We start from the raw sequence: 142336 nt of genomic DNA, 5'->3' as shown, positions 1-142336 counted from the left end.
ACCCCGCCCCGGCTGCAGAGCCACCTGAAGTGATTCATGTGTGTGGGACTGTCCACCCCCTGCACACCATCTAGGGTATCTGTGTTGTCAAGGTCCCATGGGCCTTAATGTCCTCTCCTCTCGGTGTGTTCTTTCCTTGGTAGAAGACTCGGCCAGAGAGGCCAGGAGAAAGAGGACAGTCATCTCTCCTTCTCAAACAAGGATCCTTGTGCAAGCCTTCACGAGGGATCGCTTTCCGGGGATTGCCGCCAGGGAAGAACTGGCTCGTCAGACGGGAATCCCAGAAGCTCGAATCCAGGTACGTTCTCCACCCAGCGCATGGGCCCAGGCCGTGGCCCAGGAGACGGGCGCGTTCAGCCCTGCCAAGCCTTTGGAGCTGGATACACGTCGGCTTGGGCCGGGGCTTGGGCTGGGGGGGAGGGAGCCAAAAGTTGGTGGGCTGAGTGGTGGGTTATGTGGCGCTTTGGGCCCTGCAGGCGCCCCTCATTTCCCAGGGCCCAGGGATTCGTTTGCAGAAAATGGCCCTGCAGAACTCACCCTGGGCCTGCCAGATCAGAGGACGGGTGGCCAGGCGGGGTGTCGAATGGGTGCCACAGAGGCGCCAGCACGTTGATCTGGACGGTCACGACTTCTGATGTGCCTGTCTGCCTTTTGCTCCCCTAGATATGGTTTCAAAACCGAAGAGCTCGGCACCCCCAGCAGAGCGTAAGGGGGCCTGGCAATGGCCAGGCCCGAGGACCAGGCGGCGCATCGGCCACGACCGCTCCTGCTCCAGAGGACCGAAGGGCCCCACCCGCTGTCCACAGCACCTCTCCTCCCCTTGGCCCCTCGCAGACACAGGAGAGCATGCCACCCTTGGCTGTAGCCGCTCCTTTGGGCGTCCCCACCTTCTGGGTGCCCGCGACTGCCTCTGGGGTCTGTGTGGGCCAGCCGTTGATGTTCTTCGTGATCCAGCCCAGCCCGGTGGCTCTCCAGCCAAGTGAGAAGCCACCACCTCCTCCCCAGGTTGCAGTGCCCTGGGCCGCGTGCTCCCCTGCTGACACGGCCCCTTGGCAGCCTGGGCCAGGGGCCATCCTGCCGCCTCTACAGCCTGAGACACACATCAGGCGGGAGCCGGAGTCACCCGTTGGTGAAGGCACGGCCCCACCGCTAGAGCCACAGCCCCATCCGCCCAGCCTTGCAAGCTCAACAAACCTCCTAGATGAGGTCTTGGCGGCCACCGGCATCCTGGAAATGCAGGCGCCTTCCGCGGGGGCCGCTGCAGATGCAGGAGTGCACCCTGCCCTGCCAGACGCACCCAGCTTCCTAGACGAGCTCATGGAGGCCACAGGCATCACGGAATGGCAGGCGCCTTCCCCGGGGGCTGCTGCACATGCAGGAGTGCACCCTGCCCTCCCAGGTGCACCCAGCTTCCTAGACGAGCTCTTGGAGGCCACGGCAATTGTGGACTCGCAGGCGCCTTCCCCGGGGGCCGCTGCAGATGCAGGAGAGCACCTTGCCCTCCCAGGCGCACCCATCTTTCTAGACGAGCTCTTGGAGGCCACGGGCATTGTGGACTCGCACGTGCCTTCCCCGGTAGCTTCTGCAGATGCAGGAGTGCACCCTGCCCTCCCAGGCGCACCCAGCTTTCTAGACGAGCTCTTGGAGGCCATGGGCATTGCGGACTCGCAGGCGCCTTCCCCGGGGACCGCTGCAGATGCAGGAGTGCACCCTGCCCTCCCAGGCGCACCCAGCTTCCTAGATGAGCTCTTGTAGGCCACGGGCGTCCTGGACACGATGGGGCCTTCCCTGGGGCCCTCTGCAGATGCAGGAGCACACCTCGCCCTCCCAGGCTCACCCAGCCTCCAAGATGAGCTCCTGGCCGTCACATGCATCCCGGGCTCGCTGGGTCCTTCCCTGGGGTCCTCTCCTGTCATCCCAGGGTACCATCCAGCCCTCCCCGAGTCACCCAGCCTCCTAGAGGAAATCATGGCTGCCACGTTCATCCAGGACACGCCCTGGTCTTCACCAGGGGCCGCTGCAGGGGAAGAAGGAGTTGAGGCAATCCTGGAAGCACCCCTCAGTGAGGAGGATTACCAGGCCCTCCTGGACATGCTGCCAGGCTCCCCAGGCCCTCGGGCTTAGAGGGAGAAGAAGGAAAGGGGCACCTTCTTCCCTGAGCCCCTTTCAGGTCTCCTTGCCTCGGATGCCGAGCCACGGAGGTCTCGGAGTAGGGAAGATTTAGGTTGGGGGGGGTGGCGGGTGGAGAGCATAGTAACGGGATGACTACCAGCAACTTTGGGGACAAACACTAGAGCTGGACCTGTGGGAAGTATGGGCCCCTCCAAGAGGCACAGCCCACCTGAAGCCTCAAGGAATCCCAGTATTCCAGTGACCAAGAGGGTGGCTAAGAGCAGACATTCCGTGGAGCCAATAAAGAAACCCTGTGCTCTGCACAAGTCCTTTTGGTCTGACTCTTCTGTGTTCTGGTTGCGTCTTTCCAGCAGTCCACACAGTCCACACAGTCCACACTCCTTCCCTAGGCCAGGGCGAGCCGAGGGAGTGGGAGTGGGAGATAGGGCAGTGGGAAGGTGGAAGGCTGGGAAATGCAAGGTAGGAGGGGGCGAGTGGATGGAGGGAGAGGGTGGGGGTGAAGGGAGAGGGTGGGGGTGAAGGGAGAGGCTTGGGGAAGGCTGAGTGGGAGAGGGAGGGAGGGAGAGAAGGGAGGGAGACAGAGAGAGTTGGGGACGGAGAGAGGGAGAGGGCGTTTGGGGGAGGGGGGCGGAGCCCCCGTCTGGGACTCAGCGTCTAGCCACCGGCCATCCCTGCAGCTCTCCCTAAAATAGTCCGTCAGGGACATGCTTCCCTCGGTTTCGGGGTGCCTGCTCTGGGCGGTGTTCCCGAGGTCAGATCCTCTGAGCCAGCAGTAGGGACCTACCCACACAACCGCTTTCACGACCAGACTCCATGTCAACACACATGCCCGGTAGAGCTGCAAAGGCCAATCATCTCCGTGTGTCTCTCTGACCCTCAGGGTGTCGTGACTCAGCTCACCCTGCCACCAGAATCCCCCCGTCACCCGCAGACAAACAGGCATGATTTCCTTGCAAACCCATTCCTGAATTCCTAGACACAGTGGTTTTGAAGTACATACAAGCCCCTGACTGTTCTCATGTGAAGCCCCCGTGGTTGGCTTTAGAGACCTGGGTGGCCAAAGAATCCATTGGGAAAGATGGCTGTGGCTGTGGTGTTGTGGTTCGTTCGTTTCTTTTCAACTCATTGGGACCTGTTCAGAGCCATCCCCCGTGTTGCCTCACGCAGCCTCGTCCCTTCTTTGTCTGCTCCTGCCTCCTGATTGCCTCCTCCTTCTCCTCTCTGCCCTCCGTTTCTTTAAGAAAGCACACACTATTTCCACGTCCAGTTGTTGGCACAGGTCAGGGCGTGCCTCGGTCCAGAACGTGCATGCTTCCTTCCTTGGCTTAGTGGAACCACCTTCCAGTAAGTAGTAGACCCACTAAGTAGTACAACCACCTTCCCCTGAGGAGTAGGAATTACAGTGTCCCGTTTCCCAGGTCTCCCCAGGGCACTTTGGGTAGGGGGTGGACTGGGGAAGTGCGAGCATCAGGGTGCACCTGCAAAAGCCCCAAACGGTGTGAGTTGCCATTCGAGACGCTGGCCCATCACGTCTCTGGCAGTCGACATGGGATTCTGGCAAGTCAAAGACTTGGGGGTATTTGGTGGGGGTGGGGGTAGGGTGGGTGTGGGCAGGGTGGTGGACTGGGACTGCTGTCGGGAAAGGACGCCAGGGGGGCACGGAGGAGGTGGGGAGGAATGTGGGAAAGGGAGGCAAGGATTTAAAGGATCTAGGAGGAGGCACCGGAGAGAGCGTCCAGTGTGCGGGAATGCCTCGGAGGAGCCGGCGGAGGCCATTGCGGCCAACGTATGTGTGCAATGTGAAAAGGCGGGGAAAGCCAGGGCGTTTCGGAAGGCAAGGCAGGCTGGGAAAGGGGGCGTGGGCGGCAACTTCAAAGGGACCTAGGGGAATACCAGGCAGTTAGGACTCTGTGCACTGCCGAGGGCCCCCAAGCCTGGGGTTGATTCCAGATGCTGCGTGGCAGGGCCACACACCAAAAGCCCCAACGGCCCCCCCAGCCCAACCTGGACCTTGGGGGTCTGGGGCACGGGCCATGCCCATGAAAGCCCACTGGCTCCACGGGATTCTTTCCAGGGTCTCTGCTTGGCGGCCAGGGGCGTCCCCTCTGACTAAGCACCCACCACCATTGACGTCAATAGGGGCGGAGCTGCCTCACCCTATCCAAAGTCCCGAGCTGCTGGGTCCTGGCCCACTGAGAAGGCAGTCTGCAGCGTCCTTGTGGCTCTCCCACCATGGCTTCGTCCAGCTCCTCCAGCACCTCAGGCGGTACGTTTGCCCTCGCTCCCTGGGGTCGGATCACGTCTCGGGGGGTGGTGGGGGGGGGTCTGTGGATAGCCCGGCCAAGGGCCCACGGCAACCGTGTCGACTGACCGCCAAGAAAGCCAGGCACCAGTCAGCTGGGTCCCTGGTTTCCAGGCGTCAGGTGTGCCCAGAGAGGCACCGTTTGGTCGTTTGGCTTCTTTGGCACACACATGGCTTCTCCTTTCTCTTTTCTGTGATGATGGTGTTGGTTGTGTGGTCGGGGGGCCGGTAGGGGAACTGGCATGGGGCCCTATTTCCTCATCTTGCCATGGAAATGGACGTCGGGGAGCTCTGTGGCTTTGCCACCTCAGTGGCTTGCTCTCCACAATGGCCTAGGGCCTTCTGTCTTCCGGCAGGCGTTGCGTGTTGGGCTTCGCTTCGGCTTCCTTCCCTTTCATTTCCTGTTCCCCTAGTGATGGCAAATATGGCCCTGGCTCCTGTTAGCCCCGAGAAGCCAGGTTCCCTCCCCCCCGCTGGCATCGTGATGGAGGGAATTGTGGGAGAGGTCCCATCGAGACGTTTTCCAGGCATCTGCTCAGGCAGGTGGAAAAATGTCTCCGCACACAGGCGGGATGGTGTGCTGGTCTTTGGTGGGTGGGATTTCTTGCCAGCTTTGTTTCAGGGGCGGGTTTGTCTTCCTTTCTGCTTGCTGGTGTTCCTTGGATTCCGGCGTGGGTGGGGCGTGGGGGATTTCCACACTGCCCTTGACTCTCAGCCTGGCTCTCGGGGTGTAGCCAAGTGACCTCCAAATGCAGAGGCGTCCCCGGGCTCCCGGCTTTGCTGAGGCACAGGGGCAACGGCCCTGGGCGGGGAGCATGCTTGGGCACTTCCGTCGAGTCCTCTCCCACCCCCGCGTCCTCTGAGACTTTTCCCTTTCGTCTCTTCCACAGGCCCCATCGCCAGAGGATCTCGAAGGAGGAGGCTTGTTCTGAAGCTGAGCCAGAAGGACACCCTGCAAGCGCTCTTTCAACAGAACCCCTACCCTGGGATAGCGACCAGGGAACGACTGGCCCGAGAGCTTGGCATTGCCGAAAGCAGAGTTCAGGTAGGGCCCTCTCTCTCCACCCGTTCTCCCTCTCAGGCTCCCCGTGCCGATCCGCGTCAGCAGAAAGCATCCGGAGGCCTTTCTCTTGAGGACGAATTCTCTCTGTTTGCCCCTAGGTCTGGTTTCAGAACCAACGAAGACGATGGTTAAAGCAGAGCCGATCGCCGTCTGCAAATATGCACCAAGACGGGGAAGGGGCGCCACGGTCCACGGCCAGGCCACCGTCGACACCTCCTCGACCTCAGTCTTCCACTCAAGGTAAGTTACCCAGCGTTCTGCAAAGGCAAGCCCCCCAGAGAGGGTCCCGAAACCTCCCCCTCTTGACAGAGAATTCTCTCTGCTGGTGGATGACCACCAGAGGCTCAGAAACACCAAGGAGGGAGGAAACAGGGCCATCTGGTTGCGTCCCCCATCAGTGACCCAGATAGGGCCACCATGTCCCCAGGCGGCGTGGACGGGCAGCACTGTTCCCCCTTTGCACCCCCTCCCCTGTCCCCGTCGGGAACTTTAGCCTCCGGCCGCCCAGGCAACCTTGGCCGAGGAGCATGCTTCAGGGCACTCTGCGGCAAGACCGGAGGAACAAGGAGACACACAGGGGCATGCATGTGTGCCGAGTGTGCGTGTGTGCGTGTGTGCATGCACACCTCCACCATGGATCCAGGCACGCGATCCATCTGTGGGTGTATTCCCTAGAACCCCGCCCCGGCTGCAGAGCCACCTGAAGTGATTCATGTGTGTGGGACTGTCCACCCCCTGCACACCATCTAGGGTATCTGTGTTGTCAAGGTCCCATGGGCCTTAAAGTCCTCTCTTCTCGGTGTGTTCTTTCCTTGGTAGAAGACTCGGCCAGAGAGGCCAGGAGAAAGAGGACAGTCATCTCTCCTTCTCAAACAAGGATCCTTGTGCAAGCCTTCACGAGGGATCGCTTTCCGGGGATTGCCGCCAGGGAAGAACTGGCTCGTCAGACGGGAATCCCAGAAGCTCGAATCCAGGTACGTTCTCCACCCAGCGCATGGGCCCAGGCCGTGGCCCAGGAGACGGGCGCGTTCAGCCCTGCCAAGCCTTTGGAGCTGGATACACGTCGGCTTGGGCCGGGGCTTGGGCTGGGGGGAGGGGGCCGAAAGTTGGTGGGCTGAGTGGTGGGTTATGTGGCGCTTTGGGCCCTGCAGGCGCCCCTCATTTCCCAGGGCCCAGGGATTCGTTTGCAGAAAATGGCCCTGCAGAACTCACCCTGGGCCTGCCAGATCAGAGGACGGGTGGCCAGGCGGGGTGTCGAATGGGTGCCACAGAGGCGCCAGCACGTTGATCTGGACGGTCACGACTTCTGATGTGCCTGTCTGCCTTTTGCTCCCCTAGATATGGTTTCAAAACCGAAGAGCTCGGCACCCCCAGCAGAGCGCAAGGGGGCCTGGCAATGGCCAGGCCCGAGGACCAGGCGGCGCATCGGCCACGACCGCTCCTGCTCCAGAGGACCGAAGGGCCCCACCCGCTGTCCACAGCACCTCTCCTCCCCTTGGCCCCTCGCAGACACAGGAGAGCATGCCACCCTTGGCTGCAGCCGCTCCTTTGGGCGCCCCAACCTTCTGGGTGCCCGCGACTGCCTCTGGGGTCTGTGTGGGCCAGCTGTTGATGTTCTTCGTGATCCAGCCCAGCCCGGTGGCTCTCCAGCCAAGTGAGAAGCCACCAGCTCCTCCCCAGGTTGCAGTGCCCTGGGCCACGTGCTCCCCTGCTGACACGGCCCCTTGGCAGCCTGGGCCAGGGGCCATCCTGCCGCCTCTACAGCCTGAGACACACATCAGGCGGGAGCCGGAGTCACCCGTTGGTGAAGGCACGGCCCCACTGCTAGAGCCACAGCCCCATCCGCTCAGCCTTCCAAGCTCAACAAACCTCCTAGATGAGGTCTTGGCGGCCACCGGCATCCTGGAAATGCAGGCGCCTTCCGCGGGGGCCGCTGCAGATGCAGGAGCGCACCCTGCCCTCCCAGGCACACCCAGCTTCCTAGAAGAGTTCGTGGAGGCCACGGGCATCCCGGACACGCAGGCCCCTTCCCTGGGGGCCGCTGCAGATGCAGGAGTGCACCCTGCCCTGCCAGACGCACCCAGCTTTCTAGATGAGCTCATGGAGGCCCAGGGCATCACGGAATGGCAGGCGCCTTCCCCGGGGGCTTCTGCAGATGCAGGAGAGCACCCTGCCCTCCCAGGTGCACCCAGCTTCCTAGAAGAGTTCGTGGAGGCCACGGGCATCCGGGACACGCAGGCCCCTTCCCTGGGGGCCGCTGCAGATGCAGGAGAGCACCCTGCCCTCCCAGGTGCACCCAGCTTCCTAGAAGAGTTCGTGGAGGCCACGGGCATCCCGGACACGCAGGCCCCTTCCCTGGGGGCCGCTGCAGATGCAGGAGTGCACCCTGCCCTGCCAGACGCACCCAGCTTCCTAGACGAGCTCATGGAGGCCACAGGCATCACGGAATGGCAGGCGCCTTCCCCGGGGGCTGCTGCACATGCAGGAGAGCACCCTGCCCTCCCAGGTGCACCCAGCTTCCTAGACGAGCTCTTGGAGGCCACGGCAATTGTGGACTCGCAGGCGCCTTCCCCGGGGGCCGCTGCAGATGCAGGAGAGCACCTTGCCCTCCCAGGCGCACCCATCTTTCTAGACGAGCTCTTAGAGGCCACGGGCATTGTGGACTCGCACGTGCCTTCCCCGGGCACTTCTGCAGATGCAGGAGTGCACCCTGCCCTCCCAGGCGCACCCAGCTTTCTAGACGAGCTCTTGGAGGCCATGGGCATTGCGGACTCGCAGGCGCCTTCCCCGGGGACCGCTGCAGATGCAGGAGTGCACCCTGCCCTCCCAGGCGCACCCAGCTTCCTAGATGAGCTCTTGGAGGCCACCGGCGTCCTGGACACGATGGGGCCTTCCCTGGGGCCCTCTGCAGATGCAGGAGCACACCTCGCCCTCCCAGGCTCACCCAGCCTCCAAGATGAGCTCCTGGCCGTCACATGCATCCCGGGCTCGCTGGGTCCTTCCCTGGGGTCCTCTCCTGTCATCCCAGTGTACCATCCAGCCCTCCCCGAGTCACCCAGCATCCTAGATGAAATCATGGCTGCCACGTTCATCCAGGACACGCCCTGGTCTTCACCAGGGGCCGCTGCAGGGGAAGAAGGAGTTGAGGCAATCCTGGAAGCACCCCTCAGTGAGGAGGATTACCAGGCCCTCCTGGACATGCTGCCAGGCTCCCCAAGCCCTCGGGCTTAGAGGGAAAAGAAGGAAAGGGGCACCTTCTTCCCTGAGCCCCTTTCAGGTCTCCTTGCCTCGGATGCCGAGCCACGGAGGTCTCGGAGTAGGGAAGATTTAGGTTGGGGGGGGTGGCGGGTGGAGAGCATAGTAACGGGATGACTACCAGCAACTTTGGGGACAAACACTAGAGCTGGACCTGTGGGAAGTATGGGCCCCTCCAAGAGGCACAGCCCACCTGAAGCCTCAAGGAATCCCAGTATTCCAGTGACCAAGAGGGTGGCTAAGAGCAGACATTCCGTGAAGCCAATAAAGAAACCCTGTGCTCTGCACAAGTCCTTTTGGTCTGACTCTTCTGTGTTCTGGTTGCGTCTTTCCAGCAGTCCACACAGTCCACACAGTCCACACTCCTTCCCTAGGCCAGGGCGAGCCGAGGGAGTGGGAGTGGGAGATAGGGCAGTGGGAAGGTGGAAGGCTGGGAAACGCAAGGTAGGAGGGGGCGAGTGGATGGAGGGAGAGGGTGGGGGTGAAGGGAGAGGGTGTGGGTGAAGGGAGAGGCTTGGGGAAGGCTGAGTGGGAGAGGGAGGGAGGGAGAGAAGGGAGGGAGACAGAGAGAGTTGGGGACGGAGAGAGGGAGAGGGCGTTTGGGGGAGGGGGGCGGAGCCCCCGTCTGGGACTCAGCGTCTAGCCACCGGCCATCCCTGCAGCTCTCCCTAAAATAGTCCGTCAGGGACATGCTTCCCTCGGTTTCGGGGTGCCTGCTCTGGGCGGTGTTCCCGAGGTCAGATCCTCTGAGCCAGCAACAGGGACCTACCCACACAACCGCTTTCACGACCAGACTCCATGTCAACACACATGCCCGGTAGAGCTGCAAAGGCCAATCATCTCTGTGTGTCTCTCTGACCCTCAGGGTGTCGTGACTCAGCTCGCCCTGCCACCAGAATCCCCCCGTCACCCGCAGACAAACAGGCATGATTTCCTTGCAAACCCATTCCTGAATTCCTAGACACAGTGGTTTTGAAGTACATACAAGCCCCTGACTGTTCTCATGTGAAGCCCCCGTGGTTGGCTTTAGAGACCTGGGTGGCCAAAGAATCCATTGGGAAAGATGGCTGTGGCTGTGGTGTTATGGTTCGTTCGTTTCCTTTCAACTCATTGGGACCTGTTCAGAGCCATCCCCCGTGTTGCCTCACGCAGCCTCGTCCCTTCTTTGTCTGCTCCTGCCTCCTGATTGCCTCCTCCTTCTCCTCTCTGCCCTCCGTTTCTTTAAGAAAGCACACACTATTTCCACGTCCAGTTGTTGGCACAGGTCAGGGCGTGCCTCGGTCCAGAACGTGCATGCTTCCTTCCTTGGCTTAGTGGAGCCACCTTCGACTAAGTAGTAGACCCACTAAGTAGTACAACCACCTTCCCCTGAGGAGTAGGAATTACACTGTCCCATTTCCCAGGTCTCCCCAGGGCACTTTGGGTAGGGGGTGGACTGGGGAAGTGCGAGCATCAGGGTGCACCTGCAAAAGCCCCAAACGGTGTGAGTTGCCATTCGAGACGCTGGCCCATCACGTCTCTGGCAGTCGACATGGGATTCTGGCAAGTCAAAGACTTGGGGGTATTTGGTGGGGGTGGGGGTAGGGTGGGTGTGGGCAGGGTGGTGGACTGGGACTGCTGTCGGGAAAGGACGCCAGGGGGGCACGGAGGAGGTGGGGAGGAATGTGGGAAAGGGAGGCAAGGATTTAAAGGATCTAGGAGGAGGCACCGGAGAGAGCGTCCAGTGTGCGGGAATGCCTCGGAGGAGCCGGCGGAGGCCATTGCGGCCAACGTATGTGTGCAATGTGAAAAGGCGGGGAAAGCCAGGGCGTTTCGGAAGGCAAGGCAGGCTGGGAAAGGGGGCGTGGGCGGCAACTTCAAAGGGACCTAGGGGAATACCAGGCAGTTAGGACTCTGTGCACTGCCGAGGGCCCCGAAGCCGGGGGTTGATTCCAGATGCTGCGTGGCAGGGCCACACACCAAAAGCCCCAACGGCCCCCCCAGCCCAACCTGGACCTTGGGGGTCTGGGGCACGGGCCATGCCCATGAAAGCCCACTGGCTCCACGGGATTCTTTCCAGGGTCTCTGCTTGGCGGCCAGGGGCGTCCCCTCTGACTAAGCACCCACCACCATTGACGTCAATAGGGGCGGAGCTGCCTCACCCTATCCAAAGTCCCGAGCTGCTGGGTCCTGGCCCACTGAGAAGGCAGTCTGCAGCGTCCTTGTGGCTCTCCCACCATGGCTTCGTCCAGCTCCTCCAGCACCTCAGGCGGTACGTTTGCCCTCGCTCCCTGGGGTCGGATCACGTCTCGGGGGGTGGTGGGGGGGGGTCTGTGGATAGCCCGGCCAAGGGCCCACGGCAACCGTGTCGACTGACCGCCAAGAAAGCCAGGCACCGGTCAGCTGGGTCCCTGGTTTCCAGGCGTCAGGTGTGCCCAGAGAGGCACCGTTTGGTCGTTTGGCTCCTTTGGCACACACATGGCTTCTCCTTTCTCTTTTCTGTGATGATGGTGTTGGTTGTGTGGTCGGGGGGCCGGTAGGGGAACTGGCATGGGGCCCTATTTCCTCATCTTGCCATGGAAATGGAAGTCGGGGAGCTCTGTGGCTTTGCCACCTTCAGTGGCTTGCTCTCCACAATGGCCTAGGGCCTTCTGTCTTCCGGCAGGCGTTGCGTGTTGGGCTTCGCTTCGGCTTCCTTCCCTTTCATTTCCTGTTCCCCTAGTGATGGCAAATATGGCCCTGGCTCCTGTTAGCCCCGAGAAGCCAGGTTCCCTCCCCCACGCTGGCATCGTGATGGAGGGAATTGTGGGAGAGGTCCCATCGAGACGTTTTCCAGGCATCTGCTCAGGCAGGTGGAAAAATGTCTCCGCACACAGGCGGGATGGTGTGCTGGTCTTTGGTGGGTGGGATTTCTTGCCAGCTTTGTTTCAGGGGCGGGTTTGTCTTCCTTTCTGCTTGCTGGTGTTCCTTGGATTCCGGCGTGGGTGGGGCGTGGGGGATTTCCACACTGCCCTTGACTCTCAGCCTGGCTCTCGGGGTGTAGCCAAGTGACCTCCAAATGCAGAGGCGTCCCCGGGCTCCCGGCTTTGCTGAGGCACAGGGGCAACGGCCCTGGGCGTGGAGCATGCTTGGGCACTTCCGTCGAGTCCTCTCCCACCCCCGCGTCCTCTGAGACTTTTCCCTTTCGTCTCTTCCACAGGCCCCATCGCCAGAGGATCTCGAAGGAGGAGGCTTGTTCTGAAGCTGAGCCAGAAGGACACCCTGCAAGCGCTCTTTCAACAGAACCCCTACCCTGGGATAGCGACCAGGGAACGACTGGCCCGAGAGCTTGGCATTGCCGAAAGCAGAGTTCAGGTAGGGCCCTCTCTCTCCACCCGTTCTCCCTCTCAGGCTCCCCGTGCCGATCCGCGTCAGCAGAAAGCATCCGGAGGCCTTTCTCTTGAGGACGAATTCTCTCTGTTTGCCCCTAGGTCTGGTTTCAGAACCAACGAAGACGATGGTTAAAGCAGAGCCGATCGCCGTCTGCAAATATGCACCAAGACGGGGAAGGGGCACCACGGTCCACGGCCAGGCCACCGTCGACACCTCCTCGACCTCAGTCTTCTACTCAAGGTAAGTTACCCAGCGTTCTGCAAAGGCAAGCCCCCCAGAGAGGGTCCCGAAACCTCCCCCTCTTGACAGAGAATTCTCTCTGCTGGTGGATGACCACCAGAGGCTCAGAAACACCAAGGAGGGAGGAAACAGGGCCATCTGGTTGCGTCCCCCATCAGTGACCCAGATAGGGCCACCATGTCCCCAGGCGGCGTGGACGGGCAGCACTGTTCCCCCTTTGCACCCCCTCCCCAGTCCCCGTCGGGAACTTTAGCCTCCGGCCGCCCAGGCAACCTTGGCCGAGGAGCATGCTTCAGGGCACTCTGCGGCAAGACCGGAGGAACAAGGAGACACACAGGGGCATGCATGTGTGCCGAGTGTGCGTGTGTGCGTGTGTGCATGCACACCTCCACCATGGATCCAGGCACGCGATCCATCTGTGGGTGTATTCCCTAGAACCCCGCCCCGGCTGCAGAGCCACCTGAAGTGATTCATGTGTGTGGGACTGTCCACCCCCTGCACACCATCTAGGGTATCTGTGTTGTCAAGGTCCCATGGGCCTTAAAGTCCTCTCTTCTCGGTGTGTTCTTTCCTTGGTAGAAGACTCGGCCAGAGAGGCCAGGAGAAAGAGGACAGTCATCTCTCCTTCTCAAACAAGGATCCTTGTGCAAGCCTTCACGAGGGATCGCTTTCCGGGGATTGCCGCCAGGGAAGAACTGGCTCGTCAGACGGGAATCCCAGAAGCTCGAATCCAGGTACGTTCTCCACCCAGCGCATGGGCCCAGGCCGTGGCCCAGGAGACGGGCGCGTTCAGCCCTGCCAAGCCTTTGGAGCTGGATACACGTCGGCTTGGGCCGGGGCTTGGGCTAGGGGGGAGGGGGCCGAAAGTTGGTGGGCTGAGTGGTGGGTTATGTGGCGCTTTGGGCCCTGCAGGCGCCCCTCATTTCCCAGGGCCCAGGGATTCGTTCGCAGAAAATGGCCCTGCAGAACTCACCCTGGGCCTGCCAGATCAGAGGACGGGCGGCCAGGCGGGGTGTCGAATGGGTGCCACAGAGGCGCCAGCACGTTGATCTGGACGGTCACGACTTCTGATGTGCCTGTCTGCCTTTTGCTCCCCTAGATATGGTTTCAAAACCGAAGAGCTCGGCACCCCCAGCAGAGCGCAAGGGGGCCTGGCAATGGCCAGGCCCGAGGACCAGGCGGCGCATCGGCCACGACCGCTCCTGCTCCAGAGGACCGAAGGGCCCCACCCGCTGTCCACAGCACCTCTCCTCCCCTTGGCCCCTCGCAGACACAGGAGAGCATGCCACCCTTGGCTGCAGCCGCTCCTTTGGGCGCCCCCACCTTCTGGGTGCCCGCGACTGCCTCTGGGGTCTGTGTGGGCCAGCTGTTGATGTTCTTCGTGATCCAGCCCAGCCCGGTGGCTCTCCAGCCAAGTGAGAAGCCACCAGCTCCTCCCCAGGTTGCAGTGCCCTGGGCCGCGTGCTCCCCTGCTGACACGGCCCCTTGGCAGCCTGGGCCAGGGGCCATCCTGCCGCCTCTACAGCCTGAGACACACATCAGGCGGGAGCCGGAGTCACCCGTTGGTGAAGGCACGGCCCCACCGCTAGAGCCACAGCCCCATCCGCCCAGCCTTCCAAGCTCAACAAACCTCCTAGATGAGGTCTTGGCGGCCACCGGCATCCTGGAAATGCAGGCGCCTTCCGCGGGGGCCGCTGCAGATGCAGGAGCACACCCTGCCCTCCCAGGCACACCCAGCTTCCTAGAAGAGTTCGTGGAGGCCACGGGCATCCCGGACACGCAGGCCCCTTCCCTGGGGGCCGCTGCAGATGCAGGAGTGCACCCTGCCCTGCCAGACGCACCCAGCTTTCTAGATGAGCTCATGGAGGCCCAGGGCATCACGGAATGGCAGGCGCCTTCCCCGGGGGCTTCTGCAGATGCAGGAGAGCACCCTGCCCTCCCAGGTGCACCCAGCTTCCTAGAAGAGTTCGTGGAGGCCACGGGCATCCGGGACACGCAGGCCCCTTCCCTGGGGGCCGCTGCAGATGCAGGAGAGCACCCTGCCCTCCCAGGTGCACCCAGCTTCCTAGAAGAGCTCGTGGAGGCCACGGGCATCCCGGACACGCAGGCCCCTTCCCTGGGGGCCGCTGCAGATGCAGGAGTGCACCCTGCCCTGCCAGACGCACCCAGCTTCCTAGACGAGCTCATGGAGGCCACAGGCATCACGGAATGGCAGGCGCCTTCCCCGGGGGCTGCTGCACATGCAGGAGTGCACCCTGCCCTCCCAGGTGCACCCAGCTTCCTAGACGAGCTCTTGGAGGCCACGGCAATTGTGGACTCGCAGGCGCCTTCCCCGGGGGCCGCTGCAGATGCAGGAGAGCACCTTGCCCTCCCAGGCGCACCCATCTTTCTAGACGAGCTCTTGGAGGCCACGGGCATTGTGGACTCGCACGTGCCTTCCCCGGGCGCTTCTGCAGATGCAGGAGTGCACCCTGCCCTCCCAGGCGCACCCAGCTTTCTAGACGAGCTCTTGGAGGCCATGGGCATTGCGGACTCGCAGGCGCCTTCCCCGGGGACCGCTGCAGATGCAGGAGTGCACCCTGCCCTCCCAGGCGCACCCAGCTTCCTAGATGAGCTCTTGGAGGCCACGGGCGTCCTGGACACGATGGGGCCTTCCCTGGGGCCCTCTGCAGATGCAGGAGCACAACTCGCCCTCCCAGGCTCACCCAGCCTCCAAGATGAGCTCCTGGCCGTCACATGCATCCCGGGCTCGCTGGGTCCTTCCCTGGGGTCCTCTCCTGTCATCCCAGTGTACCATCCAGCCCTCCCCGAGTCACCCAGCCTCCTAGAGGAAATCATGGCTGCCACGTTCATCCAGGACACGCCCTGGTCTTCACCAGGGGCCGCTGCAGGGGAAGAAGGAGTTGAGGCAATCCTGGAAGCACCCCTCAGTGAGGAGGATTACCAGGCCCTCCTGGACATGCTGCCAGGCTCCCCAGGCCCTCGGGCTTAGAGGGAGAAGAAGGAAAGGGGCACCTTCTTCCCTGAGCCCCTTTCAGGTCTCCTTGCCTCGGATGCCGAGCCACGGAGGTCTCGGAGTAGGGAAGATTTAGGTTGGGGGGGGGTGGCGGGTGGAGAGCATAGTAACGGGATGACTACCAGCAACTTTGGGGACAAACACTAGAGCTGGACCTGTGGGAAGTATGGGCCCCTCCAAGAGGCACAGCCCACCTGAAGCCTCAAGGAATCCCAGTATTCCAGTGACCAAGAGGGTGGCTAAGAGAGGACATTCCGTGGAGCCAATAAAGAAACCCTGTGCTCTGCACAAGTCCTTTTGGTCTGACTCTTCTGTGTTCTGGTTGCGTCTTTCCAGCAGTCCACACAGTCCACACAGTCCACACTCCTTCCCTAGGCCAGGGCGAGCCGAGGGAGTGGGAGTGGGAGATAGGGCAGTGGGAAGGTGGAAGGCTGGGAAACGCAAGGTAGGAGGGGGCGAGTGGATGGATGGAGAGGGTGGGGGTGAAGGGAGAGGGTGGGGGTGAAGGGAGAGGCTTGGGGAAGGCTGAGTGGGAGAGGGAGGGAGGGAGAGAAGGGAGGGAGACAGAGAGAGTTGGGGACGGAGAGAGGGAGAGGGCGTTTGGGGGAGGGGGGCGGAGCCCCCGTCTGGGACTCAGCGTCTAGCCACCGGCCATCCCTGCAGCTCTCCCTAAAATAGTCCGTCAGGGACATGCTTCCCTCGGTTTCGGGGTGCCTGCTCTGGGCGGTGTTCCCGAGGTCAGATCCTCTGAGCCAGCAACAGGGACCTACCCACACAACCGCTTTCACGACCAGACTCCATGTCAACACACATGCCCGGTAGAGCTGCAAAGGCCAATCATCTCTGTGTGTCTCTCTGACCCTCAGGGTGTCGTGACTCAGCTCGCCCTGCCACCAGAATCCCCCCGTCACCCGCAGACAAACAGGCATGATTTCCTTGCAAACCCATTCCTGAATTCCTAGACACAGTGGTTTTGAAGTACATACAAGCCCCTGACTGTTCTCATGTGAAGCCCCCGTGGTTGGCTTTAGAGACCTGGGTGGCCAAAGAATCCATTGGGAAAGATGGCTGTGGCTGTGGTGTTGTGGTTCGTTCGTTTCTTTTCAACTCATTGGGACCTGTTCAGAGCCATCCCCCGTGTTGCCTCATGCAGCCTCGTCCCTTCTTTGTCTGCTCCTGCCTCCTGATTGCCTCCTCCTTCTCCTCTCTGCCCTCCGTTTCTTTAAGAAAGCACACACTATTTCCACGTCCAGTTGTTGGCACAGGTCAGGGCGTGCCTCGGTCCAGAACGTGCATGCTTCCTTCCTTGGCTTAGTGGAACCACCTTCGACTAAGTAGTAGACCCACTAAGTAGTACAACCACCTTCCCCTGAGGAGTAGGAATTACAGTGTCCCGTTTCCCAGGTCTCCCCAGGGCACTTTGGGTAGGGGGTGGACTGGGGAAGTGCGAGCATCAGGGTGCACCTGCAAAAGCCCCAAACGGTGTGAGTTGCCATTCGAGACGCTGGCCCATCACGTCTCTGGCAGTCGACATGGGATTCTGGCAAGTCAAAGACTTGGGGGTATTTGGTGGGGGTGGGGGTAGGGTGGGTGTGGGCAGGGTGGTGGACTGGGACTGCTGTCGGGAAAGGACGCCAGGGGGGCACGGAGGAGGTGGGGAGGAATGTGGGAAAGGGAGGCAAGGATTTAAAGGATCTAGGAGGAGGCACCGGAGAGAGCGTCCAGTGTGCGGGAATGCCTCGGAGGAGCCGGCGGAGGCCATTGCGGCCAACGTATGTGTGCAATGTGAAAAGGCGGGAAAAGCCAGGGCGTTTCGGAAGGCAAGGCAGGCTGGGAAAGGGGGCGTGGGCGGCAACTTCAAAGGGACCTAGGGGAATACCAGGCAGTTAGGACTCTGTGCACTGCCGAGGGCCCCGAAGCCTGGGGTTGATTCCAGATGCTGCGTGGCAGGGCCACACACCAAAAGCCCCAACGGCCCCCCCAGCCCAACCTGGACCTTGGGGGTCTGGGGCACGGGCCATGCCCATGAAAGCCCACTGGCTCCACGGGATTCTTTCCAGGGTCTCTGCTTGGCGGCCAGGGGCTTCCCCTCTGACTAAGCACCCACCACCATTGACGTCAATAGGGGCGGAGCTGCCTCACCCTATCCAAAGTCCCGAGCTGCTGGGTCCTGGCCCACTGAGAAGGCAGTCTGCAGCGTCCTTGTGGCTCTCCCACCATGGCTTCGTCCAGCTCCTCCAGCACCTCAGGCGGTACGTTTGCCCTCGCTCCCTGGGGTCGGATCACGTCTCGGGGGGTGGTGGGGGGGGTCTGTGGATAGCCCGGCCAAGGGCCCACGGCAACCGTGTCGACTGACCGCCAAGAAAACCAGGCACCAGTCAGCTGGGTCCCTGGTTTCCAGGCGTCAGGTGTGCCCAGAGAGGCACCGTTTGGTCGTTTGGCTCCTTTGGCACACACATGGCTTCTCCTTTCTCTTTTCTGTGATGATGGTGTTGGTTGTGTTGTCGGGGGGCTGGTAGGGGAACTGGCATGGGGCCCTATTTCCTCATCTTGCCATGGAAATGGAAGTCGGGGAGCTCTGTGGCTTTGCCACCTTCAGTGGCTTGCTCTCCACAATGGCCTAGGGCCTTCTGTCTTCCGCAGGCGTTGCGTGTTGGGCTTCGCTTTGGCTTCCTTCCCTTTCATTTCCTGTTCCCCTAGTGATGGCAAATATGGCCCTGGCTCCTGTTAGCCCCGAGAAGCCAGGTTCCCTCCCCCCACGCTGGCATCGTGATGGAGGGAATTGTGGGAGAGGTCCCATCGAGACGTTTTCCAGGCATCTGCTCAGGCAGGTGGAAAAATGTCTCCGCACACAGGCGGGATGGTGTGCTGGTCTTTGGTGGGTGGGATTTCTTGCCAGCTTTGTTTCAGGGGCGGGTTTGGCTTCCTTTCTGCTTGCTGGTGTTCCTTGGATTCCGGCGTGGGTGGGGCGTGGGGGATTTCCCCACTGCCCTTGACTCTCAGCCTGGCTCTCGGGGTGTAGCCAAGTGACCTCCAAATGCAGAGGCGTCCCCGGGCTCCCGGCTTTGCTGAGGCACAGGGGCAACGGCCCTGGGCGGGGAGCATGCTTGGGCACTTCCGTCGAGTCCTCTCCCACCCCCGCGTCCTCTGAGACTTTTCCCTTTCGTCTCTTCCACAGGCCCCATCGCCAGAGGATCTCGAAGGAGGAGGCTTGTTCTGAAGCTGAGCCAGAAGGACACCCTGCAAGCGCTCTTTCAACAGAACCCCTACCCTGGGATAGCGACCAGGGAACGACTGGCCCGAGAGCTTGGCATTGCCGAAAGCAGAGTTCAGGTAGGGCCCTCTCTCTCCACCCGTTCTCCCTCTCAGGCTCCCCGTGTCGATCCGCGTCATCAGAAAGCATCCGGAGGCCTTTCTCTTGAGGACGAATTCTCTCTGTTTGCCCCTAGGTCTGGTTTCAGAACCAACGAAGACGATGGTTAAAGCAGAGCCGATCGCCGTCTGCAAATATGCACCAAGACGGGGAAGGGGCGCCACGGTCCACGGCCAGGCCACCGTCGACACCTCCTCGACCTCAGTCTTCCACTCAACGTAAGTTACCCAGCGTTCTGCAAAGGCAAGCCCCCCAGAGAGGGTCCCGAAACCTCCCCCTCTTGACAGAGAATTCTCTCTGCTGGTGGATGACCACCAGAGGCTCAGAAACACCAAGGAGGGAGGAAACAGGGCCATCTGGTTGCGTCCCCCATCAGTGACCCAGATAGGGCCACCATGTCCCCAGGCGGCGTGGACGGGCAGCACTGTTCCCCCTTTGCACCCCCTCCCCAGTCCCCGTCGGGAACTTTAGCCTCCGGCCGCCCAGGCAACCTTGGCCGAGGAGCATGCTTCAGGGCACTCTGCGGCAAGACCGGAGGAACAAGGAGACACACAGGGGCATGCATGTGTGCCGAGTGTGCGTGTGTGCGTGTGTGCATGCACACCTCCACCATGGATCCAGGCACGCGATCCATCTGTGGGTGTATTCCCTAGAACCCCGCCCCGGCTGCAGAGCCACCTGAAGTGATTCATGTGTGTGGGACTGTCCACCCCCTGCACACCATCTAGGGTATCTGTGTTGTCAAGGTCCCATGGGCCTTAAAGTCCTCTCTTCTCGGTGTGTTCTTTCCTTGGTAGAAGACTCGGCCAGAGAGGCCAGGAGAAAGAGGACAGTCATCTCTCCTTCTCAAACAAGGATCCTTGTGCAAGCCTTCACGAGGGATCGCTTTCCGGGGATTGCCGCCAGGGAAGAACTGGCTCGTCAGACGGGAATCCCAGAAGCTCGAATCCAGGTACGTTCTCCACCCAGCGCATGGGCCCAGGCCGTGGCCCAGGAGACGGGCGCGTTCAGCCCTGCCAAGCCTTTGGAGCTGGATACACGTCGGCTTGGGCCGGGGCTTGGGCTAGGGGGGAGGGGGCCGAAAGTTGGTGGGCTGAGTGGTGGGTTATGTGGCGCTTTGGGCCCTGCAGGCGCCCCTCATTTCCCAGGGCCCAGGGATTCGTTCGCAGAAAATGGCCCTGCAGAACTCACCCTGGGCCTGCCAGATCAGAGGACGGGCGGCCAGGCGGGGTGTCGAATGGGTGCCACAGAGGCGCCAGCACGTTGATCTGGACGGTCACGACTTCTGATGTGCCTGTCTGCCTTTTGCTCCCCTAGATATGGTTTCAAAACCGAAGAGCTCGGCACCCCCAGCAGAGCGCAAGGGGGCCTGGCAATGGCCAGGCCCGAGGACCAGGCGGCGCATCGGCCACGACCGCTCCTGCTCCAGAGGACCGAAGGGCCCCACCCGCTGTCCACAGCACCTCTCCTCCCCTTGGCCCCTCGCAGACACAGGAGAGCATGCCACCCTTGGCTGCAGCCGCTCCTTTGGGCGCCCCCACCTTCTGGGTGCCCGCGACTGCCTCTGGGGTCTGTGTGGGCCAGCTGTTGATGTTCTTCGTGATCCAGCCCAGCCCGGTGGCTCTCCAGCCAAGTGAGAAGCCACCAGCTCCTCCCCAGGTTGCAGTGCCCTGGGCCGCGTGCTCCCCTGCTGACACGGCCCCTTGGCAGCCTGGGCCAGGGGCCATCCTGCCGCCTCTACAGCCTGAGACACACATCAGGCGGGAGCCGGAGTCACCCGTTGGTGAAGGCACGGCCCCACCGCTAGAGCCACAGCCCCATCCGCCCAGCCTTCCACGCTCAACAAACCTCCTAGATGAGGTCTTGGCGGCCACCGGCATCCTGGAAATGCAGGCGTCTTCCGCGGGGGCCGCTGCAGATGCAGGAGCGCACCCTGCCCTCCCAGGCACACCCAGCTTCCTAGAAGAGTTCGTGGAGGCCACGGGCATCCCGTACACGCAGGCCCCTTCCCTGGGGGCCGCTGCAGATGCAGGAGCGCACCCTGCCCTCCCAGGCACACCCAGCTTCCTAGAAGAGTTCGTGGAGGCCACGGGCATCCCGGACACGCAGGCCCCTTCCCTGGGGGCGCTGCAGATGCAGGAGTGCACCCTGCCCTGCCAGACGCACCCAGCTTTCTAGATGAGCTCATGGAGGCCCAGGGCATCATGGAATGGCAGGCGCCTTCCCCGGGGGCTTCTGCAGATGCAGGAGAGCACCCTGCCCTCCCAGGTGCACCCAGCTTCCTAGAAGAGTTCGTGGAGGCCACGGGCATCCGGGACACGCAGGCCCCTTCCCTGGGGGCCGCTGCAGGTGCAGGAGAGCACCCTGCCCTCCCAGGTGCACCCAGCTTCCTAGAAGAGTTCGTGGAGGCCACGGGCATCCCGGACACGCAGGCCCCTTCCCTGGGGGCCGCTGCAGATGCAGGAGAGCACCCTGCCCTCCCAGGTGCACCCAGCTTCCTAGAAGAGTTCGTGGAGGCCACGGGCATCCCGGACACGCAGGCCCCTTCCCTGGGGGCCGCTGCAGATGCAGGAGTGCACCCTGCCCTCCCAGACGCACCCAGCTTCCTAGACGAGCTCATGGAGGCCACAGGCATCACGGAATGGCAGGCGCCTTCCCCGGGGGCTGCTGCACATGCAGGAGTGCACCCTGCACTCCCAGGTGCACCCAGCTTCCTAGACGAGCTCTTGGAGGCCACGGCAATTGTGGACTCGCACGTGCCTTCCCCGGGCGCTTCTGCAGATGCAGGAGTGCACCCTGCCCTCCCAGGCGCACCCAGCTTTCTAGACGAGCTCTTGGAGGCCATGGGCATTGTGGACTCGCAGGCGCCTTCCCCGGGGACCGCTGCAGATGCAGGAGTGCACCCTGCCCTCCCAGGCGCACCCAGCTTCCTAGATGAGCTCTTGGAGGCCACGGGCGTCCTGGACACGATGGGGCCTTCCCTGGGGCCCTCTGCAGATGCAGGAGCACAACTCGCCCTCCCACGCTCACCCAGCCTCCAAGATGAGCTCCTGGCCGTCACATGCATCCCGGGCTCGCTGGGTCCTTCCCTGGGGTCCTCTCCTGTCATCCCAGTGTACCATCCAGCCCTCCCCGAGTCACCCAGCCTCCTAGAGGAAATCATGGCTGCCACGTTCATCCAGGACACGCCCTGGTCTTCACCAGGGGCCGCTGCAGGGGAAGAAGGAGTTGAGGCAATCCTGGAAGCACCCCTCAGTGAGGAGGATTACCAGGCCCTCCTGGACATGCTGCCAGGCTCCCCAGGCCCTCGGGCTTAGAGGGAGAAGAAGGAAAGGGGCACCTTCTTCCCTGAGCCCCTTTCAGGTCTCCTTGCCTCGGATGCCGAGCCACGGAGGTCTCGGAGTAGGGAAGATTTAGGTTGGGGGGGGTGGCGGGTGGAGAGCATAGTAACGGGATGACTACCAGCAACTTTGGGGACAAACACTAGAGCTGGACCTGTGGGAAGTATGGGCCCCTCCAAGAGGCACAGCCCACCTGAAGCCTCAAGGAATCCCAGTATTCCAGTGACCAAGAGGGTGGCTAAGAGCAGACATTCCGTGGAGCCAATAAAGAAACCCTGTGCTCTGCACAAGTCCTTTTGGTCTGACTCTTCTGTGTTCTGGTTGCGTCTTTCCAGCAGTCCACACAGTCCACACTCCTTCCCTAGGCCAGGGCGAGCCGAGGGAGTGGGAGTGGGAGATAGGGCAGTGGGAAGGTGGAAGGCTGGGAAACGCAAGGTAGGAGGGGGCGAGTGGATGGAGGGAGAGGGTGGGGGTGAAGGGAGAGGGTGTGGGTGAAGGGAGAGGCTTGGGGAAGGCTGAGTGGGAGAGGGAGGGAGGGAGAGAAGGGAGGGAGACAGAGAGAGTTGGGGACGGAGAGAGGGAGAGGGCGTTTGGGGGAGGGGGGCGGAGCCCCCGTCTGGGACTCAGCGTCTAGCCACCGGCCATCCCTGCAGCTCTCCCTAAAATAGTCCGTCAGGGACATGCTTCCCTCGGTTTCGGGGTGCCTGCTCTGGGCGGTGTTCCCGAGGTCAGATCCTCTGAGCCAGCAACAGGGACCTACCCACACAACCGCTTTCACGACCAGACTCCATGTCAACACACATGCCCGGTAGAGCTGCAAAGGCCAATCATCTCTGTGTGTCTCTCTGACCCTCAGGGTGTCGTGACTCAGCTCGCCCTGCCACCAGAATCCCCCCGTCACCCGCAGACAAACAGGCATGATTTCCTTGCAAACCCATTCCTGAATTCCTAGACACAGTGGTTTTGAAGTACATACAAGCCCCTGACTGTTCTCATGTGAAGCCCCCGTGGTTGGCTTTAGAGACCTGGGTGGCCAAAGAATCCATTGGGAAAGATGGCTGTGGCTGTGGTGTTGTGGTTCGTTCGTTTCTTTTCAACTCATTGGGACCTGTTCAGAGCCATCCCCCGTGTTGCCTCACGCAGCCTCGTCCCTTCTTTGTCTGCTCCTGCCTCCTGATTGCCTCCTCCTTCTCCTCTCTGCCCTCCGTTTCTTTAAGAAAGCACACACTATTTCCACGTCCAGTTGTTGGCACAGGTCAGGGCGTGCCTCGGTCCAGAACGTGCATGCTTCCTTCCTTGGCTTAGTGGAGCCACCTTCGACTAAGTAGTAGACCCACTAAGTAGTACAACCACCTTCCCCTGAGGAGTAGGAATTACAGTGTCCCATTTCCCAGGTCTCCCCAGGGCACTTTGGGTAGGGGGTGGACTGGGGAAGTGCGAGCATCAGGGTGCACCTGCAAAAGCCCCAAACGGTGTGAGTTGCCATTCGAGACGCTGGCCCATCACGTCTCTGGCAGTCGACATGGGATTCTGGCAAGTCAAAGACTTGGGGGTATTTGGTGGGGGGGGGGGTAGGGTGGGTGTGGGCAGGGTGGTGGACTGGGACTGCTGTCGGGAAAGGACGCCAGGGGGGCACGGAGGAGGTGGGGAGGAATGTGGGAAAGGGAGGCAAGGATTTAAAGGATCTAGGAGGAGGCACCGGAGAGAGCGTCCAGTGTGCGGGAATGCCTCGGAGGAGCCGGCGGAGGCCATTGCGGCCAACGTATGTGTGCAATGTGAAAAGGCGGGGAAAGCCAGGGCGTTTCGGAAGGCAAGGCAGGCTGGGAAAGGGGGCGTGGGCGGCAACTTCAAAGGGACCTAGGGGAATACCAGGCAGTTAGGACTCTGTGCACTGCCGAGGGCCCCCAAGCCGGGGGTTGATTCCAGATGCTGCGTGGCAGGGCCACACACCAAAAGCCCCAACGGCCCCCCCAGCCCAACCTGGACCTTGGGGGTCTGGGGCACGGGCCATGCCCATGAAAGCCCACTGGCTCCACGGGATTCTTTCCAGGGTCTCTGCTTGGCGGCCAGGGGCGTCCCCTCTGACTAAGCACCCACCACCATTGACGTCAATAGGGGCGGAGCTGCCTCACCCTATCCAAAGTCCCGAGCTGCTGGGTCCTGGCCCACTGAGAAGGCAGTCTGCAGCGTCCTTGTGGCTCTCCCACCATGGCTTCGTCCAGCTCCTCCAGCACCTCAGGCGGTACGTTTGCCCTCGCTCCCTGGGGTCGGATCACGTCTCGGGGGGTGGTGGGGGGGGGGTCTGTGGATAGCCCGGCCAAGGGCCCACGGCAACCGTGTCGACTGACCGCCAAGAAAGCCAGGCACCGGTCAGCTGGGTCCCTGGTTTCCAGGCGTCAGGTGTGCCCAGAGAGGCACCGTTTGGTCGTTTGGCTCCTTTGGCACACACATGGCTTCTCCTTTCTCTTTTCTGTGATGATGGTGTTGGTTGTGTGGTCGGGGGGCCGGTAGGGGAACTGGCATGGGGCCCTATTTCCTCATCTTGCCATGGAAATGGAAGTCGGGGAGCTCTGTGGCTTTGCCACCTTCAGTGGCTTGCTCTCCACAATGGCCTAGGGCCTTCTGTCTTCCGTCAGGCGTTGCGTGTTGGGCTTCGCTTCGGCTTCCTTCCCTTTCATTTCCTGTTCCCCTAGTGATGGCAAATATGGCCCTGGCTCCTGTTAGCGCCGAGAAGCCAGGTTCCCTCCCCCACGCTGGCATCGTGATGGAGGGAATTGTGGGAGAGGTCCCATCGAGACGTTTTCCAGGCATCTGCTCAGGCAGGTGGAAAAATGTCTCCGCACACAGGCGGGATGGTGTGCTGGTCTTTGGTGGGTGGGATTTCTTGCCAGCTTTGTTTCAGGGGCGGGTTTGGCTTCCTTTCTGCTTGCTGGTGTTCCTTGGATTCCGGCGTGGGTGGGGCGTGGGGGATTTCCCCACTGCCCTTGACTCTCAGCCTGGCTCTCGGGGTGTAGCCAAGTGACCTCCAAATGCAGAGGCGTCCCCGGGCTCCCGGCTTTGCTGAGGCACAGGGGCAACGGCCCTGGGCGGGGAGCATGCTTGGGCACTTCCGTCGAGTCCTCTCCCACCCCCGCGTCCTCTGAGACTTTTCCCTTTCGTCTCTTCCACAGGCCCCATCGCCAGAGGATCTCGAAGGAGGAGGCTTGTTCTGAAGCTGAGCCAGAAGGACACCCTGCAAGCGCTCTTTCAACAGAACCCCTACCCTGGGATAGCGACCAGGGAACGACTGGCCCGAGAGCTTGGCATTGCCGAAAGCAGAGTTCAGGTAGGGCCCTCTCTCTCCACCCGTTCTCCCTCTCAGGCTCCCCGTGTCGATCCGCGTCATCAGAAAGCATCCGGAGGCCTTTCTCTTGAGGACGAATTCTCTCTGTTTGCCCCTAGGTCTGGTTTCAGAACCAACGAAGACGATGGTTAAAGCAGAGCCGATCGCCGTCTGCAAATATGCACCAAGACGGGGAAGGGGCGCCACGGTCCACGGCCAGGCCACCGTCGACACCTCCTCGACCTCAGTCTTCCACTCAAGGTAAGTTACCCAGCGTTCTGCAAAGGCAAGCCCCCCAGAGAGGGTCCCGAAACCTCCCCCTCTTGACAGAGAATTCTCTCTGCTGGTGGATGACCACCAGAGGCTCAGAAACACCAAGGAGGGAGGAAACAGGGCCATCTGGTTGCGTCCCCCATCAGTGACCCAGATAGGGCCACCATGTCCCCAGGCGGCGTGGACGGGCAGCACTGTTCCCCCTTTGCACCCCCTCCCCAGTCCCCGTCGGGAACTTTAGCCTCCGGCCGCCCAGGCAACCTTGGCCGAGGAGCATGCTTCAGGGCACTCTGCGGCAAGACCGGAGGAACAAGGAGACACACAGGGGCATGCATGTGTGCCGAGTGTGCGTGTGTGCGTGTGTGCATGCACACCTCCACCATGGATCCAGGCACGCGATCCATCTGTGGGTGTATTCCCTAGAACACCGCCCCGGCTGCAGAGCCACCTGAAGTGATTCATGTGTGTGGGACTGTCCACCCCCTGCACACCATCTAGGGTATCTGTGTTGTCAAGGTCCCATGGGCCTTAAAGTCCTCTCTTCTCGGTGTGTTCTTTCCTTGGTAGAAGACTCGGCCAGAGAGGCCAGGAGAAAGAGGACAGTCATCTCTCCTTCTCAAACAAGGATCCTTGTGCAAGCCTTCACGAGGGATCGCTTTCCGGGGATTGCCGCCAGGGAAGAACTGGCTCGTCAGACGGGAATCCCAGAAGCTCGAATCCAGGTACGTTCTCCACCCAGCGCATGGGCCCAGGCCGTGGCCCAGGAGACGGGCGCGTTCAGCCCTGCCAAGCCTTTGGAGCTGGATACACGTCGGCTTGGGCCGGGGCTTGGGCTAGGGGGGAGGGGGCCGAAAGTTGGTGGGCTGAGTGGTGGGTTATGTGGCGCTTTGGGCCCTGCAGGCGCCCCTCATTTCCCAGGGCCCAGGGATTCGTTTGCAGAAAATGGCCCTGCAGAACTCACCCTGGGCCTGCCAGATCAGAGGACGGGCGGCCAGGCGGGGTGTCGAATGGGTGCCACAGAGGCGCCAGCACGTTGATCTGGACGGTCACGACTTCTGATGTGCCTGTCTGCCTTTTGCTCCCCTAGATATGGTTTCAAAACCGAAGAGCTCGGCACCCCCAGCAGAGCGCAAGGGGGCCTGGCAATGGCCAGGCCCGAGGACCAGGCGGCGCATCGGCCACGACCGCTCCTGCTCCAGAGGACCGAAGGGCCCCACCCGCTGTCCACAGCACCTCTCCTCCCCTTGGCCCCTCGCAGACACAGGAGAGCATGCCACCCTTGGCTGCAGCCGCTCCTTTGGGCGCCCCCACCTTCTGGGTGCCCGCGACTGCCTCTGGGGTCTGTGTGGGCCAGCTGTTGATGTTCTTCGTGATCCAGCCCAGCCCGGTGGCTCTCCAGCCAAGTGAGAAGCCACCAGCTCCTCCCCAGGTTGCAGTGCCCTGGGCCGCGTGCTCCCCTGCTGACACGGCCCCTTGGCAGCCTGGGCCAGGGGCCATCCTGCCGCCTCTACAGCCTGAGACACACATCAGGCGGGAACCGGAGTCACCCGTTGGTGAAGGCACGGCCCCACCGCTAGAGCCACAGCCCCATCCGCCCAGCCTTCCAAGCTCAACAAACCTCCTAGATGAGGTCTTGGCGGCCACCGGCATCCTGGAAATGCAGGCGTCTTCCGCGGGGGCCGCTGCAGATGCAGGAGCGCACCCTGCCCTCCCAGGCACACCCAGCTTCCTAGAAGAGTTCGTGGAGGCCACGGGCATCTCGGACACGCAGGCCCCTTCCCTGGGAACCGCTGCAGATGCAGGAGTGCACCCTGCCCTGCCAGACGCACCCAGCTTTCTAGATGAGCTCATGGAGGCCCAGGGCATCACGGAATGGCAGGCGCCTTCCCCGGGGGCTTCTGCAGATGCAGGAGAGCACCCTGCCCTCCCAGGTGCACCCAGCTTCCTAGAAGAGTTCGTGGAGGCCACGGGCATCTCGGACACGCAGGCCCCTTCCCTGGGGACCGCTGCAGATGCAGGAGTGCACCCTGCCCTGCCAGACGCACCCAGCTTTCTAGATGAGCTCATGGAGGCCCAGGGCATCACGGAATGGCAGGCGCCTTCCCCGGGGGCTTCTGCAGATGCAGGAGAGCACCCTGCCCTCCCAGGTGCACCCAGCTTCCTAGAAGAGTTCGTGGAGGCCACGGGCATCCCGGACACGCAGGCCCCTTCCCTGGGGTCCGCTGCAGATGCAGGAGAGCACCCTGCCCTCCCAGGTGCACCCAGCTTCCTAGAAGAGTTCGTGGAGGCCACGGGCATCCCGGACACGCAGGCCCCTTCCCTGGGGGCCGCTGCAGATGCAGGAGAGCACCCTGCCCTCCCAGGTGCACCCAGCTTCCTAGAAGAGTTCGTGGAGGCCACGGGCATCCCGGACACGCAGGCCCCTTCCCTGGGGGCCGCTGCAGATGCAGGAGTGCACCCTGCCCTGCCAGACGCACCCAGCTTCCTAGACGAGCTCATGGAGGCCACAGGCATCACGGAATGGCAGGCGCCTTCCCCGGGGGCCGCTGCAGATGCAGGAGTGCACCCTGCCCTCCCAGGTGCACCCAGCTTCCTAGACGAGCTCTTGGAGGCCACGGCAATTGTGGACTCGCAGGCGCCTTCCCCGGGGGCCGCTGCAGATGCAGGAGCGCACCTTGCCCTCCCAGGCGCACCCATCTTTCTAGACGAGCTCTTGGAGGCCACGGGCATTGTGGACTCGCACGTGCCTTCCCTTGGCGCTTCTGTAGATGCAGGAGTGCACCCTGCCCTCCCAGGCGCACCCAGCTTTCTAGACGAGCTCTTGGAGGCCATGGGCATTGCGGACTCGCAGGCGCCTTCCCCGGGGACCGCTGCAGATGCAGGAGTGCACCCTGCCCTACCAGGCGCACCCAGCTTCCTAGATGAGCTCTTGGAGGCCACCAGCGTCCTCGACACGATTGGGCCTTCCCTGGGACCCTCTGCAGATGCAGGAGCACACCTCGCCCTCCCAGGCTCACCCAGCCTCCAAGATGAGCTCCTGGCCGTCACATGCATCCCGGGCTCGCTGGGTCCTTCCCTGGGGTCCTCTCCTGTCATCCCAGTGTACCATCCAGCCCTCCCCGAGTCACCCAGCCTCCTAGAGGAAATCATGGCTGCCACGTTCATCCAGGACACGCCCTGGTCTTCACCAGGGGCCGCTGCAGGGGAAGAAGGAGTTGAGGCAATCCTGGAAGCACCCCTCAGTGAGGAGGATTACCAGGCCCTCCTGGACATGCTGCCAGGCTCCCCAGGCCCTCGGGCTTAGAGGGAGAAGAAGGAAAGGGGCACCTTCTTCCCTGAGCCCCTTTCAGGTCTCCTTGCCTCGGATGCCGAGCCACGGAGGTCTCGGAGTAGGGAAGATTTAGGTTGGGGGGGGTGGCGGGTGGAGAGCATAGTAACGGGATGACTACCAGCAACTTTGGGGACAAACACTAGAGCTGGACCTGTGGGAAGTATGGGCCCCTCCAAGAGGCACAGCCCACCTGAAGCCTCAAGGAATCCCAGTATTCCAGTGACCAAGAGGGTGGCTAAGAGCAGACATTCCGTGGAGCCAATAAAGAAACCCTGTGCTCTGCACAAGTCCTTTTGGTCTGACTCTTCTGTGTTCTGGTTGCGTCTTTCCAGCAGTCCACACAGTCCACACTCCTTCCCTAGGCCAGGGCGAGCCGAGGGAGTGGGAGTGGGAGATAGGGCAGTGGGAAGGTGGAAGGCTGGGAAATGCAAGGTAGGAGGGGGCGAGTGGATGGAGGGAGAGGGTGGGGGTGAAGGGAGAGGGTGGGGGTGAAGGGAGAGGGTGGGGGTGAAGGGAGAGGCTTGGGGAAGGCTGAGTGGGAGAGGGAGGGAGGGAGAGAAGGGAGGGAGACAGAGAGAGTTGGGGACGGAGAGAGGGAGAGGGCGTTTGGGGGGGGGGGGCGGAGCCCCCGTCTGGGACTCAGCGTCTAGCCACCGGCCATCCCTGCAGCTCTCCCTAAAATAGTCCGTCAGGGACATGCTTCCCTCGGTTTCGGGGTGCCTGCTCTGGGCGGGTTTCCCAAGGTCAGATCCTCTGAGCCAGCAGTAGGGACCTACCCACACAACCGCTTTCACGACCAGACTCCATGTCAACACACATGCCCGGTAGAGCTGCAAAGGCCAATCATCTCCGTGTGTCTCTCTGACCCTCAGGGTGTCGTGACTCAGCTCGCCCTGCCACCAGAATCCCCCCGTCACCCGCAGACAAACAGGCATGATTTCCTTGCAAACCCATTCCTGAATTCCTAGACACAGTGGTTTTGAAGTACATACAAGCCCCTGACTGTTCTCATGTGAAGCCCCCGTGGTTGGCTTTAGAGACCTGGGTGGCCAAAGAATCCATTGGGAAAGATGGCTGTGGCTGTGGTGTTGTGGTTCGTTCGTTTCTTTTCAACTCATTGGGACCTGTTCAGAGCCATCCCCCGTGTTGCCTCACGCAGCCTCGTCCCTTCTTTGTCTGCTCCTGCCTCCTGATTGCCTCCTCCTTCTCCTCTCTGCCCTCCGTTTCTTTAAGAAAGCACACACTATTTCCACGTCCAGTTGTTGGCACAGGTCAGGGCGTGCCTCGGTCCAGAACGTGCATGCTTCCTTCCTTGGCTTAGTGGAGCCACCTTCGACTAAGTAGTAGACCCACTAAGTAGTACAACCACCTTCCCCTGAGGAGTAGGAATTACAGTGTCCCATTTCCCAGGTCTCCCCAGGGCACTTTGGGTAGGGGGTGGACTGGGGAAGTGCGAGCATCAGGGTGCACCTGCAAAAGCCCCAAACGGTGTGAGTTGCCATTCGAGACGCTGGCCCATCACGTCTCTGGCAGTCGACATGGGATTCTGGCAAGTCAAAGACTTGGGGGTATTTGGTGGGGGTGGGGGTAGGGTGGGTGTGGGCAGGGTGGTGGACTGGGACTGCTGTCGGGAAAGGACGCCAGGGGGGCACGGAGGAGGTGGGGAGGAATGTGGGAAAGGGAGGCAAGGATTTAAAGGATCTAGGAGGAGGCACCGGAGAGAGCGTCCAGTGTGCGGGAATGCCTCGGAGGAGCCGGCGGAGGCCATTGCGGCCAACGTATGTGTGCAATGTGAAAAGGCGGGGAAAGCCAGGGCGTTTCGGAAGGCAAGGCAGGCTGGGAAAGGGGGCGTGGGCGGCAACTTCAAAGGGACCTAGGGGAATACCAGGCAGTTAGGACTCTGTGCACTGCCGAGGGCCCCCAAGCCGGGGGTTGATTCCAGATGCTGCGTGGCAGGGCCACACACCAAAAGCCCCAACGGCCCCCCCAGCCCAACCTGGACCTTGGGGGTCTGGGGCACGGGCCATGCCCATGAAAGCCCACTGGCTCCACGGGATTCTTTCCAGGGTCTCTGCTTGGCGGCCAGGGGCGTCCCCTCTGACTAAGCACCCACCACCATTGACGTCAATAGGGGCGGAGCTGCCTCACCCTATCCAAAGTCCCGAGCTGCTGGGTCCTGGCCCACTGAGAAGGCAGTCTGCAGCGTCCTTGTGGCTCTCCCACCATGGCTTCGTCCAGCTCCTCCAGCACCTCAGGCGGTACGTTTGCCCTCGCTCCCTGGGGTCGGATCACGTCTCGGGGGGTGGTGGGGGGGGGTCTGTGGATAGCCCGGCCAAGGGCCCACGGCAACCGTGTCGACTGACCGCCAAGAAAGCCAGGCACCGGTCAGCTGGGTCCCTGGTTTCCAGGCGTCAGGTGTGCCCAGAGAGGCACCGTTTGGTCGTTTGGCTCCTTTGGCACACACATGGCTTCTCCTTTCTCTTTTCTGTGATGATGGTGTTGGTTGTGTGGTCGGGGGGCCGGTAGGGGAACTGGCATGGGGCCCTATTTCCTCATCTTGCCATGGAAATGGAAGTCGGGGAGCTCTGTGGCTTTGCCACCTTCAGTGGCTTGCTCTCCACAATGGCCTAGGGCCTTCTGTCTTCCGTCAGGCGTTGCGTGTTGGGCTTCGTTTCAGCTTCCTTCCCTTTCATTTTCTGTTCCCCTAGTGATGGCAAATATGGCCCTGGTTCCTGTTAGCCCCGAGAAGCCAGGTTCCCTCCCCCCACGCTGGCATCGTGATGGAGGGAATTGTGGGAGAGGTCCCATCGAGACGTTTTCCAGGCATCTGCTCAGGCAGGTGGAAAAATGTCTCCGCACACAGGCGGGATGGTGTGCTGGTCTTTGGTGGGTGGGATTTCTTGCCAGCTTTGTTTCAGGGGCGGGTTTGGCTTCCTTTCTGCTTGCTGGTGTTCCTTGGATTCCGGCGTGGGTGGGGCGTGGGGGATTTCCCCACTGCCCTTGACTCTCAGCCTGGCTCTCGGGGTGTAGCCAAGTGACCTCCAAATGCAGAGGCGTCCCCGGGCTCCCGGCTTTGCTGAGGCACAGGGGCAACGGCCCTGGGCGGGGAGCATGCTTGGGCACTTCCGTCGAGTCCTCTCCCACCCCCGCGTCCTCTGAGACTTTTCCCTTTCGTCTCTTCCACAGGCCCCATCGCCAGAGGATCTCGAAGGAGGAGGCTTGTTCTGAAGCTGAGCCAGAAGGACACCCTGCAAGCGCTCTTTCAACAGAACCCCTACCCTGGGATAGCGACCAGGGAACGACTGGCCCGAGAGCTTGGCATTGCCGAAAGCAGAGTTCAGGTAGGGCCCTCTCTCTCCACCTGTTCTCCCTCTCAGGCTCCCCGTGCCGATCCGCGTCAGCAGAAAGCATCCGGAGGCCTTTCTCTTGAGGACGAATTCTCTCTGTTTGCCCCTAGGTCTGGTTTCAGAACCAACGAAGACGATGGTTAAAGCAGAGCCGATCGCCGTCTGCAAATATGCACCAAGACGGGGAAGGGGCGCCACGGTCCACGGCCAGGCCACCGTCGACACCTCCTCGACCTCAGTCTTCCACTCAAGGTAAGTTACCCAGCGTTCTGCAAAGGCAAGCCCCCCAGAGAGGGTCCCGAAACCTCCCCCTCTTGACAGAGAATTCTCTCTGCTGGTGGATGACCACCAGAGGCTCAGAAACACCAAGGAGGGAGGAAACAGGGCCATCTGGTTGCGTCCCCCATCAGTGACCCAGATAGGGCCACCATGTCCCCAGGCGGCGTGGACGGGCAGCACTGTTCCCCCTTTGCACCCCCTCCCCAGTCCCCGTCGGGAACTTTAGCCTCCGGCCGCCCAGGCAACCTTGGCCGAGGAGCATGCTTCAGGGCACTCTGCGGCAAGACCGGAGGAACGAGGAGACACACAGGGGCATGCATGTGTGCCGAGTGTGCGTGTGTGCGTGTGTGCATGCACACCTCCACCATGGATCCAGGCACGCGATCCATCTGTGGGAGTATTCCCTAGAACCCCGCCCCGGCTGCAGAGCCACCTGAAGTGATTCATGTGTGTGGGACTGTCCACCCCCTGCACACCATCTAGGGTATCTGTGTTGTCAAGGTCCCATGGGCCTTAAAGTCCTCTCTTCTCGGTGTGTTCTTTCCTTGGTAGAAGACTCGGCCAGAGAGGCCAGGAGAAAGAGGACAGTCATCTCTCCTTCTCAAACAAGGATCCTTGTGCAAGCCTTCACGAGGGATCGCTTTCCGGGGATTGCCGCCAGGGAAGAACTGGCTCGTCAGACGGGAATCCCAGAAGCTCGAATCCAGGTACGTTCTCCACCCAGCGCATGGGCCCAGGCCGTGGCCCAGGAGACGGGCGCGTTCAGCCCTGCCAAGCCTTTGGAGCTGGATACACGTCGGCTTGGGCCGGGGCTTGGGCTAGGGGGGAGGGGGCCGAAAGTTGGTGGGCTGAGTGGTGGGTTATGTGGCGCTTTGGGCCCTGCAGGCGCCCCTCATTTCCCAGGGCCCAGGGATTCGTTTGCAGAAAATGGCCCTGCAGAACTCACCCTGGGCCTGCCAGATCAGAGGACGGGCGGCCAGGCGGGGTGTCGAATGGGTGCCACAGAGGCGCCAGCACGTTGATCTGGACGGTCACGACTTCTGATGTGCCTGTCTGCCTTTTGCTCCCCTAGATATGGTTTCAAAACCGAAGAGCTCGGCACCCCCAGCAGAGCGCAAGGGGGCCTGGCAATGGCCAGGCCCGAGGACCAGGCGGCGCATCGGCCACGACCGCTCCTGCTCCAGAGGAACGAAGGGCCCCACCCGCTGTCCACAGCACCTCTCCTCCCCTTGGCCCCTCGCAGACACAGGAGAGCATGCCACCCTTGGCTGCAGCCGCTCCTTTGGGCGCCCCCACCTTCTGGGTGCCCGCGACTGCCTCTGGGGTCTGTGTGGGCCAGCTGTTGATGTTCTTCGTGATCCAGCCCAGCCCGGTGGCTCTCCAGCCAAGTGAGAAGCCACCAGCTCCTCCCCAGGTTGCAGTGCCCTGGGCCGCGTGCTCCCCTGCTGACACGGCCCCTTGGCAGCCTGGGCCAGGGGCCATCCTGCCGCCTCTACAGCCTGAGACACACATCAGGCGGGAGCCGGAGTCACCCGTTGGTGAAGGCACGGCCCCACCGTTAGAGCCACAGCCCCATCCGCCCAGCCTTCCAAGCTCAACAAACCTCCTAGATGAGGTCTTGGCGGCCACCGGCATCCTGGAAATGCAGGCGTCTTCCGCGGGGGCCGCTTCAGATGCAGGAGCGCACCCTGCCCTCCCAGGCACACCCAGCTTCCTAGAAGAGTTCGTGGAGGCCACGGGCATCCCGGACACGCAGGCCCCTTCCCTGGGGGCCGCTGCAGATGCAGGAGTGCACCCTGCCCTGCCAGACGCACCCAGCTTTCTAGATGAGCTCATGGAGGCCCAGGGCATCACGGAATGGCAGGCGCCTTCCCCGGGGGCTTCTGCAGATGCAGGAGAGCACCCTGCCCTCCCAGGTGCACCCAGCTTCCTAGAAGAGTTCGTGGAGGCCACGGGCATCCTGAACACGCAGGCCCCTTCCCTGGGGGCCGCTGCAGATGCAGGAGAGCACCCTGCCCTCCCAGGTGCACCCAGCTTCCTAGAAGAGTTCGTGGAGGCCACGGGCATCCCGGACACGCAGGCCCCTTCCCTGGGGGCCGCTGCAGATGCAGGAGAGCACCCTGCCCTCCCAGGTGCACCCAGCTTCCTAGAAGAGTTCGTGGAGGCCACGGGCATCCCGGACACGCAGGCCCCTTCCCTGGGGGCCGCTGCAGATGCAGGAGTGCACCCTGCCCTGCCAGACGCACCCAGCTTCCTAGACGAGCTCATGGAGGCCACAGGCATCACGGAATGGCAGGCGCCTTCCCCGGGGGCTGCTGCACATGCAGGAGTGCACCCTGCCCTCCCAGGTGCACCCAGCTTCCTAGACGAGCTCTTGGAGGCCACGGCAATTGTGGACTCGCAGGCGCCTTCCCCGGGGGCCGCTGCAGATGCAGGAGCGCACCTTGCCCTCCCAGGCGCACCCATCTTTCTAGACGAGCTCTTGGAGGCCACGGGCATTGTGGACTCGCACGTGCCTTCCCTTGGCGCTTCTGTAGATGCAGGAGTGCACCCTGCCCTCCCAGGCGCACCCAGCTTTCTAGACGAGCTCTTGGAGGCCATGGGCATTGCGGACTCGCAGGCGCCTTCCCCGGGGACCGCTGCAGATGCAGGAGTGCACCCTGCCCTACCAGGCGCACCCAGCTTCCTAGATGAGCTCTTGGAGGCCACCAGCGTCCTCGACACGATTGGGCCTTCCCTGGGACCCTCTGCAGATGCAGGAGCACACCTCGCCCTCCCAGGCTCACCCAGCCTCCAAGATGAGCTCCTGGCCGTCACATGCATCCCGGGCTCGCTGGGTCCTTCCCTGGGGTCCTCTCCTGTCATCCCAGTGTACCATCCAGCCCTCCCCGAGTCACCCAGCCTCCTAGAGGAAATCATGGCTGCCACGTTCATCCAGGACACGCCCTGGTCTTCACCAGGGGCCGCTGCAGGGGAAGAAGGAGTTGAGGCAATCCTGGAAGCACCCCTCAGTGAGGAGGATTACCAGGCCCTCCTGGACATGCTGCCAGGCTCCCCAGGCCCTCGGGCTTAGAGGGAGAAGAAGGAAAGGGGCACCTTCTTCCCTGAGCCCCTTTCAGGTCTCCTTGCCTCGGATGCCGAGCCACGGAGGTCTCGGAGTAGGGAAGATTTAGGTTGGGGGGGGGTGGCGGGTGGAGAGCATAGTAACGGGATGACTACCAGCAACTTTGGGGACAAACACTAGAGCTGGACCTGTGGGAAGTATGGGCCCCTCCAAGAGGCACAGCCCACCTGAAGCCTCAAGGAATCCCAGTATTCCAGTGACCAAGAGGGTGGCTAAGAGCAGACATTCCGTGGAGCCAATAAAGAAACCCTGTGCTCTGCACAAGTCCTTTTGGTCTGACTCTTCTGTGTTCTGGTTGCGTCTTTCCAGCAGTCCACACAGTCCACACTCCTTCCCTAGGCCAGGGCGAGCCGAGGGAGTGGGAGTGGGAGATAGGGCAGTGGGAAGGTGGAAGGCTGGGAAACGCAAGGTAGGAGGGGGCGAGTGGATGGAGGGAGAGGGTGGGGGTGAAGGGAGAGGGTGGGGGTGAAGGGAGAGGCTTGGGGAAGGCTGAGTGGGAGAGGGAGGGAGGGAGAGAAGGGAGGGAGACAGAGAGAGTTGGGGACGGAGAGAGGGAGAGGGCGTTTGGGGGAGGGGGGCGGAGCCCCCGTCTGGGACTCAGCGTCTAGCCACCGGCCATCCCTGCAGCTCTCCCTAAAATAGTCCGTCAGGGACATGCTTCCCTCGGTTTCGGGGTGCCTGCTCTGGGCGGGTTTCCCAAGGTCAGATCCTCTGAGCCAGCAGTAGGGACCTACCCACACAACCGCTTTCACGACCAGACTCCATGTCAACACACATGCCCGGTAGAGCTGCAAAGGCCAATCATCTCCGTGTGTCTCTCTGACCCTCAGGGTGTCGTGACTCAGCTCGCCCTGCCACCAGAATCCCCCCGTCACCCGCAGACAAACAGGCATGATTTCCTTGCAAACCCATTCCTGAATTCCTAGACACAGTGGTTTTGAAGTACATACAAGCCCCTGACTGTTCTCATGTGAAGCCCCCGTGGTTGGCTTTAGAGACCTGGGTGGCCAAAGAATCCATTGGGAAAGATGGCTGTGGCTGTGGTGTTGTGGTTCGTTCGTTTCTTTTCAACTCATTGGGACCTGTTCAGAGCCATCCCCCGTGTTGCCTCACGCAGCCTCGTCCCTTCTTTGTCTGCTCCTGCCTCCTGATTGCCTCCTCCTTCTCCTCTCTGCCCTCCGTTTCTTTAAGAAAGCACACACTATTTCCACGTCCAGTTGTTGGCACAGGTCAGGGCGTGCCTCGGTCCAGAACGTGCATGCTTCCTTCCTTGGCTTAGTGGAGCCACCGTCGACTAAGTAGTAGACCCACTAAGTAGTACAACCACCTTCCCCTGAGGAGTAGGAATTACACTGTCCCATTTCCCAGGTCTCCCCAGGGCACTTTGGGTAGGGGGTGGACTGGGGAAGTGCGAGCATCAGGGTGCACCTGCAAAAGCCCCAAACGGTGTGAGTTGCCATTCGAGACGCTGGCCCATCACGTCTCTGGCAGTCGACATGGGATTCTGGCAAGTCAAAGACTTGGGGGTATTTGGTGGGGGTGGGGGTAGGGTGGGTGTGGGCAGGGTGGTGGACTGGGACTGCTGTCGGGAAAGGACGCCAGGGGGGCACGGAGGAGGTGGGGAGGAATGTGGGAAAGGGAGGCAAGGATTTAAAGGATCTAGGAGGAGGCACCGGAGAGAGCGTCCAGTGTGCGGGAATGCCTCGGAGGAGCCGGCGGAGGCCATTGCGGCCAACGTATGTGTGCAATGTGAAAAGGCGGGGAAAGCCAGGGCGTTTCGGAAGGCAAGGCAGGCTGGGAAAGGGGGCGTGGGCGGCAACTTCAAAGGGACCTAGGGGAATACCAGGCAGTTAGGACTCTGTGCACTGCCGAGGGCCCACAAGCCTGGGGTTGATTCCAGATGCTGCGTGGCAGGGCCACACACCAAAAGCCCCAACGGCCCCCCCAGCCCAACCTGGACCTTGGGGGTCTGGGGCACGGGCCATGCCCATGAAAGCCCACTGGCTCCACGGGATTCTTTCCAGGGTCTCTGCTTGGCGGCCAGGGGCGTCCCCTCTGACTAAGCACCCACCACCATTGACGTCAATAGGGGCGGAGCTGCCTCACCCTATCCAAAGTCCCGAGCTGCTGGGTCCTGGCCCACTGAGAAGGCAGTCTGCAGCGTCCTTGTGGCTCTCCCACCATGGCTTCGTCCAGCTCCTCCAGCACCTCAGGCGGTACGTTTGCCCTCGCTCCCTGGGGTCGGATCACGTCTCGGGGGGTGGTGGGGGGGGTCTGTGGATAGCCCGGCCAAGTGCCCACGGCAACCGTGTCGACTGACCGCCAAGAAAGCCAGGCACCGGTCAGCTGGGTCCCTGGTTTCCAGGCGTCAGGTGTGCCCAGAGAGGCACCGTTTGGTCGTTTGGCTCCTTTGGCACACACATGGCTTCTCCTTTCTCTTTTCTGTGATGATGGTGTTGGTTGTGTGGTCGGGGGGCCGGTAGGGGAACTGGCATGGGGCCCTATTTCCTCATCTTGCCATGGAAATGGAAGTCGGGGAGCTCTGTGGCTTTGCCACCTTCAGTGGCTTGCTCTCCACAATGGCCTAGGGCCTTCTGTCTTCCGGCAGGCGTTGCGTGTTGGGCTTCGCTTCGGCTTCCTTCCCTTTCATTTCCTGTTCCCCTAGTGATGGCAAATATGGCCCTGGCTCCTGTTATCCCCGAGAAGCCAGGTTCCCTCCCCCACGCTGGCATCGTGATGGAGGGAATTGTGGGAGAGGTCCCATCGAGACGTTTTCCAGGCATCTGCTCAGGCAGGTGGAAAAATGTCTCCGCACACAGGCGGGATGGTGTGCTGGTCTTTGGTGGGTGGGATTTCTTGCCAGCTTTGTTTCAGGGGCGGGTTTGGCTTCCTTTCTGCTTGCTGGTGTTCCTTGGATTCCGGCGTGGGTGGGGCGTGGGGGATTTCCCCACTGCCCTTGACTCTCAGCCTGGCTCTCGTGGTGTAGCCAAGTGACCTCCAAATGCAGAGGCGTCCCCGGGCTCCCGGCTTTGCTGAGGCACAGGGGCAACGGCCCTGGGCGGGGAGCATGCTTGGGCACTTCCGTCGAGTCCTCTCCCACCCCCGCGTCCTCTGAGACTTTTCCTTTTCGTCTCTTCCACAGGCCCCATCGCCAGAGGATCTTGAAGGAGGAGGCTTGTTCTGAAGCTGAGCCAGAAGGACACCCTGCAAGCGCTCTTTCAACAGAACCCCTACCCTGGGATAGCGACCAGGGAACGACTGGCCCGAGAGCTTGGCATTGCCGAAAGCAGAGTTCAGGTAGGGCCCCCTCTCTCCACCCGTTCTCCCTCTCAGGCTCCCCGTGCCCATCCGCGTCAGCAGAAAGCATCTGGAGGCCTTTCTCTTGAGGACGAATTCTCTCTGTTTGCCCCTAGGTCTGGTTTCAGAACCAACGAAGACGATGGTTAAAGCAGAGCTGATCGCCGTCTGCAAATATGCACCAAGACGGGGAAGGGGCGCCACGGTCCACGGCCAGGCCACCGTCGACACCTCCTCGACCTCAGTCTTCCACTCAAGGTAAGTTACCCAGCGTTCTGCAAAGGCAAGCCCCCCAGAGAGGGTCCCGAAACCTCCCCCTCTTGACAGAGAATTCTCTCTGCTGGTGGATGACCACCAGAGGCTCAGAAACACCAAGGAGGGAGGAAACAGGGCCGTCTGGTTGCGTCCCCCATCAGTGACCCAGATAGGGCCACCATGTCCCCAGGCGGCGTGGACGGGCAGCACTGTTCCCCCTTTGCACCCCCTCCCCAGTCCCCGTCGGGAACTTTAGCCTCCGGCCGCCCAGGCAACCTTGGCCGAGGAGCATGCTTCAGGGCACTCTGCGGCAAGACCGGAGGAACAAGGAGACACACAGGGGCATGCATGTGTGCCGAGTGTGCGTGTGTGCGTGTGTGCATGCACACCTCCACCATGGATCCAGGCACGCGATCCATCTGTGGGTGTATTCCCTAGAACCCCGCCCCGGCTGCAGAGCCACCTGAAGTGATTCATGTGTGTGGGACTGTCCACCCCCTGCACACCATCTAGGGTATCTGTGTTGTCAAGGTCCCATGGGCCTTAAAGTCCTCTCTTCTCGGTGTGTTCTTTCCTTGGTAGAAGACTCGGCCAGAGAGGCCAGGAGAAAGAGGACAGTCATCTCTCCTTCTCAAACAAGGATCCTTGTGCAAGCCTTCACGAGGGATCGCTTTCCGGGGATTGCCGCCAGGGAAGAACTGGCTCGTCAGACGGGAATCCCAGAAGCTCGAATCCAGGTACGTTCTCCACCCAGCGCATGGGCCCAGGCCGTGGCCCAGGAGACGGGCGCGTTCAGCCCTGCCAAGCCTTTGGAGCTGGATACACGTCGGCTTGGGCCGGGGCTTGGGCTGGGGGGGAGGGGGCCGAAAGTTGGTGGGCTGAGTGGTGGGTTATGTGGCGCTTTGGGCCCTGCAGGCGCCCCTCATTTCCCAGGGCCCAGGGATTCGTTCGCAGAAAATGGCCCTGCAGAACTCACCCTGGGCCTGCCAGATCAGAGGACGGGCGGCCAGGTGGGGTGTCGAATGGGTGCCACAGAGGCGCCAGCACGTTGATCTGGACGGTCACGACTTCTGATGTGCCTGTCTGCCTTTTGCTCCCCTAGATATGGTTTCAAAACCGAAGAGCTCGGCACCCCCAGCAGAGCGCAAGGGGGCCTGGCAATGGCCAGGCCCGAGGACCAGGCGGCGCATCGGCCACGACCGCTCCTGCTCCAGAGGACCGAAGGGCCCCACCCGCTGTCCACAGCACCTCTCCTCCCCTTGGCCCCTCTCAGACACAGGAGAGCATGCCACCCTTGGCTGCAGCCGCTCCTTTGGGCGCCCCCACCTTCTGGGTGCCCGCGACTGCCTCTGGGGTCTGTGTGGGCCAGCTGTTGATGTTCTTCGTGATCCAGCCCAGCCCGGTGGCTCTCCAGCCAAGTGAGAAGCCACCAGCTCCTCCCCAGGTTGCAGTGCCCTGGGCCGCGTGCTCCCCTGCTGACACGGTCCCTTGGCAGCCTGGGCCAGGGGCCATCCTGCCGCCTCTACAGCCTGAGACACACATCAGGCGGGAGCCGGAGTCACCCGTTGGTGAAGGCACGGCCCCACCGCTAGAGCCACAGCCCCATCCGCCCAGCCTTCCAAGCTCAACAAACCTCCTAGATGAGGTCTTGGCGGCCACCGGCATCCTGGAAATGCAGGCGTCTTCCGCGGGGGCCGCTGCAGATGCAGGAGCGCACCCTGCCCTCCCAGGCACACCCAGCTTCCTAGAAGAGTTCGTGGAGGCCACGGGCATCCCGGAACGCAGGCCCCTTCCCTGGGGGCCGCTGCAGATGCAGGAGTGCACCCTGCCCTGCCAGACGCACCCAGCTTTCTAGATGAGCTCATGGAGGCCCAGGGCATCACGGAATGGCAGGCGCCTTCCCCGGGGGCTTCTGCAGATGCAGGAGAGCACCCTGCCCTCCCAGGTGCACCCAGCTTCCTAGAAGAGTTCGTGGAGGCCACGGGCATCCCGGACACGCAGGCCCCTTCCCTGGGGGCCGCTGCAGATGCAGGAGAGCACCCTGCCCTCCCAGGTGCACCCAGCTTCCTAGAAGAGTTCGTGGAGGCCACGGGCATCCCGGACACGCAGGCCCCTTCCCTGGGGGCCGCTGCAGATGCAGGAGTGCACCCTGCCCTGCCAGACGCACCCAGCTTCCTAGACGAGCTCATGGAGGCCACAGGCATCACGGAATGGCAGGCGCCTTCCCCGGGGGCTGCTGCACATGCAGGAGTGCACCCTGCCCTCCCAGGTGCACCCAGCTTCCTAGACGAGCTCTTGGAGGCCACGGCAATTGTGGACTCGCAGGCGCCTTCCCCGGGGGCCGCTGCAGATGCAGGAGAGCACCTTGCCCTCCCAGGCGCACCCATCTTTCTAGACGAGCTCTTGGAGGCCACGGGCATTGTGGACTCGCACGTGCCTTCCCTGGGCGCTTCTGCAGATGCAGGAGTACACCCTGCCCTCCCAGGCGCACCCAGCTTTCTAGACGAGCTCTTGGAGGCCATGGGCATTGCGGACTCGCAGGCGCCTTCCCCGGGGACCGCTGCAGATGCAGGAGTGCACCCTGCCCTCCCAGGCGCACCCAGCTTCCTAGATGAGCTCTTGGAGGCCACCGGCGTCCTCGACACGATGGGGCCTTCCCTGGGACCCTCTGCAGATGCAGGAGCACACCTCGCCCTCCCAGGCTCACCCAGCCTCCAAGATGAGCTCCTGGCCGTCACATGCATCCCGGGCTCGCCGGGTCCTTCCCTGGGGTCCTCTCCTGTCATCCCAGTGTACCATCCAGCCCTCCCCGAGTCACCCAGCCTCCTAGAGGAAATCATGGCTGCCACGTTCATCCAGGACACGCCCTGGTCTTCACCAGGGGCCGCTGCAGGGGAAGAAGGAGTTGAGGCAATCCTGGAAGCACCCCTCAGTGAGGAGGATTACCAGGCCCTCCTGGACATGCTGCCAGGCTCCCCAGGCCCTCGGGCTTAGAGGGAGAAGAAGGAAAGGGGCACCTTCTTCCCTGAGCCCCTTTCAGGTCTCCTTGCCTCGGATGCCGAGCCACGGAGGTCTCGGAGTAGGGAAGATTTAGGTTGGGGGGGGTGGCGGGTGGAGAGCATAGTAACGGGATGTCTACCAGCAACTTTGGGGACAAACACTAGAGCTGGACCTGTGGGAAGTATGGGCCCCTCCAAGAGGCACAGCCCACCTGAAGCCTCAAGGAATCCCAGTATTCCAGTGACCAAGAGGGTGGCTAAGAGAGGACATTCCGTGGAGCCAATAAAGAAACCCTGTGCTCTGCACAAGTCCTTTTGGTCTGACTCTTCTGTGTTCTGGTTGCGTCTTTCCAGGAGTCCACACAGTCCACACTCCTTCCCTAGGCCAGGGCGAGCCGAGGGAGTGGGAGTGGGAGATAGGGCAGTGGGAAGGTGGAAGGCTGGGAAACGCAAGGTAGGAGGGGGCGAGTGGATGGAGGGAGAGGGTGGGGGTGAAGGGAGAGGGTGGGGGTGAAGGGAGAGGCTTGGGGAAGGCTGAGTGGGAGAGGGAGGGAGGGAGAGAAGGGAGGGAGACAGAGAGAGTTGGGGACGGAGAGAGGGAGAGGGCGTTTGGGGGAGGGGGGCGGAGCCCCCGTCTGGGACTCAGCGTCTAGCCACCGGCCATCCCTGCAGCTCTCCCTAAAATAGTCCGTCAGGGACATGCTTCCCTCGGTTTCGGGGTGCCTGCTCTGGGCGGTGTTCCCGAGGTCAGATCCTCTGAGCCAGCAACAGGGACCTACCCACACAACCGCTTTCACGACCAGACTCCATGTCAACACACATGCCCGGTAGAGCTGCAAAGGCCAATCATCTCCGTGTGTCTCTCTGACCCTCAGGGTGTCGTGACTCAGCTCGCCCTGCCACCAGAATCCCCCCGTCACCCGCAGACAAACAGGCATGATTTCCTTGCAAACCCATTCCTGAATTCCTAGACACAGTGGTTTTGAAGTACATACAAGCCCCTGACTGTTCTCATGTGAAGCCCCCGTGGTTGGCTTTAGAGACCTGGGTGGCCAAAGAATCCATTGGGAAAGATGGCTGTGGCTGTGGTGTTGTGGTTCGTTCGTTTCTTTTCAACTCATTGGGACCTGTTCAGAGCCATCCCCCGTGTTGCCTCACGCAGCCTCGTCCCTTCTTTGTCTGCTCCTGCCTCCTGATTGCCTCCTCCTTCTCCTCTCTGCCCTCCGTTTCTTTAAGAAAGCACACACTATTTCCACGTCCAGTTGTTGGCACAGGTCAGGGCGTGCCTCGGTCCAGAACGTGCATGCTTCCTTCCTTGGCTTAGTGGAACCACCTTCGACTAAGTAGTAGACCCACTAAGTAGTACAACCACCTTCCCCTGAGGAGTAGGAATTACACTGTCCCATTTCCCAGGTCTCCCCAGGGCACTTTGGGTAGGGGGTGGACTGGGGAAGTGCGAGCATCAGGGTGCACCTGCAAAAGCCCCAAACGGTGTGAGTTGCCATTCGAGACGCTGGCCCATCACGTCTCTGGCAGTCGACATGGGATTCTGGCAAGTCAAAGACTTGGGGGTATTTGGTGGGGGTGGGGGTAGGGTGGGTGTGGGCAGGGTGGTGGACTGGGACTGCTGTCAGGAAAGGACGCCAGGGGGGCACGGAGGAGGTGGGGAGGAATGTGGGAAAGGGAGGCAAGGATTTAAAGGATCTAGGAGGAGGCACCGGAGAGAGCGTCCAGTGTGCGGGAATGCCTCGGAGGAGCCGGCGGAGGCCATTGCGGCCAACGTATGTGTGCAATGTGAAAAGGCGGGGAAAGCCAGGGCGTTTCGGAAGGCAAGGCAGGCTGGGAAAGGGGGCGTGGGCGGCAACTTCAAAGGGACCTAGGGGAATACCAGGCAGTTAGGACTCTGTGCACTGCCGAGGGCCCCCAAGCCTGGGGTTGATTCCAGATGCTGCGTGGCAGGGCCACACACCAAAAGCCCCAACGGCCCCCCCAGCCCAACCTGGACCTTGGGGGTCTGGGGCACGGGCCATGCCCATGAAAGCCCACTGGCTCCACGGGATTCTTTCCAGGGTCTCTGCTTGGCGGCCAGGGGCGTCCCCTCTGACTAAGCACCCACCACCATTGACGTCAATAGGGGCGGAGCTGCCTCACCCTATCCAAAGTCCCGAGCTGCTGGGTCCTGGCCCACTGAGAAGGCAGTCTGCAGCGTCCTTGTGGCTCTCCCACCATGGCTTCGTCCAGCTCCTCCAGCACCTCAGGCGGTACGTTTGCCCTCGCTCCCTGGGGTCGGATCACGTCTCGGGGGGTGGTGGGGGGGGTCTGTGGATAGCCCGGCCAAGTGCCCACGGCAACCGTGTCGACTGACCGCCAAGAAAGCCAGGCACCGGTCAGCTGGGTCCCTGGTTTCCAGGCGTCAGGTGTGCCCAGAGAGGCACCGTTTGGTCGTTTGGCTCCTTTGGCACACACATGGCTTCTCCTTTCTCTTTTCTGTGATGATGGTGTTGGTTGTGTGGTCGGGGGGCCGGTAGGGGAACTGGCATGGGGCCCTATTTCCTCATCTTGCCATGGAAATGGAAGTCGGGGAGCTCTGTGGCTTTGCCACCTTCAGTGGCTTGCTCTCCACAATGGCCTAGGGCCTTCTGTCTTCCGGCAGGCGTTGCGTGTTGGGCTTCGCTTCGGCTTCCTTCCCTTTCATTTCCTGTTCCCCTAGTGATGGCAAATATGGCCCTGGCTCCTGTTAGCCCCGAGAAGCCAGGTTCCCTCCCCCACGCTGGCATCGTGATGGAGGGAATTGTGGGAGAGGTCCCATCGAGACGTTTTCCAGGCATCTGCTCAGGCAGGTGGAAAAATGTCTCCGCACACAGGCGGGATGGTGTGCTGGTCTTTGGTGGGTGGGATTTCTTGCCAGCTTTGTTTCAGGGGCGGGTTTGGCTTCCTTTCTGCTTGCTGGTGTTCCTTGGATTCCGGCGTGGGTGGGGCGTGGGGGATTTCCCCACTGCCCTTGACTCTCAGCCTGGCTCTCGGGGTGTAGCCAAGTGACCTCCAAATGCAGAGGCGTCCCCGGGCTCCCGGCTTTGCTGAGGCACAGGGGCAACGGCCCTGGGCGGGGAGCATGCTTGGGCACTTCCGTCGAGTCCTCTCCCACCCCCGCGTCCTCTGAGACTTTTCCCTTTCGTCTCTTCCACAGGCCCCATCGCCAGAGGATCTTGAAGGAGGAGGCTTGTTCTGAAGCTGAGCCAGAAGGACACCCTGCAAGCGCTCTTTCAACAGAACCCCTACCCTGGGATAGCGACCAGGGAACGACTGGCCCGAGAGCTTGGCATTGCCGAAAGCAGAGTTCAGGTAGGGCCCCCTCTCTCCACCCGTTCTCCCTCTCAGGCTCCCCGTGCCCATCCGCGTCAGCAGAAAGCATCCGGAGGCCTTTCTCTTGAGGACGAATTCTCTCTGTTTGCCCCTAGGTCTGGTTTCAGAACCAACGAAGACGATGGTTAAAGCAGAGCTGATCGCCGTCTGCAAATATGCACCAAGACGGGGAAGGGGCGCCACGGTCCACGGCCAGGCCACCGTCGACACCTCCTCGACCTCAGTCTTCCACTCAAGGTAAGTTACCCAGCGTTCTGCAAAGGCAAGCCCCCCAGAGAGGGTCCCGAAACCTCCCCCTCTTGACAGAGAATTCTCTCTGCTGGTGGATGACCACCAGAGGCTCAGAAACACCAAGGAGGGAGGAAACAGGGCCATCTGGTTGCGTCCCCCATCAGTGACCCAGATAGGGCCACCATGTCCCCAGGCGGCGTGGACGGGCAGCACTGTTCCCCCTTTGCACCCCCTCCCCAGTCCCCGTCGGGAACTTTAGCCTCCGGCCGCCCAGGCAACCTTGGCCGAGGAGCATGCTTCAGGGCACTCTGCGGCAAGACCGGAGGAACAAGGAGACACACAGGGGCATGCATGTGTGCCGAGTGTGCGTGTGTGTGTGTGTGCATGCACACCTCCACCATGGATCCAGGCACGCGATCCATCTGTGGGTGTATTCCCTAGAACCCCGCCCCGGCTGCAGAGCCACCTGAAGTGATTCATGTGTGTGGGACTGTCCACCCCCTGCACACCATCTAGGGTATCTGTGTTGTCAAGGTCCCATGGGCCTTAAAGTCCTCTCCTCTCGGTGTGTTCTTTCCTTGGTAGAAGACTCGGCCAGAGAGGCCAGGAGAAAGAGGACAGTCATCTCTCCTTCTCAAACAAGGATCCTTGTGCAAGCCTTCACGAGGGATCGCTTTCCGGGGATTGCCGCCAGGGAAGAACTGGCTCGTCAGACGGGAATCCCAGAAGCTCGAATCCAGGTACGTTCTCCACCCAGCGCATGGGCCCAGGCCGTGGCCCAGGAGACGGGCGCGTTCAGCCCTGCCAAGCCTTTGGAGCTGGATACACGTCGGCTTGGGCCGGGGCTTGGGCTGGGGGGGAGGGGGCCGAAAGTTGGTGGGCTGAGTGGTGGGTTATGTGGCGCTTTGGGCCCTGCAGGCGCCCCTCATTTCCCAGGGCCCAGGGATTCGTTTGCAGAAAATGGCCCTGCAGAACTCACCCTGGGCCTGCCAGATCAGAGGACGGGTGGCCAGGCGGGGTGTCGAATGGGTGCCACAGAGGCGCCAGCACGTTGATCTGGACGGTCACGACTTCTGATGTGCCTGTCTGCCTTTTGTTCCCCTAGATATGGTTTCAAAACCGAAGAGCTCGGCACCCCCAGCAGAGCGCAAGGGGGCCTGGCAATGGCCAGGCCCGAGGACCAGGCGGCGCATCGGCCACGACCGCTCCTGCTCCAGAGGAACGAAGGGCCCCACCCGCTGTCCACAGCACCTCTCCTCCCCTTGGCCCCTCTCAGACACAGGAGAGCATGCCACCCTTGGCTGCAGCCGCTCCTTTGGGCGCCCCCACCTTCTGGGTGCCCGCGACTGCCTCTGGGGTCTGTGTGGGCCAGCCGTTGATGTTCTTCGTGATCCAGCCCAGCCCGGTGGCTCTCCAGCCAAGTGAGAAGCCACCACCTCCTCCCCAGGTTGCAGTGCCCTGGGCCACGTACTCCCCTGCTGACACGGCCCCTTGGCAGCCTGGGCCAGGGGCCATCCTGCCGCCTCTACAGCCTGAGACACACATCAGGCGGGAGCCGGAGTCACCCGTTGGTGAAGGCACGGCCCCACCGCTAGAGCCACAGCCCCATCCGCCCAGCCTTCCAAGCTCAACAAACCTCCTAGATGAGGTCTTGGCGGCCACCGGCATCCTGGAAATGCAGGCGTCTTCCGCGGGGGCCGCTGCAGATGCAGGAGCGCACCCTGCCCTCCCAGGCACACCCAGCTTCCTAGAAGAGTTCGTGGAGGCCACGGGCATCCCGGACACGCAGGCCCCTTCCCTGGGGGCCGCTGCAGATGCAGGAGTACACCCTGCCCTGCCAGACGCACCCAGCTTTCTAGATGAGCTCATGGAGGCCCAGGGCATCACGGAATGGCAGGCGCCTTCCCCGGGGGCTTCTGCAGATGCAGGAGTGCACCCTGCCCTCCCAGGTGCACCCAGCTTCCTAGAAGAGTTCGTGGAGGCCACGGGCCTCCCGGACACGCAGGCCCCTTCCCTGGGGGCCGCTGCAGATGCAGGAGAGCACCCTGCCCTCCCAGGCGCACCCAGCTTTCTAGACGAGCTCTTGGAGGCCACCGGCGTCCTGGACACAATGGGGCCTTCCCTGGGGCCCTCTGCAAATGCAGGAGCACACCTAGCCCTCCCAGGCTCACCCAGCCTCCAAGATGAGCTCCTGGCCGTCACATGCATCCCAGGCTCGCTGGGTCCTTCCCTGGGGTCCTATCCTGTCATCCCAGTGTACCATCCAGCCCTCCCCGAGTCACCCAGCCTCCTAGAGGAAATCATGGCTGCCACGTTCATCCAGGACACGCCCTGGTCTTCACCAGGGGCCGCTGCAGGGGAAGAAGGAGTTGAGGCAATCCTGGAAGCACCCCTCAGTGAGGAGGATTACCAGGCCCTCCTGGACATGCTGCCAGGCTCCCCAGGCCCTCGGGCTTAGAGGGAGAAGAAGGAAAGGGGCACCTTCTTCCCTGAGCCCCTTTCAGGTCTCCTTGCCTCGGATGCCGAGCCACGGAGATCTCGGAGTAGGGAAGATTTAGGTTGGGGGGGGGGTGGCGGGTGGAGAGCATAGTAACGGGATGACTACCAGCAACTTTGGGGACAAACACTAGAGCTGGACCTGTGGGAAGTATGGGCCCCTCCAAGAGGCACAGCCCACCTGAAGCCTCAAGGAATCTCCGTATTCCAGTGACCAAGAGGGTGACTAAGAGCGGACATTCCGTGGAGCCAATAAAGAAACCCTGTGCTCTGCACAAGTCCTTTTGGTCTGACTCTTCTGTGTTCTGGTTGCGTCTTTCCAGCAGTCCACACAGTCCACACTCCTTCCCTAGGCCAGGGCCAGCCGAGGGAGTAGGAGTGGGAGATAGGGCAGTGGGAAGGTGGAAGGCTGGGAACCGCAAGGTAGGAGGGGGCGAGTGGATGGAGGGAGAGGGTGGGGGTGAAGGGAGAGGGTGGGGGTGAAGGGAGAGGCTTGGGGAAGGCTGAGTGGGAGAGGGAGGGAGGGAGAGAAGGGAGGGAGACAGAGAGAGTTGGGGACGGAGAGAGGGAGAGGGCGTTTGGGGGAGGGGGGCGGAGCCCCCATTTGGGACTCAGCTTCTAGCCAGCAGCCATCCCTGCAGCTATCCCTAAAATAGTCTGTCAGGGACATGCTTCCCTCGGTTTCGGGGTGCCTGCTCTGGGCGGGTTTCCCGAGGTCAGATCCTCTGAGCCAGCAGTATGGACCTACCCACACAACCGCTTTCACGACCAGACTCCATGTCAACTCACATGCCCGGTAGAGCTGCAAAGGCCAATCATCTCCGTGTGTCTCTCTGACCCTCAAGGTGTCGCGACTCAGCTCGCCCTGCCACCAGCATCCCCAGTCACCCGCAGACAAACAGGAATGATTTCCTTGCAAACCCGTTCTTGAATTCCTAGACACAGTGGTTTCGAAGTACATACAAGCCCCTGACTGTTCTCATGTGAAGCCCCCGTGGTTGGCTTTAGAGACCTGGGTGGCCAAAGAATACATTGCTAACGATGGCTGCGGGTGTGGTGGTGTGGTTCTGTTCATTTCTTTTCAATTTTTTGGGACCTGTTCAGAGCGACAGGAGAAGTTCCGCTCATCGTCCATCCCCCGCATTGCTTCAAGCAGGCTTCTTCCATCTTTGTCTGCTCCTGCCTCCTGATTGCCTCCTTCTCCTCTCCGCCCTCTGTCTCTTGAAGAAAGCACACACTCTCTCCATGTCCCGTTGTTGCCACAGGACAGGGCTTCGTTCTGTCCAGAATGGCTTGCTTCCTTCCTTGGCTTAGTGCAACCTCCTTCCTAAGCGAAGGGGGCACACTCTCCCCTTTCCAGGGTCTCTCCAGGACACTCGGGGTGGGGGCTGGGCTGGGGAGGTGCAGGCATCAGGCTCCACCTGAAGAAGCCCCAAATGGCGCAAGCTGCCATTGGAGACGCTGGCACATCACGTCTCTGGCAGTAGACTTGAGCTCCAGGCAACTCCAAGGCCTGGGGGCGTGGTGGACTGGGACTGCTGTAGGGAAAGGACGCCAGGAGGGCATGGAGGAGTTGGGGAGGGACGTGGGCAAGGGAGGCATAGAAAGCGAGGGATCTACGTGGAGGCACTGGAGAGAGCCTCCAGTGTCCCGGAATGCCTGGGAGGAGCCTGCGGAGGCAATTGAGGCCAACGTCTGTGTGGAATGTGAAAAGCCGGGCAAACCCAGAGAGTTTGGCGAGGCAAGACAGGCTGGGAAGGGGGGCGTGGGCGGCACCTTCACAGGGACCTCGGGGAATTCCCCGGCGGTTAGGTTCCGTGCCCGGCGTTGATCCCGCCTGCTGTGAGGCAGGGCTTCACACCAAAGCACCCCCCAACGGCCCACCCAGCCCAGTGTGGACCCTGGGGGTCTGTGGCACCAGCGTGCCCGTGAAAGCCCACTCGCTCCACGGGATTCTTTTCCGCCCCCTCCTCACTTGCCACCCCTGCCCCTCCGCTGGGCTGGTAACTGATCCGAAGAGGAGGAAAGACACAATTGGAGCCACCCGCCCTAGTGAGACTGCATCCCGCCCCATGATCATGCCAGGGCCAAAGGTCTATTCCTCCGCTGCGCTCCGCGCACACGTGCATATGCACGCATGCACGCACACATCGTCCTGTCCAAGACGCTCTGCGACCCCCTGGACTCATTCTGGAGGCCAGGTGGTAGCTTTCTCGCTTCTCCAGCGGATCTTCCCAACACAGGAATCAAACCGGGGTCTACTGCGTTGCAGGCGGATCCTTTCCCAAAAGAGCTATCAGGGAAAGCCTGAGCACCGCCAAGCCAAGTTCAAGGCCAGGCCCAAGGAGAGGCCAGGCTAGCTGATCTCCGCCTCATCCATCCATCCGCCCGCCCCACATCCCAGCCAAGGGTGCGTCCCGGCCTGAATGAGGAGGCGTGGGTCAGAGGAAGGAGCCCCACTGGAGGCACAGCACTCCGGGGACTGGCTTCTTTCCCCCGGTATCGGTCTCCTCCAGGTTCAGCCGTGTGGCTTGCACCACGCAGGAAAGAGTCTTCTTTGCGAGAGGTGGGAGCAGAAAACGCATTTGGGTGGACACAGCAGCTCGTCGGCGCCCACGCACTTTTCCTTTGCCCTGGACACTTCGGGTGCTTGCCAAAAGGCTTCACGCTTGGGAAACCCGGTGCCCATGACCAGGGCGCAGCTTCCATCTCTACCAGGGGCCTTACCCCACTTCAATGCTTCTCGGTTTGGGCGGGAGGTGCAGTGCGCTGAGCCCAGCCTGACCTGCTTGATCCCGCGGCAGGTCCTTCCGCTCCACTGCTGCAGCTGCAAGTCCAGGGCGGCATTGGCAACTGCGCCCGGCAGGACCACCACTCACAACCAGGCTCCTCTTGCCTCCACTCACCCTCCTCAACCCTGCCCTTCTCGGATGCTTTGTGGGCTGGAGTGGGGTGGGAAGGGGAGACAAGTTGTTCTTTCTCGAAAACGATGCCCTTGGCCATAGGGCGCTTTGACCGAGCTTAGTAAGCGGGATGGGGTGGCACGGTGCAGTTGAAGTTTGAAGGAAGTTCTGGCTAGATATCGCCAGGCAAACAAGAGTAGCCTCTCTCTAGCAGGACAGCTGCAGCCCACACCCTATGGGGGAACAGGTCAGGACACGCATCCTAGTCCATTAACCATCCAGGTTCTCTGGAATTTCCCTGCTTCCAGTGGGGGACAATTTGAGCCTTCTCTGCTGGTCTGGTCCGTGGCCAGGAGAATGCAGTCCTTCAGGCGTGGGCGGAGCCGTGGGCCGAGGCTCCACCCCTTCCGCCTCTCAATCCCCGCCCGCCCCCCCGACCGAGGTTACTTAAGGCCTGGCCCTGGGGTCCCTGGGTCTCTGTTTGGCCACAGACACGCAGAGGAGGGACACTTCAGTCTGACCTTCTCCCTGTGCCCGGTGCTCACAGCGTCCTGCCACCTGGAAGCCCATTCCCAAGACAGAAGGAGGGAAAGCCTGAGTCGAGGTCTGTCTTTTCGTTCTTACATCTGAGCTGCTGGGTGGTGTGGGGAGTGTTGCTTTTGCTCTTGTTTTTGGTGGGGGTGCTGGGGGAGGTGGGGGAGGTGGTGGGGGGGAGTGGGGAGGCATTCCATCCTTGACCCTTCAGGCGCTCGCCTACGCATTCAGGGAACGGCTACCCCGACACACGCTGCACGCGCACACACGTACACATACCTCATCCCCCATTTTGGTCGAGGGCGGTGGAGGAGGAGGAGGAGGAGGAAAAGGGGTGTGGGGTCAGGGTGTCCCTGAAAGCCAAAAGTTTTCTGCAGTTGGCGCGTGAGGAGACAGGCACAATGGACGTCTCTCGCCCCCGAGCGTCCTCTGGCCTTCACTACCCTCACAGTGGGCCGGGCTCCCACGGCCTCTCAGGCTGCAGAGGCGACGCCTCAGCAGGGGCACCACAGGGGCCGTTTCCTCCATCTCCAGGCCGAGCACCTGGGCGGTTCCACCTCCGGCGCCCTCCTTGGATTTCCCGCTTCCCTGGGGAGAGACCACAGGGCAGTCACCACCGGATTCAGGGGGCTCGCCGTCAGCTTCTTCCCGCGTGGTGTGCTCGCTGTCCCCTGGCTTCACCATGAGGTACCACATGTTCGTCCTGTCGTCGCGGAGTCCTTCACGCCCTCCCCTCGTGGAGTCGTCCGTGGGCCCCAGCTGCTCGTTGCCCAGCACGCCTCCCAGACCCCGCTGGCAGTCAGAAGCCAGTCCTTGGGACACCAGCGGTCCATGGCAGAGTTCCCCCATGTCTTGCAGAGGGTCGCCCCTGGCATCAGCAGCAGCCCCCTGGAACCCTCCTGAGGACCCCAGCTATCCTCCAACCGTCCCCAGGCTTCTGGGTCCCTGGGCCCGTCCCATGCAGGAAGCATCAGCCCCAGCGCTGAGCCCGCCAGATGCTGGGCCAGGATCTTCCCTGGGTTCACCCATGGCCCCGGGCTCCTCGCCACCCTGCACCCCGCCGAGCCGCCGGTGGGAGGCAGAGGCCAGCCCCCCGGACACCGAGGGGGCCCTGGCAGACCTCCCCGATCTCTTTGATGGGGTCTGCCCTGAGCTGGGGCCACAAACCAGGTGAGCCCCCCGAGGATGCCAGCTCCTGGCCACCCTGCACCCATCGGATGGGCTGGCGCGACGCAGAGGGCAGCCCAGCGGGCGCCCCGGGGCCCTGGCAGACCTCCCCTGTGTCTTCGTCCGGGTCTCCCCTGAGCTGGGGCGCAGACCGCTGCGAGCCCCGCGAGGAGCCCTGCAGCCGACAGAGTCGCCGCCGCGAGGCAGAGACCAGCCCGCCGGGGCCCTGGCAGACCTCCCCTGTCTCTTCCGTGGAGTCTCCCAGGGGCTGGGACCCAGACCCCGCGGAGCCCCGCGACGCCCACAGCTCCTGGCTGCCCTGTATCCCGCCGAGCCTGTGGCGGGTCGCAGCGGGCAGCTCCCCATATCCCTGGGCAGACCTCCCCCGTCTCGTTGGAGGAATCTCCTTTGGGCTGGGGCCCTGACCCTGATTAGCCGCCCGAGGCCGCCATCTCCTCGCCACCCTGCACCCCTCGGAGGGGCCGGCGGCACGCAGAGGACAGCCTGCCCGGTGCCCCGGGGCCCTGGCAGACCTCCCGGGTCTCTTCGGAGGAGTATCCCCTGGACTGGGGCCCGGACCCTGCCGAGCCCCCCGAGGCCACCATCTCCTCGCCGCCCTGCACCCCTCGGAGGGGCCGGCGGGATGCAGAGCGCAGCCCGCCCGGTGCCCCGGGGCCCTGGCATACCTCCCCAGTCTCTTCAGAGGAGTATCCCCTGGACTGGGGCCCTGACCCTGCCGAGCCCCCCGAGGCCGCCATCTCCTCGCCGCCCTACACCCCTCGGAGGGCCCGGCGGGACGCAGAGCACAGCCCACCCGGTGCCCCGGGGCCCTGGCAGACCTCCCCCGTCTCTTCGGCAGAGTCTCCCGAGAGCTGGGGTGCAGGCACCTGGGACACCCAGGGGGCCCCCTGCACTCCTCCGAGGCACCGGCGGGAGGCAGCGCCCAGCCTGCCGCCCGGGCCCTGGCCGACCTCTCGCGCCTCTTGGGTGGAGTCTCCTCTGGGCTCCCCCGCAGCGAGCTGGGGCTCTCCCATGGCTCCGCTCGTCTCCCACAGCCACCACCCGCCCGCCAGAGCGGGCTGCTTCCAGGCTGGAAAGGCCCGTTCTGGCACAGACCTCATGGCTTGACTCCCTTCCCTTTTCCGTTTCCCCAGCAGGGACTGCGGCCTCTTTTCCCGTGTTCCCACGCTCACCTGGCTTCCCACTGGGATGGAGCCAGGGTGTTCCCGCTGCTCCCCCTGACGGCTTCTTCCCGCCACGCCCTGGCCAAGGGTCGGGCCCACCGGAGCCTGGGTCTCGCCGGTCTCTCCTCGGCACCGGTCAGTGTCACACACGTCCCCACCACAGAGGCCCTCCCGCCAGGCGGCCTCGCCGCTCACACCCTTGCCCTTCCGCTTGCTACTGTCAGGCCCTGAGGCGCCGGAGGGAAGCCTCTCTCGCCCGACCTCAGCACCCCTAAGCCGGACCTCCCACGGAGCGGGAGCCCCCGGCGTGCTGGCGCGCTACGCTGCAGAGGACCTCAAGTAACCTTGGTGAGTTAAACCAAGCGCCATCAGCCTCTTTCTCTCTCTTACTTTCTTATCGTCGACTCCAGACCACCAGGTTTCAGTCCATTAAAGGACCAACACAAGACCCCTATATATGCTGTCTAAACAGACCCACCTCAAACCTAGGGACACATACAGACTGGAAGTGGGGGGTGAAAAAAAGATACTCCATGCAAATGGAGAACAAAGTAAAGTAGAAGTAGCAAGGCTTGTATCAGGTGAAACAGACTTTAACATAAAGATGGTTGTTAACAGACAAAGAGGGACACTACATAATGATCAAGGGATCAATCCAAGCCATAATATTGACATACATGAACCCAACAAAGGAGCACCTCAAGACGTAAGGCAAATGGAAATAACTATTAAAGGAGAAATTGACAGTAATAGTGGGGGGCTTTAATCCATCCTCTCATGGATGGATAGATCATCCTGACAGAAAATTAACAGGAAACACAAGCTTTATACAATACATTGGACCAGTTGGACCTAATTAATATCTTCAGTACATCTGATCCAAAAACAATCAGTTCAGTTCAGTTCAGTGGCTCAGTCGTGTCTGACTCTTTGCGACCCCATGAACGACAGCACACCAGGCCTCTCTGTCCATCACCAACTCCCGGAGTCCACCCAAACCCATGTCCATTGAGTCGGTGATGCCATCCAACCATCTCATCCTCTGTCGTCCCCTTCTCCTCCTGCCCTCAATCTTTCCCAGCATCAGGGTCTTTTCAAAACAATAGATTTCACTTTTTTCTTAATTGCACATGGAACATTCTCCAGAATAGATCAAATCCTGGACCACAAGTCAGCCTTGGAAAAATTTTAAAATGAAATCATTTCAAGCATCTTTTCTGATCACAACACTGTAAGCTTAGATAGTATCTACAGATGGTGTATTAAAAAGCAAAGACATCACTTTGTCAACAAATGTCCTTACAGTCAGAACTATGATCTTTCCAGTAGTCATCTATGAATGTGAGAGTTGGACCATAAAGGTAGAATGCCAAAGAATTGATCCTTTTGAACTGTGGTGCTGGGAAACACTCTCAGAGTCCGCTGGACAGCAAGGAGATCAAACCAGTCAATCCTAAATGAAATTAACCCAGAACATTCATTGGAAGGACTGATGCAGAAACTAAAGCTTCAATACTTTGGCCACTTGATGCAAAAGCCAACTCCTTGGAAAAGACCCTGATGCTGGGAAAGATTTAGGTCAAAAGGAGAAGAGAATGACAGAGGATGAGATAGTTGAATGGCATCACCAATTCAATGGACATGAACGTGGGCAAACTCCAGGAGATAGTGAGGGACAGGGAGGCCTGGTGTGCTGTAGTCCACAGGGTGACAGAGTCGGGCACAACTTGGTGACTGAACAACAGGATAAAAAACTATAAATAACAAGAAACATAGAGGCTAAACAACGCACTTCTGAATAACAATAGATTACTGAAGAAATATAAAAGGAAATCAAAACAAGCCTAGAACAAAATGACAATGAAAACAAGACAACCCAACACCAATGGGATGTAGTAAAAGCAGTGCTAAGAGGGAAGTTCATAACAATAAAAGCCTACCTCAAGAAACAGGAGACATCAAATCAACAACCTAACCTTACACCTACAGCAACCAGAAAAAGAAGAACAAAAAACCCCAAAGTTAGTAGAAGGGAAGAAATCATAAAGACCACAGCAGAAGTAAATGAAAAAGAAATGAAAGATAGCAAACATTAATAAAAATAAAAGCTGGGTCTTTAAGAAGATAAAATTGACAAACCGTTAGCAAGATTCATCAAGGGAAAAAGGGAAAAAGACTCAAATCAATAAAAATAGAAATGACAAAGAAGTTACAAAAGACAACACAGAAAAACAAAGAATCATCAGAGACAACTATGAGCAACTATATGCCAATAAAATGGACAACTTGGAAGAAATTGACAAATTCTTGGAAAAGTACAACCTTCCAAAACTGAACCAGGAAGAAATAGAAAATATGAACAGAACAAGCACACACATGGAAGTTGAAACTGTAATAAAAAATATAGATCAGTGGAACAAAACAGAAAGCCAGGAGAAAAATCTACACACCTATGAATACCTTATTTTTGACAAAGGAAGAAGGATATACATGGAAACCATTTTTTAATAAGTGGTGCTGGAAAAACTGGTCAACTAAATGTAAAAGAATGAAGTTAGAACACTTCCTAACACTATATATAAAAATAAACTCAAAATGGATTAAAGACTTAAACATAAGACCAGAAACTATAAAACTCTTAAGAGGAAAACAAAGGCAGAACACTCTGATATAAATCACAGCCAAGATCCTATATGACTCTCCTCCTAGAGTAATGGAAATAAAAATAAGAATAAACGAATGGGACCTAATTAAACGTAAAAGCTTTTATACAATGAAGGAAACTACAAACAAGGTGAAAGACAACCCTCAGAATGGGAGAAAATAATAGCAAATAAGACAACTGACAAAAGATTAACTTCAAAAATATACACGCAGCTCCTGCAATAGCAGGAAAAAAAACTCAAAAAAAGACATTTCTACAGATATATAGATGGCTAATAAACACATGAAAAGATACTCAGTATCGCTCATTATTAGAGAAATGCAAATCAAAACCAAAATGAGGTATCATCTCATACCAGTCAAAATGGCCATAATAAAAAAAATTTACAAATGCATGCTAGAGAGGGTGTGGAGCAAAAGGGAACCCTCTTACAAAGCTGGTGGGAATGTAAACTGATACCACCACTATGCAGAACAGTATGCAGAGTCCTTACAACACTAGGAATGAAACTATCATACAGCCCAGCAACCCCACTACTGGCCATATACCCTGAGGAGACCAGAACTGACAAAGACACAAGTACCCCAAAGTTCACTGCCCCACTATTTACGATGGCCAGGACATGGAAGCAACCCAGCTGTCCATCGGCACTGAATGGATAAGGAAGTTGTGGTTGATCAGTTGCTCAGTCATGTCAGCAGCCCCGTGGACTGCAGCATCCTAGGCTTCCCTGTCCTTGCCCATCTCCCAGAGTGTGTTCAAACTTAAGTTCAATGAGTCAGTGATGCCATCCAACCATCTCACCTTCTATCGCCCCCTTCTCCCCTTGCCCTCAATCTTTCCCAGCATCAGGGTCTTTTCCAATGAGTTGGTTATTCCCAAACTGAAGCTTCAGCATCAGTCCTTCCAATGAACATTCAGGGTGGATTTCCTTTAGGACTGACTGGTTTGATCTCCTTGCAGTCCACGGAACTCTCAAAAGTCTTCTCCAGCACCATAATTCAAAGGTACTAGTACTCAACCTTCTTTATGGTCCAACTCTCACATCCATTCATGGCTACTGAAAAAAATCATAGCTTGGTGTATATGAATCTTTGTCAGCAGCAATGTCTCTGCTTTTTCATACACTGTCTAGGTTTGTCATAGCTTTTCTTCCAAGGGGCAAGCACCTTACAATTTTGTCGCTGTAGTCACTGTCTACAGAGATTTCAAGATTAAAGAAAAAAAAAAAAAACACACTCTCAACAGATTGGGTATAGAAGTAACATACCTAACATAATAACACCATATATGACAAACCAGCCTTGTCATCATGAGGAGGCTTGCAAAACTTAATGAAGCTATGAGCCATATCTTGCAGAGCCACATAAGACAGGTCATAGTGAAGAGTTCTGAAAAAAAAGGTCCAAGGGAGGAGGAAACAGCACACCACTCCATTATTCTTGTCACGAGAACCCCAGGAGCAGTATGAAAAGGCAAAAAGAAATGAAACCAGAAGATGAGCTCTCCAGGATGGTAGGTTTTCAGTATGCTACTGGGGCAGAGCATAGGGCAATTACAAATAGCTCCAGAAAGAATGAAGTTGCTGGGCCAAAGCAGAAACAACGCTCAGCTGTGGATGTGTCTGGTAGTCAAAGTCTGATGTTGTAAACAACAGTATTGCATAGGAACCTGGAATGTTAGATCCATGAATCAAGCTAAGTTACAAGTGATCAAGCAGGAGATGGCAAGACTGAACTTAAACTGAACTGAATCTTAGTAATTAGTGAACTAAAAAGGATGGGAATGAGAGAATTTAATTCAAATGACTGTTATATCTACTATTGTGGACAAGAATCCCTTAGAAGAAATGGAGTAGCTCTCACAGTCAACAAGAGTCCAAAATGCAGTATTTTGGTGCAATCTCAAAAACAACAGAATGATCTTGGTTCATTTCCAGGGCAAACCACTCCAAATCTATGCCCCAACCACTGATGCCAAAGGAGCTGAAGTTAACCAGTTCTTTGAAGACCTACAAGACCTTCTAGCACTAACCAAAAAACTAACCAAAAAAGGGATGTCCTTACTCATAGGGAAGTGGAATGCAAAAGCAGGAAGTCAAGAGATACCTGGCTAAACAGGTAAGTTTTAGCCTTGGAGTACAAAATGAAGCAGGGCAAAGCCTAACAAAGTTTTGCCAAGAGAATGCACTGGTCATAGCAAACACAATTTCCCAACAACAACAGAGATGACTACACATGGACATCATCAAATGGTCACTTCCAAAATCAGGTTGATTATATTCTTTGCAGCTGATGGAGAAGCTCGATACAGTCAGCAAAAACACGACTAGGCACTGACTGTGACTCAGATTGTGAACTCCTTATTACAAAATTCAGACTTAAATTGAAATAGATTTTTTTAAAAATAACTGCTTTATAATCTCCAAAAATGGATCTTTCCATTTTAAGAGAAAACAAAGAACTTCAGTTAAAGTTCCTGACACAGTGATTGGCACAGGATGTGCACTGAACCATAGCTATTACTTAAACCTCAGGTAACTGGCAGCCTTCTTGAGAACCCTGGAGCATCCTCAAAGACCCTATTCTAATTCTCTAGACAGACCAAGAAGCAAGACAACATGGATAGTCTATTTATTCAATAGCAACACTGAAGACAAAGTCTCAGAAATCTGAGGGGATACAGTTCCCCTATTTCTACTTCAGTCCATTTTCACAAGTTTCTGTCCTTTGCAGGCTACAACTTGATGTAAAAAGCTTGATGTATGTCCTAGATATACTTATACACAACCTTTGAGGGAACAGTTTGGAGGTGCAGACGAACAGGACACTTGTAAAAGTGGGACAGCAGGGTCTCACTGTAGCCCACAAGGAAGTAGAACTTGTGTGCGGGCAGCTGCCTCAGGACCAGGGCACAGATCTCCACCTGGTTAGCCCAGCGCTTTAGAATCAGCTGGTCAGCCAGGCAGCCTGGGAAAGTGCCCAGCATAAATTTGCGAAGGAAAACATCTTCCACTGTTCGCTCGGCAGCATGGTCCTCCCCATCCAGGTTACCTGAAGAGACAAGGGTACCATGGTGAGTTGGCCAAAACTCCAGAGGTAACATCCAAGAGCACTGGGCATTCAATTCCCCACCTTAGCCTCTTCTCTTTTCTTCTACAATGGAAAAAGAATAATACTCTGAAGCTTCAAGAACATTATTTCAATAATCCCCAAACAAATCCTGTGAAGTATGTATTATCATTATCTTGTCTCACAAAAGAGAAGGGCACAAAACTGAGATGATTCCTTTATGTAGACACAGAGTACCCCTTTCCCACTCCTTCCTCATTGCCATACAGAAGCACTGGTCATTCCATGGGCCAGAGAGATAAGGCCATCAAGCTACTTCTGAGATGTGAGCTCTCTCACTTAACGAGAGCCATGGCCTCAACAAGTAAATTCTCACTGTGGATCATAAACCTTTGCACCTCTTACAATATTTGTTATGAGTCTCCACACCCAGCCCCTAGACCTCAGAACAAGAACTTGAAAAGGGTTTGGGACAGAAATCCATACTTTAAGTAGGTTCTCTAGACAGATGTGTCTCAAACATTCAAGTTGAGAACCCTTATAAAGAACAAAATATTGTTGATTCTCATTAGCTCATAGTAGTTATGCTTTGTAAAGTTAAGAGTTATGTCCTATATAATCAAAATGAATGACAAATTAGTAAACACTAAACTAAACCACTGTTCCTGGTGGAAATTCTGCAAGTCTCTGGTTACAATATTTTTATCAACAGATTGATATTAAGCCTTATTTTATTTCTCTGTTAAAGACACCTACAAATGGCTGATTAACACGGAACTCTCTCCCAACAGCTCTGTAACACATGCCTGAAGGAAGCTTTTCTAACAATTATGCCCTGTAAGGTACAACTCAGTCTTCTTGTGCTTAGGAACACTAGACGGTGTTGCAGTGAAAAGAAAAAAAAAAAAAAAAGCAATGAGTTTCTCTTTTTTTCTTTCCCTTTCCTGAGAACAAAGGAAATAATGAGAACAGTAAACAGGCTGGAGGGAAAACATAAACAGGCCTGAAAGAGATAATCACTCCTAATTTTACTTAATTCCCAATCTGTAGTCTGTATCTAGGTTTACTTTTCCCCAAACTAATCTGACACTATGTAAATTACATCCTGCACCTATCACCCCCTAACTGTATGAGTTCCATCCAGAACCTATTACCCTTTCCTAAGTGAAGTTGCTCAGTCATGTCCAACTCTTTTGTGACCCCATGGACTGTAGCCTACCAGGCTCCTCCATCCATGGAATTTTCTAGGCAAGAGTACTGGAGTGGGTTGCCATTTCCTTCTCCAGGGGATCTTCCCGACCCACGGATCGAACCCAGGTCTCCCATATTGTGGGCAGACGCTTTACCATCTGAGCCACTAGGGAAGCCTATTACCCTTTAACTCTTTGCTAATTACATCCAGTATCTGGTGCATACCCTCATCACACTCCCTTTGTAGACCACTCCTTGTAGCTTTTTCATTGCAGAAAGAAGGCCACATTCAATAAACCACAGACAAATGAACCCAATTACTGGGTTTCCTGCTGCCTACTATGACTGTTTTGAAACAATGCAAGAATGCAGGACCTTCATTACTTTGAGCCTTATCATTTACCCTAAGACCAGGAGACCCAGGCTATATAAAGTCTAGAGAAAAAAGAAAAAAAAAAAAAAATGAAGTCTCCTGGTTCACAGTTCCTGAGGCACTAGCATGCTGTTGTTCTCCCCTCAGCTGACTTCTTCCTCTAAACTCTGTCTCCATAATTTTTATTTGGCATGGGTGGGCAGAGAAAGCCAAGATTTTGGCTGCAATAAATGGGAGCTCATGCAGAATCTGCTTGCGGGCAGGTGACCCCACAGGGCCCCTTGGTTTGATTGGAAGTTTCGGGATCTCTCTCCACACCAGGCTCTTTCAAGAAGAGTGGCTCATTGGGGGATTTCTCTGAGGCCAGATGGCCTGAGACTCCCTGTTGTAGGGCTGTACCCCAAACACACCCAACCAGCCAACTTGGCTGCATAATTCCGAGGCTATGGTGGAGAATAGGGGAGAAAATGCTCTACAGCTACAGAAGCTTTATTTCTGCCTTGAAGACGCCTTCTCTTACACTGTCCCCTCTGGCACAGATTTCTACTCCGAGAAAACATTAATTCTTAGAGGAAAAAAAAGAGGGAGTTTCGTATGTACCAAACTGCTACGTTTGGTAAACCCCCTAGAGACCATTGATATTTCCTGTTTGGGGAATCGCTTCAGTCCCAGTTTGGAAATTTCTATGAAGAGAAACTGCTTTCACAAGGTGCCACTCTGGACAAATGTCACAGGTTGAGCAGGACTTGGAAGTCACATTTGAGGCATTCTTGCCATTTGGCTTTTTGATTTTTGAACATCTCCATGCCATCCCTTTGGGGCATTTTTCTGCCCCCTTGCTTTTGATTTATGGGCATGTCTTTGCCATTTTCTTTGTTTTTAGTGACTTCCTGCTGCTGCAGTTTGGTTTGTTTATATTGGTATGAGCATGCAAACATCCAGTACTAACTGTTCAAGCTAGAATAGGAAGCACTTCCTCTAAGCTTCCATCACAGAGTCCTCTACAAAAAATTCTAAGTTATTGTTGACCTATAGATAACAAGACCAGGAGCTGACTGTGGCTCAGATCATGAACTCCTTATTGCCAAATTCAGACTTAAATTGAACAAAGCAGGGAAAATCACCAGACCATTCAGGTTTGACCTAAATCAAATCCCTAAAGATTATACAGTGAAAGTGAGAAATAGATTTAAGGGACTAGATCTGATAGACAGAGTGCCTGATGAACTATGGATGGAGGTTCATGACATTGTACAGGAGACAGGAATCAAGACCATCCCCAAGAAAAAGAAATGCAAAAAACCAAAATGGCTGTCTGAGGAGGCCTTACAAATAGCTCTGAAAAGAAAAGAAGCAAAAAGCAAAGGAGAAAAGGAAAGATAAACCCACATGAATGCAGAGTTCCAAATAATATCAAGGAGAGGTAAGAAAGCCTTCCTCAGTGATCAGTGCAAAGAAACGGAGAAAAACAATAGAATGGGAAAGACTAGAGATCGCTTCAAGAAAATCAGAGATACCAAAGGAACATTTCATGCAAAGATGGGCTCAATAAAGGACAGAAATGGTATGGACCTAACAGAAGCAGAAGATATTAAGAGGTGGCAAGAATACACAGAAGAATGGTACAAAAAAGATCTTCACGACCCAGATAATCATGATGATGTGATCACTCAACTAGAGCCAGATATCCTGGAATGTGAAGTCAAGTGGGGCTTAGGAAGTATCACTACAAACAAAGCTAGTGGAGGTGATGGAATTCCAGTTGAGCTATTTCAAATACTAAAAGATGATGCTGTGAAAGTGCTGCACTCAATATGCCAGCAAATTTGGAAAACTCAGCAGCGGCCACAGGACTGGAAAAGGTCAGCTTTCATTCCAATCCCAAAGAAAGGCAATGCCAAAGAATGCTCAAACTACCGCACAATTCCACTCATCTCACACGCTAGTAAAGTAATGCTCAAAATTCTCCAAGCCAGGCTTCAGCAATACGTGAACCGAGAACTTCCAGATGTTCAAGCTGGATTTAGAAAAGGCAGAGGAACCAGAGATCAAATTGCCAACACCCACTGGATCATTAAAAAAGCAAGGGAGTTCCAGAAGAACATCTATTTCTGCTTTATTGACTATGCCAAAGCCTTTGACTGTGTGGATCACAATAAACTGTGGAAAACTCTGAAAGAGATGGGAATACCAGACCACCTGACCTGCCTCTTGGGAAACCTGTAAGCAGGTCAGGAAGCAACAGTTAGAACTGGACATGGAACAACAGACTGGTTCCAAATAGGAAAAGGAGTATGTCAAGGCTGTATATTGTCACCCTGCTTATTTAACTTATATGCCGAGTACGTCATGAGAAACGCTGGGCTGGAAGAAGCACAAGCTGGAATCAAGATTGCCAGGAGAAATATCAATAACCTCAGATATGCAGATGACACCACCCTTATGGCAGAAAGTGAAGAGGAACTAAAAAGCCTCTTGATGAAAGTGAAAGAGGAGAGTGAAAAAGTTGGCTTAAAGCTCAGCATTCAGAAAACTAAGATCATGGCATCCAGTCCCATCACTTCATGGCAAATAGATGAGAAAACAGTGGAAACAGTGGCAGACTTTATTTTTGGGGGCTCCAAAATCACTGCAGATGGTGACTGCAGCCACGAAATTAAAAGACGCTTACTCCTTGGAAGGAAAGTTATGACCAACCTAGACAGCATATTAAAAAGCAGAGACATTACTTTGCCAAAAGGTCCGTCTAGCCGAGGCTATAGTTTTTCCAGTAGTCATGTATGGATTTGAGAGTCGGACTATAAAGAAAGCTGAGCACCAAATAATTGAGGCTTTTGAACTATCGTCTTGGAGAACACTCTTGAGAGACCTTTGGACTGCAAGGAGATCAAACCAGTCAATCCTAAAGGAAATCAGTCCTGAATATTCATTGGAAGGACTGATGTTGAAGCTGAAACTCCAATACTTTGGCCACCTGATGCGAAGAACTGACTCATTTGAAAAGACCCTGATGCTGGGAAAGATTGAAGGCAGGAAGAGAAGGGGAGAACAGAGGATGAGATGATTGGATGGCATCACTGACTCAATGGACATGAGTTTGAATAAACTCCAGGAGGTGGTGATGGACAGGGAGGCCTGGCGTGCTGCGGTTCATGGGGTTGCAAAGAGTCAGACACGGCTGAGCAACTGAACTGAACTGAACTGATAGATATGATTCAAAGAGCAAAAAAAGTGGGAGGGGGACAAGAGATACTTACATCTCAAGAGAAACTATGAGATCTCTCTCTGAATATATGTGTATGTCTCAGTATGCACCTCTGATTTGGATAATATTGCTGAGGTTAATTTGTCAATGAGCTCTAATTAACTGGCTTAAAGTAAGTGCTTACAAATCAACCATTTCTGAACACAAGAGAAATTAAGCTAAATTTCAGATTCATGTGAACAGGGAAATATTCAGTATTTTATTAATACCAAGTATTAATGTGTTAGTTTGTTGATCTAATTAGCATAAATATACATTAGAGTTATCTACCTTAAGTATAATACATCTTATTGTGCCCAGATTTAATAAAAGCTAAATAAAATCTTGTTACACTTGTTACAAATTTGTCATCAAGGAAAGTAACTCAATCTGAAGAAACTTTTAAGGAAAGAAAACAAATCTGAGATAAAAGCTTTAGGTCAATTAGGAATATTTATGTTTTAGCAATGTCTTACTTAACTTAAAATATAGAGTTGTGCTAAATGAAGTTAGATGATGGATGTATACTGAATAACTAGACAATTTCCAAACAATATACAATACTGAAACATTAATTACTCAACACTGGCTTCCTTTAACAAAGAAGCAAAAGGTTTAGAATACATTAATAGCATATATCGACATTAAGTAATAATATATTAGCACATATTAATAAATGTGTCTGGTGCCACACTGAGATATTTTCAGTAAGAAGCACACTTTTCAAGAAATTATTATTTGGATTTATGTTTATCAATCTACAGAGTGCTGATAAAGAACAGTTCATGACTGCTTAAGGAAGAAGGATGTGTGTTTTCATTTTCAGTAAACAAGACATGGGAAATGGAATTGCTTTTTTATTAACGGAGGAGGAAGCAAGTCTGACTTACAAGTGGCTGGTTTTGGGGGATGAGAAAAAAAAAAGAATGATACAGAAAGTGATAAAAAGGTCTGTGGAAAATGGACCCCAAGAAAAGAGTTTTGTGGTCAGGATTAACAAAGTTCAAAATAAATAACTGAGAAAGCAAATTAAAAAAAACAAAAAAGCTGGTGCAAATCTTGAATTTGGTTTTTCTCTCTGATAGGCGGACAAGTTTTCTTAAAATCCTAAACTGCCTTTGATAACAGATTTTAAGTTCTTTACCATTTAAGTTACCTGCTCTGTGTTTGCCTTTGAAATCTTGTATTGGTACTCTGACTAAGTGAATCGCTAGTGTCTCACCATGACCTATGATCCTATGTGACAGTGTGTTCTAAAGTGGAGAAGAAAATGGCAAATCACTTCACTATTCTTGCCTTGAGAACCCCACAAACAAGATGAAAAGGCAAAAAGATATGGGAGTGGCAGGATATAATTAAAGTAATGAAACAAACAAAAACCTACAACCAAGATTAATCTACCTATCAAGGATCTCATTCAGATTTGACAGTGAAATCAAACAAAAGCTTAAGAGAACTCAGCACCACCAAATCAACCTTAAACAAATGCTAAAGGAACTTCTCCAGCAGGAAACCAGAGAAGAAAAACAAAAAAAAACAAACCCTAAATGATTTAACAAAATGGCAGTGGGAACATACATGTCAATAACTACCTTAAGTGTAAATGGATTAAATGCTCCAACCAAAAGATACATACTGGTAGAATGGATACAGAAACCAAAACCTGCCTATAAACTGCCTACAAGAGATCCACTTCAGACCTAAGGACAAAAACAGACTGAAAGTTAGGGGATGGAAAAAGATATTCAATGCAAATGGGAATCAAAAGAAAGCAGGAGTAGCAATACTCATATCTCACATCAGGCAAAATAGACTGAAAACTGTTACAAGAGATAAGGAAGACACTGAATAATGATCAAGGGATCCTCCCAAAAAGAAGATACATATAACAATTGTAAATGTTTATGCACACAACATAGGAGAACCTCATACATAAGGCAAATACTAAAAACCTTTATGATAAAAGGGAATATCAACAGTAAACAATCCTAACAGGGGACTTTGACACCCCACTTACACTGATGGACAGATCATCTGGACAGAAAACTAATAAGCAAACAAAAGCCTTAAATTACACATTAGACCAGATGGTCCTAACTGATATCTTCAGAACATTCCACCTCAAAACAGCACAGTATACTTTTTTCTCAAGTGCACACAGAACATTCTCCACGATAGATCACATCTTGGGTCACAAATCAAGCCATGGTAAATTTAAAATTGAAATCATATCAAACATCTTTTCCAAGCTCAACACTGAAACTAGATATCACCTACAAGAAAAAAAACTGAAAAAATACATGGAGGCTAAACACCACGCTTCTAAATAAGCAATAGGTCACTGAAGAAATCAAAAGGGAAATTTAAAAATACATGGATACAAATGGCAATTAAAATATGACCCAAAACCTATGGGATGCAGCAAAAGAAGTTGAGAGAAATTTATACAAGCCTACCTCAAGAAACAAGAAAAATATCAAATCAACAACCTAACCTTACACTTTACTAAAGCAACTAGAAAAAGAACCAAAAAACCCTTCAAAGTTAGTGAAAGGAAAGAAACCATAAAGATTAGAACAGAAATAAATGAAAAAGAAATGAAGGAAACAATAGCAAAGATCGGTAAAACTAAAAGCTTGTTCTTTGAGAAAAACTGAACCAGGGAAAAACAGAAAGCATGAACAGATCAATCACAAGCACCCAAATCAAAACTGTGATCAAAAATCTTTCAACAAACAAATGCCCAGGGCCAGATGGGTTCACAGGTAAATTCTACCAAAAGTTTAGAGAAGAGCTAACACCTATCCTGCTCAACTCTTCCAGGAAATTGCAGAGGAAGGAAAAAATCAAAACTCATTCTATAGGACATCATCACCCTGATACCAAAACCAGACAAAAAAAATAACACACAAAAAAGAAAATTACCAGTCAATATCACCGATGAACATAGATGCAAAAATCCTCAGCACAATTCTAGCAAACAGAATCCAACAACACATTAAAAGGATCATATACCATGATCAAGTGGGATTTATCCCAGGGATGCAAGGTTTCTTCAATTCAAGTAAATCAATCAATGTGATATACCACATCAACAAACTGAAAGAAAAAACATATGATTATCTCAATAGATGCAGAGAAAGCTTTTGTCAAAATTCAACACCCATTTATGATAAAAATTCCCCAAAAGTAGGCACAGGTAGTAGGTCTACCTCAACATAATAAAGACCATATACAACAAACGACAGCAAACATTATCCTCAACAGTGAAAAACTGAAAGCATTTCCTCTAAGGTCAGGAACAAGACAAAGGTGCCTGCCCATTCCCGCCACTATTTGTCAACATAGTTTTGGAAGTCCCAGCCACAGTAATCAGAGAAGAAAAAGAAATAAAAGGAATCCAGATCAGAAAAGAAGGAAAATTCTCACTGCATATGACGTGATACTATACATAGGAAATGCTAAAGATATCACTAGAAAATTGCTAGACCTAATCAATGAATATCATAAAGTTGTAGAATATAAAATTAATACACAGAAAGTCCTTGCGTTCCTATACACTAACAATGAAAAATCAGAAAGAGAAATTAAGCAAACAATCTCATTCACCATTGCAACCAAAAGAATAAAATACCTAGGAATAAATCTACCTCAAGAGACAAAAAAGCTGTATGCAGAAAAGTGTAAGACACTGATGAAAGAAGTCAAAGATGACACAGAGATGGAGATATATACTATGTTCTTGGATTGGAAGAATCGATATTGTGAAAATGACTAAACAACCCAAAGTAATCTACAAATTCAATGCAGTGTCTACTAAACCACGGATGGTATTTTTCACAATTTGTATGGAAACACAACAGACCTCGAACAACCAAAGTAATGTTGAGAAAGAAAAACAGAGCTGGAGGAATCAACTTTCCTGCCTTCAGACTCTACTATGAAGTACAGTCATCAAGACAGTATGGTACTGGTACAAAAATAGATAAATAGACCCGTCTTTAACTTTACACACAAAAATAAGCTCAAAATGGATTAAAAACCCAAATGTGAGACTGGACACTATAAAATTCCTAGAGGAAAACATCAGCAGAATGCTCTCTGACATAAATTATAGCAGCATCTTCTTAAATCCATCTCCCAGAATAACGTAAATTAAAAAAAAAAAAAAAAGGACCTACGTAAACTCAAAAGCTTTTACACAGCAAAGGAAACAATAAACAAAAAGACAACCCACAGATTGGGAGAAAATATTAAAATATTTGCAAATGATGTGACTGACAGGATTAGTCTCCAAACTTTACAAACAGCTTATAATCCTTAACAGCATCAAAAGAAACAGCCCACTCAGGCAGAACTGAACAGACATTTCTCCAAAGAGGACATACAGATGGCATATGAAAAGTTGTTCAACATTGCTAATTATTAGAGAAATGCAAATCAAAGCTACAACGAGACGCTGGTCAGAATGCTATCATCAAAAAATGCACAAACAATAAATGCTGGTGAGGGTGTGGAGAGAAGGGTACCCTTCTACACTGTTGGTGTGAATGTAAATTGGTATAGCCACTACAGAGAACAGTACAGAGGTTCCTTAAAAAACTAAGCTACCATACGACACTACAATCCCACTCCTGGGTGTACATCTGGAGAAACACATGATCCAAAAAGATTCATGCACCTCAATGTTCATTGCAACACTATTTACAATAGCCAAGACATGGAAGCAACCTAAATGTCCATAAGCAGAGGAATGGATAAATAAGATGCTACATATATACAATGGAATATTACTCAGCCATTAAAAGCAATGAAATAATGCCATTTGCAACATGGTGGACCTAGACAGTGTCAAACTGACAAATAAATCAGAGAAGAAGAAACATCGTATGACATCCCTTATATGTGGAATCTAAAAAGAAGTAATATAAATGAACTTACGTACAAAACAGAGACTCAGAGAACGAACTTATGGTTGTTGGCATGAAGGGATAGTTAGGCTGTTTGGGGAGGTCACGTATACACTAATATACACAAAATGGAAAACGAAGAAGGAACAATTATACACAGTAATGCAACTCTACTCAATGTTAGAGTGGTGAGGGGGTGGATGGGAGGGGTGGGGGAGAAAATGAATGCATGTAAATGCATGGCTGAGTCCCTCCACTGTCCACCCGCACTGCATTGTTAGCTGGCTATACCCCAATACAAAATAAAAGGTTTAAAGTTAAAAAACAAACAAACTACAATGAGGCATCACCTCACACCGGTCAGAATGACCATGACCAAAAAATCTACAAACAATAAATGTCAGAGAAGGTGTGGAGTAAAGGGAACCCTCTTGCACCGTTGGTAAGAATGTAAACTGATATATCCACCATGGAGAACAGTATGGAGATTCCTTAGACCATAAAGAATAAAACTACCATGTGACCCAGCAATCCCACTACTGAACATATACCCTGAAGAAACCATAACTGAAAAAGACATGTGTACCCCAATGGTCACTGCAGCACTATTTACAATAGTGAGGACATGGAAGCAACCTAGATGTTCATGGACATATGAATGGATAAAGAACTTGTAGTACATATATACAATGGAATATTATTCAGCCATAAAAAAGAATGCATCTGAGTCAGTTCTAATAAGGCTCTAATAAACCTAGAGCCTATTATAGAGAGTTAATAAAAAGAAAAACAAATATCCTACATTAACACATATTGATGCAGTGGTAAAAGAATCCACCTGCAAATGCAGGAGATGCAAGAGACGTGGGTTAAATCCCCGGGTCAGGAAGCTCCCTGGAGTAGGAAATGGCGACCCACTCCAATATTCTTGTCTGGAAAATTCCATGGACAGAGGAGCCCAGCAGGCTACAGTCCATGAGGTCACAAAGAGTCAGACACAACTGAGCCCGCCTGCAACACATATATATGGAATCTAGAAAGATGGCACTGATGAACCTATATGCAGGGCAGCAATGGAGACAGACACAGAGAACAGACTTGTGGATACAGTAGGGGAAGGACATGATGAGACGAACGCAGAGTAACATGGAAACATTCACATTACCATATGTAAAATAGTCCGTGGGAATTTGTGTTATGACTCAGGAAACTCAAACTCGGTGTTCTCTGAAAGCCAACAGGGGTGGGATGGGTTGAGAGACGGGAGGGAAGCTCAAGAGGGAGGGGACATAAGCACACCTGTGGCTGATTCATGTTGATGTACGGCAGAATCCAATACAATATGGTAAAGCAATTGTCCTCCAATTAAACTCAACATTAAAAAGACTATGCTCATGGCAGCCAGTCCCATTACTCGTGACAAATAAAAAGGGAAAAAATGGAAGCGGTGACAGAATTTTATTCTCTTCAGCTCTAAAATCACTTCTGACAGTGACTGCAGCCCTAAAATTAAAAGATGCTTGCTCCTTGAAAGGAAAGCTATCACAAACCTTGATAGCATATTAAAAAGCAGAGACATCACCTTGTCCACAAAAGTCTGTATAGTCAGAGCTATGGTTTTTCCAATAGTCATGTACGGATGTGAGAGTTGGACCACAAAGAAGGCTGAGAGCCAACGAATTGATGCTTTCAAATTGTGGTGCTGGAGAAGACTCTTGAGAGCCCCTTGGACTGCCAAGAGATCAAACCAGTCACCCTAAAGGAAATCAACCCTGGATATTCATTGGAAGGGCTGATGCTGAAGTTCCAATTCTTTGGCCCCTGATGCAAAGAGCCGACTCACTGGAAAAGACCCTAATGCTGGGAAAGATTGAGGGCAGGAGAAGAGGGCAGCAGAGAATGAGATGGTTAGACAGCATCACTGACTCAATGGACATGAATCTGAGCAACTCCAGGGGATAGCAGAGGACCAGAGGAGCCTGGCATGCTGCAGTCCATGGTGTTGCAGAGTCAGACATGACTTAGTGACTGAACAACAACAAAGATTATACTGTATGGTACGTGTGTGCATGCTCAGTCATGTCTGATTCTTTGTGAACACATGGACTGTAGCCCTAAATTGTTACCAAAATCGCAAGTCTGTGTGCCAGATGCACGGTGAGGTCCATCAATACTAAAACATTACGGTTTAGAACAGAAAAAGGTTTATTATAGATTCATACAAAGAGATGGTGGCTCATGCCCTAAGAACCCCAAGGTTACTAAAAAGATTTCAGCAAGCTGTTTAAAAGCAAAGGGTGAGGGATGGGTATGGTTACTTGTTGCAGACTTCTCCAAATCAGATCCTCTCTTCTCAAGGTCAGGTCATGGTTAGGTAACAATGTTCCTGTAAATCTCTACCAGCTGAATGTTATTCTCTGTCCTGACAAGAAAGGGCAAAGTCCCAATGCACAACTTTCACCCTCCAAGGTCCCAGTCTGGCTAAGAGGAGGCAGATCTCAGTTGGCAGCTCCTTTCACAGCCTGCCCAGCTCTCATCCCTGAGGGAGCCAGGCACCCAACCAACTGGTCATCAGTCTCATCAGGCCGCCCAAATGGGGAGACCAGGTCCCCCAGACTGTGACCAGGCAGAAGGCAACTGCTATCAGGTTGCAGAGACAGGGATGGGGAAAGAGGTTCACTGCTGCCTCAAGGCCTGGGCCACGGCTAGTGGAGGGCCTCAGTAAGGGCTACAGAGCCCTGCAGTATGTAGTCCCCAGTCTATTCCCTGGGCCCTCCAGCTCACCTGCTGGCCCAAGGCTGGGTAAGCTGGAGGGCCTCCAGGAGAAGGCCTGACTCTGCCTCTTACCTCACTGTCCACCTCACGGCCACCACACCACTGATCCCTGACTGGATCACTTCCCCAGTAATGCTTCATTGACAGTTATCAGTGGACAGGGCCAACTGTGGCACTGACCAATAGATGAGCAGGACCACGAACGGTCGCTCACTGATGGCTGGTTGCTTATGAGCAGGGCCCACTGAGGCAGCAAGCAATGGCTGAGCAAAACCTGTTGCCTAGTAACAGGGTGCACAGTAAGGAGGCAGAGCAGTGGCTGCCAGCTAAGGGCTATGCTCATCCTGTTCTGTTACAGCCTGCCAGGCTCCTCTTGTAACAGCCTTTAGCACACAGCCACTGCTGTGCATCATTACTCTGTACCCTATTATCAGGCAACAGGTCCTACTCAGCCATTGGTTAGTGCCTCAGAGGGCCTCGCCCACTGGCAACCAACTGTCAATGAGCAACAGTTAGTGAAAGGATTCAGACAACAGCTGAGTGTTGGTCATGAGGTGGAGAGTAAGGTAAGAGGCAGATCCCGGCCTTCTTCCCAAGGCCCTCCAGCTCACCCAGCCTTGGGCCAGTGGGGGAGATGGGGGGCCCAAAGAACAGGCTTGGGACTGTGTTCTGTAGGGCTTTTCAGAGCCCTCACCAAGGCCTTGAGGCAGCGGTGAACCTCTCCCTGATCCTGGTCTCTGCGACCTAACAGCCATGGTGGAGTGGTGGTCCCACGTGGGACGCAAGGTGTAAGCGGCCTTTCCCTCCCTGGTGCTGGCCTGCATGCTCCATTGAGACAGACACCAGCTATGATGGTTCTGCTCAGCCACTGGCTGAGCACCCTGGTGGGCCCCTCCCTGGAAGCAAGTGAGCACCATAGAGAAGTGACCGTTAACAGCCCTGCTCTGCTATTGGTCGGTGCTACTGAAAGCCCCTCCCTCTACTGTATAGACCCTGAATTCTAAGGGTTTTTGAGAGGCTAGTGTGCCATCTTCTCTGTTTGCTGACCTTCCAATTAAAGTCATTATTCCTTGCTCCAACAACTCATTTCCAAATTTACTGGCAGCGAGCAGAATGAGCTTGGGCTCAGTAACAGTGGCAGTTTGCCTGGGACACAGTCTGTGGGACCTGGTCTCCCCTCTTTGGAGGCCTGAGGACTAGTTGGGTTGGGCAAAGTCTGGAGACCTGGCCCTGAGCGAACTGTCAACTGAGCTCTGCCTCCTCTTAGCCAGGACCAGGACCCTGGAGTGTAAAAGTTGTGCCTTGGGACCTTGTCCTTTCTTGTCAAGACAAAGAATAACATTCATTTGGTAGAGATTTACAGGAAAATCATTACCTGAACATGACCTGAATCCAAGACCTGACTTCAAGAACAAAGGATCTAACATCAGGAAGTTTGCAACAATTAACCACCCAGGACTGATCTCCTTCAGGATGGACTGGTTGGATCTCCTTGCAGTCCAAGGGACTCTCAAGAGTCTTCTCCAACACCACAGTTCAAAAGCATCAATTCTTCAGTGCTCACCTTTCTTCACAGTCCAAATCTCACATCCATACATGACCACTGGAAAAACCATTGCCTTGACTAGACAGATCTTTGTTGAGAAAATGATGTCTCTGCTTTTTAATATGCTGTCTAGGTTGGTCATAACTTTCCTTCCAAGGAGTGTCTTTTAAGTTCATGGCTGCAGTCACCATCTGCAGTGATTTTGGAGCCCAGAAAAATCAAGTCAGCCACTGTTTCCACTGTTTCCCCATCTATTTCCCATGAAGTGATGGGACCGGATGCCATGATCTTAGTTTTCTGAATGTTGAGCTTTAAGCCAAATTTCTCACTCTCCTCTTTCACCTTCATCAAGAGGCTCTTTAGTTCTTCACTTTCTGCCATAACGGTGGTGTCATCTGCATATCTGAGGTTATTGATATTTCTCCCAGCAATCTTGATTCCAGTTCTAACTGAGTGCAAATGGCTCCATTCCTTTGGACAGGATAACACAAGCACTGACCATTATCTAGACCACACTCAAAATTGTTATCAAATGTAGCTTGGTTCTTATTCCTGCTTTGACTCCTGGTTACAGTAATTCTTTCACCGATCTTTGGCCTCTACTTTTTTAAGAAAAACAAAAAACTACTTGTTAAATTTTGCCTCCTCCAGATTACAACAGATTCACATCAAGGTAAGGATGATACAGAGATTACAGCACTTCTAAGAACAGATCCTGGAGGAATAACAAGAGAAGTCACCCGAGGGTCCCTTAATAAAACATAATGAAACAGAGTGATAACTCCACGACCCCAACCAGGTAGGGTTGACAAGTCCCTTGTCAGCCTGAACAAGCTACAGAAGACAAGCTATAGTCCCTCATCTTCCCAATAAAGATTTCTTGGGGTTCACATCTCTCAAAGGGGATTTGAAATAGGACATAAAGGAGCCCCTGGGTTAGACAGCTGGTGACCGTCAAGTGGAGCAAAACTGAGGTTTTCTCCTCAGCCAGACAAGAATGATACCTATTTCCCTTCCTCCACTAACATGGAGTAAATAAATTAACACTGGGGAATTTGTTGCAGTGAAAAGGAAAAAAGAGGAATGAGTTTCTCTTTATTTTCCTTTCCCTTTCCTGAGAATAAAGAAAATCAAGAGAACACTGAACAAGCTGGAGAAGAAACATAAACGGGCCTGAAAGAGCTAATTTTAGTTTTACTAGTTTTTTACCTAGTTTTACTTTACCTATTCCTAATCTTAGTCTGCAACTAGGGTTGCTTTTCCCAAAACTAACCTGACTTTACGTAAACTACATCCTGCACCTATTGCCCCCTAACTCTGCATGAGTTACATCCTGCACCTACTACCCTTTAACTCTATGCTAGTTACATCCTGGACCTGTGCTCACTCACCTTCATTGCACTCCCTTTGCAGACCACCCTTGTAGCTTTCTGCATTTTAGAAAGAAGGCCACAGTACAATAACCCAGAGACAAATGGACCCAACTACTGGGCTACCAGATTGCAAGACCGAATTACCAGGCTACCTGATGCCAACTATGACTGTTTCGAAAGAATTCAAGAAAAATTCAAGATCTTCATTACTTTAAGCATTATCATTTACCCTAAGACCACAAGACCCAAGCTATATAAAGTCTCATTTCCCCTAGGAGTGGGGCACAGCTCTTCAGACACTAGCCTGCTGTGTTCTCCCCTCAGCTGGCTGAAGATTAAAGCCATCTTTCTATTCCCTCAAAACTCTGCCTGTATTTTTTTATTCGGCATCAGTGGGCAGAGAAAGGCAAGATTTTGCTGGTAAGAAGAACATGTCAGGGGAATCAACAACAAAAAGCACAAAACTTGAAAACATGCCACTGCTGTGGCTGCTGCTAAGTCACTCAGTCATGTCCGACTCTGTGCAACCCCATAGATGGCAGCCCACCAGGCTCCCCCATCCCTGGATTCTCCAGGCAAGAACACTGGAGTGGGTCGCCTCTTCCAATGCATGAAAGTGAAAAGTGAAAGTGAAGTCGCTCAGTCGTGTCCGACTCTTAGCGACCCCATGGACTGCAGCCTACCAGGCTCCTCCTTCCACGGGATTTTCCAGGCAAGAGTACTGGAGTGGGTTGCCATTGCCTTCTAACAGATCTCAAAAACAATACTCATTTATAGCATGAAAGCTGAAACAGGAAGGCAGAGAGCCTTATTCAACCTCAGCTGGGAAGGTACATGTGGAGTTGTTGCTCTGCCCACAGCTGAGGATGAACGTGAAAGTGAGGTAGGAGATAGATGGAATTCAGGTTGGACATTTATGATCAGCCGCTCTTCTGCTTGCATTTCCTGAGATACAAGACAGGTGGGCTTCAGCTGAGGAATTTACGACCAACAAAAACTGGGCAGATATGCAGTCTTTGTCTCCTGCTAACACCCCAAGGGAATAATCATAGCAAGGATAAAGAAAGAAAAAACCCTACACATGCACAGAAGGGCTCCTTGGGGTCAAAAGTCAGAGGACAATTCCAGGCCACAATGAGTTTTGCTCCTCCCAGAAGCCTTAACTTCAAGATCCATCTTGGCTAGGGTGTATCTGGGCACCCAAGGGGAGGGTCCTGAGACAAATTAACCAAAGCAAACAAAGCAAGGTGACTGGCCTGAGGGAAGACACAGACTTGGAAAACTGCCCCTTTACAAAGGATCTAAACTTCCCAAAGGGGCGCTCTCTCTGAGCTTGCCTATGAGCCTTTCTGCATGTATGTTTCCTTTCAATAAACTTTCTACTTTATTCTTTATCTTCTGCCTCCTTACCTGAATTTGTTCTTGACTAGGCAGGCAAGACTAGGGAACGTGGCCCTAATTGCTGGCTCCTGTGGTACAGTGGTTAGGACTCCCTGTCTGGGAAACTAAGGCCCTGTTTTCAGTTACCGCTTGCTGTTACTTGCTGCAAGCTACCGCTTTCTGTCACGCAAGTCCGAAATCAAAAAGCACCTCGAGCAGGCAAATTCACAAACATGGAATCGCAAATAATGGTGTCAACTGTATGTCGATTTGTGCTCTGGTGGAAAACTGCAATATTTAGAACAGTTTCCTGGGTCCTTCAAATTCCACAGGGTTTCACTTTTTTCACTGTCTCTGAACTATTTTATATCTCTAAATTATAATTGATTTTTATTGTTTTAGTCATTTAGTCATGTCTGACTTTTTCTGCAACCCCATGAACTGCGTCACCCGCCAGGCTCCTCTGTCCATGGTATTTTCTGGGAAAGATTAACGGAATGGGTTGCCATCCCATCCCAGGGATCAAACCAGTGTCTCCAGGTTTCCTGCACTGCAGACAGATTCTTCACTGCTGAACCATACAGGAAGCTCCAAATAACCGACAGCAATGCAAAACAATTATCTTTAAGCATGCAAGTAGTTTCTGTGGAAGTTCAGCAAAGTCCTTGCCCCCCACCATGGAAAAAAACCGTTTTGCATCCCTTCAAATACATTTGGACATTCCGTATCACATACCTCTCATCTATAGTAATTCTTCTTTACTTTGTTTATTTAACTGATTTCTGACCCACCCATTTATTACTGAGTTAAATAAAATCTCTGACACGTGTTCAATTCGTGTTTTATGTGACAGTCACGACACAGCACGTCTTCTGTCCCGCACCGTCCCTTCACCTGTGTGCAATGACAGCCAGCCCTTGCGGTGGGCGATGTAATGAGGCGCATGCGCTTCCTCATAGGTCACTGGCTTGTCCCCCTTGCCCACTCGGACTCGGGCCGCCCGGTTCTGAAAAGAAAGACAGGCCGTGACTTTCCGCGACCACTGACCAAGGGCAAGCCCTAGGTCATGCCCCCACCCCCAGGTCCCAGACCCCGAGGCCGCCGAGTCCTCATGCTGCGCTCACCTTGGAGCAGACCGCGGAGGTATGCAGGGCGCGCCAGATGCACGGCAGATCCCGACTCCAGGACAGCATCTGTAGGGACAGTGAGGCGTGAGACCCAAACAGGGGCCCTCACCGCCACCCGGCAGTCCGGCCCGCACCGCCCACTCACCAGAGGCCTGAGCCCCCGACCGCAGTGGAGCGCCACCATCTTGGGCGGGGGGGCGGGGCGGGGCGGAGCCGAGCAGGCCGGGTAAAGACAAACCGCGCGAGGCTTCCACCAGGACGAGACCACCCGCGGGCCGGCGCGGGGGTGCGAACCTCTCGACCTGGCGGGGCTGCGCACCATCAGCCCCGACCTGCTGTGGGCAGCTGGAGGCCCCGGCTCCGGGCTCAGGAGCCTGGCTGTGTGGAGCCGGGAGGTGCGGGGAGCAGGACTCTGCGCCTCCCCCCGCAGCCCTGTGCACGTCTGGCACCCCTCCGCCGTGCCACAGTCGTGGTTTGCGTCATCGACCCGGAAACTGAAGGATGCTGAACGCGAGGATTCGCTGTCTGAGAGCTCTCACAGGTGGGGTGAAGGGTGTTTCGGAGGGTCGGTGCTAACACTACCGCCTGGCCAGGGTCTTTAGAGAAACAGCGTTTTACCACGTCTGAGAGATTAGGCTGCTGAGCTCTGTCTTCAGATAATATCGTTTTAAAAATGTGGGGTGGGGGGTGACTGACTTATCCACAAATAAAGAAGAAAATCTTTTGGTTAAAACTTTATACAGTTCTTGGGAGGGGCAAGAGAGGGGTACGAAACTGAAATGAAATACTTCCTGCCATATTGGTGGGCAAGCGATGTCACAGCTTTCTGCGTGATTGCAGCCTTCCAAATGTGAATTCCTGAGCCTTGCTGACACTCGGCACCACTCCTACATAAGGAACTTAATTAAGGATGTCACAGTCACCAGTGATTGACCAAAGTCACGGTTACAGCCTCCTGTGTAAGCCAGAAGGCCCTAAGGGAACTCAGGGAAGAGAAATTATCTCTGTAAATATGCAAGATGGTGGCCTCAAGCTGAGAAGTATATGAAAGGAATGACTTAAATAATCCCAGACTCTTGCATCTTCCCATACATAGAATACTAAATTCCTACACTTGCTAGCTGGGTTCCTTTACTAAACAATAATCTTCGATGTTTAGATTGCCTGTCCCCACCTCTCCCTTTGTTGCAAACTTTGCACACCTGGCTCCCAGGCCCGCCTCCTTGAAGCAGTGTTCTCAGAGCTACTGAGCTGCTGTCTCCCAGGCTCAGGGTCCTAAACATTCCCACCAAATAAAATAACTGTATTTACAGGTTGTAACTAGTAGTTTTTAGTCGACAGGGTTAAGGGACACAGACTGCAATGTAAAAATAAGTAGGGTAAAAGAAATATTGTTCGATACAGGGAATATAAAAAGTTTTTTAATTTTATAACTTTAAATGAAGTATAATCTATAAAAATATTGAATTATTAATATTGTTATACACCTAATATAGTATTTTACACTAATATTAATAAATTAGCTGAACCTTAAACTTAAAAATCATCCAAGTCTTCAAGGATGGGTTATGCAGAGGGTAAGTTTTCACATCTGACCATAATCTAGGATCTGGTCCTTGAGGAAGGGAAGTTTTAAGGGAGAAAGGGCTGATGGACAGGAAATTCTTGGAGATATTATAGAACCTGCTCTACTCAAACCAAAGCATTGCCAAGGTAATTGTATCCAGAAATTATTGTCAGAGGGGAAAATATCAACACTGGATATCTTAGTTCAGAATTTAACATAATAATGGAAAAAACACAGACTCTGGATTCAGGTATAACAATCTTTGTACAATTGAGCCTCAGTTCCATAATCTATATAATTGGTTTTGTTAATAATACCACCTCATAGAGCTGTTACTGGTACTGTTAGGTTGAATCATGTGAAGTTGCCACCGTTTGACCATTTTGACTTAAATCATTCACCCTAATGCTGCTTACAACTGCTGTGGTTTCCAGTGGAGGGGAGGACTAGATTATTATCTGTGTGGAAGGGAAATAGAGGCAAAGGCAAACAGTGAATTGCCTCAGATGACACTGGGGAGGTTTGGAGAGGGACCCTTGGCTTCAGTGCAGTACATTTTCCATGATCAAGTTTCCTCTGACCATTTGGAGCTGGTTTCTCCAAAAAGGGACAGTGTCTTTCATGCCCACTTTACTAAGAAAGTTTTATTTCTAAAATTTTTAACTGTGGCCTCCAGCTGTTCTGCGTATTGAATAAGGGGACAGAATAGGAATGAGATGTTCTTCAATCACAATATTTTTCAAATATAAGAACTTTCAACTTTAACTGAAGGACTTTTTTAAGCTGATAGTATTTTTTTCTTTTAAAAGTTTCCATAAAGTTTGGTAGTTTATATTTTGGTAAATTTTTGAAAAGTGAAAGTTGCTCAGTCGTGTCTGACTCTTTGCGATCCCATGAACTGCAGTCTATGGAATTCTTCAGGCCATAATACTGGAGTGGGTAGACTTTCCCTTCTCCAGGTGACTTTCCCAACCCAGGGATCAAACCCAGGTCTCCCGCATTGCAGGTGGATTATTTACCAGCTGAGCCACAAGAGAAGCATTTTTAAATCTCAAAAGTGGTGAGGAACGTGGGATCTGGTAGATATAGATCAGGTAGAACTACAACTTCCTGGCTTGTCAATTTAGGCAAGTGACTTGACCTTCCTGAGTCTCAGTTTCTCTTATCTATAAAATGAGGACAATGATGGTTGTTGTGAAACTCACCTTGTAAAATGCCTGATGGAGTAAGCAGTTAATAAATATTTTGTTGTTATTGTTGTTGTTGTCTAAATAATAAAGTCTCTGATATCTATATCCTCTTAGAGAAATGAACCAGCCATTGAGGGTTTATGAGAATTCACTGGAATACCACCTTCACCCACGTTTTCCATCGAGGTGACAATGGCCTGGACTTCACAGCAGAAGGCAGTGCTGTCCAGCCGAGCAGGAGCTGTTGTGCTTGGGGTTCAAGTTTTGCCACTCTTCCTTATGCCTGAGAGTCTCCCAAGAATTCCAAACTGATCCAGATCATTTACTACCTTTTGTTTATTATCTTTATTTTATACTGTTGCAATCCTTGTTGCAAAAAGGGATTCAGCTGGTTCCTTGAAAGGGGGTGATGGGGGAGGGGGGGTCACATGAATGTGTTTGCATGATTTAAACAACTTAAAAGTATATTTTAATACATTAGCATGAACTTACATTGTTTTAGATCACCAAGAGAAAAAATTTAGTAGGATATTTATTTTTCTGTAATTTCCATTTAACAAAACACTAACGGTGTTTTTATACACTTTGCTTCTCCCATCAATCCTAGAAAGGAGGCAGTATTGTCCAGGTTTTGCAGATCAGAAGGTGGAAGCTCGGAGACTCCCCTGAGGTTACAGAACTAGCAAAGGGTAGCAACCTTCTTGTTCCAAAGCATGTGCTCATTCCGTATCTGGGGTTGCACTGCATCACTGAGTGGGGGTGAGTGTTCAGAACCACAGAGGATGGAGGAATGGCCCGTGTGTCTGTGGCTGGGCACAGAGCGCTCTGGACTGGCCCAGGGGGACTCCCTTACCGGGAGTCCAGACCAGAACCCTGGGGAGACAAGGATGTCCAGCTGTTTATCCTCACAGGTGAGCTCCTTTGCTCTCCTCGTGGTAGCCAGGAGGGTCCAGATTCCCCTTTTTACTCTCAGAGCAGCGATTCTCCACCCTGACTGCATATTAGAGTCCACTTGACCCCATACCACAACGACAGTACTGGGCAGAGTGGTGGCACCTGTCCTCCTGCAGTGCTCCTTAGATAATCCCAATTTACCGCCAAGGCTGAGAAACAGCATCCTCAACTCCAGGTCTATGTGAAAGACCCCCAGAACTTGATCTGTAGAGACCCCGTTGCAGGAAAGGGATATTAGATGATCCTTACAACCCTTTCCTACCACCAGTCTTAGGAGACCATCACAGCTCTTATGCTGAGGGGACTAGAAAAAGGAGGGGGCTTCTGTGTGGTCTGGAGTTTTTTTGAAGATGGTCTGTCCAGTGGGTCCAGTGTAGCCCAAAGGCTCACTTGTATCAAAGGACAGAGCACTGGCTAGGCTGCGGGGTGGCACTGTGTGAGAAGGAGACTGCAGAGCACAGTCCAGCCTAGAACAGTGTTTGTTTCCTGAACTCACAAGCATGCAGCCTCTGGGAGCAGTGTCTCAGGCAGAGACGTCTGCCATCCTGTTGGCTGTGGGGTCATGGAGACAACTCCACTCATGTTGGTTCTCCTCACAAGATGGACTTGTTCTAGTTCAGAACTGCTGATACTTTAAATTTTGTAACCCTATGGTTTTTGTGTCACTCTTGATAATTCATTTTCTGCTAGTAACCAACCCATTCACTAAGAGAATCCCAGAGGTTCTCACGACCTCTATTCTGTGAACTAAGCTAAACAACCACTGAAATCAAATTAAAGCCGAGTCTTGAATTGTCTTCTCTCTTGCATAGGAAGCTAAAGCAGCCCTAATCCCATGTTTCCCCATGAGCCCCTACCCCTGCCCCTCAACTCTCCTTCTATTGAGGCACAAGAAGAGGGGTTACATCCAAAACTATCATTACTGACCAGCATTGGTATGCTGAGGAAGTCCAGTCTCCCGATGGTGGAACCAATTAGAAACACCCTTTGCTACACTGGTAGCCTAAACTAAAAGGGGTCCTACTTCAGGACCACTTGAAGTAGATGGATAGGCGTGGGCCTCAGATATGAAAGGCATTGAGACATCACTCCCTGGTTCTTAAGATACTGTGCTAGACCTGGACACAAAAAATGGGCTTGATATCCTTTCTTCTGATGGGGAGGGCAGAGAAGGAGACAAGTAAAAGGGGCTTAGATAAGGACCATGACCCCCTTAGGTGATGGAGTGGAGGTGGGGCTGCCGTCAAAGCCATCCTAAAGAAGGGCCAGCCAGGACCAGGGACAGGTGGATGGAGGCCCCAGGCAGACAGCGTAGATGCAGCCATGGAGCCCAGAGTGTGGGCACTGGGGATGCAAGCTGGAAAGTCACAGAAGCCGGAGCAAGACCACCGTGGAGCTCTCTTCTGTGGCTCTGACTTACTGGTGCTTGTAAGGCTGCGTTCTGATGTAATTTTGTTGAAATTTTAGGAACTGAGGATAGGTTTGTAGCGTAAGTCATTTTTTTTTACTACTGACTCAGAAAGAAAGGATTTCTCTTTATTGGGCTAATTCACATCTGAGGAGCTGAGGAGAGCTACCAGATTAGGTTTACACTGGTACAGATTTCTCAACAGTAGCCCTGCTAGACAATATGTTTCAGTAAATCTAAGACCACATCGTTTAGAGGACATTACCATTTAGAAGGAGAAAAGCCTGCAAATTAAGATATCACTGATCAATTACAAGATAAATCCTTTTTGGCCTGTTTAGGCCAACCATGAGGTTGACGGAGAAGGCAGGCAGCTTCCTTTGCATGAGTCTCGGGTACGCAGACTGGGGTAGACACATCTTCAGGTGCCTTACTTGTGTGTGCACACAGACTGGCTCCTCCAAAACCAGCTTTTGTGCACTCACCACAGAAGAGGTGCTAGTAGTGACAGATAAGGCTTAGAGACATTGAATGACTCTGTTCAAGGGTTATGTAATTAGCAGGAAGCAAGGCCAAGTTCAAAACCAGGCCTTGAGTCCCACATCCTACTTTCTGTCTCCAGGGAATGGGGCAGGTGCTCTTGTGCCCAGTCTTAAAACTCCTAGGCCCGTTTACTCCAAGATCACTGACATGGTTTATGCTTTCACTGAAGTACCTGATACCCTGTGAGCAGTCCACCCACCCGTTCCTCTGAGAGGCTCTCACATCACCAAGCTGGACGCTCCAAAGACATTACTGCCCAGTAGCCCCACAGCAAGTTCCATGACCTCTCAGACCCTAAAGATGTCTTCAGGTCTGATGTAGGGAGGCCTTCTGACTGTGGTGAACCCATGAATGGCTACAGTAGGCTGATGCTTAGTGTTCTGAGCTCCAGGGCCAGGGTCACCTGTCTGAGCCGCAGACCCCAATCCCAGCTGTGTCACTAGTTCTGGAAATCTCTTGCTTGGGCCCTAGGGCCACCTCCTCTCTGTACTTTGCGATTTCAGGAAAATGAGGCCTCCAGGTAGTGACCAGGAACTTCTTTCTGTTCTCTGAACTCCTTCTACCAGACTTGGAAAGGAAGCCCTCCAGTCTGGAACCCTTTCTTTAATGGCAGGCTTCTCAGCCCCTGTTCCAGAGCCCCAGGATGCTCCTCCTGCCGCCCCTGAAGTTCAGAATGTGGTCCCTGTGCTCTGGGAGCCTGGCTCTGGATATGTGAAACAGAGGTTAGAGGAAGTGCTGGAACTTGGGGAACCTAGTCTTTTGCTAACAAATTTAGGAAAACCTTATCACTTCTGAGGGCTTCTCTGGTGGCTCAGACAGTAAAGAATCCACCTGCAACATGGGAGACCAGGGTTTGATCCCTGGGTTGGGAAGATCCCCTGGAGAAGGGATAGGCTACCCACTCCAGTATTCTGGCCTGGAGAATTACATGAACTCTACAGTACGTGGGGTCACGAAGAGTCGGACACGACTTTTATGTATCACTTCTGAAACTCAAAAGAGTTCCTAATGCTCAGGCACTACAAATTCATTTCTTCCTGGATCATTATATACACAAATAGTAAGATGTTGGTTCACCTGGAAATACCAAAACCTGTCCTTCTTTTTTCCCTCTTAGAGCCATGAAAACTACCCAGTTGCCTCTCTAGCACTACAGGAATTTCACCCAGGATATTCCTGGGTCCCAAATTCAAGCACTGGAAATCTCTTACAACTGTTGAATATCAACCCGTTCCTTTAAAAATTGATTCAAGCTGTTCCAGCACAGATAAATTCTAGCTGGAAACTCACCAGAGGAGAAACTCCATGTTCTGGCTCATGGTGTCAAGTGGGCCATGGATGATGTCAAGGGTCTGGCCCTGGAGGCATGAAACTGAGATGAAGGGGACGCCCAGGGGCCAGGCTGGGGTTCAGCCCGGAAGCTGTGGAAGTTTGGGGACAACAAGCGGTCACAAGCAGAGGCACAGGGCGGAGGACACCCCCTTCCTCATCAGCTCCTCACCGCCAATGCAGGTGTGTGGGCTGGATGAGCTGCTGAACTGCTCCAGGCCTCCTTTCCTAAAATGGGTAAGGATGGAGCTATCATCACCATCACAGAGTTCCCGTGGAGATATCTGGTTCAGTTTTCTATGAACAGCCTGAAGGCTGGATCTCTGCTTAAAGAAAGGGGACATGATGGCGTTTTAAAAGACGCTCTCCCAGGTGTCCACATTCCAGATGTTCTAGTAAGCGGCCCCCTCAGACAGACACTGTGATCCTCTTTGAAGAAAAAGAGAAATCAAGGCACAGAGAGGAACCTGCCCATTACTTACCACTTGTGCACTCACTAATTTCATTCATTCAACACACATTTATTAAGTGCCTGCAGTGTGTCAGGCTCTGGGGGTACACATGTGGGTCATGTACTCTCAAGGAGCTCACAGGTCTAGGCGAGAGGCAAACGTCTGCACAGGTGAGACACTGCACGTGTTGAGTGTTGTGGCGGAGGTGTGAACAAAGTGCTGTGGACGCAACAGAACCAGCAGGAGCCCTCCCGAGGCAGGGGCAGTCCATACATGCGTGCACAGAGCGGGCACCCCCTCAGTGGGCAGGACCGGGTCGCCCATGCCGACCTAGTGGGAAGGCCTACCTGCGTCCTCAGGGCACCTTCCCGGCCCTACCCTGATTACTGTCTGCCTGGGCTGCAGTTGTCAGGAGCCACTCTCTGCTCCAGAGGCTAATGACAGAGGGTAGAGGTACAAAAGGCAAACCAGCAGGGGCTGCCGAGTTCAGAGACAAAGACTTTACTGCTTGTGTCGATAGCTCCTGCCCCAGGCTGTCATACTCCTGAAAGCATCTCTGAGCTGGTCTGTGAGGTAACTTCCTTCCCTAACACTGTGTAGGCAACTCCAGACCCCAGCCCCGTTTCCACTGTTCTCCCCTCTCAGAAGCTGGGCACAGCCCCACGTGGACATGCCCATCAGGACAGGTTGCCCAGAGCAGGCCTCCGGCAGCTGAACTTTCCTTTTGATGACTCACAGCCGTCTTACCAGCTCAATGAGCTGCTGAATGTTTTTATTTTGGTTGGACAGGCCATTCCTGATGTTTTCTAGCAGGCATCGCTTCAGTTCAAAAATGGCTTCACTGTACGCCAAGTTCACAGCGGCCATGGGAGGCACTCCATGCCATAGGCCGGGGATGTGCCAAATGTGCTGCTTCTCAGGGTCCCAAAAGGCCAGGTCAGCCAGCGTCTGGATCCCGTCACCCTGTTTCTCCATTTGTACTGTGGCTCTGCCCACGTCACTGGGCTGGTCCAGGAGCTGCCTCCGCTCTCTTGGCTTGGAGCCAAGGGCAGACACATCATGAAGGTTCTGGTATACAAACTGATAGTTGGGCATGTGCCCTGTTTTTTCCAGCCTCAGAAATGCATGCAGAATAGCTGGTGGAATGTTCCTTGTTTCAGCTAAACTGACCACAGTGACATTGCTCAGCCCCATAATCAAAGTGGCCAGGGAAGCCTCCCGCTCAAACCTCTCCCCTGCCTCGGTCCGGACTCCAGCTATCAAGCCCCCAGAGTCTATTACCAGGATGTGATCACAGCCCAGGTCCTGGCTAAAGCTCTCGGCCACCTTAATGAGCTGCATGAAGGCCCCTCGAGGACCACGGCCCCTTCCTGTGACAAACCGCAGCCCGAACATGGTATTGAGAAGGGTGGACTTGCCCGTGCCTGGCATGCCAAGTGCTGACAGGACGACCAGGCGCGACCTCCTCTCCAGGCGGACGTGTAGCTCCTTCAGGAGCCCTGTGACCCAGCGCAAGGGGGGGCTCAGGGTGTTCCCATCGATCAGCTCCAGGGGAAGCCCCTTCAGCAGCAGCTCCAAGGCCAAGCCTGGGAAGTGGGCAAACCGCCTCTGCCCTGCTGGCAGCTTCCCTGCCTCCACAAGGCAGCTTTCGGCCTCGTAAAACTGTCCCATCTCCCGCAGGAAATGCTCCACCCCCAGGGGCTCAGGCCAGAACGGCTCACTGAAGTCCACGGCCCCACAGTGCTTTGGTCTCAGGGTAAAAATCATCTCTGGAGATGGTCTTGGCCTTGGCTGGGCCACCCGGGCCAGTCCCCACTCCATCCATTTCAGGAAGTACTGCTTCTCCCCCAGGGAGGGGCTGCTGATGCCCGAGATGAACTCCTGGACCCCCCAGGAAGGGTCATGGTCATTCTGCTGCATTCGAAGTTCCAGTAACCGATGCCTCAGCTCAGCCCTGTACTTCTCAGGAGGGTCGCTGGCCCACTGAATCTGGCAGAGCTCCTTCTCCACCTGGGCCGCCTTTCTCCAAAGTTCCCCCTGTAGCCGCAGCTCGTCCCTGCGGTAGGCGTCCAAGTCCTTGATTTTCCTGGTGATCCGCTCCATCCGGTCCTTGGCCCGCTGACACTCCTCACAGTCCTCATCGACCTTCAGCCCCAGCTTGCGGGCTGCGTTCGCCATGTCCTCCACGGACACCCTCCTGCAGGGGGACCGGGTCACATGTGCAACAATGGCGCGGACCCTACGCACGAAGCCCACACTGTCTGTGCTGCTGACCTTCACGAGGACGTGTGAGTGATCCATCTTCAGCACGGGAATTAACCTGTTCAGAAATCTCAGGTTTGTGTTTCGCTTCCCACGGTAGGGACTCAGGATGAAGTAGTATTTTGTGGCCGACCCCTTCATGGAAGACAGCAATTTGTATTCCTTCTTACTGATGTTGTCAGTCAAGATGAATATGGCCGAGGAGATTTCTGTCAAGAGCTTGAACTGCAGCCAGTGAGACCCAATGTCACCTCTCAAGTTTAGGAAGGCCATGGGCTCTGGGAAAATGTCCAAGTCCTCCCTGCCACTGGGCAGAAACCAGGAAATTTCTACCAGCCCATCTGCTATCTCCCGAGGGTTGGTGCCCAAGTTCAGATCCCGATGCCAGAAACAGTCCTGCTGCCTGTGACTGGGGCTGAGCACGTCGTTGAGAAGCTGGGATTTGGAGTTGCTGCTGACCTCCATGCGCACAAAGGCAAAGGCAGGTGCTCGGGACAGGACCATGCTGTCTTCTCTGAAGCTGCCCACCACCCTTGGGGGCTGTGACCCCCATGTCCGCACAGTCCCCCTCATGGCCCACAGCAGAAATGTGTGGTAGTGGTTTTCTGGGTCAGGCAAAATAAGAGGGAGTGCAAACTGGCAGAGAGACATTTTTGACACAATTTCTTGTTGCAGGAAACTATCAGAGGAAAGCAGAAGGGCACAGAGAAGGTCCAAGGGATTCACAGGTGTGTCAGGTGTTGGCAGCTCGGAGAAGGAATAGATGTCTGCTGAGATGTCCTCGGCCGTGTCCCAGTAGATGATCTCCTCTTCCATTTGGCTCTCCTTCTCCACAGGCCTGGTGTCCAGGGGAAGGTCCAGGACCATGGTGGTATTCCTGGCTTCAGCATTGAGGGCCTGCAGCTTCCTGAGAAAATTCCAGGGCAAGTCTTTGGGAGTCTGAGGAGCCCAGTTCTTCATGCTGTCACTGCTGATCTGTAAGGCGTCCTGGAGGCTGAGTTTCTGTGTTTGGTATGTCTCTAGTCCCAAAAGAAACAGCATTTCTTGTAGTCTGCTCCTCTCCTCTGTGGAGAGAAATGAAGATATAATTGCTTACTCTGCATGTCAGGGCACCCAGGTTAGAGGTGGGGAGGGAGATCCCAACTCAGCAGGTAGGAGATGGCCTCCTTCAGAGCAAAATGCAGGCACCCCTAGGCCACCTGAGAACAAGACAAAGGTAGCATCACCCACCCCAGTCCCAAGTGCACCCAGAGAGTGTGTGACATTAGAGATGAAAAAGAAAGGGACATCCAGGGGCTACAATTAAGAATTGGGAGATTTTATATAAAAAGTGTCTTGTTTCTCTTGAAGCCTCCAAGATTTAGCAATGCCAAGCCCAAATTTAATTGGCTAGAGTAAGCAGCTACGCACTTTAGATGTGGAACACGGGCCTCATTCTCTGGCCACACCCCCCTCCCTTCAACATACTCCTGTGCTTCTGGCCCAGCAGTGGATTCCCTCACACTGTCACCAGGAATTTTCCACAGTGGACACAATCACTGATTCACTGTGGTTTTCTGGTTGATGTTCTTTTCTGTCTACAAATTGGAAATTTCATAAAGGAAACAGGGAGTTACTCTTGGGTACAGAGTAATAGAAATCACTTTTAAATAACATTGCTCCAAACCTGAAGCCAGTAGTATGGTTCTAAATTTTCACTGTATTAAAATATTTTGTAGAGATTCTAAGTCTGTACTTATTTGTTCAGATTTTCAGCCATAACATCCAATAGAGTATGAATTCTTACAAGCACTAGACGCTCAGAACAGTAATGCCACCTGCAAAGGTTTCCTCTGCCATCCCTGTTCTTGGCCACAGCATCTTACCAATTTTCATTGCATATAATTGACTGCATATAATTTTTTCAGTCGCCAAGTCGTGTCCAACTCTTCGTGACCCCATGGACTGCAGCACACCAGGCTTCCATGTACCTCACCATCTCCTGGAGTTTGCCCAAGTTCATGTCCATTGCATCAATGATGTCATAGAACCATCTCATCCTCTGTTACTACTTCTCCTCCTGCCCTCAATCTTTCCCAGAATCAGGGTCTTTTCCAATGAATCAGCTGTTCGCATCAGGTGGCCAAAGTACTGGAGCTTTAGCTTCAACATCAATCCTTCTAATGAGTATTTGTGGTTGATTTCCTAGAAGATTGACTGGTTTGATCTCTTTGCTTGAGAGCCCAGAGGACTCTCAAGAGTTTTCTCTAGCACCACAGTTCAAAAGCATCAATTCTTCAGTGTTCTGCCTTCTTTATGGTCCAGCTCTCACAACCGTTCATGACTACTGGAAAGACCACAGCCTTGACTATATGGATCTTTGTCGGCAAAGTGATGTCTTTGCTTTTTAACACACTGTCTAGGTTTGCCATAGCTTTCCTGCCAAGAAGCAGTCGTCTTCTAATGTCGTGGCTGCAGTCACCATCCGCAGTGATTTTAGAGCCCAAGAAGAGGAAATCTGTCACTGCTCCCACTTTTTCCCCTTCTATTTGCCATGAAGTGATGGGGCCAGATGCCATGATCTTAGTTTTTTTAACATTGAGTTTTAAGTCAAATTTTTCACTCTCCTCCTTCACCCTCATCAAGAGGCTCTTTAGCTCCTCTTCGCTTTCTGCCATTGGTATCATCTGCATATCCGAGGTTGTTCATGTTTCTCCCAGCAATCTTGGTTTCAGCTTGTAATTCATCCAGCTCAGCATTTCACATGACGTGCCCTGTGTATAAGTTAAATAAACAAGGTGACAATAAACAGCCTTGCGTACTCCTTTCTCAATCCTGAACCAGTCAGTTGTTCCATGTCTGGTTCTAACTGTTGCTTCTTGAGACATACAGGTTTCTCAGGAGACAGGTCTGGTATTCCCATCTCTTTTAAGAGCTTTCCATAGTTTGTTATGATCCACACAGTCAAAGGCTTTAGTGTAGTCAATGAAACAGACGTAGATGTTTTTCTGGAAATTCCCTCTATGATCCAGTGAATGTTGGCAATTTGATCTCTGGTTCCTGCCTTTTCTAAACCCAGCTTGGACATCTAGAAGTTCTCTGTTCATGTAATGCTGAAGTTTAGCATGCAAGATTTGGAACATAACCTTACTAGCCGGGGACATGAGTGCAATTGTCCAGTGACTTCAACATTCTTTAGTATTGCCTTCTTGGGGATTGGGATGAGGATTGACCTTTTCCAGTCCTATGGCCATTGCTGGGTTTTCCAAATTTGCTGACATATTGAGTGCAGCATTTTGATAGCACTGCACATAATTAGAAAACTTTAAATGTTAAATATATTACCAAAACAAATAAACACAAATCCTGCTGAGCTCTAGGATTCTCTCCATTCTTTTCTCAAAAGAGGAAGCTACGCCTATGATGCTACCTTAGGTGCTGACAGAAACCACAGGAGGAAGTACAGGTGACCAACCTTCTTCTTGTTTCCCAGTAAGTTATATGATGGGATCAGGACCATGCCTGGGTGAAGAGCAGGACTCAAAGCACTCATTCCCCTGTAGGGATCCACTTGCTGCCTAATGTCTCTCTTCAGAAGCTCAACCCTCCACAGGGGCTAACTGGCCATGCTATCATCCCAGAGAGTCAAGAGCTGGCAAACTTGTTGCAGAAACAAAAGAAATCCATCATATAAGTAACTTAGGTTTTTCTGATTATTGCCTGAATGAAACAAGGGACATTGTTTTTCTTATCCATACACAGAATAATTTTTTTAAGTAGCATGGTAGCTAAATGTGACAGGGAAAGCCAGAGCAAACAAACCTATTAATGTGTACATCCATGCCCAGTCCATGACCCTTGGCAGATCTATAAATGAAACCACTGGATCAGATGAATGACTCCCAAACTTGGATATGCTTTAGGATCACTTTGGGAACTTCTTAAAATTAAGATTTTTGAGCTTTACGTCCAAATACGCAAATTGATTGTGTTACTCTATACGGTAACAGCTCCCCAGGGTTTGTTTTTCTGGCAGTATTATTAATGGCACATAAAGGATTAATGGACTAGCAGTGATTCTGATGCAGTCAGGGGTTGAAACTACCAGCCCAGAAAATGTTTTCCATCAATAAGACAGACAGAGCAGAGAGAAGAAACATACCTATTGGAAAGTCACTATCCTGAGCTTCATTTGGACCCTCTAAAAAAAGCAAAGGAAAATGAAATATCAATCAAATCAGGGAGCTTGAATTGACACATATTAACTTAGGCTAAACTCAGAACCCCCATTCTTTCTTACTAAGGTAGTAACTTCTCCCAATTGTTCAAAATCTAAAATCCCAGTTATTTTTTTCACTTTGCCCATTCCTTATCTCTTTCCCTAATCCAGTCTGTTGCCAAATCCTGTAATTTCTACCTCCATAATGAAATTCGCAGTCATCTCCTTCCATTTCTCTCCATTCCAAATCTGGAAGAAAAAAAACATATATACACATTTAGTTTCATCAGCAAGTTAGGACCTTTCTACCAGAAAATTCAAGTGAAAATATAATGTTTAAGATCACCAGCCCAGGTTGGATGCATGAGACAAGTGCTCAGGGCTGGTGCACTGGGAAGACCCAGAGGTGGAGATCGGGTGGAGAGGGAGGTGGGAGGGGGGATCGGGATGGGGAATACATGTAACTCCATGGCTGATTCATGTCAATGTATGACAAAAACCACTGCAATATTGTAAAGTAATTAGCTTCCAACTAATAAAAATAAATGGAAAAAATAATAATTTATAAAAAAAAGATACAACGTTTATTTTTAGTACTATTATTGGTTTCCGTTTTTCCTATGTAAGTTTCATCTGCTTACAACCCCAAATATGACACAAAGTAGTAATAACCACACACACAAGATAATGATTTGCTCTAGGATTACCAGTCCATCCTAAAGGAGATCAGTCCTGAATGTTCACTGGAAGGACTGATGTTGAAGCTGAAACTCCAATACTTTGGCCACCTGATGCGAAGAGCTGACTCATTTGAAAAGACCCTGATGCCTGCAAAGATTGAAGGCAGGAGGAAAAGGGGATGACAGAGGATGAGATGGTTGGATGGCATCACTGATTTGATGGACATGCGTTTGGGTGGACTCCAGGAGTTGGTGATGGACCGGGAAGCCTGGTGTGCTGCGGTCCATGGGGTTGCAAAGAGTCAGACATGACTGAGTGACTGAACTGAACTGAACTGAACTGATATTCCTTGTAAAATTTACTAAATTTTGTGAAAATAAAATATAAAAAAAAACTTCATGAAACTTACATAGATTAATCTTTGATTTTAGAAACTATTAAAATATAAGTTGATATAAATTCTCTGGTTCAGTTTCAAGATTACCTTCCACAAACTTTTTTTATTCTAGCATAAGGAGTTTTTGTTATCACTTAAAATGACGCACATATATGGGGGGAGGGCATAGAGTGGGGAATAATTATAACTTACAAGTAAATTGGTAATTATTCCAAGTCTCTAACAGCATAATATATTCATCAATACTAAATAATTTTAATTACTGAATTATTTAATTTAGTGCTATTTGGATATTTACATTGGGAAAAAAGACATTAAAACTCTAGATTTGCTAGCAAAAGTAGAATAGTTGGAGCAAGACTTCTCTGTACATATTTTTATTGTTTTGATTTTTGATCCAAGTAATAGTATCACCTATTTCAAAATTATAATTGTATCTTTAAAATATTATGAATCAGGAAAAGATACTGACATTTTTAGACTTATTAATTCTCTCATGATTTCTATATAATCAGATAAACATGACAATTCAGTCTTCTTTAACTTAAGAGAAGACATGAAGAGCTGGAAAGAGAAAAACAGAGAAAAAGGACAGGAGATTTGAAGAACATGAGCATATTAGAGAAGACACAAATGAATCACATAGATTGAACTGCACTGTTGAGGAGTCAAATTATTCACAGTGGACAAAAGACAACAGAAGAATTTTTGCAAGGAACCCAAAATGCATTCTGAGAAAGTACAATGGTTCAAGGTGAGAACAGGAAGCTTAGGGAAGCCTGAGACGGGGTCAAGCCTGAGACAGTAGTTTTGAGCTGGAAGCAAGGAATAAACTTTAGACCCAGAGAAGACAGGGCATGCTTTACTACTAATGGGAGACAGCTTTGATTTGGAACAGGGAGCTAATAGGTGGATGAAGGCAAGGATGCACAAAGTGGCCAAAGGTCAGGCTATCAAACTAAGGAATCGCTGATGAGGGGTGTAAGAGCCTAAAGTTTCAGGAGCAGAGAACTCTGGAAGTCAAAATAAACATTGGTCACTAGCAGACTGCAGGAGGGCTTCAGACAAGGACACAAGTCAGCAGCAAATACAGGAGGCCAGCAGTGGTTTGGTCCTGTGGGCCAAAGTCTCCACTCTATTTTCTGCTGGACAAGAACTGATCAGGATGGGGCAGGCTTTGGTCCCAAACCTGTGGGGTTGCTGGGCTCAAATGGAACATAAGGAGCAGAATGTGGGCAGGATCCACTTGAAATGAACTCTAAGTGGGGCAATTAAAATCATTCACAACCATCAAATTGAATGACTTTTTTTCAGTTATTAAAGTAGCCAGTACTCACACTAGAGTTTTTCATCAAATTTTGGAATATTTGTTATATTTGACACCGGGGGGTTGTTTGTGTTAAGAAGGAGCTATGGACACCTACATGCACAAGAAAGAGGTTGAACTCCTACCTCACACCATATATAAAAATTAACTCAAAAGGTATCAGTGACCTAAATATGAGCTAAACCCATAAAACTCTTAGAGTAAGACATGAGGAAGGGTAAATCTTCATAGCCTTGAATTTGGTAATGAATTCTTAGGTATAACACCAAAAGTACAGGCCACAAAAAATACATAAACTGGACTTCATCAAAGTAAAATTCTGCATCCATCAAAGAACATTCTCAAGAAAGTGAAAGACAACCTATGAATGTGGAAAATATGTGCAAACCATATGTGATTGGATCTAGTATCTGGACTATGTAAACAAGTACAACTTCACAATAGAAAAGAAAAAAAAAAACTCAATTGAAAAGTGGAATATTCAAAGAACTTGAATAGACATTTCTCCAAAATAATATACAAATGGTCAGATGCACATAAAATGATGCTCCACATCATCAGTCACTAGGGAAACCAAATCAAAACCACAGCGAGATAGCACTGCAACCTGTTAGGATGGCGATTTTAAAAAAAGGATGGAGAATAGCAAGCATGGACAGGATGGGGGAAACCGGAACCCTTGTACATTTCCGGCAGGACTTTAAGCGGTGCAGCTGTTGGGAAAACAATTTGGCTGTTCCTCAAACAGTTAAACACAGAATTACCAATTGACTCACTTATTCCACTCTGAGGTATATTAGAAGAACTTAAAACAGGGACTCAAACAACTACATGTATATGCATGTTCATAGCGTGATTATTCACAATAGCCAAAAGGTGGAAACCAAATAGCCAAATGTCCACTGACAGATGTATAAATAAACAAAACATGGTCTATCCATACAATAGAATATAATTCAAGCCTAGGGAAAACTGGTCAACCACTTGTAAAAGAATGAAACTAGAACACTTTCTAACACCATACACAAAAATAAACTCAAAATGGATTAAAGATCTAAATGTAAGACCAGAAACTATAAAACTCCTAGAGGAGAACATAGGCAAAACACTCTCCAACATAAATCACAGCAAGATCCTCTATGACCCACCTCCCAGAATATTGGAAATAAAAGCAAAACTAAACAAATGGGACCTAATGAAACTTAAAAGCTTTTGCACTACAAAGGAAACTATAAGCAAGGTGAAAAGACAGCCCTCAGATTGGGAGAAAATAATAGCAAATGAAGAAACAGACAAAGGATTAATCTCAAAAATATACAAGCAATTCCTGCAGCTCAATTCCAGAAAAATAAATGACCCAATCAAAAAATGGGCCAAAGAACTAAACAGACATTTCTCCAAAGAAGACATACAGATGGCTAACAAACACATGAAAAGATGCTCAACATCACTCATTATCAGAGAAATGCAAATCAAAACCACAATGAGGTACCATTACACACCAGTCAGGATGGCTGCTATCCAAAAGTCTACAAGCAATAAATGCTGGAGAGGGTGTGGAGAAAAGGGAACCCTCTTACACTGTTGGTGGGAATGCAAACTAGTACAGCCGCTATGGAAAACAGTGTGGAGATCTCTTAAAAAACTGGAAATAGAACTGCCATATGACCCAGCAATCCCACTTCTGGGCATACACACTGAGGAAACCAGATCTGAAAGAGACACGTGCACCCCAATGTTCATCGCAGCACTGTTTATAATAGCCAGGACATGGAAGCAACCTAGATGCCCATCAGCAGACGAATGGATAAGGAAGCTGTGGTACATATACACCATGGAATATTACTCAGCTGTTAAAAAGAATTCATTTGAATCAGTTCTAATGAGATGGGTGAAACTGGAGCCCATTATACAGAGTGAAGTAAGCCAGAAAGATAAAGAACATTACAGCATACTAACACATATATATGGAATTTAGAAAGATGGTAACGATAACCCCATATGCAAAACAGAAAAAGAGACACAGAAATACAGAACAGACTTTTGAACTCTGTGGGAGATGGTGAGGGTGGGATGTTTCAAAAGAACAGCATGTATACTATCTATGGTGAAACAGATCACCAGCCCAGGTGGGATGCATGAGACAAGTGCTCCGGCCTGGTGCACTGGGAAGACCCAGAGGAATCGGGTGGAGAGGGAGGTTGGAGGGGGGATCGGGATGGGGAATACGTGCAAATCTATGGCTGATTCATATCAATGTATGACAAAACCCACTGAAATGTTGCGAAGTAATTAGCCTCCAACTAATAAAAAAAATTAAAAAAAAAAAAACAATAGAATATAATTCAAGCCTAAAAAAGAACAACATGGAGGAACTCCAAAACACTATGCTAGGTGAAAAAAAATAAACACAAAAGGGCACATATTGTAAGACTTCATTTATAGGAAAATATTTAACATAAATATAAACAAAGACTTAACACAGATTGGTGGTCCAGTCTGGAAATTGGGAGAAGAGATGGGAGAAACTGCATAAGGGATAGAGAGTTTTACTTTCAAGTGATGGAAATGTTTTGGAAATCACCTAGATAAGAAGTGGTGATTTCATAAGTTTATGAATGTACTAAATGTCATAGAATTGTTCACCATAAAATGCTTTTCTCCCCCAGTATTTTTCCGTTTTTAAAAATTGTGTTAAAATACACGTAACATAAAATTTACTATCTTTTTTTGGGTGGGGGGGGGGGGCATGCCACATGGCTTGCAGGATCTTAGTTTCCAGACCAGGGAGTGAACCCAGACCCTGGGAAGTGAAAGTGCAAAGTCCTAACCACTGGACCACCAGGGAATTCCCTGAAACATGTTTAAGTGTACAGATCAGTGGCATTATATATTTTCTGACTTTATGCTTTTGACTACTCTAACTCACATAACTACACTCATACATTATTTGTCTTTTTGTGACTATTTCACTTAGCATAATGTTCTCAAAGTTCATCCTTGTTGTTGCATAATGTAGAATTTGCTTCCTTTTAAAATCTGAGTAATATTCCATTGTATGTATACACCATATTTTGATAATCCATTCATCCATTGATGGACACTTATGTTGCTTCCATGTTTTAATTATTGTGAATAATGATGCTATGAACCTGGATGTACAAATATCTCTTTGAGAACTTGTTTTTGATTCTTTTGTGTATACACCCAGAAGGGGAATTACTAGATCATATGGTAGTTCTATTTTTAATTTTGTGAGGAGCCCCCATACTGTTTTCTGGGCTCAGTGGTGAAGAATTCACCTGTGATGCAGAAGATGCAGGAGACGAGGGTTCGATCCCTGGGTCAGGAAGATCCCCTGGAGGAGGGCATGGCAACCCACTCCAGTATTCTTGCCTGGAGAATCCTATGGACAGAGGAGCCTGGAGGCTACAGTCCACAGGATTGCAAAGACTCAGACAAGACTGAAGTGACTGAGCATGCATGGACACATACAGTTTTTCACAGTGGTTTCACCATTTTACATTTCCAGCAACACTGCACAAGGGTTCCAATTTCTCCACATCTTTGCCAACACATGTTCTTCTCTTTTTTTGTTATACTAGCCATCCTAATGGATGTGAGATTGTATCTCATTGTAGTTTCGATTTGCATTTTCCTAATAATTAGTGATGTAGAGCATCCTTCAGAGTCCTTATTGTCCATTTGTATATTTTCTTTGGAGAGATATCTTTTCAAGGACTTTGTCCAAGTTTGAATCAGGTTGTTTTTTATCACTGAGTTTAAGGAGTTCTCTATATATTCTGACAGTAATCCCTTATCAGATGTTTGACTGCAAGCATTTTCTCCCCTCCGCGTGTTGACGTTAATCCTCTGTGTGCGCATGCGCAGTCACTTCAGTCCTATCTGACTCTTTGTGATTCTATGGACTAGCCTGCCAGGTTCCTCAGTCCAGGCGACTCTCCAGGCAAGATTACGGAAGTGGGTTGCCTTGCTTTTCTCCAGGGGATTTTCCAGACCCAGGGATCAAACCTGCATTTCCTATGTTACAAACGGACTCTTTACTGACTGAGTTACCAGGGGAGCCTTATACTCTATGGATAGTGTCTTTTCCCCCAAAACTTTACACTTTTAATTTTGTATTGGGGTATAGCCAATTAACAATGTGGTGGCACTTTTAGGTGGACAGAAGGGCCTCCGCCATACACATACATGTATCCATTCTCCCCCAGGTGGATATTGTCTTTTTTAAAATATATATATATATATATATTTTTTAATTGATGTATAGTTGACTCACATTTTCTCAGGAGCACAGCAAGGTTATACAAATACACATATATCATTTTTGAAATTATTTTCCATCATAGGTTATTACAAGATATTGACTATGGTTCCCTACCCTATACAGTAAACCTTTGTTGCTTGTTGCCTATCTATTTTTTAATTAGAAATCTATCATTCTATTCATATTAAGTCAAACAACTGGAATCAGAATGTCATAATTTTTAGTTAGCAAAAATTCATAAGTTTTCTAAAATATATATTATACATTTTTATATGTACTAATACAAAAGCTTTTCTGGTACATTTGATAAAGGATTGAGAAAGAACATTAAAAAAAAAAAGATGGAGAAACTGGGGAACATAAACTAAATGAAATGTGAGCACTGAATGTGAAATAGAAAAAGTGAAACAAACAAGCCAAAAGTAAAAGGTCATCATATAGTCCAAATGTTCGTAAACATAACTGCTCATTAGAAACATATCTGGAGCTCTGGAGGAAAAAAAGCAATACCTGAGCAATTTTTTTCAAAAAATTTCAAGATAATTCTGATATGCATCTGGATTTTTAAAAGTGATTACCAGTTTTTCTATTAGATTCTAGTTTGGGTGATATAGAGCTCTTTTATTTTTCTGTTGACCAATCATGATACAATGGTATTAACTGAGTAAAAGTTACAAAATCACAATAGTAAAAGATGTTTATCAGTTTTCACAATCAATAGCTAGATCAAAAAGAAAAAGATAATTACAATTGCAAGCCATAATGGGAACATGATCAACTTAACAATATAAAATAATTACATACGATTTGGGGTGGGGTGGTAAGTGGAAGTGCATACACGCATATGTTTTCATCCCCCCAGCCAGTCTATGTCTTTTGGTTGGTGCATTTAATCCATTTACATTTAAGGTAATTATAGATATGTATGATCCTATTACTGTTTTCTTAGTTGTTTTGGGTTTATTTTCTGTAGGTCTTTTCCTACTCTTGTGCTTCCTGCCTAAAGAAGTGTCTTTAGCATTTGTTGTAAAGCTGGTTTGGTGGTGCTGAATTCTCTTTTGCTTGTCTGGAAAGCTTTTGATTTCTCCATTAAATCTGAAGGACAGTCTTGCTGGGTAGAGTAAGTATTCTTGGTTGTAGGTTCTTCCCTTTCATCAGTTTGAATAAATCATGCCATTCCCTTCTGGCTCATAGAGTTTCTGTTTAGAAATCAGCTGATAGCCTGATGGGAGTTCCCCATATGTTACTTGTTGTTTTTCCCTTGTTGCTTTTAATATTTTGTCTTGTCTTTAACTTTCATCAGTTTGATTAGTCTGTGTCTTGGCGTGTTCCTCCTTGGGTTTTTACTTGCTAGGACTCTGTGCTTCCTGGACTTGGTTGACTATTTCCTTTCCCATCTTTGGGACGTTTTCAGCTATCATCTCTTCAGATGTTTTCCCAGGTCCTTTCTCTTTCTTTCTGTGCCCCTCTTACTGTCTCACTGCAGCTTCTTGTTTGTCTTTGGACATGCAGTATCTTTTTTTGGTGGTTTCCAGCATCCTCCTGTTGATGGTTGTTCAACAGCTAGTTGCAATTTTGGTGCTTTCATGGGAGGAGATACACGCACATCCTTCTACTCCACCATCTTGAACGGGAATCTATTTAGTTTTCTATTCTCTATTTCATTGATCTCTGCTCTAATCATTTATTATTTCTTTCTTTGTGTGACCTTTGCATTTAGCTTGTTTTTCTTTTCCTGTTACAGCTTAAAGTTGTAAAGTTAGTCTCTTTATATGTGAAGTTTCCTGTTTTTAACATGAGCATTTATAAGTTTCCCCTTAGTACCACTTTGGATGCAGTCTATAAGTGTTAATATGATGTGTTTATATTTTCATTCATGTCTTAACTATTTTTTTAATTTCTTTGTGATTTTGTCTTCGATCCATTGGTTGTTTGAAAGGACATTGTCAGGTCTCCAAAATTTTGTGAATTCTCCAGGTTGTGTTAGTGATTTCTAACTTTATCTCACCATGGTCAAAGAAGATACTTTGTATGATATCTATCTTTTAGAAACCACTGACACTTACTTTGTGGCCCTATATATGGTCTGCCCAGGAAAATATCCTATGTCCAGTTGAGAAGAATGTGTATATTGTTGTTGTTGCTGGCCGGGGCGGGCGGTTGTTCTGCATATGTCTCTTAGATCTAGTAGGTTTATTGTGTCGTTGAAGGCCTCTATTTCCTCACTCAGCTTCTGTCTGGTTGTTCTATCCATTATTCTGAGTGGGGTATTGGAATCCACAACTATTACTGTAGAACCGTCTATTTTCTCCTTCAGTTCTCTCGGTTTTTGCTTTTTATATTTTGATGGCCTGACATTACATAAATGCTTATAATTGTTATATCTTCTTTCTGTATTGAAATGTTTGTTAAAATGTAATGTCCTTCCTGTCTCTTTGAGTTGTTTTTTACTTAAAGTCTATTTCATCTGAAATTAGTATAGCCACTGCAGTTCTCTTTTGATAATTATTTGCACAAAATATCTTTCTCCATCTTTTTACTTTTACAAGTTGTCTTTGAATCTCAAAAGTGAGTCTCTTATAAACAGCTTATAATTGGGTCATGTGTTTTTATCAATTCTGCCAATTTCTGTTTTTTGATGGGAGAGTTTAATCTACTTACATTTAAATTACTGATAAGGAGGCACTTATTTCTGCCACTGTGCTATATCTTTTAGTCCCTCATTTCCTGCATTCCTTTCTTCTTTTGTGTCTATTTATTTTTTGGTAGTGAAATGTTTAAATTCCTTCTTGATTCCCTTTTGTGTATATTCTATAACAATTTCCTTTGTGGTTGCCATGGGGATTACATTTAGTCTCCTAAGGTTATAACATTCTAATTTGAATTTATACTAATTTAATGTCAACAACATATGCTCTAATTGTTTACATGCTGTAAAACCAAAAACCCCTTTTGCTTTTTGATATCACAAAATTACATCTTTATATAATGTGTGCCCCTAAACATAAACTAACAACTCTTCAAATGTATTAGTCTCCTAAATTACATACAGAACAAGATTTGGAATTAGAAATCAATGTTACAGTAATGCTAGTTATTACATTAATTTTTAATTTAAATATATTGGTCTCTTACATAACATAGACAAAAAAATAGTGCAGTTACAAACAACTGTTACAATAATACTAGCTATATAATTGCCCATGTTTCTACCTTACTGAGATCTTTATTTCTCATACAGCATAAGGTTACTGTCTAATGTCCTTTCTCTTTGCAGCACTCCCTTAAGTATTTCTTCCAGGGATAACTAGTGGTCACAAACTCCCTCAGCTTTTGTTCATCAGGGAATGTCTTGATTTCTCCCTCATTTCTGAAGCACAGTTTTGCTGGATATATGAATCCCGGTTGACAGTTTTTTTAAGCACTTTGACTGTATCTTCTGGCCTCCAAAGTTTCTAATGAGAAATCTGCAGATTATCTCTTTGAAAATCACTTGTAGTGACTTGCTTATCACTTGCTGCTTTCAAGATTTCTTCTTTTTCTTTGTGTTATGTGTCTTGGTGTAGGTCTCTATGAATTCAGTTTACTTGGAGTTCATTGAGCTTTTTGGATGATTACATACACATCTTTCTTTAGATTCAGGAAGTTTTCAGCCATTATTTCTTCAAATATTCTCTCTGCTTCTTTCTCTTCTTCTTCTGGGTCTCCTACAATGAGTATCTTGGTCCTTTTGATGGTGTCCAACAGGCTCTGTCTGATTTTCTTCAGTCTTTTCTCTTGCTGTTCCTCAGCTTTGATAATTTCCACTGTCCACTCCACTATCTTCAAGTTCAATAATTCATTTTTCTGCCTGCCAAGTCTGCCTTTGAATCCTGCTAGTGAATTTTTCATTTCAGTTGTTGTACTCTTCAGCTCTAGAATTTGTTTTGGGGGAGGGGGGATCAGGATGGGGAACACATGTAAATCCATGGCTGATTCATGTCAATGTATGGCAAAAAACCACTATAATATTGTAAAGTAATTAGCCTCCAACTAATAAAAATAAATGAAAAAATAAAGAAAGTATCAAATTTAAAAAAATAGAATTTGTTTTGGCTCATTTTTAGGTTTTCTATTTCTTTATTGATATTCAACTTTCGTTCACTCACCATTCTCTTGACTTTCTCCATATCCTCCTTTAGTGCTTCTAGCATCTTTAGGATTGTTGTTTTAAAGTCTGTCTAATATATCTGCACAAAGTCTTTTGAGGGACAGATTTTGTTGATATATTTTTCCCTGTGAATGGATCACATATTCCTGTTTCTTTCTATGCTTTGTGATGTTTCTGTTGAACACCTTTGAATCTAATAATGTGCTAACAATGGAACTCAGATTATTTCCCCTTACTCAGGGTTTGCTACTGTTATTTTTTGATTGTTTGTTTTTGATTGCTGTTGGCTGTTGCTGTGCTGAGATTCAGCTTAAGATGTAAACTTAAAGTCTTCTCTGATTTTTTTTGAGTATTTTCCTGGGAATGCACAGTTATTTTTTAATTTTTCCCATATATGCAGTTGTTTTTGAATGTTCTACTCTTTAACGTGTGGCTTACAAAATAGAAATAAGCAAATAATGATAGATGGGAAGGTGTTGATCCTTTGATTACCCCGTAAGGCCCTTCAGCTGGAGGGGGAGGGGCTTGCAACAATGTCTGGCGCTCTGACAGTTGCTGTCCCCCTCCTTGCCTTTAGCTCTGTGGTCAGAAACAGCAACCAGCAATTAGAGCACAGGTACTGGATATTTAGAGGACGGGTTTTTTGCCCGCCCTGGATCCCACAAGCTGCGTCAAGTTACTCCAAGGCCGTGTGCACGGTTGCCTGCCACTCGGCTGTGGGTGGACATGGGCAGCTGCTACTGTATTAAGAGCTGAGACTGACCAAAATTAACTGCGGTTTACCCTATAATTCTTCCCCTGGAAGCTGGAAGCCTCCATCAGACTGCAGAGTCCCAGAGTAATTACATCAGACAGATTCTGCCAGCGCAACTGCTATCCAGGTGAGGAGAGGTATTCCTGGAGCATCCTGCTGTGCCATCTTCCAGAATTCTCTTCAATGATTTTAAATAATTTTTTTAAAGAAAGAGTTATTAAGTAATTAGAGTCCCCAGACTTGAGATAAGGCAAAAGCAAATATATTCTATAGGATAATTATTTAAAGTACAAACCAGGCAAAACTAATCTATGCTTTTAGAAGTCTGGAGAGTGGTTATGTCTGGCAAAGGCAGGGTAGGAAGTGATTAGAAAGTGGACTTCTTAGGTAATGTTTTTGTTTAGCTTCTTCTCCTGGATGCTGGCTAACATAGGTCAGTCTTTGTGAAACTTTATCAAGCTATGCGCTTACAATATGGGCACTTTTCCATATGTATATTATACTTCAATACAACTTCTTTTTTAATTTTATAGGTTGAAAAGCTTGTTTAGGTCTTAAAAATATGCTTAAGAGGAATTCACATGCCTCAGGAAGAAATTTTTTTTAATAATTACAAAAGCCTTATTCACTGGAAAGACAGAATTTTGGAGAAGGGCCAGAACGTATCTGAGCCTCAGTTTCCTCAAATGAAACAAAGGACTGATAATGACTATCTTATGAGGCTGTTGTCAAAAACTAAATAGGGCAACCTAGCTCACAATAAGCCAGTAAGGTCACTGCTTTTCCCCAGCCCACCCTGAAATTTCCTTTCCTGAGTTTCTATAGCACTGCCCACCAATAGATTGCCTTGTTCTATATCTACACTGCTAAACATGCAGTCACTAGCTGTATGGCTACTGAGCACTTGACATATGGCTAGTGTGAATGAGGAACTGAATTTTTAATTTTATTTAATTTTAAACGTGTGCCTAGTGGCTAATGTATTGAATAGTACAATTCAAGGTCTTGAGAAACTGAAGGGCTTCGAGCAATTATTGCTTGATCTCAACTTTGCTTAGCCTTGACCAACTGACCATGAACTCCCACAGTGCCTACCTTCTAGAACTTAAGTTCCAAAAAGACTAGGATTTTTGGTTATTGCATTCACTATTGTTTCTTATATTAACAATCTCTACAACAAAGCTAACACGTGGTAAACAGTCAACAAATATTTGTTTGAATGGATAAAATAAAATTTGATTAACCCAAGCTTATTTGCATATTTTTGTAGGGTTATTTTTGCATAACACTATTAATATCCAATAGGACACATTCATTTTCAGGAGCACCAAACTAATGAAAGGTAGATCCAAAATGGGGATTTCCCTGGGCTGGGAAAATCTCCTGGAGAAGGGAATGGCTACCCACTCCAGTATTCTTGCTTGGAGAATTCCACGGACAGAGGAGCCTGGCAGGCTATAGTCCATGGGCTCGCAAAAAATCGGACATGACTCAGCGACTAACACTTTCACTTTACTTTCAGATCCAAAATGAAGTTATTAAAAGAAGTTAAGATGTCTAGACTTGGGTTGAAATCACGAGGGGCAGCTACAGCCCTACCCCATACCCCAACTTCCCAGAGACATAAAAACCAACTAATATGGACCATGTTCAGAAAGATTACAAGCCCCAGTCTACTAGGACAGTCCCAATCTATTCCTCTTGTCCCTTTCACCCTCATGTGTGCCCAGTTTAGAAACTAGACAGTAACACTCAACACAGCTCAGGATGTAGGAATAACAATGTGCTCAAACTGGAGTGATGTGTTCCTGGTAAAACTGTGGTAAATACCTTTTTAAAAGTGAACCCTATTTTGAATATATGAGGGAAGCTTAAAAGACCCTTAAATGGATCTTCTGGTAAAAGGAAAAATAAAAAATAAAAACCTTGCGCTTATTGATTTTTGAGGCCCATGATCCTACCCAGTACGGTGCTGGAATCCAGAACCCCAATGGGGCAGAAGAAATGGATTTGCTCCAGGGTGGGCCCAAGCCCAACTTTACCTGCAATGGCCACAGCTGTTCGTCTCTCAGAAGCTTTTATTTCTGAAGTTACTTCTCCCAAATCTGAGTATCTGAAACAATTTCAGAAGAAAATTATTATTAAATTAATGAAATGCCACTTTCACCTATCAAATTGGATACACATCAAAACCTCTTAGGAAGCCTTTAAAAACTACAAATCCTGGTCACACTCCAGATCCTCAAAACTAGAATCTCAAAGCCAGGCCCACACGTGTCTAGAAATACCAGCACTCAAAAACTGTGGAACGGAGCAAACAGCCATCCAGAAAAGCATAAAAATATATATCATTTGACCAATAATTCCACTTCTATCCTACTGAAACAATTAAAATTTAGTTACAAATATGTTTTCATTGTTTTATACTATTATGTGAAAATTGGACATCTTTTAAATCAAAGTTCAATAATAGGAATTATGGTACAGTCTTATTGTGCAATCATTAAAAAATATTCTATGGATCTCATTTTGTGGGAAAAAAAGATGTATGATATGGAATGATGTTAATGATATTTTCATTGGTGGGGGAAAAGCCAGGTTACAGAAGAGTATGTAGAGTGTGATTACTATTTAATAAAACTCTGTCTTTTTATCTAAAAGTGTATACAGGGAGATCTAGAAGGATGTTCATCCAAAGTTAATAGTGTGGGCAGGGAGGGATGATCCTGAATTAATTTAAGTAGCCTTGATAAGTATAATCTATTTAAGAATAAACTATTTTAGGTATATTATAGGAATGATTAAACGTGTTCATTTTGTCAGAAGTCAGGATTCCATTGTTGAAGAAAGGGCACACAAAGAATGGAGGAAGTTAGAAAAAGAATTCACAGAGGTACACTGGGATTGGAGGTACTGGTATGCACTCGTGATTTCTACATGCATGCTCGTGTATCTGTGTACACGTGCATACGTTTCCTAGCTCTGTCCATTGAAAAGGCCTGAAGCAAAGACACTACAGTACCAGAGAGCATACCAAGTACCCTTCAGTATCACATCACACTAAAAGGTACCAGGTCTCCTTGGAGAAATTACAGAGTCCAGGGCTGGAGCAGCAAAAGAACACGATGAGCCTGAGCATTTTATTTCTGAAGACTAAAAGTGAAAGTGAAAGTTGCTGAGTCGTGTCCGACTCTTTGTGACCCCATGTACTACCCAGTCCATGGAATTCTCTAGGTCAAAATACTGGAGTGGGTAGCCATTCCCTTCTCCAGCAGATCTTCCCAACCCAGGAATTGAACCGGGGTCTCCTGCATTGCAGGCTAACTCTTTACCAGCTGAGCTACCAGGGAATCCCTCTGAAAACTAGGAAGTACTCGTAAAAAGAAAATGCTGGGGTATTAATATGACAAAATGAACACATTTAATCATTCCTGTAATATACCTAAAATAGTTTATTCTTAAATAGATTATACTTATCAAGGCTACTTAAATTAATTCAGGATCATCCCTCCCTGCCCACACAGAAGCCACCTTGAAGGGGCTCCCACCACCAGGTGTTAGTCAGTTTGAGCATGAATATAATTAAATACGGTGATCAATTTAAAACCATTGAAAAACAGGTATTAGTGAATCCGTATAGATAACAGAGAAACAAATGGCGAGGGGAGGACATGAGGGCTCTTGCTTATAACAGAGTGCTAATGTGGAGGGTGCTGCAGGCAGCGCAGCATCACTTTTAGAATTATCCTAATAAAGAATGGTTCAAGCTAGAAACACCAATGAATGCCAGTTCTGGCAAGAGAATGCTGACAGGGAGCAAGATATTTGCCCAGGCCCAAAATGTTTCCTCACAGATTGCTTATAGGGTGCCAGGAGGAAAAAAGAAAAAACTAGCAATTATACTTGACTTGGTAAGCAAAGCCAGTGAACATGGGGATAGATAGCCGTATGTGCCCCCAGCTGTGGTACCTTGAGGAAGTGTGGTACCCATGCAACACTCTGGCTGAGACTGTAGAACCCTGATGTACTCATAAGGACAAACCCAAAATGAAACGTATTGCAACAGGGGAAAACAATATGATCACAAAGTATGAATGTCTTGGGCTTCCCTGGTGGCTCAGCAGTAAAGAACCCACCTGTGACGCAGGAGACCCGGGTCTGATCCCTAGGTTGGGAAAAGCCCCTGGAGAAGGGAATGGCAACCCACTCCAGTATTCTTACCCAGAGAATTCCATGGACAGAGGACCCTGGAGAATGGGGCTCCTCTACAGTCCATAGGGTCACAAAGAGTTAGACATGACTTAGTGACTAAATACCAACAATGAATGTCTCAAAAGAAAAAAAAATATTGAGGAACTTTCCAGATTAAGGGTGCTAAAGAAACAAGAAAAAAAATGTAGTAACTACCCCGAAACTGGATCTTAAACCAGAAGGAGACATTTTGTGATCTACTGACTAAATTGAAATATAGGTGCTATCCATGTCACATTTACTGATGTTGATAACTGGTACTGTGGTTATGTCAGAGAATATCTCTACTCTTAGGAAATAAGGTACTGAAGAATTTAGGGATAAAGGGTAATGATGTATGCAAATTAGTTGCTAACTTTTTCTTAACTTCTAGTTAAGAAAAAAAGTATATATGTTAGTATTTATGTGTGTGTGTATACACATGCATACCCATAGAATGATAAATGGGAATGGTAAATGAGCTAAAAGGTTAAGAATAGGAGACTCTGTATGAGGTGCCTTTTTAATTTTGTAACTTCTCTCTAAGTAGAAGTTATTTCCAAACAAAATGCTTTAAAGTTAATAGTGTTAGTTATTTCTGGGTAGTATGATATCAGTTTATTTTGTCTTATTTGAATTTTTTAAATAGAAGAGGCACGTATTGATTTAATGAAGCTAAATGAGCTGTTAAAGTAATGCTATTAGCCAGGGTCAGGGTGAGAACTGGACGTGTGTCTGCCCCAAGAAAACTTATAATCTGCTGCCCCTTCAAACCAATGTTTTTCCAAGAGTGTAAGACATTTTGGCAGGCCCCCTTAGAGACAAGCAATCCAGCTCCATTTAATTCATCAGCAAAACAAATGTTTTATGTTAATAAAATTCACCCTCCTAGAGGAAAGAAGGATTTCAGGACCATTGGTTATTATTGCAGCATGTTCCTTGGAGGTCTCATCCTCAGCCCTCTCTGAAAAGAGCTCCAGTAACCTCAGTGGTTGCTGTCTTCACAGCTGCTTCAGCCATTTTAACATCGCAGGTGTGTGCTCAGTTGTGTCCAACTCTTTGCGACCCCAAGGACCATACAGTCCACCAGGCTCCTCTGTCCATGGGATTTTCAGGCAAGAATACTGGAGCGGGTTGCCATTTCCTACTCCAGGTTATCATTGCAGAGTACTAGGCAACTCTCTGACTAAATCTGATCCTGTTGCTGATAAAAATGGAAGTTTCCATTGTCTTCTCTTCATTTTTCTGAAAAGAACATATATTGCTTTTGTAAAAAGAATAAAAAATTAACCATGACTGGTTAAAAATAGTTTTCAAGAGGGAAAGGAGCAGGCCTGTCCTGGCGGTGACCTGGAGCCCTATGCTGAGACACAGGAGGACAGGGGCCGAGGACAGGGAGTCCCACCCAGGGTGTTCCCCGGCCTCTTCCCCCTGCACACAGGCTCTCAGGACACACTCGCCAGAAGGTCCCAGGACAGGAACTTAACTTCAGCCCTTTCTTCTTCATGCAAGAGGTAGAAAACAAGAGTGTAATTATCACAGGGACAACCCTGAATTTGTGCTAATTTCTAAAAATATACATATAAATCTCTTCCTTTTTCTCATCAAAGAACTTCACATCTAATTGAATCTCTGTGTTGTCAACTGGAAGCAGAGCTAAGTCTTGCAAGAGAGAGCAGCAAGAGAATCTCACCTTTGTGCCATGCATTTTAGTTTACAACTCTGCTTTCAATACTTGCACGGCCTGAATGATATTCCCCCAAATTTCTATAGTGAAACCCTAACCCCCAATGAGACTATATTTGGATATATGACCTTTAGAGGAGTAATTACTGTTGAATGAAGTCACCAGGGTAAGGCACTGATCTGATGGGATTGGTGTCCTATGAGAGAAGGAGACCCCCAAAAGCTTGCTCTCTCTCTCTGAAGGTGCACAGAAAAAGGCCATGTAGGGAAGTAAGACAGGCCAGGAAGAGACGCCTTAGGAGAAACTGAATCTGCCTTCTCTGTGCTCTGGGACTTTCAACCTCCAGAATTGCAAGGAACAAATGTTAACAAATGTTAAGTCACCTAACCTGTGGTACATTGTTGTGGCAGCCTAAGCTGCCCAACATCATGAAGCTAGGGAGTGCAGAGCCAGAACCCAAACATCAATCTTCTGGTTCCCTTTTGGCTCATTAATTTTTAAGGCTCAGATAGGTTTTAGGTAACCAATAATTACAGCTAGTAATTATAAAAATTATAAAAACCAGCCCATCTGCCAATTCCAAGCCTTGCCAAGCCGACTGCTGCCTGTGCACAGGTAGATCAGACCAAGAGAATAAAAACACACAGTGTTTCCATTGGTCCCAGATATGGGCGAGGGGGCTTTCTACAAAGCAATTTTTGAAAATTACTAAATCTCTTTCTGACTTCAAAAATAAGACAAATATACACTGCAGAAAAATACCAAGAAAATGCCTTTGCTCTTTTGAGAAATTACTTAATATATTAATTAACCAATTCTCCCCTACACCTGCCTCTCATTTTTGACCTATTCACACTGCTGTGGTTTATTGCATTAATGAACATATAGGACTACATTCTGTGTGTTCTGTTTTGCTTCCCTTAAGGGTTATTTAGGTTTTGGTCTTCTCCTGAGACCCATGCTGGTCATTTCAGGACCCCAGAGCATAGCGCCACAAGTGGAACTCAGCTCAGACCCCGGCCCCTGGTCTGTGCTGCCGGTGGCCTTGAGACCATGGCACCACAACTCAACTTCCCTTCTGGGGGCACCTCCCATCCAAGCTTCTCTCCAGGACAGGAGGCGCTCTGAATGCCATCCTGAGGACCAAGTGTGTCCAACAATTCTAAGTTTAGGAAGCAGACATCCTGGTCTCTACACCGCGCCCCCTTCAAGTCTGGCAGGCAGAATCAAGACTCTGACAACCCCAAGCTGTCTGCCTCACTGGCTGTCTGTCCTGGGAAACAGGACAAGGCTCACTTGCTTGTCCTTTAGTCTCTCTTTTTACACTGCACAACAGAATTACTTGAGGAACTTTTCTATATATACCTAAAGATTCTGATTCAGCAGACCCACCTCTGAAATGGAGATGCCTGCTACCACCTCAGAGTCAAACATTCCTTGGACAGTGTCCCTCAAGGCCAAGAACAAACTGTCCAAACCTTGTGAGCAGGGCTAATTCCTAGCAACAAACTTGGCTCCTTCACTGAGTGGTTCCAGTAAAATAAGATAGCATAGAAAATCAAACAAAAGGAGACAAAATACAGGGACGTTGCTAACATGATGCAGTTAACAGTATAATTGATAACTTTGGATAATAAAGAGTTTGACCCTGGTTTTGGTGTTTTTGTTTTTTTTTTTTGTTTTTTTTTTTTTTTTTTGCTGTTTGATGCTAATAGCTTTCGAGATCTTCCACTTTCCTCCCTGCCCAACATCTGGGCCAGCAGACAAGAGAGTCCGAGGTCTCCCTCCTTTGGTGCTGGCTGGGGACCCTTACTCCATTACAGTCCCCAAAACAAAACCTAACCTGAGGCCACTTGCTCTACCCAGAAGGCGTCACTAAATGAGTAATAACTTCTGAAACCCTCTTAGTGGGTTGAACTGTGTCTCCCATACCTATGTTCAGATCCTAACTCCCTACTATGAATGGGACCTTATTCGGAAATAGAGTCTTAGCCGATCTAATTAGTTAAATTAACACAATGTCATACTGGAGTAAAGTAAGCCCCTAACGCAATGAACTGGTATCCTTATAAGAGGAAAATTTGAATACACAGGGAAAAAAACATCTGGTGACAGAAGTGTAGATTGGAGTGATGTGTCTACAATCCAAGGAACACCTAGGACTGCCAGCAGCCACCAAAGGGTAGGAGAGAGGCTTGGGACAGACAGAGCCTCCAGAAGGAACCAACCCTGCTGACACCTAAGTTTTAGACATCCAGAACTGTGAAAAAAAAATATTCTGTTTTCTTTAAACCTCCCAGTTTGTGGTACTTTGTTACAGCATCGCTACCAAACTAAGACAATATACACGTGGCTCTTGACAGCGGTATTAGCTTTGGCCTTTGTCTTGACATGGGTTCTCCTCTGTATGGGTGTCTGAGTCTCTTCTCTGCTACTTATAAGGGCACCAGTCACTAGATTAGGGCCCACCCTAACTCAGTGCAACCTCAAATTAACTAACTACATTTGTCTGCAAAGAGCCTGTTTTCAAAAATGATCACATTCACAAGCACTAGGGGTTAGGACTTCAACATGTGTTTCAGAGGGGACACAACTTATCCACAACATTCAGCCAAAACTAGGGGCCATCCCACCTTTGCAAGGTGACCAGACACTGAAAAGTTTAAAACTCACTGTGCAGCTGTGAGGACTAGCTGAGAAAACACACGTGAAAAAGTTCCGTCCAACAGCACACGAGGACAAGTTATTAAAAAACAGGTAATGGGCACGCACTCTGCAGCCTGGCAGTTTAGTCCCTGAAATACACTAGAATGTGCAGGGATCATGGCAGAGGAGCCCACCGCTGTCCTGCTTCTCTACACCTAGAATCTCCTGAGGGCAGCAGAAGCAGCACCCTGAGAACGAGCAGACCTCTCAAGGGTCAGGCAAATGTGTCCCGGCTACTGTCCCTGCAGCAGGGCCCTAGGGCAATAATCACTGCAACAGCCCAACCTAAGAGGGTCCCAAGGACAGAACTGGTGTAATGAGCAGCAGGTCTTCGTCCCAGGTTCATGCCATGGAGGACCACCATACACAAGAAAATAGCTCTAACATGCTGCCCCAGTCCTCCAGGAGCTTCTACCAGGACTGGGTTAGAGAGATACTATGAACACTCATTGTACAAACCCTACAGAATACATGTACGTCAGTCTTTAAAACAAAGCTGGCCATCTCTGCCCTGCACACCCAATGAGGTTGCTATAAGGATTCAGAGAGATTTACATATGTGAAGCAAGTTTATATAAGGCAGTATTCTCTTGCATTTACCCACATATTTATTTACTGCTGGGAACTTTTCTAGGAGTTCAGGATTTATCTGTGAAGGACATAAATACCTCTGCTCTTAGCTTACATTCAAGGAGGTAGGGAAAACTGACAATAAACTAGCTTTGAAAGTTTAAATAGAAGATACACTGGGAGGTGTTAGAAGGCTCTGGAAGAAAGAAAGTGTAGACTAGGATCAGGGTACCAGATATGTGGTGAACGGGCGGCACAGACTGTGGTAATTGGATCAGGGTGGGCCTCATGGAGAAGGGGACATCACGCGCAAGCTTGGCAAATGAGGGCATTCAGCTGGCTCCATGAGGAAAGTGTTCCAGGCACCACACAGGCCAGAAGGTGCTCAGCGTTCAGTGGGAAGATGGTGCAACCGGTATGGAGTGAGTAGGAGGCAGGCACAGAAGAGGTCAGGTAAGACCAAACTTTCCAGGCCATAGAAAAGACCCCGGCTTTTATTCTGGGGGACGGTCTGAGTGCAAGTCAATATGCCTGTTTTATGTTGAGAACAGACTAGAGATGATGAAGATCAGATCTGGGTGGCAGCACCAGAGGCAACAACACAGGGTTGGCTCTGAACTCTCTATGAAGGACGTGAGAAAGAGTCTGCTAAACCTCAGATGTTAAGACTCAGTAGAGCTGCTACTGTCTCAAATGAGAAGGCTGGAGATGAGCCTGGCTGGAGGGCACCATGAGCAAGCCAATGCTTATGTTCTGGCCCAGGACCCACAAACAACCTCCTGGGAGATGCTGAGCAGCACAGGGGCTGGAGGCACTTAGGGAAAGCAGCGTTCCACCATGGACCCAAAAGACACACAGTCTGCCCATAGCAAAGGAAGAATCAACTTGTTATTTACCCGTGGTAACAGAAAGAAAATAGAAGAGATCAACTGAAAAATTGCTGTGAGCAATGAGAAAACTCGGTGAGCTGGGGACATAAAAAAATTGTAATAACCTAATTGCCTTCCTATATACAAACAAGTTTACCAACGTGAAAGGAGGACTCCCATGTAGAGTATCAACAAGAAAAAAATTTTTAATATACATAAAAATGTGCAACCTCTATATGAAAAGAACTTCTAAACACTAAAGAATATAAAAGACTTGAACAAATGCAAAGACATATCCTTTTTGGAGAGAGAAAGGCTTACCATAATTTTAAAGTCTGCTGCTGCTGCTGCTGCTACTAAGTCACTTCAGTCGTGTCCGACTCTGTATGACCCCATAGACATCAGCCCACCAGGCTCCCCCATCCCTGGGATTCTCCAGACAAGACCACTGGAGTGGGTTGCCATTTCCTTCTCCAATGCGTGAAAGTGAAAAGTGAAAGTGAAGTCGCTTTCTCCCTAAATTGACCTATAAGTGAATTTAGGTTCAAAAACAGATAAGCTGACTCTATTCAGGAATACCTGTTCAATAATAATCAGGAAAATTCTGAAAAAGAACAGTAATGAAGGAGGACAAATAGACAGTGAATAGACAAATAGACAGTGAAACACAGCATAAGCCACAATAAATTAAAGCTGTAGTACTGGTTCACAAATAGACGAAGAGTTCAGTAAAACAGGAGCCCAGAGTAGGCCCAAATACTGTTGGGAATTTTGTCCCGGACCCAGGTAGCTCTAAGTATCTGGTGATTATTCAATTATAACAACTTGGAAAAAATAAGGGTAAATTCTTACTACTCCTTTCACCAAAATGAAAACTACCTGGGTCAAAGTGTTAAATTAGAAAATGAAACAAAAATGCACTGGAAATAAATATTTAAGACTTATAAAAAAAAAAAATCTCAGAGTAGGGAAGGCTTCATAAAGTCAAAAGGCCAGATAGTGGAAAAGCATGCGTAACACAAAGGATGAAAGTTAGTTTTCTCAATGTACAAAGATCTACAAATCTATGAGAAAGAGCCAAGCTAAATAGAAACAAAGTAACAAAGATATCTCCAAAAGGCATTCTGGGTTTAAAACAGAACAAGAAGGACTGGAACCCACACTGCGCCCTGCCTCCCAGGGAGATGCTTCTCTAATGAGGGTGCCAGCTTCTCAGACAGGAGCAGGAGGAGCAGGAGGCAAGGTGCCTGAGCTTTCATTTACGTTCACTTTGAAATTTTTACCATGTGCATTGTTATTAAGACAACTAACAGTTTTATAAAAAAAATTATTACAATGCAGAGAATCTAAGACAGAACCACATCTGACCTACATCAGAAAAAAGGCCTTCCTGACATGCAGGTCATCTCACTAGGAATGCAAAACCTCTTAGAGGGAATTCTTTAAAAGAAAGAGCTGTGTCTAAGTTATTCTACATTCAGCCATATTTCATACAAGCAAAATTGAGGGTATAACCACTCTGCTAAAACAGCTTCTTGCTCCAATAAACCAAGTGAACGCATCCTCACTTCACTTTCATCCCGAGCATGCCAGAGATGCTGCATGTGCTTTGTGATCAGAACAAAATACTGAATGGAACATTTTTGTTGTGCCTCAGTAAATAAATGTAAACCAGTTGTCCATAATGGGGCTGTTAGGCATCAAGTTTTAACTTAAACTGCTTAGCTGGGCCTCAATTTCTTTATCCTTACAATACAGGTAATAATAGTACTTACTATAGGGTTGCTATGAAGATTAAATAACATAATATATACAAAAACACTTAAAGAGGGCTTAACAACACACTCCTTAGAAGCAGGCAGGATCTCAATTTAAAAGGAGATTCCCTTGGGCTGGAAAACTCTTGCCACTCATGGTTATGGGTAAGAAGAGCCTCTCCTTTAAGTTGAGAGAGATGTCACCAAATGGCACTCCATCTGACGAAGCGCTGGCACATCTGACACCCATGAGCATGTTAAGTGGAGTCTGGTGAGCTGCTCTTGCAGAGCCAGCTATAAGAACCCTCCCAGTTCTCTAGTTTTCTCCAGTGGGGACCCACTGGGGTGGCTGCTGGCTCACTGGGCAACCCCAGATCTACGAAGGAAGAGCGAAGTCTGCATCCTGCTGCCAAAGCCACATGCATGCATTCTTTGGAAGCCACAGCAGCTCCTGAGCAGAGGCTCAGGGCTCTTTTGGACTTCACCTGGGGGCAGATACATACCTCACATGAGTTACTCAAGTGTCTCATTCCTATGGTGTGATCTGTGGGCCCTTTCCTTCCTCCCCCTGGCCTGGCCAGAAGACCCATCCTCCACCCAGTATGAAGAGCTTGAAGCTCTTGTGGTCCATTTGGACCAGAACAGGCTTCAGTGGGAAAGCTGAGCCCTTCCCAGGAGCGGAAGCCCAGGATCCTTTCCTTTCCCACAAAATGTTGGTGTTGGAGAGAGTCTTCCTGGACAGGAAAGACAAAAGGTTGCAGTTAAGTCTGGGGTACTTTTAAATGTCCAATCGATGTTAATAGGAGTTGCTTTCAGCTGCCAAGGGAGATGAATCCTGGGGGAGTGGCCAGGAGGGCAGGTGAGGTGTTCAATGGCTCTCCTTGCTCCCCCTAGTTTCAGTCCAGGACAGATCTCATCATCACTCCAGACCCTGTGTAGAGACTACTTAAGTGTTACAATGACCACATTTTCTGAAACAAAAACCTGAGTGTATGAGTTTACTTATGGGATATTATGGGTGGTTAGAGTTCAATGTTATCAACCAGATCAAAGAAATTAGGACTATTTCCAAGGGCTTTCCTGGTGGCTCAGATGGTAAAGAATCCACCTGCAATGTGGGAGACCTGGGTATGATCCCTAGGTTGGGAAGATCCCCTGGAGGAGGGCATGGCAACCCACTCCAGTATTCTTGCCTGGAGAATCCTCATGGACAGAGGAGCCTGGTGGGCTACAGTCCATGGGGTCACAAAGAGTTGGACACTACTGAGCGACTAAGCACCAAGGGGATATAAGGAGTCAGGGATGAAGTTTCTATTTTGAAGAAAGGGTCAATGAAGATGCCATTAGCTTACTATTTCTCAATTCAATAACTCCATCAGACAGGCAAAACTTTTAAAGTTTGATGTCATTGCATGTTGGAAGGTGTAGAGGACCCTTACAATGTGGTGGTGGAAGGGGAATGCGGTACAATCATTTATAAGGATTTTTGGTAGCATCAGCTGAAAAACATACAGGTCCTCTGACCACAATTCATTGTCTCTATTTTAGAAAAACACTCGTGCATGTCCATAGGGAGACACCAATTGTACAGCATTATCTTACAAAGAAAACTGAAAGCATTCTTAACTAGATAACATAAGCATGACAGAATGTTATATAAATGTCAAATTTTAGGTAGATCTGTTCTTTGTTTTCACATGGAAAGCATTTCAAAGCATACTGCTGGGTGAATAAAGCAAGCTGCAGAACAGTATGAGACCACTTATGTAAAAGACAGAGCAAATGTTTAAGATGGCAAATTTTATGTTATGTGTAAAATAATAAATTAAAAAATGGGGGGGAGGATATAACATGTAAATGCAACAGAAAATGTCTGTCAGGATACCTGCCTAACTAAGATGGCGGCAGGGGCTGGCGGGGGGCCGGGGGGGTGGGGAGCGGAGCATGTCTCTCTGATAAAATGATGGCCTGATTTAAAAAATACCAAAATGTTTAAACTGGTGGTCTAGGGGTACTCTTTCGCCCCCTTCTGATGCCTATGTCAGAAGCTTTCTCTATCTCCTTTATACTTTAATAAAACCTTATTACACAAAAGCTCTGAGCGATCCAGCCTCGTCTCTGGCCCCGGATTGAATTCATCTCCTCCAGAGGCCAAGAATCCCGCATCTTATCGTTCAGCAACAACCTTTCATCTTGGGGGCTCGTCCGGGATCCTTCTGGACAAGATGGGCCTGATAATCTATGTGAGCCTACTTCTGCTGACTCCAGAAATCCTGAGTCTACCATTTGATCCTCAAGACAATGCCTTCCTGTCCTGGGCTCACTCCTATGCTGCATTCCACAATCGGTCTAACTGCTGGGTCTGTGGAGCACTCCCCTCTTCATCAGTGGAAGGTGTCCCATGGTGGACATCTCCACTTCAAGGAAAAGACTTTCTCCAAGTCTGCGAATACCTTCGACAACAATCACATGTGATGCCTCTTCTTAAACTGATGACATCTAACAACCTTAAGATGGACTGATGTAACTATGGACATAATGTGACTTTTCATTTTGATTTTAACTTGGTTTAATGACTATTTTGCCTTACATCTGTAACTGTATAATGGGGTTTTCTAACCGTCTAAAAGCTTTTAATTTACAAATAGTTGTCCGAGCTCCTATGAGTGCCACAACCTCCTCCAACTATTACTTGGGGCCCCTGGATCAGACATCCTCACTATGAGGATTAGGAGAATATGTTGCCTCACCAATTTAGGGACAACGCCCCTTGTCAGCTCGGAAGCAGTTATGGAATGAGAACGACACCCCTTTTCCCTAGGCAACATAATTCTCCTAAAAGAAAAGGGGGGAATGAGAGAGTCATTTCCTAGGCAGATTGATAAGAAGTCTAGGGGTCCCCAAGGAGAGAGAGGTCTGGGATATTCAAGGAGGAAGAAAGGACAAACTTTTACTCTTTTTCCTCTACATTCCTTAGGATTATATAACAATAATGTATCCTGCCTGAGGACAGTCTTTGGATTAAACCCTCTGGCTAATTCTGTTATCCTAAAACATAAATTATGGGAGTAGGTCTGGTCTTTACAAGGATGTATCCTGCCTGAGGACAATCTTTGGATTAAACCTTCTGGCCAACTCTGTTATCTTAAAATGTAAATTATGTGAGTGGGTCTGGTGACCCACTGGTGAGGTCTTTGCAGCCTCTGGCCAACTCTGTTATCTTAAAATGTAAATTATGGGAGTGGGTCTGGTGACCCACTGGTGAGGTCTTTGCAGCCTCCAGACATTCTTTGGATTCATTGGAGAGTATATAACTCCATTGCTAATACTAGCAAAGGGGGTACTCTTTTGCCCCCTTCTGATGCCTATGTCAGAAGCTTTCTCTATCTCCTTTATACTTTAATAAAACTTTATTACACAAAAATAAATAAATAAATAAATAAACTGGTGGTCTATAGAAACTTAGACTACACTTGACTTTTGTTTTCTGTTTTTAAATTTTATACTTTTGTTTTTCAAATTATCTACCATTAACAATGTGATATATACATATTATACAGTTAACTGGGTTTGCCATCCCTCTAGATGGGTATGGATGGATGGTTGTAAAGTTGCTCTGGTTAGGAGCCCCTTCAAGATGGGCTGCAGATGATGAAGGCCACAGACTTTGGTCCCAGGAAAATACACACTTTGTCCAATTTCTTTATATAATAAAGAATACTAATTCTTTATTAGTATTTTATACAAATTCAAGTATATCCAAATACTTTACACAATTTCAAGGAATGCAGGACCTTGGAAGCCCACCCATAAGTTATGAACCCCAGGTTAAGAACCTTTGATTTGGACATTTAAAGCTGCAGAAATGGATGCAATCATGCAAAGAACATGTACTAGGTAGGAATTAACAGAGATAGACTGTAGAATCCAAAGAACCCCCAACAGTGAAGGAGCAGGCAGAGCAAAGAAGAGATGCAGGCTATAAGGAGTGGAGGCCTACAGAAGAGGGTAGACGGTAGCAGACTGATGAGCTAGCTCCATCTCTCCTGTCCCCTCTGCCACCTCCAAACTGCTGTCAACGGATTGCCCAGAGCTGTATGACAAACATCCTTCCATGAACAGTGGGCAGTAAACCCACAAAAGGAGGCTAGGTCCTACAGTTTGACCCTGCCTCCATCTCTGGCCTTATCTCTGTAGCTCCAAACACACTAAGCTGTGAGTCATCTCAAAAATATCTTTTCCCTTTCATGACTTCATTTTGCCATTTTCTCTTGTATAATGCCTAGCATATTGATAAGGTCCTCAAAAATTGTCAGAATTTCTTCTTTCCTTACCAACCCTCTTATGGAAATTGTCACTTAGAAAAGAACACTAGATTTGGAGGCTCTTCCATAAACAGCCCAGCAGAAATCACGGCGTCCCCCTCCCATCCCTGCCCTGAGTCTCTGGACTTACTCCTGCCACACCCCGTCTAGTAGACTGACTTCGAAAGACCAAAGGATCTTAGGAAACCAGGTCTCCCTGGCTAGACACTGGTCTATCAGCAAAGCCTGCAGACATCTGGAGACGCGGACTGTTCCCAAATTTGTACACACCATAGTAAGTACCTAGTTCTTTCCATGAAATGAAAATAAAGTATACTAAAAATGTGACGTCAGTTTTCAAATGGGTACCTCTAAGAAATAAGTACCAACTGCAGACTTATGAGATCACTCAAAAATACTTCGGACTGCAAATGTCAAATCTGCACTTATATAATCTACCACAGGGATGCAGTTTAGGGACTATTGGCTCACAGAAGGGCATACCAGCCCAGCATTAAGTCCACCTCTGACCCATGACTACAAAGTAGTGGACACCAAATGCACCATCACTTGTTAAAAGGCCTCATGGAAGCCCCACACAGGCTCAGCCAGCCCTTGCTGCTTCCAGTCTGCCCTGCCTCACCCTTTCCTGACAGGAGGGCCAGCAACACAGTGGGACCTTGGACCTCTGGGTGAATCAACGTGGCCTTCTGAGGAATGACTGTTTATTTACAACCTCAAAGTACTGGGTATTTCTGACTGCTCCTCCCCGAACCTAGAAAGACAGCAGGTAGATGGAAAATATCCAGGACTTGTCTGGAGTCAAATCCAGCTTGCTCCATTAAGACCCACTGCACTGAGTCAGTTCACTAAGCCACGGCATGAGTGAACGAACTCCCATCACCTGGAAGGGTAGTAATATCCATCATTTCTACCTCGCAGCAACCCCACCCCCACTCCAGCAACCGGTAAAAGCCCTCTGAGACGTGGAAGGATGTACAACGTGAATTGCTATCACAGCCACTAGGTCTATGACACTCTCAACAGTGGACAATAGTCAAATGAATACTAGTAACAACTAAAGCAATGACCTTGAGACTAATTTTCCTCCTCTGTTAAGCGTAGCTGTTTGATTAATTCTGTCAATCCTAGCCTTCATGACCATAATGAATTGCTGAGGTTTTACTTTGCAATAAAAAAATTTTTTAAATGACAAACTCTGTGTCACCATCACTTCCTAAAAGAACATTTAACACCAAGACAGTAGAACGGAGGTGATGTCGGAATCGCGGTAGCCACTGTAACCAGGCCCACGGCCCAGACCAAGAAGGAGGCCCCGACCTGGCCGAGTCGAGGGCTGACCCTGCCCTTACTCCTGACGTTCGGGGACTTTCAGGCTGCGTCCTGACTGCGATGAGAGCCCAGCATCAACTCTACCGAGAACCAGCGGAGAAAACAGATGCGGAAGGCAGGGCGGCAGACCCCAGCCGGGCTCCGGGCGCGGCGGCTCCAGGCCCCGGGCGGCAGTGGGGGTGGGGAGCTGCCGCGCCCGCGCTCCCAGCCCTCGTCCCCCCGCCGCTGCCCGCCTCCGGGCCCCGGACCCCGATCCCGCCCCCCACGCTCAGAGCCTCAGCCCGCGCCCCCCGCCCGGCCCTGCCCCCGCCTCGGCCGCCCGCGACCAACGTCGGCAGCAGAGGGCCGCAGGGCCGGGCCGGCGGGGGTCCGGAGCCGCGAGCCGGGGAAGGCCGCCGGCGGTGGGCCGGAGCACCCACCGCGCAGCCCGCACCGGCGCGACCGCGAGCGCCGCACTCACCCGGACGACGCCATGAGCGCGACGAGGCCTCGGCGCTGTCGCCGCCTGTGCTTCCTCCGCGCCGAGCCGCTCCGCCGGGGAGGGGCCTCTCTCCGGCCCGACTCCACCAGCAGGCGGCGGGGACGGCGGGGACGGCGGGGAGGGCCCGGGGTCAGCCGGAGAAGGGTGTGAGCGCGCCGGCGGCCAGATGGGGCTGGAGCCGGGCATCGGTTCTGAGCGTCGAGGGCGGTGGGGCCTCGGGGAGGGGGTCCAGGGCCCGCTCCGAGCGGCCCAGAGTGGGGGGCGGGGGGCAGCGGGCGCGCTGACGGCGCTGGGTGGCACCGAGGACGAGGGCGGTGCGCGACCCGCAGGCCTGATCCTCCCACCTGCTCAGGTGCACAGCTTCCCAGAGGCCAGCAGTCGCTGGAAGACGCCTTCTGTGCCAAACCAGCGGGAGAACCTGCCCTGGGGCCACTACAAACAGCTGCAGGACCCAGGTGAAGTCAGAACCTCCCAGATTTGAGTTTGATCTCCTTAAGAAAACCCTTTTCTTTAGCTCTGGTGTGTGAGGATGTGGTGTTGTTATTATGCACAACAGTAAGTTTGCTATTTCTTACTTGGTGTACTGTGTTGCACGAATGTTGGCCTCGGAGTCAGTGATCCATTGTAAAAGATGTGTAAAATCACACTGTGAAGTCTCGAGGACTGTGGGGGCACTTTTTATTTTTCTTTACATGATACTATTTATCCACAGTAATGGCTCTGGAATTCCTGCAGTGGGTTTCACAGCGTCAATGATGGGTACTTGAACCTCAGTTCCTGTCTCAGCAAAATGAGTTTTCAGAGGTAAATGAGCTCTTGTAAGTAAGAACACTTAGTAAAATGCTCTGGACAATGAAAATCATCGTTGATTGCACTTCTGTGTTATATTAAATATTATGGTTTTTCCAGTGGTCATGTATGAATGTGAGAGTTGAACTGTCAGGAAAGCTGAGCACCGAAGAACTGATGCTTTTGAACTGTGGTGTCGGAGAAGACTCTTGAGAGTCCCTTGGACTGCAAGGAGATCCAACCAGTCCATCCTAAAGGAGATCAGTCCTGGGTGTTCATTGGAAGGACTGATGCTGAAGCTGAAACTCCAGTACTTTGGCCACCTCATGTGAAGAGTTGACTTATTGGAAAAGACCCTGATGCTGGGAGGGATTGGGGGCAGGAGGAGAAGGGGACGACAGAGGATGGGATGGCTGGATGGCATCACCGACTCGATGGGCATGAGTTTGAGTAAGCTCCTGGAGTTGGTGATGGACAGGGAGGCCTGGCGTGCTGCGATTCATGGGGTCGTAAAGAGTCGGACACGACTGAGCGACTGAACTGAATCATAATTTCTTTACTTTTACTAACAATAAGAGTAAGAGACAGTAAAGATGTGACTGAAAGCCTTTGCTCTGGAGCCAAAATACCTGGGTTGAAATCTCAGGTCTACTAATTACCAGCTGTGGAACGTCAGGAGGGTAGAACCTTCCCACGGCTACAGTTTCTTCAGTTTGCTTTTCAACGAGGATAGTAATAGGTCCCTTCCTCTCTATGAGGATTGAATGAGTTAATATTTGTAAAGTGATTAATACATTGCCTGGTAGATGGCCTTGTTGACTTACAGATTAACAACCTAAAAGCTGAAAGTTATGTTTTATTCAGTGGGAATTTTTAGGACTTTAAGCCTGGAGACAGCATCTCAAGTGACCCTGAGAGAACTGCTTGGAGAAGGTGAGGGGAGGAGCCAAGTTATATAGAAGTTTTGTAACAAAGGACAGGTAGTCTGAATATCAACAGATTATCATTAAAGAAAACTAGATAACCCAAGTTAAGGAATTTAGCACTTTTCTATGTATGGAGAGATGTAAGAGTCTGGGCTTCCTGAAACCATTCCTTTGATATGTACTCCAGCTTTCTGGGGCCAGTATCCTGTTTTTACATCCTGAGCTTCCTGGGGGCTCACTGTAGGTAGTGGCTGCGGTCTGACAGCTGCTAGATGGCATATATTCTCTCTTTTTTAATTTTACTTATTTATTTTTAATTGAGGGATAATTGCTTTATGATATTGTGTTTGTTTCTGCCACACATCATCATCAATCAGCCATAGGTATACCTACATCCCCTCCCTCATTATCCTCCCTCCCACCTCCCACCCCATCCCACCCCTCTAGTTGTTACAGAGTCCCCATTTGAGTTCCCTGAGTCATATACCAAATTCCCATTGGCTGTCTATTTTATGTACAGTAGTGTACAGAGGATGAGATGGTTGGATGGCATCACCAGTTCAATGGACATGAACTTGGGCAAACTCTGGGAGATGATGAGGGACAGGGAAGCTTGGTGTGCTGCAGCCCATGGGATCACAAAGAGTTGGACACAACCTGGTGACTGAATAACAACAAGTGTATATGTTTCCATGTTACTCTCCCCATTTGTCCCATTCCCTCCCTCCCCCCACCCCCTGCACCATGTCCATTAGTCTGTTCTCTCCATGTCTCCATTGCTGCCCTGGGAATAGGTTCATCATTACCATCTTTCTAGATTCCATATACATGCATTAATATACAATATTTTTCTCTTTCTGACTTACATCACTCTATATAATAGGCTCTAAGTTCATCCATCTCATTAGAACAGACTCAAATGCATTCCTTTCTATGACTGAGTAATATTCCATTGTATATATGTACCACAGGTTCTTTATCCATTCTTCTGTTGATGGACATCTAGGCTGCTTCCATGTCCTAACAATTATAAATAGTACTGCAGTGAACATTGGGATGGCAGGTATTCTTTCCTTCCTGAGTTCCCTCATGGCTCACCAGCTTACCATCCATGGTAGCTGTAATCACTGGTGACTGTGACATCCTGGTTTAATGACATGGGAGGAAATATTCCATTTCTCAGCCTCTTAATCTCCAGAGAACCCATCCAATGTTTTGAGAATGCTTCTTTCCTTCAGTAAAATGGAATGTCACAATTGATGCCTTGAGTTCAGAAGATAATGCTCTGTAAGTGTGAGCTGAAAAGTAAAGCTACAGGGGGTTTGTGAGACCCAAAGTAGGTGTGAATATTAGAGGGTTAAGGAAGAGTTTGGGGAAAGGGCAAATGATAAAGTGCCCTGATTCCAGGCAGCAGTGGTTGCCATTGGAGTGGAGGAGGTCCACTGTTTTTTAAAAATAAGCTGTTGGTTTTAAAATATGTTTTGAAATATTGACTAGTCTTAGTTCAATGAAAGTAAATATTCTTCCTCAATATGAGTTATACTAGGTATGTAGCATTTCACTGCATGGTGAACCATCATATGTTTTAACCAACCCTTATTGTTGTGGTCCATGCATGGATTGGAAAAGAATTTTCATATGTGAGGCAGAATGAAAAGAGAGTAAAGTTTATTAGAGTGTGCGGCACTGTTAGAATACCAGGCCAGCCCGAGAGAGAGCAGAACCCTTTTGCAAGCTTATAGACAATTTTTATAGCCTCAAGACACAGAACATTCCTACTGGAATGATGGCATTAGGTGATTGGTTAGGGTTCTATTGGGTGGGTAACGAAAAGTGAAAGTGAAAATCACTCAGTTGTGGCCAAATCTTTGCGACCCTGCGGACTGTACAGTCCATAGAATTCTCCAGGCCAGAATACTGGAGTGGGTAGCCATTCCCTTCTGCAGGAGATCTTCCCAGCCCAGGGATCAAACCCAGGTCTCCCTCATTGCAGGCAGGTTATTTACCAGCTGAGCTACCAGGGAAGCTCAAGACTACTGGTGTGGGTAGCCTATTCCTTCTCCAGGGCATCTTCCTGATCTAGGAATTGAAGCTCAGGGTGGGCAATAGGGTGGATATTTTACCTAATATGGGGTTAGGGGACTGGCCTGTTTAGATCCAGAGGCTCAAACCATTCAAGCAGAATTATAAATAACTAAAAAGCTATTAGGCTTCAACAGTGTGTGAACTGAGAACTTCCAGATGTACAATCTGGATTTAGAAAAGGCGGAAGAACCAGAGATCAATTGCCAATATCCATTGGATCATTGAAGAAGCAAGAGAATTCTAGGAAAACATCTACTTCTGCTTCCTTGACTACACTAAAGGCTTCAACTGTGTGGATCACAACAAACTATGGAAAATCTTAAAAAGATGGGAATACCAGACCACCTTTCCTGCCTCCTGAGAAATCTGTATGCAGGTCAAGAAGCAACAGTTAGAACCAAACATGGAACAATGGTTCCAAATTGGGAAAGGAGTACATCAAGGCTGTGTATTGTCACTGTGCTTATTTAACTTCTATGCGGAGTACATCATGCGAAATGCCAGGCTGGGTGAAGCACAAGGTGGAATCAAGATTACTGGGAGAAATACCAATAACCTCAGACACACATGATACCACCCTTATGGCAGAAATTGAAGAGGAACTAAAGAGCCTCTTAATGAAGGTGAAAGAGGAGAGTGAAAAAGCTGGCTTAAAATTCTACATTCAGAAAACTAAGATCATGGCATCCAGTCCCATTATGTCATGGCAAATAGATGGGGGAACAATGGAAATAGTGACAGACTATTTTCTTGGGCTCCAAAATCACTGTGGATGGTGACTACAGCCATGAAATTCAAAGACACTCCTTCGAAGAAAACCTATGACAAACCTAGTTCAGTTGAGTCACTAAGTCGTGTCAGACTCTTTGCGACCCCATGAATCGCAGCACACCAGGCCTCCCTGTCCATCACCAACTCCCAGAGTTTACTCAAACCCATGTCCATTGAGTAGGTGATGCCATCCAACCATCCCATCCTCTGTCGTCCCCTTCTCCGGCCCTCAATCTTTCCCAGCATCAGGGTCTTTTCAAATGAGTCAGCTCTTTGCATCAGGTGGCCAAAGTATTGGAGTTTCAGCTTCAGCATCAGTCCTTCCAATGAACACCCAGGACTGATCTCCTTTAGGATGGACTGGTTGGATCTCCTTGCAGTCCAAGGGACTCTCAAGAGTCTTCTCCAACACCACAGTTCAAAAGCATCAATTCTTCTGCGCTCAGCTTTCTTCACAGTCCAACTCTCACATCCATACATGACTACTGGAAAAACCATAGCTTTGACTAGATGGACCTTTGGTTGGCAAAGTAATGTCTCTGTTTTTTAATATGCTGTCTAGGTTGGTCATCACTTTCCTTCCAAGGAGTAAGTGTCTTTTAATTTCATGACTGCAATCACCATCTGCAATGATTTTGGAGCCCCAAAAAATAAAGTTAGCCACTGTTTCCACTGTTTCTCCATCTATTTGCCATGAAGTGATGGGACTGGATGCCATGATCTTAGTTTTCTGAATGTTGAGCTTTAAGCCTGAATGAGAGCTTTTTCACTCTCCTCTTTCACTTTCATCAAGAGGCTCTTTAGTTCTTCACTTTCTGCCATAAGGGTGGTGTCATCTGCATATCTGAGGTTATTGATGTTTCTCCTGGCAATCTTGATTCCAGCTTGTGCTTCCTCCAGCCCAGTGTTTCTCATGATGCATATAAGTTAAGTAAGTAGGGTGACAATTTACAGCCTTGATGTACTCCTTTTCCTGCTTGTAACCAGTCTGTTGTTCCATGTCCAGTTCTAACTGTTGCTTCCTGACCTACATACAGGTTTCTCAAGAGGCAGGTCAGGTGGTCTGGTATTCCCATCTCTTTCAGAATTTCCCACAGTTTATTGTGATCCACACAGTCAAAGGCTTTGGCACAGTCAATAAAGCAGAAATAGTTGTTTTTCTGGAACTCCCTTGCTTTTTCAATGACAAACCTATACAGTGTATTAAAAAGCAGAGGCATTACTTTGCCATCAAAGGTCCATGTTGTCAGAGCTATGGTTTTTCCAGTAGTCATGTACGGATGTGAGAGTTGGACCATAAAGAAGGCTGAGTGCCAAAGAATTGATGCTTTCATACTGTGGTGCTGGAGAAGACTCTTGAGAGTCCTTTGGACTGCAAGGAGATCAAACCAGTTAATCTTACAGGAAATCAACCCTGAATATTCATTGGAAGGACTGATGCTGAAGCTGAAGCTCCAGTATTTTGGCCACCTGATGCCAGGAGCTGACTCATTTGAAAAGACCCTGATGCTGGGTAAGATTGAAGGCAGGAGAAGGGTACAACAGGCTGAGATGGTTGGATGGCATTACCACCTCAGTGGATATGAGTTTGAGTGAACTCCAGGGAATGGTGAAGGACAGGGAGGCCTGACCTGCTGCACTCCATGGGGTCGCAATGTGTCACGACAGAGCGACTGAACAACAAAAAAAGCTATTGCCCAGCAAAAGAAATAGTTTTAAAAATGAGAAGGCAAGCTATGAGAAAGAAGAAGTATATGCAAAAGATGTATCTGATAAGAGGTTAATATCCAAAATATAGAAGGGACCATTAAAAATTGGGCAAAGAACCTGAATAGATGTTTCTCAAAAGAAGACAAATGTCTTCCTTTATACAAACAAGTGTATGAGAAGGTGTTCAGTATCACTAATCATCAGCAAATGCAAAGGGGAAAGAAATTAGTGATCACTTCACACCTGTTAGAATGGTTATTACCAAAAAAAAAAAAAAAAGGAATAGCAAAAATGAAGATATTGGTGAGGATGTTAAGAAATGGGATGCCTTATACACTGTTGCTGGCTATGTAAATTGTTGCAACCACTATGGAAAACCAATGGAAGTACTTCAAAAAGCTAAACACAGAAATACCTTAGGGCTTCCCTGGAGGCTCAGTGGTCAAGGATCCACCTGCCAGTGCAGGAGAGGCAGGTTCTATCTCTGGATCAGGAAAATCCCCTGGGGAAGGAAATGCCACTCATTCTAGTATTCTTGCCTGGGAAATTCCATGAACAGACGAGCCTAGCAGGCTACCATCCATGGGGTCACAAAAGAGTCAGACATGGCTCAACAACTAAATAACAATGACAAGAAATACTTTATGATCCAATAATCCCACTTCTGGATATATATCCAAAAGTGTTGAACTCAGAATCTCAAAGTGATATCTGTACTCCTATATTCATCAACATTATTCACAATAATCAGCATATGGACCAACCTAGATGTCCATCAATAGATGAATGGGCAAAGAAAATGTGGTATATAAATAAAATGAAATATTAACCTTTAAAAAGTGACAAATCCTGCCATTTGGAAAAACCTGGATATATATGGAAGACATTATGCTGAATGAGATAATCCGGACACAGAACGACAAGTACTATATTATTTCTACTTTTATAAGAAATTTAAAATAATCAAATTCAGAACCAAAGCATAGAATACTGGTTACCAGGGACTGAAAAGAGGGAAAAGTAAAGAAGTGTTGGTTGGTCAAAAGGCACAGAATTTCAGTTACACAAAATGAGTAGGTTTTGGAGATGTACTACACAACTTAAGACGACCTAAGTTAATAATACATATAAATATATAGTTATAAATATATATATATTTGACATAAAGTTGATTTACAATATTGTGTTCATTTTAGGTATACAACAAAGTGATTCAGCTATAGATATATTTTCTGTTTATTTTCCATTATGGGTTATTTCAAGATATTGAATATAGTACTCTGTGGGATACCGTAAATCTTTGTTGCTTCTATGTAGTGTAGTTTGTTAATCCCATACTCCCAATTTATCCTTCTGCCTTCTCCTTTGGTAAATATGTTTGCTTTCTCTGTGAGTCTCTCTTTGTTTTGTAAATAAGTTTTTTAGTACTATTTTTTAGAGTCCACATATAAGTGATATTATATAATATTTGTCTTCATCTGACTTACTTCACTAAGTATAATATTGTCTAGGCCCACCCATTTTGCTACAAATGACAATATTTCATTAATTTTTATGGCTGAGTAATATATATCACATTTTCTTAAGCCAGTCGTCTATTGATGGGCACTTGGGTTGTTCCCATTGCTTTGCTATTATAAATAGTGGGGCTATGAACATTGGAGTGCATGTGTCCTTGGAAACTAGAGTTTTTGTCTTTTCTGGATATACATCCAGAAGTGGGGCTGCTGGATAATATGTAGCTGCATACTTAGTTTTTTAATGAACCTCCATACTGTTCTTCATGTGGCTGTATCAACTTACATTCCCACCAACAGAGTAGGAGGGTTCCCTTTTCTCCACACCATCTCTAACAGATATTATTTGTAGATTTTTGATGATGGCCATTTTGAGACATGTGAGGTGATAACTCGTTGTAGTTTTGATTTACATTTCCCTAATAATTCTCAATTGTGAGCATCTTTTCAAGTACTTGTTGCCCATCTGTATGTCTTCTTTGGAAAAATATTTACTTAGGTCTTCTGTTATTTTTTCATTGGGTTTTTTGTTGATATTTAGCTATATGAGCTATTTGTATATTTTTGGTTGCAATATTTGCAAATATTTCTGCCATTCCATAGGTCGGTCTTTTAGTTGATGTGCAAAAGCTTTTAAGTTTGTTGTAGTTCCATTTATTTTTGCCTTGTTTTCCTTGAGAGACAGATCAAGTAAATATTGCTAGAATATATTTATGTTCTAAAATTGTATGCCTATATTCTCTCCTAGGAATTTTATGGTATCATGTCTTAGACTTAAGCCATTTTGAGTTTATTTTTGTATGTGCTGGGAAAGGGTGTTCTAATCTCATTGCTTTATATGTAGCTGTCCAGCTTTCCCAACACCACTTGTTGACAAGACTGTCTTTTCTCTGTGATACATTCTTGCCTCTCTTTCAGTAAACTGATTGACCACAGGTGTGCTGGTTTATTTCTGGACTCTCCATTCTGTTTCATTGATCTATATATCTCTCTTTGTGCCTGATATCACATAGTTTTGATTACTAGAGTTGTGTACTATAGTCTGAAATCCAGAAGGGTTATACCTCCAGCTATAGTCTTTCTTCAGGATTGCTTTGGCAATTCTGGGTCTTTCGTTGTTCCAAATAAGTTTTAGGATTATCTCTTCTATTTCTATGAAAAATATCATGAGTATTTTGATAAAGCTCACATTAAATCTGTAGATTGCTTTGGATATTATGGTCATTTCATCAATATTAATTCTTCTCATCCAAGAGCATATGAGACACCTTTTTATTTCTTCAAATGGTTTTCATTTTCTTTATCAATGTTTCAGGCTTTTGAGTGTAGTTACTTCACCACCTTGGTTAAGTTTATTCCTAAGTATATTTTTGGACAAGATTTTAAATGGGATTGTTTTGTTTCTTCTTCTTTCTGGCATTTCATTGTTAGTGTAAAGATGCAAAACATTTCTGTATCTTGAGTTTCTGTATCAAAATTTTTTTCTTGTTTCCTTCTACCTTACTGAATTCATTTATTCTGATAATAGTTGTGTGGAGACTTGAGGGTTCTCTCTATGGAGTATTATGTCATTGGCAGATAGTGACAATCTTACATCTTTCCTTCCAAATTGTATATATTTTATTTCTTTTCCTTGTCTAATTGCTGTGACCAGAATTTCCAATGCTATGTTGAATAGAAGTGGTGAGATAGGCATCCTTGTCTTGTTCCTGAATTTAACAGAAAGGCTTTCAGCTTTTCACCTTTGAGTGTTATGTTGGCTGTGGGTTTGTCATAAATAGCTTTTATTGTGTTTAAATATGTTACCTTTATACCCACTTTGGTGAGTTTTTATCATAAACAGATAATAAATTTTGTTAAATGCTTTTTCTGCATCGATTGAGGTTATCATATTTTTTTTGTCTTTCCTTTTGTTAATATATTGTATCACATTGATTGATTTGTGTGTATTGAACCACACTTTTGACCCAGGAATGAATCCAATTTGATCATGGTGTATGATCCTTTTTTATGTATAGTTGGATTTAGATTGCTAACATTTTGTGAGGATTTCTATATCCATAATCGTCAAAGATATTAACTTGTAATTATTTTTCTTTCTTTCTTTTTTTGTGTGGTGTCTCTGTCTGAGTTTGGTATCAAGTTGCTGGTGGCTTTATAGAATGAATTTGGGAGTGATCCTTTCTCTTCAATTTTTTGGAATAGTTTGAGGAGGATAGGTGTAAATTCTTTGTATATTAGGTAGAATTCCCTGGGGAAGTTGTCCAATCCTGGAATTTTGTTCACATGGAGTTTTTATTATTAATATTACAAATTCTATTTCACTTCTAGTGATTGGCCCATTCAAATTACCTAATTTTTCTTTACTCAATTTTGGTAGGCTCTATATTTCTAGAACCTTGTCTGTTTCTTCTAGGTGGACCAATTTGTTGGCATATAACTGTTAATAGTATTCTCTTATGATTTTTTTTCCTGAGGTTGTTACTTCCCCTCTTTCATTTCTTATTTTGTTTATTTGGGTCCTCTCTCTCTCTCTCTTTTTAATGAATCTGGCTAAAGGTTTGTTGGCTTTACCTTTTAAAAAATCAGCTCTTAGTTTCATTGATCATTTTTAATTTTTAATATTAATATATGTTTTATTTATCTCCTCACTGATTGTTATTATTTCCTTCCTTCTGCTGATTTTAGGTTTTGTTAGTTCTTCTTTTTCCAATTATTTTAGGTGGTAGGTTAGATTTTTCTATTTGAGTTTCTTTTTGTTTGTTTCTGGAGGAAGGCCTATATTGCTATGAACTTCCCTCTTAAAACTGCTTTTCTGCATTCCATACATTTTATAAGGCTATGTTTTCATTGTCATTTGTCTTGAGGTATTTTCTGATTTCCTCTTTGAGTTCATAATTGACAGATTGGATTTTTTGGTAATATTTTGTTTAGGTTCCACATGTTTGTTCTTTTCCCCTTTTTCTTTTTGCAATTGATTTCTAATTTCATATGACTGTGGTTGGAAAAGATCTTGCTTTAATTTCTATCCAACTGAATTTGCTGAGACTTATTTTGTGACATCAAATGTGGTTCACCCTAGAGAACTTTTCCTGTGTGCTTGAAAAGAATATGTATTTGGAGGTAGTGTCCTGTAGATATCAATTAAGTCCAAATGGCCTATTGTGTCATTTTGGATCTCTATTGCATTATTGATTTTATTTCTGGAATATCTGTCCATTGGTGTCAGTAGATTGCTAAAGTCTCCTACTATTATTGTATTATTGTCCATTTCTCCCTTTATTTCTATTATTATTTGTTCATATATTTGGGGACTCCTCTATTGGGTGCATATGTTAAAGAGTTTAATATACCCTTCTTCCCTTTATCATTATGTAATGTCCATTGTTTTCTTCATGAACTTTGTTCTAAAGTCTATTTGGGAGACCTACACAAGATGGCAGAAGAGTTAAATGGGTATATCACCTTCCTTCCCACAAATACATCAAAAATACATCTGCATACGACCAACCCCTATAGAACACCTGAACACTGGCAGAAGACCCTAGACTTCCAAAAAGCAAGCTAAACTCCACAGAATGATGTAGGGCAAAAGATATGAAAAAGTAAAGAGACAAAGGATTTGGGACAGGGACCTGTGTCTCGGGAAGGGAGCTATGAAGGAGAAACACTTTCTGCACACTCAGAAACTCCCTCAAAGGTAGGAACAGGTGGAGATTTGGAATCCCAGAGGGGAACCAGCAACAGGTGCTTGGAAAACAAAGTAGAGAGTTCACCATAGAGATCATTGCCAACCAACACTTCCTAGCCAAAACGCTGTTTGCACACTTACCATGGCAAGTAGGGGTTGGATGCTGAGGCTCAGGCTTTGGGGCCCGGGTCCCAGGGAGAGGACTCTGGTTGCTTGCCATGAATATACTCTGAGGAGGCCAGTATGACACAGCTGAGGGAGTTCAGGGAAAAGCCTGGTCCTGCCAGAGAGACAAGGAATCATTGCTGCAGTAACCTTTTAACTTCGCACATTTGGAAACTTCAGGGCCCCATCTTCATGAGTGACATAGGAGGGAAAATACCCTGATGTTGGGAAAGAGTGAAGGCTGAAGAAGTGGGTGACAGAGCTTGAGATGGTTGAATGGCATCACTGTTTCGCCGAACATGAATTTGGGCAAACTCCCCGGAGATGGTGAGGGATAGAGAAGCCTGGCGAGCTGCATGCCATCCATGGGGCTGCAAAGAGTCAGACAGGATTTGGCAACTAAAGTACAACAACAAATCATGATAAAAACTCTCTAGAAAGTAGACATAAAAGGAACCTATGTCAACTTAACAAAGGCCATATATGACAAATCCACAGCAAACATTATTCTCAGTGGTGAAAAACTGAAAGCATTTCCTCTAAGATCAGGAACAAGACAAGGGTACGAACTCTTGCCACTATAATTCAACATTGTTTTGGAAGTCCTAGCCATGGCAATCAGAGAAGGAAAGAGATAAAAGGAAACCAGATTGGAAAAGAAGAAGTAAACTCTCACTGTATGCAGATGACATGACACTATACATGGAAAACCCTAAAGATAACACTAGAAAATTACTAGAGCTCAGCAAAGAATATCATAAAGTCACAGGATATAAAATTAATGCACAGAATTCCCATGTATCCCTATACAGTAACAATGAAAAATAAGAGAAGGAAACAATCCCTTCCAACACTGCAACAAAAAGTATAAAATACCTAGGAATAAATGTACCCAAGGAGGCAAAAGTCTTCCCAGGTAGCATTGGTTGTAAAGAACCTGCCTGCCAATGCAGGAGACTTAAGAGACGTAAGCTCAATCCCTGGGTCAGGAAGATCTGGAGCAAGGCATGGCAACCCACTCCAGTATTCTTGCCTAGAAAATCCGAGAACCCCATGGACTGTGGAGCCTGGTGGGCTATTGTCCATGAGGTTGCAGTCAGACACAACTGATGTGACTTAGCACACTGAAGTTAAAGTGCTGAAGGAATGGATTTTGATCATCAAAAAATGTAGACCATCATATTCGGTTTGACCCTAATGTTATAAAGAATTTTAAAACTCTGGGAAATTTAAAAAATCTTAAATTTCTCCAATTAGTTCATAAGAAGTTAAGAATTCTTTGGCTAGAAACAAAGTGAACCTAGAGAATAACGTCAACCTCCTTCTCCTTGGAGATCTTTGCCTTACCAAGTGAAAGTTTGGGAGTCTGAGAAACAGAAACCAAATCTCAGGACCCACCCAAGGCAAGGACTGTAAAAGAACAGCCTCCATCCCTAAAGCTGGTACCACAAAAGGCCATAAACACAGGACTGAGAGTGAAATAGCAGTAAACTGGCGTCCATTTCAGAGGAGAGTTGATTGTCTCCAATTTGGCTTAGGAGGGTAACCTCTGAGAATATCAAAGTGAGAGGTGGTCCTCACATGAATTTACAGCCTGAATTCATACTATCCAGGAAATCTGAAAATTGAGAAGTAAATTTGGAGTAAATTCTCGACTGGGAGTCCTTCTAGGAGCCTGTAAGACACAAGCACAAATCCCCTCTGGAAAAATATACATTTTATTCCAGGCCTCAAAAAATTTCTGAAATAAAATTCCAAGAAAAATGAGCATCTGATAGTCAAAAATAACACAAACAGAAACAAGGCTCCATGAGTGAGAAAAAACTCAAATCTTCAAGAATTTTAACTAAATGGAATTATTATCCATAGATTTTATGTAACTATGTTTAATACTTTGAAAGAAATAAAAGATAATCTTAACTATATTTACCAAAACAGGTGAATGAGATTTGAAAAATAATCAAAACAAATAAATTATAATTAAAATCACAAGTGTAATGGGTGGGTTTAACTGCAAATTAGACATACTGAAAAGAAATTGGTGAATTGAAATACAGAAGTTAAAAAATTATCTAGAATGGAAAAAAAAACGTCAAAGAGAAAATATGAATAAGGGTTAAGAAACAAAGAAGATGAAGAAAGTTTAATGTATATGTAATTATTGATCCAGCTAGGAAGGAAGGGAATGTGGAGAAGAAGCAATATCTGAAATATCTGCAGCAATATCTGAAAAAAATAATGACTAAGAAGTGATGAAAGGGAACAACTCACAGATCCAACAAGCTAAACAAATCTCAAGCCGAAGAAACAAAAAGAAATCCATACCTCGTTATATAAGAATGAAATGAATAGCATGAAGAATATACTCTAGGGAAAAGGAAAATTGGCAGATAGAAGATCTGGGCAGCAAGAGGTAATAAAGAGCAAAGGAAGCAGTAACTTTGTGGATAAATTTAAACTGACATTGGCCTTAAAAACAGTAAGAATATATTCGGGTTTAAATAAAACAATTTTAAAGGCAAGATTAGTAGACAAAGTAAGGTCCCCCACAGATGCCCATATTATAATCCCTATAACTTGTGAATATGTTATGTTACATAGCAAAGGGAAATGGAACTAATCAGATGATTTTAACAAGGGAAGAGTATATGGATGACTGGAGGAAGAGCAATGTCCACTACAAAGGGTCTTCAAATGTAGAAAAAGGAGGCAGAAGAAAATGTCAGAGTGGTAGTCTACAAGGACTTGATCTACTGTTGCTGGATTTGAGTAATGAGAAAGGGATCTGAGCCAAAATATACAGGCCATCTTTAGAAGCTGGAAAGGCAAGGAAACAAGAGTCCCTCTAGGGCCTCTAGCAAGGAGCAGAGACTTGCCAACAGCTTGATTTTAGCCCAGTGAGATCTGAATTGAACTTCTACAGAACTGGAAGATGATACATTGTGTTGTTTCAAGTCACTAAGCTTATAATGATTTGTTACAGCAGCAGTAGAAACTAAACACAGAGAGTTAACATGTCAACAATAGTATAACAGCAGATGCAAGAAAAGTACTTCTAAGACCTTTTAACTTATTGAAGGTGTAAGTAGTATGAAACTTACATGCCATTTCTGGACATTTCTGACTCCCAGTGTTGGCAACTTGAAATCAGCCATGACGGGAGTACTTAAATCACAGAAATAAGTACATGCTACAAACCAGGCTTTTATTTACTAATATTATTTTTAATTTATTTATTGCTCTTTGTTAAAGAGAAAAAGCATATTGTAATTCTTGGAGTATAGAAGCAATATAGTCCTAACCCTAACTTCCAGACTGATACTGAATTTATTAAAATGTTGTTGTTTCTCAGTTGCTAAGACAGTGCTGGCTCTTTGTGACCCAACCGGCTGAAACACACCAGGCTCCTCTGTCCTCCACTATCTCCTGTAGTTTGCTCAGATTCATGTCCATTGAGCTGGTGGTGCTATCTGTCTCATCCTCTGCTGTCCCCTTCTCCTTTTACCTTCAATCTTTGCCAGTATCAGGATCTTTTTCAATGAGTCAGCTCTTTGCATTAGATGGCAGAATTACTGGAGCTCCAGCTTCAGCATCAGTTCTTCCAATGAATATTCAGGGATGATTTCCTTTAGAATTGACTGGCTTGAATTTCCTTGCAGTCCGGGGGATTCTCAAGTCTTCTCCAGCACCACAATTCAAAAGCATCAATTCTCTGGTGCTCACCCTTCCTTATGGTCCAATTCTCACATCTGTACATGACTACTGGAAAAGCCATAGCTTTGACTACAAGGGACTTTGTCAGCAAAGTGATGTCTTTATTTTTAATACGCTGTCTAGGTTTTTCATAGCTTTTCTTTCAAGGAACAAGTGTCCTTTAATTTCATGGCTGCAGTCACTGTCCTCAGTGATTTTGGAGCCCAAGAAAATACATATAAAACAGGTGAGACAGTAAAAAGTACAAAGATGACAGTTATAAATTGGAACATTAGTGATTACAATCATAAAAGGCAAAACATGTCAGACTAATTTTTTAGAAGTGTACTACATATTATTAAAAAGACACTTCTGGAGTACAAGAATGCTGAGAATTTGAAAGCAAAAGGTTAGAAAAAGACATTTTGGGTAATTCTAACCAAAAAAAAGTTGCTGAAGTCACACTGCTGCTGCTGCTGCTGCTGCTGCTAAGTCGCTTCAGTTGTGTCCGACTCTGTGCGACCCCATAGACGGCAGCCCACCAGGCTCCTCCGTCCATGGGATTTTCCAGGCAAGAGTACTGGAGTGGGGTGCCATCGCCTTCTCCCAACTTAGAGTAATACTAGGTAAAATAGATTTCAAGGCAAAAATCACTACAAGTGAAAAATAGGGAAACTTCATAAAGTGTTATTTCACAGATAGATATAACAATTTTAAATTTGCACGTGCCAGTTATGTAACATTAACTATAGAAAGTAAACATTGATACAATTATGAAGAGAAATAGATTAATCTACCATCATAGTGGAAGATTTTAACACATTCAGCACTTGAGAAACACACACAAAAAATAAGCACATAATATATTTTCATAACTTGGCATAAGGCATATTTTCAGTGTGCAGAAAGTCTGCAATGATTGTGTAATATTCTCCTATCTTCCTCACTCAGCATCTCATAATGTTAATATCTGTAGAACCATAATGCAATTGTCAAAATTGAGAAATTAACATTGTCACAATACCACTAACTAAACTACAGACTTTACTCAGATTTTACCAGTTTTCCCACTGGTAAAATTCTTTATTTCTTCCAAAATTCAATCCAAGATTCCACTTTGCTTTTGGTTGTAATGTTTCCTTATTTTTTCCTACTCTGTGCCAGTTCCTCAGTCTTTCCTTGCCTTTCATCACCTTGACACTTTTGAAAAGTACAGTCCGGTATTTCAAAGAATGTCCTTCAATTTGGGTTTGCCTGATGTTATAAGTAGACTGAGGTTATAAGTTTTGGAAAATACCACAGAAATATTACTCAAATTTTTCCAGCTGTGACAATGGGAGTTCTTTCAGGCTGACTACTGTGTCTTTCTACATGCTCCCATTTTCTCTCCTTTTTTCCCCTAGCACTTCCTGACTTTCTGCCACAAAAGAAACTCCAGAATTATCTCACATTTTCCTTGTCCCAACCCCGAAATTAACCACTTTTCCAGGGGGCACTGGTCATTTTTAATGGAGAATGGTACTTAGAAACCAAGATCTGTGTACTAGGTAGTTAGTTCATCACCCTTGTTGTGTCACTCTTCTAGGTCCCCTCAGCTGGCAGGAAAAGGAAAAGTGTATATATTAAGTCGTATGGACACACATCTATGTTGAAAAATCCATTAATACCTATATGTATATATTGGCAGAAAACAAAATGTGTTGGCAAGGATGTGGAGAAACTGGAACTTTTGTGGGTTTATAGTGGAATTATAAAATGGTGCAGTCATTGTGGACAAATATGGTTGTCCTCAAAATATTAAACATAGACTTAACGTTTAACCTTGCTATTTGCCTCTGGGTATATAACTAAAATAATTGAGAAGATGAACTCAAGCAATTCTCTGTAATCAGTGTTCAAAGAAGCTTTGTTCACAACAGCCAAAAGGTGGAAACAACCAAAATGTCCATCAGTGTATAAATGGATGAACAAAATGTGGTATATATAGTCTTTAAAAAAGAATGAAATTCTGATACATGCTACAGTGTAGCTATACCTTGAAGACATTATGCTAGGTGAAATAAGCCAAACAAAAATGTACAAATATTGTGTGCATATACTTAATATGAAGGAGTTTGAAGAGTTAAAAACACAAAGAAACAAAGTTGAACAGAAATTATAAGGGGCTGGGGAGAGGGAGAATGGGGAAATATTGTTTAGTAGGTGCAGAATTCCAGTTTGGGATTATGAACAAGTTCTAGAAATTGATAATAGTGATGCTTGTACAATGATGTGAATGTACTTATTTTCACTGGACTAATACTTTAAAATTATCAAAATAATAACTTTGTGTTATGTATTTTTACCACAATAAAAATGCATATTAAAAAGGTCAAACTAATATCTCAGAATCTAATTCAGCGCAAGCAATAGCATAGCATTTTTCCCTCTGATAGTGAGAAACATGATGTTCATTATCATAGTATTTATCAGAACGCAGGCAACTTTTATTGATTAAGTTTACTGTCTTACTTAAGGATAGTTTGTGGCACCCCAAAACAATTACTACAGTAATATCAAAGATCACTGATCACAGATCACCATAACAAATGCAATTCATTTTCTAATGACTGCATAATAAGTAACCCATAGTAAAGATGTACTCTAGTTTAGCCAAACATTCTATTGATTGGCATTAAGGTAGCTTTCAGTTGTTAACTGTGTATATATTTATGTCCATAGAAAAATATTCGTGGAAAATGCACATTTGTTTGTGTTCATGTAAGCTTAATTTTCACAAGATACATTATCTAAAATGAAATTTCAGAGAGTATGTGTATTTTTCATCTTAAATCAACCTCCAGGCTTTTCTTCCCAAAGAGTGGAGCAATCCATACTCCCATCAGGAGGATCTGAGGCCCTGCTCTGTAGTATGGTGACTATCTGCTGAATGGAAAAGAATATCCCTTTGTTGTTTTTCAATTTCATTTTCCATGATCACTAATGAGGCTAGGAATCATTTCAAACTGTCTTCAATCATTGGATTTGCTCCGTTATAAGTTGTTATTCATACTGCTCACCTGCTTTTTCCATTGAGCCTTTTCCTTATTAATTTTTTATTGGAATATAATTGCTTTACAATGCAGTGTTAATTTCTGATGTATAGTGAAATGAAATAGCTATATGTGTACATAAATCCCCTCCTCTTGAGCCTCCTTCCTACCCCTCCACCCCACCACTCTAGGTCACCACAGAGCATTGGGCTGAGCTCCCTGTGCTATACAGCAGCTCCCTGCTAGCTGTCTATTTTATAAATGATAGTGTATGTATGTCAATGCTACTCTCTCAGTCGTCCCACCCTCTCCTTCCTTTCCTGTGTCCACAAGTCTATCCTCTACATTTGTGTCTCTATTCCTGTCTGCAAATAAGTTTATCAGTACCATTTTTCTAGATTCCATGTATAAGTGTTAATATATGGTCTTTTTTTCTTTTTTTTTTTCTGGCTTACTTGACTCTGTATGACAGGCTCTTGTTATTGTTCTTCACTCGATTAGTCATGTCTGACTCTTTGTGACCCCATGGACTGCAGCATGCCAGGCTTCCCTGTTCTCCACTATGTCCCAGAGATTGCTCAAACTCATGTCTATTGAGTCAGTGATGCCATTCAACCACCTCATCCTCTGTCATTCTCTTCTCCTTCTTCCTTCTCTCTTTCCCAGAATCAGGATATTTTCCAATGAGTCAGCTCTTTGCATCAGGTGGCCTACATATTGGAGCTTCAGCCTCATCATCAGTCCTTCCAATGAATATTCAGGATTGATTTCCTTTAGTATTGACTGGTTTGATCTCCTTACTGTCCCAGGGACTCTCAAGCATCTTCTCCTGCACCACATTTCAAGAGCATCAATTCTTCAGCACTCAGCCACTACGTGGTCCAATTCTCACATCTGTACATGATTACTGGAAAAACCACAGCTTTGTCTATATGGACCTCTGTTGGCAAAGTGATGTCTGTGCTTTTTAATATGCTTTCTAGGTTTGTTATTGCTTTTCTTCCAAGGAGCAAGTATCTTTTAACTTCATGACTGCAGAAAGATATCAAGATACCATACCTTCTGCTTCTGTAAATACTTTTGTAAATACTATTCAATTGGAAATAAAATTACATAGCTCTTTACTTAAGAGAGAAAATATAAGTGATGTAAGAGATTAAAATACAAGAAAAAACATAGTGAAAATTTAAAATCCTGTTATCTAATGTAACATGATTAATGAACTTTTCCTCAAAAGAAGTAGATTAGGTGCAATAAGACATTTAAAATTATTTTCTTTTCATGTATATTACTTGGTGTTTGTGCATATCAATTAAAAATGCATTATATATATATATATATAAATTTATCATAAGCAAGGTTAATTTCCTGTTTTCTTTACAACATAGTATTTCTTTATATTCTCAGAATTGGATTAGAAGTTTCAAGCCTCATTCAAAAATTTTTTATTTTTATGTTTTTTTTTAAGTCTCAGTCTTTCTTTTCCTTTTATTTATTTATTTATTTTTAATATAAACTTATTTATTTTAATTGGAGGCTAATTACTTTACAATATTGTAGTGGTTTTGCCATACACTGACATGGATCCACCACGGGTGTACATGTGTTCCCCATCCTGAACCCCCCTCCCACCTCCCTCCCCATCCCATCCCTCTGGGTCATCCCAGCGCACCAGCCCCAAGCACCCTGTCTCATGCATCAAACCTGGACTGGCGATCCTTTTCATATGTGATAATATACATGTTTCAATGCCATTCTCCCAAATCATCCCACCCTCGCCCTCTCCCATAGAGTCCCAAAGACTGTTCTATATATCTGTGTCTTCTTTGCTGTCTCACATGTGGGGTTATTGTTACCATCTTTCTAAATTCCATATATATGTGTTAGTGTACTGTATTGGCGTTTTTCTTTATGGCTTACTTCACTCTGTATAATAGGCTCCAGTTTCATCCATCTCATTAGAACTGATTCAAATGTATTCTTTTTAATGGCTGAGTAATATTCCATTGTGTATATGTACCACCGCTTTCTTATCCATTCATCTGCTGATGGACATCTAGGTTGCTTCCATGTCCTAGCTATTATAAACAGTGCTGGTACCTGTGTCTCTTTCAATTCTGGTTTCCTCAGTGTGTATGCCCAGCAGTGGTATTGCTGGGTCATATTGCAGTTCTATTTCCAGTTTTTCAAGGAATCTCCACACTGTTCTCCATAGTGGCTGTACTAGTTTTCATTCTCACCAACAGTGTAAGAGGGTTCCCTTTTCTCCACACCCTCTCCAGCATTTATTGCTTGTAGACTTTTGGATAGTAGCCATTCTGACTGGTGTGAAATGGTACATCATTGTGGTTTTGATTTGCATTTCTCTGGGAATGAGTGATGTTGAGCATCTTTTCATGTGTTTGTTAGCCATCTGTATATCTTCTCTGGAATTGAGCTGCATGAGTTGCTTGTATATTTTTGAGAGTAATTCTTTGTCAGTTGCTACCTGTGCTATTATTTTCTCCCATTCTGAAGGCTATCTTTTCACCTTGTTTATCATTTCCTTTTTTGTGCAAAAGCTTTTAAGTTTTGTCAGGGAACGTTTGACGGGAGGATTCCTACGTGCTGTCTCTCATGAGTCCTTTGTCCCTCTTCAAGCGGAACAGCACGCTGCTCCCAGGGAC

The 142336-nt window shown here is 49.5% G+C and overlaps 3 protein-coding genes across 5 annotated transcripts; 1 reads left to right on the top strand and 2 right to left on the bottom strand.

Moving 5' to 3' along the window:
* Window positions 1-4365: 4365 nt before the first annotated feature.
* On the top strand, window positions 4366-20911 carry LOC122683237 (proline-rich protein 36-like). Its single transcript, XM_043886874.1, has 19 exons — window positions 4366-4399; window positions 5597-5738; window positions 6427-6560; window positions 6837-7088; window positions 7240-7680; window positions 7789-8645; window positions 12123-12141; window positions 12203-12344; window positions 13033-13166; window positions 13275-13384; window positions 13615-13759; window positions 13847-14287; window positions 14396-15100; window positions 18810-18951; window positions 19640-19773; window positions 19882-19991; window positions 20222-20366; window positions 20589-20724; window positions 20797-20911. Exons 1-19 carry the CDS (start codon window positions 4366-4368, stop codon window positions 20909-20911), a joined length of 4338 nt encoding a protein of 1445 aa, XP_043742809.1.
* A 38549-nt stretch (window positions 20912-59460) lies between these two features.
* MRPS24 (mitochondrial ribosomal protein S24) lies at window positions 59461-78175 on the bottom strand. The gene is made up of 4 exons (XM_043886965.1): window positions 77980-78175; window positions 77832-77900; window positions 77602-77713; window positions 59461-59897 (listed from the first exon to the last, which is right to left on the bottom strand). Exons 1-4 carry the CDS (start codon window positions 78154-78156, stop codon window positions 59614-59616), a joined length of 642 nt encoding a protein of 213 aa, XP_043742900.1. The 5' UTR covers window positions 78157-78175; the 3' UTR covers window positions 59461-59613.
* Window positions 78176-85325: 7150 nt separating this feature from the next.
* On the bottom strand, window positions 85326-121425 carry LOC122683265 (up-regulator of cell proliferation). Of its 3 annotated transcripts, XM_043886956.1 has the most exons (5): window positions 121271-121425; window positions 105377-105447; window positions 91936-91986; window positions 91681-91719; window positions 85326-88603 (listed from the first exon to the last, which is right to left on the bottom strand). In XM_043886956.1, the coding sequence occupies exons 1-5, from the start codon at window positions 121282-121284 to the stop codon at window positions 86010-86012; spliced, it is 2769 nt and encodes a 922-aa protein (XP_043742891.1). In that variant the 5' UTR covers window positions 121285-121425; the 3' UTR covers window positions 85326-86009. The 3 variants fall into 3 exon arrangements, with proteins under 3 accessions (XP_043742891.1, XP_043742892.1, XP_043742893.1); XM_043886957.1 differs by lacking the exon at window positions 91681-91719; XM_043886958.1 differs by lacking the exons at window positions 91681-91719; window positions 91936-91986; window positions 105377-105447; window positions 121271-121425 and adding an exon at window positions 89405-89527.
* Window positions 121426-142336: the final 20911 nt, after the last annotated feature.

Source organism: Cervus elaphus, chromosome 24 (assembly GCF_910594005.1).
Source record: "Cervus elaphus chromosome 24, mCerEla1.1, whole genome shotgun sequence".
NCBI classification, from domain to species: domain Eukaryota; kingdom Metazoa; phylum Chordata; class Mammalia; order Artiodactyla; family Cervidae; genus Cervus; species Cervus elaphus.
The sequence above is the reverse complement of the archived record's forward strand: the minus strand, read 5'-3'. Positions and strand labels throughout refer to the sequence as shown.

Excerpts from the sequence above, each read along its gene's own strand:
- LOC122683237 (XM_043886874.1), top strand. The coding sequence starts at position 4,366 with ATGGCTTCGTCCAGCTCCTCCAGCACCTCAGGCG. Across the intron at positions 7,681-7,788 it reads AGAGCACCCTGCCCTCCCAG|GTGCACCCAGCTTCCTAGAA; the intron begins GTGCACCCAGCT and ends CTGCCCTCCCAG. Across the intron at positions 20,367-20,588 it reads CCCGGTGGCTCTCCAGCCAA|ATGAGGTCTTGGCGGCCACC; the intron begins GTGAGAAGCCAC and ends CAAACCTCCTAG.
- MRPS24 (XM_043886965.1), bottom strand. The coding sequence starts at position 78,156 with ATGGTGCGCAGCCCCGCCAGGTCGAGAGGTTCGCACCCCCGCGCCGGC. Across the intron at positions 77,901-77,979 it reads GTCGGGGGCTCAGGCCTCTG|ATGCTGTCCTGGAGTCGGGA; the intron begins GTGAGTGGGCGG and ends CTGTCCCTACAG. Across the intron at positions 59,898-77,601 it reads CTGGCTGTCATTGCACACAG|GTAACCTGGATGGGGAGGAC; the intron begins GTGAAGGGACGG and ends TTGTCTCTTCAG.
- LOC122683265 (XM_043886956.1), bottom strand. Across the intron at positions 91,720-91,935 it reads CTGCGAATTTCATTATGGAG|AGGGTCCAAATGAAGCTCAG; the intron begins GTAGAAATTACA and ends TGCTTTTTTTAG. Across the intron at positions 88,604-91,680 it reads GGATAGTGACTTTCCAATAG|AGGAGAGGAGCAGACTACAA; the intron begins GTATGTTTCTTC and ends TTCTCTCCACAG.